Below are 144,179 nucleotides of genomic sequence, written 5' to 3' on the forward strand. Positions count from 1 at the left end.
ATTAGTTGGTTACTGCTGCTGTTTAAATAAACATATACTTCTGTTGTTTCAGGCACTGATGGTAAAGTCTCTTGCGTGGCTTCGTATTTTGTTTGCAATACCATATTCACTAGCATCATTGCGAAGGCTGGAAACATAAATGTAAGAAGATCAGTTACTCATTATTATCAGAATGATTGCTCCTTAATCTTTATGTTGTCATTTTATTATTCTACATGTTCTTTTCCAAAAAGGCACGTGAAACTTATTGCTCTGAAAAATGGTTCACAGGACTCAATTAAAGAGGCGGAAACTAATGTGTTTCTACAATTGCATGTTCTTAAACTTTTTTTTTTTTTTTTTTTTTGCCTGAAGCTCAGCCAGGAAATATTTATTGTTATTAGCAAATTTCATGAGCATTTGGTATCCCACTAATGATCTGAAGTTTGACAGAATTTTTCTAATATTATGAATGTGCAGTACTATGACATCAGAAAGAAGTGTGAGGGTAGCCTTTGCTACGACTTCTCAAACATGGAGAAATTCCTGAACCAGAAATCTGTTAGAGAGTCACTTGGAGTTGGGGACAGAAAATTTGTTTCATGCAGCACTACAGTGTATCTTGCCATGTTGGTCGACTGGATGAGGAACCTCGAAGTGGGCATCCCTACTCTTCTCGAGGACGGAATCCAATTGCTTGTGTATGCAGGAGAATATGATCTAATCTGCAACTGGCTTGGTAGGCCTCTAAGCTTTATCTGATACGACATGCCAAACCACTCGTTAAATATATTTTCTTTTAATTTGTGATGTGTAATTCTTACCCGTGCATATAAATTTGTATGCGATAGGTAACTCAAGATGGGTCCATGCCATGGAATGGTCTGGTCAGAAAGAGTTTGTGTCTTCTCCGGAAGTTCCTTTTGTTGTCGATGATTCAGAAGCAGGAGTTCTCAAGAACTATGGGCCTCTTAGTTTCCTTAAGGTCTCTTTCTCTCTCCTTTTCTCTTTACGTATCTGGATTTCTCTCTCACACATATCTGTATTCCATCCATCCATAGACAATGATTAATTACCGATCCCGATTGCTGAACTAGTTATATGGTATGCTATCTTGCAACAAACAGGTCCACGACGCCGGTCATATGGTTCCAATGGACCAACCCAAGGCTGCACTAGAGATGCTGAGGAGGTGGACTCAGGGATCACTTGCTGAATCCGCAAGGGAACCAGAAAAACTGGTTGCTCAGATGTGATTTTGCGCGGGAACATGAACGGAGTGAAGAGTATAGGATGGATTTCCAGTTTCTCAATACGCTTGTAAATATTTTGCCTAGGCTGGTGAAGCTAATAGTGTTTCTTGACAATGTGCTACGTTTGCTTACACTACTTTTAAGATGAATAAGAAAGACTGCTTGTGGATAAATATCTGTAGTTTTATATACAATTTATGCCTTGGTTCTGTCTGTAAATTTGGGTGGTTGAAGTAATATGATCCTCCAACAGCCAACACAGAGCATTCACCCTTGCATACGAGATGGAAGCAGAAGGATATTCCTCTATCAGTCTCCGGTTACGAGAATTTATTCTACACTCTGAGATTCGATCTTACAAGTTACAACCATTAGAATGTATTAACATACGATACACTTGCCGAATGCCTTGCTTTAGATTCCCGTATCTCTATATAGTCAGTCACCTGTAAGTGGCGGTTAGTTACTCTCCTATTGTTGTCGATCTTATGTGTCTTTTCGTGCAGATACAACAGTTTCTGAAACAGCTAGATGGAGAATTCCTCAAGATAATCATGTCATCGCTTACAAGAGTGGGATGAATGTTACGCAGGCATGTCTCCTGCAAAAAGCATGAATATGTGCAGTAAAGGAAACAGTATCAGTGAATTTCCATTTACTCCCCCGGCCGCTTTTTCTGTACATGAATATGTGCAGCTCAGATTGTCTGGTAGTACGGGACAACGTCCTTTTGCTGATATTATTACCTATATTCCATACGGGGTCATTCATAACAAACCTATACCTTTCCTATTTACTCAGACTATCCTTGCAGAACGGGACTCCTTGTGTATCGGTAGGTGATCCTTGACCGTTGATCGCTATTATACCTACATTTGAATTTGACCAACAGTTAAAAAGGCGATTGATCGCATAAACTTCGTTGCCAAGTTCAACTAAACATAGCAAAAATCCCAAAATATTTTCCTGATCTAAGAAAACTCTCGGACCGGGGAAATGTGGAAACACAACGGATGCTTGAAACTACGATCAGATGCTACAATGTGGAAATATTATGCCACCACCTCATCTGAAAATGAACATCAGGCATAATTGCATAGCTTAAGTATGTGTATCCAACAAGCAAAGATATTTGATCATGCTTTCCAATCAACACAAATCGAAACAAACTGCAACAAAATTTACTATCAAATCCCACATAATCTAAAACCCCAACTACATTTCTACTTTGTTGCTCAGCTAAACCAACATCCTATGTAGCACGGATATGGATACGGATACGAATACAATAATACGACTCAGCGATATGGTTATTTTTCAAATATTAAAATACGATACGGCATGGATACGTTAATTAAAAATATACATTGATGTATATTAATATATATATATTAATAATTGTATATAAATAAATATATACGGCATGGATGCTAAAAAATATGCATTATTTTCTAATATAAATATATATGGCCTTATTTTCTCATAAAACGGAAGCCTTGGTTTGAAAAGAAAATATCACGTGACTTCAAAAAAACCCTAAGTACCTAGCACAATAGAATCTGCCGCCGTCGCCTTCTTTCGAATTGTAGATCTTGCCGTTTCGACACTCTTCTACAGAGATCATTTCATCGTCGAGTTGCTTTTGTTGCATATTCAAAATGTCGGATTCGTGTATCGACGACGCATCTAGATGTACACTGGTCAACAAATACGTTCAAATACATATCCGGAGCGTATCAGCACGTATCGTATCCCATACCGTATCTGATACGAAATACGCTCTTAAGCTGGCGTGTCCGTGCTTCATAGCCAGCATCACATTAACTACTTTTCTCAGTCAAAAACAGCAAAAACCGAACAAATCATCGAAACATAAATCGAAAAACAAAAAGAACATTGAAATCCCCTAATTCCAAACAAAACCCACCTCCCAAAATCAACTAAAACCCTTCACCAAATCACTCAATCTTCATCATCATTCTCACTCTCATCACTAAAGTAACCAGCTTTCTTCACAACCTTCTTCCTCTTCTCCTGTGCCTCCGCCCCTAACCGCAACCTTAGATCAGCCCCATCATCCACCACCGACGCCCAATTATCATCCTCAAACCTCTCACCACCACTATCATACTCCTCCTCGTCCAAATGCGCCATCATTACCATTACCACTACCACCACCACCGCCACCTCTCCTTACTCGCTTCGGCAACGATCGCTCCCTGGGCCCCAACTGGTTCTTCGGGCACTCATATGACAAGTGCCCCTCTTCGCTGCACTCGTAGCACCGACTCTTGTCCTTGTACTCCCTTTTGGAGAGGATTTAGCCTCTTGGTGGACTACAAGTTGAAGAGTTCATAATGTTGGGAAAAAAACGGATCTGCCATTCCTACTGATCTGAGTAGGCTTATAATAGGGAATACTCTAACCCTGGGAACCAGGGCCCGGCCATCCTTCGTTTGCGGTCGACGTTTCGGCTTGTCCGTCGAAGCTGCTACCTATAGCACCGGCAACCGAACCATTCATTTACTGAGCTATTTTTAGAAATTGGAATAGTTTCTCGCTATATGAGCGTTGAATTTGGCTGCCCGACCGTTGTCAGCAGCGATAGAGGCGGAGAGCTTCCTCCTGTTAAGTATCTTCCCGTGCATCTCATCGGTGTGGGACACTAATTGGACGAAGGCGACGCCGCAACTTTGGCGGGTCTCGCGATTCTTGAGGACGGTGACTCGGGCGATCTTACCGAAGTGGGAGAAGTGGGTGTGGAGATCCGAATTGGTGAGGGAGTAGTCGAGGTTGGAGACATAGAGGGTCGATTTCGATGGCACTAAGGTTCCTGAGCCAGACGCACTTACTGTTTTTCGGATAGTGGGTTTTGGGGTTTGTGGGGGCAGAGGAGGCGTAACGATAGTAGAAGGTGTCATCTTCGTCTTCGTCGCTGTTCTTCTTCTTCTTCCTCTTTTCTGCCATTGTCGATGCCACTCTCGAAGCTCCCAACTTTCAGTCAGAGATGAGGACAGTGGGCCTCAATCAAAGGCGCATTCAAGAAACTTGCATCCACACCGCTACGGGGTGATTTTCTGAAGGACCTGATCAGATTTCACCTGGAAAATGAGAACCTCCTCAAAATGAATTTTAAATATTTTCAATTTTCTCCAATATCTTAACGCAACTATTTCACCAAACAATATTGCTTGGAACAAAGTCGAATAGTTAGAGATCATATATTACACTTTTTTTCTATTCTTCCTTGTTTCGTAACGAACAATATATCAAAAAGTCACACAATCTTCTTAGCCAAAAAAAAAAAAAAAAAAATCACATAATTGTTGCTTACCTTATATAGTTCGCATGTCTCAGTTCTCAGACTCATAATGTTATAGCGTACGTATTCTTCTTCTTCTTCTTTGGCATAAAATGCCAAAAGCACTTGCATTTATCAAATCAACACTTACATGAACAACAACATGCCAACAAAAATTGACTTGAAAAAAACCCCATTGTTATATGTTTTATTATGTTGCTGATGTGATGTGCTCAAAATAAATGGTTAGATTGGCCCAAGTGTTACGTGTTCATGCATAAATTGATAATGCTGGTGGCGGTGTCATCATCTTTGCTTGTATATACTAGATAAGCAAATAAATCAACAAAAACCCATAAAAGCATCTCACATATGTAATTATATGAATGCAAGACGACTCGACATCTTACTTGATAATATCATACTCGTGTCTATGACCTTGATGAACTTTTTAGGACACAAAAAATCACTATTTTTTCTTTATATACAACTCAGGCCAGGAAACACTAAAACACAACCCCTAAATCCAATTGAATCAGATGTAAAACAAATTCGAATGTAATTTTCTAAATTCAGATTAAAAAGAATCTATTTGTTTCTAAAGCCCAATTATATTAAATCACAAATTTGAAGCAGATTTTGACATGCAATAGGTCAATAAGGTAGGAATCGTTTCATACTAACCTTGATGACGGACGTCGGAGGAATCGTCCAATTACCGTTGAAAAGCTTGAAGAGGAATTTCAATTTGAAAGATTTGGAGCAAAGTGTCTGCTTGGTGAGGAGGAGTCGCACAAGATTTTCAATTGGAAAACAAGACGACGACCAAGCAGGGAGAAATCAGGAGGAAAGAGATGACTGCGGGGCATTTTTGTCTGTGTCAAAATGTAATAATGCAAACTTAGCAGGGGTAAAATAGGAAGCACACTGTGCTTATAAATAGTATTTTAGTGTGTTTTGGGTTTTAGTATAGATTAAACTAACAAAGATACCCCGCGCTCTGTTGCGGGTTTGAAACGTAACCACAATTTAACACACTTATCTCAAGTAATGAGACCAATTAATCTTTCCAACAATGATTCACAACTAAGATTGGTCCACAAATCAATAAAAAAAGAAAGACCCCGTGAAAATCTGAACACTATTGCGGATCCATAAATTTTACCTGGAGTGGGCAACGTGCAAAACTTGCCAACATATTTTGAACAACATACACCCTTAAAAATTAGAACATACCACTATACTTCATAATTAAACCAAATTTAAATCAATAACCTGCGCAACTTATTGTTGTCACTTTTTATAATCAATGTTTTCTATTTTGTTTCTTTCCTTTCCGTTGGTCGAATTCTTTGCAACCTCTTTCCCAAACACAAACGTTTCTCAAATCTTCTCAATTTCATAACCACACCCATCTCTAAATAATTCAAAAACCAATAAAGCAATTTAAAACACTCATCTCTAAACAATTCAGAAATCAATCAAAACAACTGAATCTACGTTGTAAAATAATTCTTTCAATTTGCATTCATATTCTAATGAACTTACATTAAGTCAGGCCCAAATATATCTGCAATAAATTGAAAATGGTCTAATTATATTAGAATCATGTTTGAAGTAGACCGACTCTTCCGTTGCCCAAATAACCACAATACCAACCAGAGCATACAAATTCAATAAGCCCAAAAGTTATAGAAATCCAACCCATTATAACTCCAATATAATACAGAATACCAATTTCAATAACCCCAACAGTTATTCAAATTCAATAACCCAGAATACTAAATTCAACTCGAATATAATCAATAACAGCCCCAGAAGTTTAAATTCCTTACTTACTATGCTTTGGTTCAATCGAGAAAAGGGTATTTGGACCGCAATGTAGAAATCAAGAAATCAACAGACGAAAAACGAAAATGGGTATTTTGTAAATAATTCTTTCAATCCTTGGGCATCTAGAAAAATCACTAGAAGATAAGAGTTTATTTGGTACTCTACTTAAATCTAACTTTTTAAACTCAAAAACAATTTTCAAGTTTTAGCCCTTAAAAAACTTGTTTGATAGAATTATTTTCAAAAACTAAATTCAAGACTAACTCAAAAATATAATTTATTCTCTAAAAACATAAAAAGTGAGTTTTTAGAGTTTTTTTTTTAACTGAAACTCACTTATTTCTTTTCTTTTCCTCCTCCCCTCTCACTCCAAATCTATCTCTCTCTTTTCTTTTTCTCTCCTTTTTTTTTTTACCTTTTTCGTCTCTCCTCCAATCTGCTCTTTTCATTCACTCGGTTCTTTCTCTCACTCATCTTCCTCTCTATCTCATACGATCCTCTCTCTTATTTCTCTTTCCTTCAATCATCTCTTACTTTCTTTCCTCCTCTCTCCTCTTTCTCTTTCTCCTGTGACCCCCTCTTTCTAGATTTTTTTGTCTAGTTTAAGTCGTAAGATTTAAAAAATTTAAATCGCAAACCAATCAAGTTTTTGAGTCTTTAAAAAATTGCTTTCAATACATGTTCTTAAGAAATGTTTTGAGAAATGATAAAAAATTTCAAATAGGATACCAAGTAGGCAGTCAATTTTGTAAAGTATGATAAATTGCTTACCTCCCGTAAAGACGCGCGGATGGAATGTTGATGCGTCGCGTTTCACGCGTGCACTGTGGAGCAAGTCGCCAGATTTGCATGAACTTGTTGCAGCGGTGGTATGGGACAACTGGTGGAGCAGCAAGGAAAAGGCGGAGGAGATTGGGATGAGTATTCGCATTCGGTCGAATTCCAGAAATCAGAAAAATGACAAGATTGGTTCATCGCACGTGGATGTCACGTGAGATTGCCAAATCCGGAAAAAAAAATAAAATAAAAAAGAAGAAAACATTGTCGTTTGGAACAGAGCGATATGGTGAGAGACGAAGCCTTCTTCTTCTTCCAACGAATTGAAAGCTCAGTCGCTGATTGTTGTCTCTGGACAAATATGCAGCTGAGAACAAAAGCTTCAGGTGATTCCTAATCACATTATTCTTTTGCAATAAGACACCGCCTGACCAGTTCTAGGGTTTCCTCTGAGCCCCCTTCTCTAAGGGTACCATTTTGTCCTTTTGCTTTTCTTATTTTTGTTGTTTTTCAGCTTATTTGATTGAATAAATCAGTGAAAAATCGAATTCTGAGAATTGGGTATTGGATATTTTGTTGTTTCCTGAGATGGGTATTGGTTGAAATTTGAAATCTTTAGTTGTTGGCTTTTGGATTACTGATTTCGTATTTCTGTATGCATTGTGATTTGGAAGACAATAGGCAACAATTTGATTCGTAATTTCGATAGAGGCTACCGGAAATATTGAATCTAATCTGTCAAGATTTGATGGACTTGTACTGTGATAAGAAAAATATGGAATTATTAATAACAATCTTAAATAGTCATTTTGTTTGGTTTTTCGCACTCGGGTGGAGTGTAGAATGAATATTTTGGAGTGCCAATCAGCTATAATACAGGCAGTTGAAATATAAGTTCTTATTATATTATGGTTGAGTTCATTCGACGTGCATAAACTGCATTGTGATTCTTAAGCCGAAATAGTATAGAGCCAATAAGTGTAGATTCCACTTATCCTTTTCAGTTGGTAATTTAGCTCTTGAGTGCCTTTCGCTGTTAAATTTCTATATCGACTAACGATGCATGAAGCTACAAAGTTAATCGACTGTATTGATAAGTCCTTGTTGTTTCTTTTTTCGCGTGTACCATTTAACTGTTCTGACTTTCCTCTCTTCCTTTTTGGCCAAAACAGTGATGAACTGCCTTTGGCTTTGAAAAGATGCATGAGTTCTCCATCGTGGATGGCTTAGTGGAGATAACTGAAGGCTTGGGAGAGATGATTAGATACGTGGCAAATGAACCATCAGTAGGGCTTTTTTATATTCACCAACACACACAAAATGCAGTGCCTAATCTCGTTAGTCTTAGAAGTAATGTTGTGGAAAAGTCTTGTGAAACAGCTTTGCACACTGAGGATTCAGAGGATTCCATAGCTATGGTGAGATCAATGAAAGAATGTGGATTCCCCATTGCCAAAGAGATGATTAGAGATATAAAGAAATCTCTAGTGCTTATGTCAACAAAGAAGCCGAAGAGAGGTGTAATCCATCAGCAAACACCAGGTTTTCAGATGGGAAGAACAAGCTCTTGGAAGCCAACAAGTTGGGTTCGTTCCCCAGGTGATGCCCAACAGGATACTGAAAGCAGTTATTTTTCTACCGTAATCAAATCTGCCAGACAAAAGGCGAGTAGTTTCAAGTGGCCGCAACTTGATCCTAAAGAATTAACACAGACCTCTAGTTCTAACCCATCACTATCAGTTGCTTCTGCAAGCACCAGTTTATCTGAGCCGGATGTAGAACTTGAGGAGTTGCCCTTGTCGAGTCATGTTGCTGACGAACAACAAGAACAAGCCGATGGTAGCTTGTCAAGTCCTCATTTATTATCAATGGCAGAAAACTACGATGAATTCAAGGCTGATAAAGAAAATAATCTACAAGAGTGGTTGGAAGGGGCCGGTAATCTAGATAATCGCAGAGGAGCAAGCGATGCAGAAAGATTTTAGCTTGTCAAAACTACGATACTGAAAGATCTTTAGCCTGTACATACCGTTGTGTCGCGTGTTATGCTCTGTGGATTGTAATGCATACACAATTATTTGAATATTCCAAGGTGATAACAAGGATTTATTCTCTGATTCTTATTGGTCCAAGAAAACTTATGGTATTTGATTATGGTGAGTGATTTGAGTTTCATGTGGATTGGCTACCATGAATCTTGAATTCCGTTGTGGCAGGAGTCGTCAATCCACTGTGACTTCGTCCATCTCGTATCGGAGGATTGCGGTTGTGCTTTTGAAGGGTGCACTAGTCGACTTCAATGTCCTCGTACTGACGGCATTGTTGTGCTTTTGAAGGATGCACTAGTCGAATTCAATGTAAAGCTAACTAGAAACAATAGTACTTTTGAGGATGGCTACGTGGTATAAGCCTTCTGCAAAATAGTTTTCGCTTCAAATGGATCAAAATGTGTGAGAGTTCTCTTATCGTTCTCTTTTCTTTATCAACAATTGTCGTCCATGAGATTTGTCATCGTTGAACAGCCAACGGTTATAAGAATTCCGGTCCTAAAGCTGTCAAGAACGCCACGTCCTAAAACTAAAGCATGTACAGAATTATCTGATTGCTATTACAAGCAAACAGTATTTACATGGCAAACACTGAGAAAATTCCAGGCAGCACTGTTTTGGGATCCAAATACTAATTAGTCATTCCATTGGTTTAGAGAAGGCTTTCTTGCGTTTTATCATATAAAATCTTGTCTAATTTGTAGGACACGGAAACTCATAATCGTGATCCGAAATCTGTTAATATTATTTCATAGTTCGGTAAAAAAAACCAACACTGTAAATCCGCAAAGATTGCTTCTTTCACACGTTAATTTAACAAGTTGTGGACATGGAAAGATCACAACTCAAGTCTCATTCCACCAGTCAACAATCACTGGTGTCGCGTCATAAAAGCCCCGACCATGGGCAGCACCCGATTCTGCTCCTCGCAATGAGCTTGACAAAAGTGCCATGGAAAGTGGGGGCATTATTCATGAGTTTCATCCCAAGTCCTAGGCCAAACATGTCGCTGCGATTGTTATCTCCATTTTATTCGGGCTTATTGGAAGATGGCACGGAGTTGCTCTTGCTTAATTCAATTGGATACCAAATCTCATTTACCTGAGTGGAGGAGAACAAGCACCACAAATTTCTTCTGCAATTAAGGATGGTGGCAGTGGTTATCCAGCAAAGAACATGCTGAGCAGAAAATGGATCTTGCAAGGCTGGTAGCAGAAACTTTAAGCCTTCATGGTGGCCACTTGTCAGAGACTCAAAAGTGAATAGGATCCTTCCCATATGTTGGGCAAAGCATGCACCAGAAAGGCCAACTCCCTTAGGCCGAAGGATATAGATCTCAACTCTCAAGGCAACAAAATGTAACAAGGCTCACCGAGTGGAACCACTTTTTCAAGTTAAAGAAAAGTTGACATCTCACCCCTCAACAAAAAAAGGTCATCTACTCATTCTTCAACATGTCGGAATGATTTTGCCCTAACAAAATACAGAAAATAATATCAGATGTTTATCGGCAAAATTTTATAACCATTTTGAAAACAAACGCAAAAGAAGAAAAGGAAAGATACAGCCATTACCACAGTTGGCCATATAAGACAATTCTGACCCACTAAATATTCATAGAGTAATAAGAATGTGTAAGGACCCCTTCAAGTTTACCTGGACCAAGTGCGTTAGAGGGAACTTGACTTGTGGTAGTTTCATTTGACAGTTTACCATTAACCCAAGTTGGAATTAGCACAAGGGGCTGACCCATTACCATTGCACATTATTTTGGAATAATCAGCAGCTATCTAACGGTTGATATTTAAAAACTTGAACCATCAATGATATTCGGAATAATGATTGGGAGTAGTCATGATTAGATATAGCAAAACTCCAGAACTGGGTTTAGTGATTGTCTGCCTATTTCCTAAACATTGAAAAATACCAAGAATGGAAAAACCATGAGTATGGAATTGGTATTTAAGTGTATTTGGAATGATATTCACAGCAAAATTATATATTCTATTTTGTAAATCATTATTTATCATGAAAGTTTATATTCCATAACTAACTGTTGGGTTAACTATCGAACTTGAAGAACTTTAAATATGTATGGGAACTATGACTTCTTAACATATCATATGACCAAATCCCTTAAACACAAAACCATGTTAGAACCATATGTATTTGTGTAATTTGTAGTCAAATATATGAGAAATGCCAAAAGGTAAAGCCACAAATCATATAACCAAAGTTAAAAGAATGAAAGGATTACCCTCGAGAATCTGAATAACCCGAGTCACAGCAATTGTAGGGGGCATGGTCTCAAACTTATGTGCAGCTTCACCTGCTACTAAAGCTATCAAAAGGGGACCGCCAGCAGCAGTTGCATAACTGTAAAACAAGAAGAACTCTCCTCGACGGCTTAGATCATCAAGATCTGTGCCCCAAAACACATGAAGAAAAAGCATTGCAACCTTATTCAATGGTCTGAACCTCACCCTCTTTATTCCATCAAGCTCTCTCTGAGGCAACTCTGGATTAAACTTGATGGACCCGTTTTTCAAAACCCCAAGCGGGCACCCTCAAAAACCTAGTTGCCAGCAATAACCTGCACTCCGTCACTACCATACCTAACGGTATTCACAATTCTCTCATATAAGATCGGCACATTCTCTGCCAAACCATGCACCAGCCTTCCATTACCTCAAGGCAAGAAGCAATGGTCTCCTCCCATGTCATATGGATCATCTTGGTCCCAAAATGCACGTGACAGTTTAGATATTAAATCTGCATTTGCATATTCCAAATTTGCAAGATGCCAATTAAACAAGTTCGCCTCCTCAGCATCTACTGCCTGCCAGAACGTTTCCAGTGCTGCACCAAGAGACACATCAACTGAAACACCCCTCATTAACTGCCTAAGGCTACTTGCCTTATCTAACAGATGGTTAAAAGCTGCTTCCACCTTCATATCCATATCAGGCTCTACAGGTTTCCCATCAAAACTATAAAGTGGGCACTTGTCTCTCACTTTATGAAGCACAAACTCAATTGGCATGCAACAATGCCGAGTGGGTTCCCTAATGTGCCAGTTAAAACACTTCCACCTAAATCTGCAGCTACGCTTAACCTAATTCCTCCCTCCATTTTCTTTGTATAACCCCGCCCACCTGCATGCTTCCGGCCTTTCAAAGCTGTCACCTTAAACCCAAAACGCATCATTTACCTGGCAGCAGCCAGACCAGCAAGCCAATCACAAATCACAATCACATGTGGTTTACTGGGCTCAGCCGGAATCTTCTCTTTAATAGCTGGAGCAATCCCAAAGTTAATATATCCATGTGAAACTAGATACTTATAAGTAGATTCCAAAAGGGAATGGCAATGCTTATGTATAGAATCAACAAACATCTCTTTTGTGACCCAATTCAACACATTTTCGTGCCATCTAGCAATTATATGGTTTCTAATGATAATGTAATTGACCTGCTCTATTCCCCTAATAACTTGAATTACCGAGAAATCGATTTCCTCTTCAGTGAGGGAATCGGCAGGAAAACCAGCCGAGAGGGCAATCAGCGCCTTCGGCTGTGGATTCCTTATTGTTCACAATAATCTCGTCGGAGATATAAGGCACAGTTCTTGCAGAAGAACTAGGGTTTCCTACATTGTGTCTAGTCGAATGAACTCAAATGGAACTAGAAGAAGAACCAAGACCATTACTATTATCGTTTAAAGCGTCATTCAGAATCGAAAGCAGCTGAAATGACGTCGCAACGCAATGAGGCCTGCCTCGTCTTCGTTTCTTTGGGAAAGAAAGAAAGAAGATGGGCGGAGCTAGGGTTTTCGACTGTGTTTGGAATCGGCCGTGCGTTTGAATTAGATTTAGGGATTGGACATTCTGGGGGCTCAAAAAGGGTGTAGGGGATCGGAGGAAAGGAAGAAAAATCATCGGGGAACTTGTTTGGCGGATCCATGGCAGTTCGTTCTAGATATGGTGGTGGTGGTGGGGGCGGTAAGTTAGAGGTGGTTAAGGAGAGAAGAGGGTTTGATAGTTTGGTTCCCGGGAAAAATTAGCACGGTAATTTACCATTAATGCAAGTCGCCTTTACCCGTAGAAAAGTTAGCAGCACCTGTTTGGTATCCTATTTGAAATTTTTTATCATTTCTCAAAATATTTCTTAAGAACATTTCTTGAAAACAATTTTTTTTAAGACTCAAAAACTTAATTGATTTGCGATTTAAAAATTTTAAATCTTACGACTTAAATTAGACAAAAATATCTAAAAAGAGGGGATCGCATGAGAGGGAGAAAGAGGAGAGAGGAGGAAAAAAAGTAAGAGATGATTGAATAAAGAGAAATAAGAGAGAGGATCGGACAAGATAGAGAGAAAGATGAGTGAGATAAAAAATCGAGATAATGAAGATAACGGATTGGAGGAGAGATGAAAAGGGTAAGAAAAAGAGGAGAGAGAAAGAAGAAAAGAGAGATAGATTTTGAGTGAGAGGGGAGGAGGGAGAGAAAAGAAATGAATGAGTTTAAGTTTAAAAACTCAAAAACTCACTTTTTATGTTTTTAGAGAATACAGTATATTTTTTAGTTAGTTTTAAGTTTAGTTTTTTAAAATAGTCCTACCAAACAAGTTTTTAGGGCCTAAAACTTGAAAATTGTTTTTTAGTCTAAAAAACTGAATTCAAGTAGAGTATCCAACAGACCTTTAGGGCCTGTTTGGTATCCTACTCAAAAACTTGAATTGTTCTTAAAACTAACTTCTAAGAACATTTCTTAGAAACAGTTTTTTTTAGGTTTCAAAAACGTGTTTGGCATTGAACTTAAAAACTATTTTTGAATCTAAAATTTTGAAAACTTGTTTGGTTTAACTCTTAAAAACAACATTTTTTTTTTCAATTATGTATTTGTTTTAAGATATACAAAACATATGAAATTAAACCTTAAACATACTATTTTGATATTCATGTGCTAATACAACACATATATGCTTGGTAATCAAATTAAACTTGAAGTCTTAAGACAATAAATATTACATTAAAACATTCTAGAAAACCAATAAACTTTGAGACTAATTGTTATTGACGTAATCAAGCCACATTGATCCGGCTATGTGGTCTCTAACATCATTCATAACATTGTCATCATTCAAATGCATGTTTTCCCCTTCTTGATTTGTCCCCAAGCTTTCTTCATCTACCACATCAACATCATTGTCTTCAAATTGTTGAAACAAAGTATCATTCCTTGATTGAATTCTAATGAAATTGTGCACGGCACAACATGCAATGGGAATGCGTCTTTGCTTCCTAATTGGATAATTTGGCATCAACTTTAGAATAGGAAAACGATTCTTAAGCACTCCAATGCATCGTTCAACAACATTACGTAGTGATGAGTGCCTAAAGTTGAACAATTCCATTGCTCCTCTTGGACGTTTACCTCTTCCTCTAAAATCACGCAAGTGATAACGCACTTTGCGATATGGTGCAAGAAACCCACTCATGTTGGCATAGCCGAAATCAACAACATAATATTTTCCTATTCCAAGAACAATGCATATAAGTATTTCACTTGAGCCAAATACAATAAGAAAAAAAAATACAAGTAATTTGATATGTTTCAATGACTTCATACCTTCTTTAGGCATTGGAAACCTATTCTCTTCTCTTGTTATTGCATCCATCAACACTTTCGAGTCATTAGCCGTTCCTTCCCATCCGGTGTAGACATATGTGAACATCATGTTAAATGAACATGCCAACATAATATTTTGTGTCACACTAACTTTTCTACCTCGGTATGAAATTTGTTTTGATGAAGGAGCCCATGCACTGATATGTGTTCCATCAATAGCGCCAATGCAATTCTACCATTTTATAATTCAAATAATAACATGTTAGTACACAAAATATGGTTTACTTCAACCTAAGTTGTTATTCTAGAGCTTTAAATATGTATCTTTCTGGGTTTTACAGGAAAATAATGATCATGATCTAACTAAATAATAAAACGTACTTTAAAAATATATTACCTGAAACCATGGGTTGTACTTCGGATTTCCCAAAATCTCAGAAGGTGTCGCATCCATATTTGGAGGTTGAATTATACGAGTACCAAGTCGACATATTGCTTTGAGAACTCTATTAAATTGTCTTGACACAGTCTCTTTTGAATGTTGAAAGGTTTCAGCAATTACCCTATTCTGGATTGTATGACTGATAGTAAATAAGAACATGCATACGGCCTCTTCCACACAAATTGATCTATCATCTTGTAGAAAGTTCAATTCCCTCAATGTCGAGCATAAATTTCTGAATGTGTTTTTATCCATCCTTACAATATCAAATAACCTCTGTGGATGTCCATTCAATAATTCTATCACATATTGGCGGCCTGAAAAATGTGAAGTCATGCATGGCTATTTATTTAAACGTGAGTAATGGTCATATAATCTTGTAACTAAAAGCAACTCTCCAAGTGAATCATCCAAATCAGATGATGAATCACTTTCTGAACTTGAACCAGCGTTGTCCACTTCATTTGAATCCATCCTATATAGACAAACCAATAATTATATTCTACAACTATCAAGTAATTAATAGCTAAACAAAGTGACAGGACAATACTATAAGATAATAACATAACATTAATCATATTACTAACACTAGTCATTTCCATACTCATTTAATTATAGTTCATCCTAAAGCAAAAGATCTCAATACCAAACACAAAAGCATATCCATAGTCATCTTGCTAACCTTTATAATTAATTCTAAGCAAATTTATCATATTACCAACACACTAACTAACAACCAACTCACAAACTAACTATTCATTTTAGACTATTGAGCCATAATTTTTTCCTCGACTCAGACATCTTCATAAATATCCTCCTCCAATCCGAGCTAGTGAACTTCTCCAAAGCTTTCAAATAAGCGGTATCATCAATATCTTCCATGCCCTCAAGTACTTCCATACAATCTTCAATGGTACTTAACTTTCTCAATGGGGAGGATACTTCCCTCTCTCTTTTACGCTTAACCTTTTCCAATGTAGCCTCAGTCTTGGCATTAAGTGACTTTGCCCAAGCTGCAATAGCTTCGTCCATTTTGGTTGACTTGGATGACTTTGACTTCGAGGAAAGATCACTTGGAGGAAAAAGAGCACGACGCTTGGTACTGGTTCCTTCATGTCCTTCACTAAATGCCCTTGAATCACTTCTGGTACTTTGTCTAATGTGTGCACCAGTGGTAAGAAACCCAGCTTCTAACTCTCTCTCAAAATCAGAATTTGGAGGAGAATTGGTGGATGCATACTGCATTTGACCAGTAGCAGTGGTATTATTGAAAATCTGTCCAAGCACCTCATAATGAGAACACCCTTTGCTACAGAAACGGCTAGCAAACTTGTTTTTCTGTAAAATTTTAATATAGGTTGACACACTTAGAAAATAATATTATATAATGCATATCTATAAAGAAAATACATTATGTAATATAATAAATACCTTAATATAAGCTGCCCAAACTTCATCCGATGCTTGAACAGTGTTTGCAACAGGGTCCCAACCCATCTTAGTATGATTAACAAGCTTGGCAAACTCACGGTGAATCTTCCGCAACCGATTATATTTTTGCTTCAATTTTTCACGAGTGTATCTCTTACCATATTTGTCAAACAACTTCATGTCAATCGCATCCCACTGATTCTTTTCTAAAGTGTTGGTTTGCAAGCCTTTTTTTGTCTCTTCATACAACATACTAATGAAGTAGTCTTCAATAGGTTTTGGCCAATTAGCTTTATCATCAAGGTCATTTTCAAAGTCCTTGTTTGACATCTCTCAAACACGTACTAGAACAATGTAAACGGAAACATCGAAATTAATACAAAGCTAAAAGCTACATTCACTTATGAATGTACAAAACACATATATACTCAGTTCTATGTAGTATGTACTATATACTCAGTTTTCACGAACTAGATGATAAATAAAAAGGCATTTTATGCATGCGAATATCAAACAAAATAAGAGTAGTGTGACCTAAGCGTAACTCATTTACCTCTTCCAAAGACACAGGCATGACAATACGACTTAATTCAAAGACCAAAATGAAAACGAGACTTCTCTTATTAAATCCAAACAAGAACCATCGCTAAAAAACACAACGTAATTCAAAGACCTAGTCTATCATTAAAGCATTCACAGAGAAAATATGAAAAATTCATTTTTGAACTCAAACATTTGACATTTTGGCTACTCCAAAGACCCATCCAATAAAACAAGTATATCACATAATATTACTTGCTACATACATGTAGCAAATGTCAGAAATCCATTCTATGAAACAAGCAACCATATGAATTTTGTAACCAACCACATATTTACCATGTCAGCATAAAAAAAGGATCTGAACCCATCAGCTAATTCGTGCCATCTATCGATTCAAGATAGCAAAAATCCAGCTTAAAAATATGATTTTAAGCTCTTAGCCATCTAATAAACAAACCCCACTTCCAAAAACTCCTCAAAAGTTGAGTTTGAATGGAAAAACGGATAGCAAATTATGGCCATCAGACTAACAAAGAATGGATTTTTTAATACACTTTTCATGTAAATTAAACACAACCAGATGGTGGTTCCTAATCATTTTCTGAAACTAACTAGGTAAAATGCGAGTGGTGAACAATCAAAGCATTAAAGCATGGTTTTTTTTTTTACTATATATATATATATATATATATCTATATATCAAAGAACAGAGAAGATGAGGAGGAGGACCTTGTTCGATGATCGGATTCTTGAGCTAATAAGGCTTGTCCAGAACGCTCTTCACCAAAAACGAAAACGACCGAGTCCGATTCGATGTCCTTGTGAACAAAAGCTAGTATTTGTTCTTCCTGGAATCGAAATCGATCAGTTTGAATTGTGATTTGCAATGCCACACTGTCTCTACTCCGCTGCTCGGAATATATATACAGTACATAAATGAATCACACCAATTAGATATATAAACTCAATTTCTCACAACCTAACACATAAAACACATAAATCCAACTTTCTGATCGTTTTCTCCATTCCGAGGAACCAAACAAAATAGTAAGAGAAAGACCCATTACCGTGATCGTTCCTGACAATGAAGAGAATGGCCCAGTCTCGTCCCCAATCAACCACTCAGAGATTCGAAGCTTAAAGCTATTCACCGGAACCTTCACCCTACTGGCCGGAATCTCTTGGTCTTTCGTGGTTGGTGAGGCGGAAGGCTTGTTCGTGGTCTGCACAATGCATGTCACTCAGACCTCCATTGCGATCTGAATCTGTGGAAAAAAAAAAAAAATACTAAAACCTGACTTTTGTTGTTTTCAAATTATAATGGGCTGTTCTTAAATTTTTTTTAGTCCAGTTTTGCAAAATGGGCTTACCAAATGGGGTTTTTTCCTTTAAAACTTAAAAATTGTTTTTGAGTTAAAAACTTTGGACTCAAATCCAATACCAAACAGGCCCTTAGCTTTTAGTTCGAACTCTGTTGTAGCTTGAAGACTAATCTAACATCTAATCTAATAAAATTTATCATTTAACAAAAAAAAAAAAATTTACTAATTTGTTTGGGAAATGTCCTTTTTAATAAAATTCTCAAGAATAAGCAATTATATTAGGGTAATTAATTATTTTAATAAAAAGTCTTAATCTCCCTCAAAAAAAGAGAAAAAAAAGTCTTAATCATGTGTCCTTTTCTCCACCACATCAAACCTTCCGTCGCCCTTCTCGTCCAATAGAAATGTTTTTGTTTATTGAGTGAAAGTACATTTACAAAAAAATTCATTTTCACCTTTAACACATAACGCCACTTAATGTTTCAATTTCACCCCTTTATTTAAATGAATAAATGAAACTAGGAGAGAGAGAGCACACATTTTATGTGTATGTGAATAATTTCTCTTAATAATTACATATTTTGTAATATTACATAATTACTATTTTGTCTTCCTTATATAAATATTGTGTATCAAAAGTGAGGGTAAAATTGGAAAAATATGATTGTCATTATCTAAAAAAACAGAGGGTAAAATAGGAAAGATAGGGATATGATTGTTATTTTGTCAAAACATACAAAATTACTATTTTGCCCTCCTTTTGTCAATAATGTGTATCAAAATTGAGGGTAAAATAGAAAAAAAAGTTGACAATAAGAGTTTTCTTAATAATAGCATAAATGAGATAAAGAGAGTAAGCGAGAACGTGAAGTGACGAGAAAGGGGAAAAAAGTTTATTTTACTTTATGTTTTTTTTAATATTAAAGATATATTATAATCATATGTGGAAAAGACTTAAAAAATAATAGTAAATTTTGATTTGCCTGAAATTATATTGTTGTTTATGTTTTTTATTTTTGTTTAGTTTTAATTAGAAGATTAGATTGATAATTTTATGAAGTTGGTTGACAATCAGAGTCTTATTGATACAGTTAATCTCGGTTTACTATCTTGAATTTTTTTTGGTTTTCAACATTTCATATATTAAGTTTTTTTTAATCCCAGTTTGGTATCTAAAGTCATAATTATGAGATACTTTCATACCTCTGTTAAGTTAAGGAACCAATGACCGTGCCACGTGAATATTAACAATTTAAAAATTAAATAAAATTAAATAAAAATCAAATCCCAATCATCTCTCCAAATCAGAGGAAAACATTTTCCCAAATCCCCAAAGTCGGAAAAAATATCCCTTCTAGATCCTCTTTGTAGGGATCTAGGAGATCAATCAATCATGTCCATTCATAGTAACATCGTGCAATCAGTTTTTGTTAGGTCTTAATATTTAATTTTAAATTTTAAATGATTTCTGACCGCACAATATACGATAAACGGACATAATTGATTGATATCCCGGATTCCCACAAAGAGAATATGGAGAGGATCTTTTTCCCCAAAGCCAACAACCCTAATTTTTGCCATGGACCCATATTGTTACATCCCACATCGCCTAAGGGAGTGGATCATGTAAGCCTTATATGTATATTCCCATCTCTACTTAGCACGAGGCCTTTTAGGAGCTCGCTTAACTTCGGAACATCTCACATCGCCCAGGAAAGTGGATCATGTAAGCCTTATATGTATATTCCTGTCTCTACCTAGCACGAGACCTTTTGGGAGTTCATTGGCTTCGGGTTTCGTCGGAACTTCGAAGTTAAGCGAGTTCGCTCAAGAGCAATCCTAGGATGGGTGACCCACTGAGAAGTTCTCGTGTGAGTTCCCAAAAACAAAACCATGAGGGCATGGTCGGGACCCAAAGCGGACAATATCATGTTATGGTGGAGTCGAGCCAAGGATGTGGTGGGGACTCGGGGCGGGATGTGACACATATTGACATGTGGTGCCAAATCATTATCTACTTAGGCGTCACGTCATTATTTAATAGCTGACTTAACCGCAACCTTAACGAAATTACGAAATTGTCCTGAAATTTTGACTTCAGGTACCATTCTGGGATAAAAAAACTTGATGTACCAAATGTTGAAAACCAACAAACTTGAGGGTAATAAACTGAGATTAACTCTTATTAATATGTAGTTTTGATTAATTGTTTCATGTTTAGATTATATTAAGAGATAATTGTAGTAATGATTATCAATTTTAACTTAATTGGAATAATAGTCATCAACTAAAAATACATGATCATTGGTTATTTAACTCATCAAAACTGATTAAATTGTAAAAATTTTATTAATTTTTGGCTAAATTACCTAAAATAAAATTGCTATTTCATTATTTTCTCCATAACCAAAATTTACCATTCATTCTAAGTACGATCCGACCCGTCAATATCCAAATATTCCATATTTACCTAACAAAATAATAATAATAAATAAGAAAGTCGGTTGAAAGCTGCAGGCGTGTCGTTCTTTCATACTTTTCTTCTTCAACCTCTTCGTCTCCGGCAAACCATCGATCCAGTTGGCCTCTGCGCACCACCGTCGCATTCCAATCCGCTGCCACGAGCTCCGACCTCCAATACGCCTCCGGCTCCGACGACCCGATCCATATCTAGCTCCAGACCCTACCCTACCCCAAATCCCAGCTCCAAAGCACTCTTCACTTCTCCACTAATCTCCCATTCAATTGACTTCCGTCCGAACACAGTTCTGCATCTACAGGACGACGCCGTTTTCCGTTCAAGATTCGATTACGAACATTGCCGCCTCAATAATAGGTGATCATTTGATTTTTTCAATGAATTTCACTGTTCATTTTTTCAATGATTATATAATTGAATCTGTTATTGGTTTGTTGGAAGCTTAGGTCTTCCTTTTGCCCGTAATTGCTTTGGCTTCGGTGTTCTTCGTACTGGATCTAGAGGTAATATTTGTTTCCAATCTTTACTTTCTGTTTGGTTGCTGAGAAAGTTGTGGGGAACATAAAAAATGAATGGAAAGTTTGAAGTGTTGCTGCTTATGTTGCGTTTTTAGTTTTTGGGTAGTTTAATATTCAACTCAAACATGCATAGTAGTTGTCTCGAGCTCAGTTGAAGATATTCCACTTCGACGTCTAGGAGATATTGCATATGGATTTTGGAACTGGAATTTTTATAATCCCATATTCGGTTGCTCGAATTTTGTCGAAAGATTAGGAAAGAAGTTAATTTGAATTGGAATTTACTTTATTGGTTGTTTAGTTGAAAAAGAAAAGCTAAATATTTTAGTTTAACAAAGTATTATTGAAGATGGCTTATATGAATTTCTCATTCCGTCCTTATTAATTGAAAAAAACCATCCCTTTATTTCCAGTTGGGGATAAGCTGGAATGAGTTGAGTTGTACAGCTCCGCCGAGGTAAAAGCTCACTATGGGACTTTTTGATGGATTGCCCGTGTCTCGAGACAAGGCAGTAAGTTCAAGTCACTTATCTTACTACACCTGTTAATAACTATATATTTGGTTGTTTGCAATGGATATGGAGCTCACATTCCATTTCTCTGGCAAGGGGGTTTGGCGGTGCAGGTGTCTATGGTAGGAATTGCAATTCGTAAAAGGGTTCTGCATAATATTAACTTTTGACTGTATAGAGTTGGTTCTATTTTCATTATTCTTGAAATGTCTTCAGAATTCACAAGACATGTTCTTTATTCGATTGTAAATAAAAGTTGCATGCTTTAGCTGCTAGAAACTTAGTGCTTTATTTTTTTGCTGTTGGTGCATATTTCTCATTTCAGAGTTCTGATGAATATATCTGATTTGACTTCAATAAGGAAAAGATTCTTGCTAAAAATTTGATTGACGAAAACGTGTTGTGTCATCAATTCATAGATGTTTACTGTTTGCTGTAGGCTTAAATTTATACCTGCCATAATGCTACTTGTCAATTACAAAATGGGGTTTACTATAATTTGCAAGTTTGACTTGATCCCAACACTACTTGTTTTCTGAGGATGCAGTTTATCTGGAAAACACCCTGTTTCACTTCATCTTATTTGTTTGCTTTTTTTTTGTTGTGACAAATTGGTCTTTTGTGTATGCTTCCTGCACACCCAGTTTCACCCCTTTGGCATGTCTTAAATAAAATTAGGTAATAAAAAAATGTCGTACACACTATAAAAGGTGAAAATCCTTAATTTTCTTCAGTAAAACTGGAAGGAACAGTTTATTAGTGATTCTAAATTGAAAAATAATCTGAGGAAAAAGTTTATGGATTCCACGTTGTAATAACTATACTTATTAGAAAAAGAGCTGTAGGTTTTTATATGTTCATGCCTGGCACTCTGGTCTGGTAGAATTTCGACTCCCTCTGGATTTTGCTCTTTAATGCATCTGGCAATAGACTGAGGGCCTGTTTGGAACTGCTTTTAAATTGATTGAAAGCGCTTTTAGAGAAAATGTTTTTGTGTTCCAAAAGCACTTAAAATGCTTCCTGCAAGAAGAAACAGTTATTTGATTCTTGGACATGAAGAAATAAAGTGCTTTTTTAGGATTCAATTGTCATTTTACCAAGGATTGGTTCCAAAATCATTTTCACCAAAAGTGCTTTCAGCCATTTTAAAAGCACTTCCAAACGAGCCCTAAACTTAGCAAATAGAGAATAACTAGAAACACACAAGTTTTATACTGGCTCAGTAGAACCTTTGCCTACATCCAGTTGTGATTTCTCTGGGTTGAGAAATCATGGCTTCTTTGAATTAATAATAGAGTAAACAGTGCTTTTGTAAACTATAGAACTAATCCCTCTCTTTCTCTTGGTTGTCTCTCTGTTCTCTCTTGTATTTATTGGGTGCGTCTGACCCACCTATTTACTTATTAAGTCTCCTAATCTATTTGGGAAAGCACACTTGCATTCCTATTCTGTTTCTGCTTTTAGAATTCCTAATCTAATTGTACAAGAAAACTTAATTCTTTCCTAATCATGGTAGGACAAGAATCTGTGCACCTTTAACTTTCCTAATACAATCCTAAACAAAATAGGACTCTTAACAAATGACGAACCAAATCCTAACACACTTCTGATAATGTTACAATATTGAACAATAACAATAAGCTTATGAGGTAAAAGTCTTTTACATACAGAGAATTCCCTGTAATATCTAGAAGCATGCACCAGCATATGAAAACAATAATTTAATACAGTGTTTAAACTTTAGCATGCATGCTTTGTTATGCATAGTGCTTCTTGATGTTACCTTCTCAATTTTTCTTCTGTCATCATGGTAATTTCAGTATCTGAGGGAAGAGATTGCAAAGATAGATGAGAGCTGGGCTGCTGCTCGTTTTGATTCATTACCTCATGTTGTTCGTATTTTGACGTCCAAAGATCGTGAAGGTGAAGTCCAGTTTCTGAAGGAGCAAAGTGATGTTGTTGAGGAGGTTGTGGATGAAGTTGTGCATAATTATCACAGTGGCTTCAATAAAGCAATTCAAAATTATTCTCAGGTCTTGTATATCTTTCTGGATAAGAATATTTAATCTATTTGTCCATTTTTTTCTTTAATCTTTTTCAATTTTATATATTTTTAGCATCCATGGTGATATAAGAAACTGAATCTTGTGGGTGCTCCAATAATTCATCTGTTTTCTGACCAAAAAAAAAAATATTTATCAAAATGTTTTGCTTTGAAAATGCTAGTGTTTTAATGGTTTTTTTGTTTCTGATTTTGGGGGAAGTGGACGGTTGTCAAAAACAAGAGTTGACTCTTGCATACTACTATCTCACTCTACTCAATTCTTTCCAGATCTTGCGGTTGTTCAGCGAATCTACTCAAAGTGTTGGGGTCCTGAAGGTTGATTTGGCTGAAGCAAAGAAGTGTCTCAGTGCCCGTAGTAAACAGCTGCATCAGTTATGGTACCGGTCAGTTACTTTGCGTCACATAATCTCCCTCTTAGATCAAATTGAGGGCATATCTAAGGTTCGTCTTATCTTTTTTTTTTTTTTTTTTTTTTTTGTTTTAATTTATTAATTTTTATATCTTTAGACAATACCAGGCTCAGGAGTATTGGGATTATTTCATTCAGGAGTATTGGGAGTATTTGAACTCTTGACCATGAAGTTAGCTTTTGGGAGGGTGTGTCAACTGCGTTCTGCTCAATCCATTGTACTTGAGTTGCAGTTGTATTAGTTTGCTCATTCATATTTAAATTGATGAGCATGCATATGTACATAAAGAAATTGATGAGCATGTGTTCACGTATATTTTTATTTGAATTTTGAAATAATTTATTTAAACCCTGACCTTTACAGCTCACGAGATAGCTGGGGGCCCGCACGGCGGGCTATTAGCTCAGTGGTAGAGAGCGCCCCTGATAACTGCATCGTTGTGCCTGGGTTGTGAGGGCTCTCAGATATCATGCAAACCCTATACTAATAGAATAGAACCTTACTCCATTTAATCTAATAAAAGTTAAATGTTTTTTAGTACACGCACACGCTCACAGCTTACAACTCATTACTTAGCAATGTAGCTTTAGATTTAACACATATGTTTTATGCTTTGATACATCTGTATTGTCTGGTATCCATACTTTTTCATTGAACTACGGGTGATAAAAATATTCCAACTGAATCAACTTCATGCCTAAATGTTTCATTTCATCTATTATCTGGTCAAAATGTGGCTCAGGTTCCAGCTCGGATAGAGAAGCTGATTGCTGAAAAGCAGTATTATGCTGCTGTTCAATTTCATGTTCAATCAATGTTGATGCTTGAAAGAGAGGGGCTTCAAACGGTAGGGTGTTTTATATTAAAAGAATAAAATATTATCTTCAAACAGTACATTTGTCAACTACTTTATTTGTTTTTAAATTGAAATTTGTACGTAAATGTTTTTCCTACTCTTTTATGGTGGCTTGGTTGAAGCTTTAGTTTTATCTAACTATACTAGATCCTAAAACAGTTTGTCCCATTTTATTCTCAAGTTTCATTATTGCCGGTTGGTTCAGTAATAATGGTGTCAACTTCAAGGTTCAATCTTTTTCTTCATCCAATATATCATAGCGTTTCACCATTTTTCTTTTTTATATTTTTAAATTGTTAGCTTCTCTGCACCACTTTAAATTGTTAGCGTTTCACCACTTTATAATTGATTGGCTCAGGTCGGTGCCCTTCAAGATGTTCGCTCTGAGTTGACAAAGTTGCGAGGAGTTCTGTTTTATAAAGTGCTAGAGGATTTACATGCTCATCTTTACAACAAGGGTGAATATAGGTATTTACTTGTGTTTTGACGTTTTTTTCCTTTTGGTACCTTCATATACTTAGCATCACTTTAAAAATAGGACCTTCTAGAGGAAAAAATGAAGAAAATTTTACTTTATTGCTTTCAGTTGATTTGCATACTTATGGGGTGGCTGGGATGTTCTGGGATTTAGGCATTAGAGGATTTGTTTTCCATCTACTGCTCTCTATTTCATGTTAGCTGCACACTTTTTTGTTCCTGCTGCTGTGACAAACTATAATTATATGAAATTGTGATGATTTTATAGAACTCTACTTCTCTGGGAGCACTCGTCTTCGTCTTTTGGGGAAATTGATGATTGATCAATTTCTAGCTTTGTATTTTTCTTTTTATCCTGTGCAATACTCTCAAAAGCTATTTCTCATATATATTGTCCTTGTGCTGATTCTTTCTGCAGCTCAGCTGCTTTAAGTTTGCAAGAAATGGATGATGAGGTACCAACCACCACAGCTACTGTATTTTCACTGAGTAATTCACAATCCCTGTCTCGAAGAACCAGGCTGTTAAAAGGTGACAATCAGTTCGGTAATCAAGGAGATGGATCGTATAGGACAGGTTCTGTTGATGGCAGGTAAGATTATTATCGCATTATTATTGCATGCTGGGTTTTTCCTTCAACCTGCATTATTATCGCATTATTTTCATTTGAAAATTATATCACTTGCAAGTTGTGGATTTTTTTGTTTATACTCTCTTCTAGAAACAAAGTAAGTTCACAATGCCTCAAATTCTTATTGGACATTTTATCTGCTGCTGCATTATTTTATGTGGTTAATTTCTTCAAGACCCTCCTGGAGGTTTGTATATTGGTTAGGATATAATAGTATCCATCTTCAAATAAGAGGAAGGTTCCCCGTGAGTTCAATATGTTGGAGAGAATATATTTTAGGCTTTTTAGCCAAAGTGGTCCCTAAGATTTGCATAACTCCTCACTTTGGTCCCTGAGATTTGAAATCAATAGAAGTGGTCCATGAGATTGTCCACCATCAATCATTTTGGTCCTTTGATGAAAAATTATGTTAAGCAAGGATCAAAATGATTTGACAAAATTTGAGGGTATTTTTGTCATTTTATCCTTATTTAAGTAAGGATCAAAATGATTTGACAAAATTATGTTAAGTAAGGATCAAAATGATTTGACCAAAATGATTGATAGTTGACAAGCTCAGGGACCAATTCTATCGATTTCAAATCTCAAGGACCAAAGTGAGAAGTTATGCAAATCTCATGGACCATTTTGGCTAAAAAGCCTATATTTTATTGGCTGTTGAGTACCCATTGAAAGTAGTCTTTGGAAAGAAGTTAAAAAATGTCACTAGTGTTTTTATAGTAATGTGTGGCTACTTGTGGATAGGCCTCCATGATTTTCTACATAGCCGTTTTGCAATATTCTTTTTACATCTTTTCGATTGAAGGTCATAATCTTGTATGGATGAATTACGTTTATAGTTGGAAGATTGAATTCTTAATATTATTATATTGTGGTTTTCCTTTGGTAATTCTACATCTAAATTCTGAATGTTTCAGTTCATCTTTTGATGGCGTTGATGAGGAGGGCACTTTGGAACTGCATGATGAAGCTACCTCAGATGGGCATACTTCAGTGAGGATCAATGGTGATGTCAAAATTGTTCCTCATGAGATGCCAACATGGCTTCAGTATTCCACTCCGGATGAATTTCTTGTATGACAACTGTGATTGTTCACATCTCATGTTGTCTTTTGAATGAATTTCTTTTGTGCTGAAAGTTCTGGGGTTTTTATTTGGATGTAGGAAGCAATAAAGAAAAGTGATGCTCCACTTCATATCAAATATTTGCAGACCATGGTTGAGTGCCTTTGCATGCTAAGAAAAGTTGCAGCTGCTGGTGCTATAATATGGTTTGTTATCTGGTTTTACTTTTACCTCTTTTGGTTGGTTGTCTGTTGTATTTCAAGAATACTTATCAACTTATTTGATATTTTGTTATTACCCATAACAGCCAAAGATTGCGACCTACAATTCATGAGATCATCACATCCAAGATTAAAGCTCATGCCGAGCTTCTTAATTCCTCAAGGTCTGGGATTGGGCAAGCTTCACGAACTGCTACAACTGGCCTACATTTTATGAAGGGACAGTTACAAAGTTATCAGTTGCCAAAACAGAAACGTCAGAATGGGATATCACTGTCTGGAACTCTATTGGCAGTAAGCCCTGTCTCACCTGTGATGGCTCCTGCAGGGAAAGCACAAGCCGCAGCAAAAGAACTTCTTGATTCAGTTTTGGATGCTGTTGTTCGGATATTTGGTGCAATATTTTTTCAGTTTTTAATGTGTTCTTTATTCTATTTTAGGTTTTTAGTAATGTGCATATACATATATGTATTTAACAATGAAACTAAAGTCTCCTAATATAATTCTTTAGAGAACCATGTTGTTGTTGGGGAGCTTTTGGAATCAAAGTCCTCTGTTGACACGAACACGCCAAAATCAATGCCAACAGATGTAAATCGGAATACTGATTTAGAAGCATCTCAAGTTACTGGAGGCTATAGCATTGGTTTTTCCTTGACAGTATTACAGGTAAGCTATCTGTTTCAAGTTTTTAATGGTTTAAAAATTCCACAAGGTGTATCCCTTATAGGAAATTCTGTGCAGTGACATGCATGGCAGTTCTAAAACTTTCTTTATTTTTCCCTTTTTCTTTTCATGTGTTAAAGAGTGAATGCCAACAACTTATTTGTGAGATTCTGCGGGCAACTCCTGAAGCCGCATCTGCTGATGCTGCTGTACAAACAGCTAGACTTGCAAACAAGGTCCCTTCCAAAGACAAGAGGCAAGGAAATTGGTTTCATATTCCATCTAACTATATATTGCTTGATAGTCTGGTGGTTTTCTAGTTAAAAAACTAATGAAAGCACCACCAGTGGGCAGTGGTTCAAAAATGCTTGAGATGTTTTCTCGACTACTTTAATCTGTGGGTGCTCTTCATTTTAAAGCCAATCCGTGGGTATGCAGAATGAAACACATGGTTAAATGAAACATTTGTGACTGGTTGGAAAATTTTAATCCACCATAAACGCCAAAGGTTCATATATCGTTGTATAGATATGATGTCACTTGTGACATTAGGTCCCTCTTCTTACTCTTTGGGATATATCTCCTTTTGCGAGGAGTTACTATGTACTTATGCCTTTTTTCATGATGATGGGTTACAGGGATGGTGCAGAAGAGGGTCTGACCTTTGCTTTTCGCTTCACAGATGCTACTATTTCTATGCCCAACCAAGGTATGCTTGATTATTCTCCTGCAGTATTTAATACCATCTAGAGTAATGATAAGTCGAATAACACCATGCAGTAATAATTAAATATACTGTGTCTATCCTGGTTAGAATGTCAGCCTTATCTGATGGATAGCGTCAAACTATGGCAGCCTTATTTAGTAAATGAGAATGTTATGATTATTGCAAGGGTTCATGGACCCTTTACTTCACCTTGTTGCTTGTACCTGTGTCAATAAGACATGACACTGTTAACTGGTAAGGGTATGTCAGTAGGAACTGCTGATGCATTGAAGACCTTTGGAGAAATACAAACCCTGATATACTTGGGTGTGGACCCTCAGCCCCTCACATGATTTTCATAATCAAGTTCATGTAGCTTTGATAGCTTTATAAATTCCTTTAGAAATGAGTTCTTTCTGTGTACTTAGTTGATGAGCTACTTGTTAGTTGTTATGCATATGAGAAGCATAAAATGCTGATGACAGAAGATTTTTACTTCTGAGGTTCTCATAGAGCCCCTTGTTTTTCATGATAGACATGATACATTTTGTTTGATATGTGTTACTTCAGAGGTACTGATATAGTCTTATTGAGCTTGTCTGATGTGTGTTCAAGGTTACTCAATAAATTAGTGCATTGAATTACTGGTTGTGTCATAAGACCTGTATGTCCAGGCCCCAATAGAATTATTTCTTTAATCATTTATTGTGTTTATGTTTCTCATATTTCTGGAGATTACCATGACCATGGACTACAAGGGAGGATTTTTCCAACTCTGAATTATTCTGATTTATCATTGTTGTGAATATCACGTTTAAGAATGGGAAAAACAAGACAAACTCAGGAAACCGAAAACAAATAATCAAAGATAAATTGCACCAAGAGTTTACGTGGTTCGGCTATTTGCCTACGTCCACAGGGCAGCAACAACAAACTTTCACTGTATCAATAATGAGTACAATGAATAATCTTGTCAAGCCTCTAGAAATAAAACTTGACGAAAAATCTGAAAGAACAAGAGCAAGAAATACACACTTCTCTCTTTTCTCTCCTCTCAGACGCACTTTGCCGTTACAATATTCTTTCACTCTAACTCCTTGAGTGGTATACAACTTATTGTTTTTTCCACATTCAAAACTAGTGCAATAGCCCCTTTATATAGACATAATAGAGGTTGTCTTCAATAAGTTATACTAATCCTTATTGGCATATGGTTATGAATCCTTCTCCAGTTGAGAAACCAACTCCATTTGGAGAAACCACTCCATTTGGGAAAACAATTTAATCCTCTTAAGACTATAATTCCTAATAGACTTAGGACAACTCAAATGGGCTGGGAAAATACAACATTCATCACCTCAAGAATTTCATAGAGAGACCTTAGATCACTATCACTTTTCTTGTATAATTGAAATGCTCCATTGTATGTAAGTTGTCGGTTTTTCAAAACCATTTCTTTATGGCGTTTGATGTCACAACCAATCTTCAAGTTGGAGTGTTTTGTTCTATCTACTGAATAAATTACATACTTCTTAAGGGTGCTTTTCTAGTTTAAAAACTTTCTCAATAGGCTGTTGCTTTCATAAGTTATATTTCTAAATTCTTCTAGATTCAAAGTTTCTTCAGCTTTCAACGTGTTGCATCTGGCATTCTATTAGTTAGTTACATGTTACGGTGGTCTGCATCTTCCATTCTCCAGGGGCTGATCTCATTCGTCAAGGCTGGAGTAGGAAAGGTCCAAACGTTTCACAAGAAGGTTATGGGTCTGCAGCTATCTTGCCTGAGCAAGGCATATATCTTGCAGCATCTGTATACCGGCCTGTTATTCAGGTTTTACGATTGTTCTTAATCATGTCTTTAAACATGAGCTTTATGATCTGTACACAGTGGTTCGTCTTTTGACCTTTTCTGACTTTATGTGCTCTTCAGTTTACAGATAAGGTTGCATCAATGCTTCCTAAAAAGTATTCCCAGTTAGGGTAAGCCTCACAATCATATTACTCTTTTCTTTGTAATTGTGCATATCACTTTATGTTTAACAGCAATGGGGCATGCTATTTGTTAGTTTCTTTCACTTTATTTCCATTTTGTTGCTTAATCAAATATTACTTGGCATGGGAAGGAAATATGCTGATAGAAGAAAATACTTTTGAACTTTAATCTGAACTTCTGATCCTATTTCTGTTATTAGTCTTGTTGATGAGTTATATAAATACTAGCCTCTTGCCACAAGCGTAGCCACATGCCTATGTGTGTGGCAATTGGCTCTTTTTTATTGTTTTACATTTATTTTTTAAATTTTATTGTTTTACATATTTTTTTTAATTTTAGTTATTTTAGATATTATTGTTTTTATTAATATATTTTGAAAAATAATGAACATAATCTGTCCAGTAACTGTCATGTATGCATTGCTCATCCGTCCACCAGAAGGGATCCAATTCAGTTGTGCCATTGCCAACTAAATATTGATAGCGTATAGTTCTGAATAGTCATTTGTATATATGTTGTCTCTATCAAAAAAAGGAAAAAATGTATCACTTTTTGCAGTCACCTTTCATATGTCCATATTGATGCATGAGTTTCGGTATTTTACTTTGGATAGGCAGAAGTATGAGAACCATCAAATATGGTCAAACACACGAGGGAATGGGTGGCGAAATCTTTTCCTGCTTAGTCACAATGATATGGACTTAGCTATTGTAGGGGCTACAAGGAGGAATATGGGTTTGAAGTTTCGAATGTCTCAGGCATAAGTTGTAGTCTCACTAACCCCACACATATAGGTTCAAATATAGTAATCCTTCAAAATTGGGACTCTTGCTGTTTGAAGTTGGTTATGCTTATGGTTAGTGAACTACTGGTCCTGTGATCTGTTTGCTTATTGATCCACAGATGAGTTCGGTTCATCTTCTTTGTTATCTTCATATTTTTTGTTATTGTTATCATGAATTTGGTTATTACATTTCCTCTTCTTTGTTTCCATTTACTTTTTTGGAAAAAATTGTAATATTAACTTCTGAATCTGCAGTAATGATGGATTGATGGTTTTTGTGGAGAACTTTGTGAAGGACCATTTTCTTCCCACGATGTTTGTGGACTACAGAAAAGGCGTACAGCAAGCTATATCAAGCAAGTTCTATAACTAATTATTCTACGGTGATCTTGTTTATTCTTTTTATTTTCTTGCATGGCATGAAACTACGTCAATTAAATGATTTCACTCATATGTGCCCTAAAACCTAATAAAATTTCCTTTTGAAAAAAATGTAGATATTTATATTTAATGATACTTAGGTGTAAGCTATATATCTTTAAGTAATCTTACCCAAGTAAGAGGTTGGAAGCTCGTGCACTTTGTATAATTACCGTTTGAATCCTGTAGACATGCAGATTATATTTTATATAGAGTTTCTATGGCATTGACTTTTCAGTACGAAATGACCATGAAAAGCGGAAGACTTTCATTTTCTCGGGAACTTTCAATGCAACCCTAACAAAATGGACGTTTAAAAATTAAAACATATTCATAGGTACATGCTTGCCTCGGACACCATTTCTGTAAACAATAAGGAATTCCACTATTACTGCCTCACTCATCTGGAGCATTGAACAAAAGTTTTCTCATACATAACAAAACAGTCACATCATTTGTACTAAAAAAATCTGATTTTGGGAAGCCTTTGAATTCTTATAGGTCCAGCTGCATTCCGGCCCAGAGCACATGCTGCTGCATCTTATACGCCTTCAATTGAGAAGGGTCGACCTGTCTTACAGGGACTGTTGGCAATAGATTTTTTAGCAAAAGAGGCAAGTTTGAACTTTTCCTTAAGAGAATTTCATTTATAGTATTGCAGTAGTGTCTCTCTGCTCCACTGCGGATGATTCTTTTTTTAACATTGTGCTCAAGTTATTTTAAATATATGGACAAATAATCTTGTTTGAAATTATTTACTCTAGGTGCTTGGTTGGGCACAAGCTATGCCTAAATTTGCCGTTGACCTTGTGAAGTATGTGCAAACTTTCCTTGAGCGAACCTATGAACGATGCCGGACGGCATACATGGAGGCAAGGATGTTTCCCTTCTCACTCTCCTATTACCTTAGCGCAGCAGTATTATTTGTAGATATGATATATTCTGAGTCTACTTGTTTTGCTTTATGTTAATGTTTTGAGTATTTATTTTTCTTCTGGATTTGGTTGTTTCAAGCTTCTATAGCAAAGTGTCTTCTCCTTTCCTTTCAGAAAGAGAAGTAGAGTTTAGCGGACAAGCACTATATTGACATTATTTTTACAATATGCAGTGGCCATAGAGTTATAGGATTGATGGCAACCATACATTAAAACATAGATTTAATTACTGCAATAGTTGCTATATTGTAAGACTTGAGATGCCAACTGTCAACAAATATAAATGTCAACAATGTGACAGTGATTTTCACATTTTTTTCATTTATAGGTTCTTGAATTCTAATCAGTACCCTGAAATGTAGGTGGCACGTGCCATGATAATTGATTTTATAGTTTAATCCAATGTTTGGTATTCTTCAGGCAGTTCTGGAGAAACAGAGCTATATGCTTATTGGAAGACATGATATTGAGCAGTTGATGCATCTTGATCCAGCAAGTACATGTTTACCAAATTCCTTTGGTCAGTCAAACTTCGAAACCCATGCTTCGGATTCTGAAAGTCTTGAGGTTGAATTACAATTAAGCGACTTATTATTGAATTTGCGGCCTATTAAGCAGGTATTTCAGTTGCCAGTCTGATGTTAAAAGTTTTTTCTACTTAAATGATAAAATTCTTATTGTTATCATTTATTGTTTCTATTTTATCAGTAAAATATTTTAGACTAACTTCTCTTCAGATCTTGTAGTAGTGAGGCCTTGCTGACGAAGTAATTGATTAATTCATTGAATTTTTAGATTATGGATGGTTTGACTTTCTTTTTCAACTCTGCCTCTCACAGGATAATCTAATTCGTGATGATAACAAACTAATATTGCTGGCTTCCCTTAGTGATTCATTGGAGTATGTTGCAGAGTCTATTGAAAGGCAAGTTCTCATCCGGTTGCAGTCTAGAATTTGTTTTGGATTTTCTTTTATTACATCAGTGGGGTATGTAAGTGATTACATAGTGGACAACAAGAAACTTGTTAATTTATTTAAAAAGCAGCAAGATCCTAATTTTAATCCCTATGCTTTCCTCCATATGGCAATGAGTTGTGTTATCCGAGACTAATGTGGCAACGAGTTCTCTTATGTAACAAGTTTTCATGAAAACAATCATGCATTTCGTGTGATGCTAATGAAACTGTTTGATGCTCCTTTCCTCGAAGAAAATGCAATGTGTGCCCACAAAATTATGTTGCTTTCATGGATGCAAAGATTCAGTTTCAGGAGTTTTTCTTTTCACTCCCTTGTGTGTGAAGTTTATTATTTATTTTCAGAAGTTTCTACAACCCCCTTATTTTTTCTGATCTTTGTTTTTAACTTGTACATGTCCAGTTTCAACCTTAAACATGGAATCTTTTTTATGCTTTTATTCAGTTTGACTTCCTACATTTGTTACACATTTATCCATGATAGATGAACGAGCACAACTTTTTTTCACTATATAGGCTTGGGCAGACAACCTTCAGATCTCCAAATCAAGTAGAAGAGAGTGGTAAGAACCATCATCAACGAACAACTAGTGATGCTTCTAGGGATCTGGCATCATTTGCAGATGAGTATAGAAAATTGGCGATTGACTGCCTCAAGGTTTTACGTGTTGAGATGCAATTGGAGACGATTTTCCATATGCAGGTATGTGATGTTTAGTTTGCAAATACTGTCTCACCTGAGAGTGATACCTGTTAGAATTGTCCTGTAATAAACATAGCATCGGCAGACTGAAAATTGTGGTTTAAACAGGAAATGACAAATAGGGAATACATGGAAGACCAAGATGCAGAAGAACCAGATGACTTCATTGTTTCACTTACTGCACAGGTCAGTATATTCATCTCCAGCGTAAGCAGATGGGAGACATTGGATAAATTATACTTTTTTTTCTCTTGATGTGGAGAGAGATACTAAACAAGAATTGTAATACACCACTTCTTTCTTAAAGGATATTTATTTTAATTAAAAAATATTAATTTTTTATGAATCAGTAAATTCTGAGTACCACATTCTCTTCTTACATAATATTTGGGTTTCTTTGCCCATAGATAACACGCAGGGATGAGGAAATGGCACCTTTCATTGCAGGAACGAAGCAAAGCTATATATTTGGTGGGATTTGTAGCATCGCTGCAAATGCATCCATCAAGGTTTGTACTTTTTATGAAGTCTCTGACTCTTATGTTAGATTGTTCATGTTATCCATCTACCAGCATTCCAGTTTGTAATTTCAGAAATTTGCATTCATATATGCATATATATTTATAGTCCCTTTTTCAGAATCTCATGCCAACGTCTGGTTCAAGTGATTCAGCTGTTAAATTGGTGCTTGTTAAGTCATCCCATCTAAAACATCATGAATACGTGCATTGGAAATGTAAAAAGGCTTCATTTTCTTAACAATTTTTGCTGTATTTTATTATCTTCTCTGAACTCCTTGATTCATCCACCATTGCAAGCATAAGGAATTGTGCCGAGAAAATATTCCATTGCCTTACAGTACCTTCTTTGCTTTTTGTTGCACCATCATTGAAATCAGGGCTCAGGAATTCATATATGTATTCACCATCACCCATTTTATCCATTTAGTGATTGAAATCCAAAGAACCGCATGAGAGAAGGCTTCTTTATAATGTGCATTTTATCTATTCTGTCGGACCAAAAATCTTTTCCATCTGTTCACTGCTAAATGCTGATGCGAGATAATGCAATCTTAACAGGCTTTGGCTGATATGAAATCAATCAATCTTTTCGGCGTTCAGCAGATATGTCGGAATACAATTGCGCTGGAACAGGTAAGTCATTTTCTAATCCATATCTGAATTGCTTAATTCATTTCTTAAATGCTATATCTATTTGATATATCTTACTCTGTGTTAAGCCCTTATTCGAACACTCCAAATATTACTGTGACAAGGCTTTCTGGTTCCGATCTTGAAGTTACAAACGTTACCGCATTTAATAATTATTGTTGGCACTGCAGGCCCTGGCCGCTATCCCATCAATTAACAGTGAAAGTGTACAACAACGACTAGATCATGTCCGAACTTACTATGAACTCCTAAACATGCCATTCGAGGCAAGTCATTGGTACTACATTTTTGTTTTGCTCTATATTTTGGTTTCCCCATGGTGATCAATATTTTTCACCTATTTGTTTGCAGGCCTTGCTAGCTTTCATCACAGAGCACGAGCACTTGTTTACGACTACAGAGTTAGTCGACAAATCTCTCTTACCTGTACATATCATGGTCGTAGTAACTTGTATAGCTGCTGGATAACACGTTACATTTCTCTTACAGGTATGCAAATCTTCTAAAGGTCCAGGTTCCAGGAAGGGAGATTCCTGCCGATGCTCTAGATCGTGCATCACAGATTTTATACCGTTAGCCTTTTTCAGATTTATTCTCTCTTTTCAAGATTAAAGAGTTCTGTGATGTGGAAAAGGTGGTAGCATCTACGTAGTGTTGGTCATTCTCAAAATGGCGGATGCAGCGAAAGCAGATACAAGAGCGAATTTTGTGGAAGTTGCCGGCCAACATGGCACACCATGTTATGTCAAATCTTTTTTCGCCGAACTGTATAATGACGACGAGGGTTCCATTTTTCGTATTGTTCTCATAATTTGTTCATGTGTAGTATCATTTTTTTTGTATTTTCGTTTGCAGTGTGTAACAACTTAATGCTTAGTGTTGGTTGGGAAGAAATGAAAGCCGATGTAAATTTTCGTGGTCGTTAATAATAGTAAGTCGTTTGTACTGATTCTCAAAAGCGTCCATTTATCCGAGGGCGAGGACGGGGCTACAGCTCTGCCCGTTTCATCGTCTAGTTTATTTCGGGTTATGTTCGGTGAATGATTTCAGTTGTTTCAACTCGGAGAATGATTTCGGGTTATGCTCTGGGAGGCTGTGACCCAAATTTGGTTTCGAGTCTGGGCAATTCCGCTTTCATTTACTAATTTTTGCCCAGAAACGACCGTTCTATGAAACAGAGTATCTCCAAGTATCAGTTTTAAGTTATTCTTTTTATACAAGCGATATTCAAGGAGGGTGAATTGAACACGAGACCTCAAATTCGGGTTTTTATATCTCGAGCATTGTCTCCGAGATGCTATTTGGCTAGCTAACAGTTGCCCCTTGTGATTTCTCGAAACATGCATATATTACGCAAAAGTAGGATACTTCATTCGCGATTCAGTTAATGAAAGTTACAACTCAAACAACAGAAGCTACAAAACAATGAGATTTTGTACATTTCACTGTTCACCATGCATCTGATTGTAAAATTTTGGATTCACTCTCAACGCCTTCTTCGCTAAGTTTCGGATATCGTCCCGACTAGATTCAGCCGATATTCGAATAATCTCTTGCAGCCCTCCACTGGATATGAAATCCCTTGCATTGTCCTCTGCACCAACAACAGATAAAATTACTGTCCAAGTCATCCTAAGCATCTAAGTTTCCACAAAATCTATGCATGACTAATGACTAAAGCATATCATAATACTCTCAAAAACTTGATTCGCTATTAGTTGTCCGATTAACGTGAAACATGTAAAATTCTCAGTCAAAAATGGCCAACCCAGACAGAGCTTACCGTTTTGCGCTAAATGGCAGAGAGCAAGCTCGATGTGGCGTTGGGTTGAAGTTGACATGGTGTTGGAGTTAATGATCAACCAGGTAAGGACGCCATCGTCCATCAAAAGTGAACGGCCTTTTCTATGTCCTGCAAATGTAGAGCTTAATATTGAATACAATGCAGCATGATACATGTACACAGCCACAAAAAGGACTGCTTCGACCAACCTTGAATAGTTCCGCGTGATTCACATTTTGCAAAGTTGGCCAGTCCTCTAGCAACCTGTGCAATGACTTCACTACTCCCCGACTTTGCCATTCCCAAGAGTGCCTTAATTCCTCCATCTTCCTTCAGCATTGTATGTATTCTTTCTGTAATTAACAAAAACTATGCATGATCTCTCATGCTAATAACCTTCAACAAGATGCGGCTCCATCCGTTTAGACGTAAAATATATTGGGATATGTTGACACGTTGAGTACACAATCTATGCAGCAAAGGAATGAACCTAAAACTCGAACAAAATAACTCTAAACTATCTAGTGCTTACCATTTCCACATAAATTAGCGAGTGCGCCAGCAACCATTCTAAGAGTTTGTGGATCATTTGTGTTGCTTGCTGTCTCTGCGAGTAGTTGAGCTCCACCTCTGCTCATAATTAGGCCTTGATTTACCTCTGAGAAGAGTTAAAAGAGAGACAAAAATCGAAAGAAGCAGGGATAAGTAAATAAAATTAAGAGAATGATCAAATATTCAACATGAAACTACCAAGTTCTTTCCCCACCCCCACCCTGATCCTTTTACTGCCTAGGGTCTTGCTTTCCCCAGAACTTGGGAGTCATTTTCACCGACTTACTAAAAGACCCTTAGACCCAAGATAACAGGAAATACATTAAGTTTTGTGGTTGTGAAAAATATATGTGGTTACATGTTCATAAATCAGCATCTTTGATGGTATGCGCTTAATAATCAGATTGGTTTGCATTTACCACAACCAACGTAGTCTAAACAAGGTTTTTAAAGCAAGGTCTATATGTGAAAAAGATGACCAACGGAAGGCAGTGAAGGATTGTATCCTTACTAACTAAAATGCACAGGAAAGATGAAAATGGAATCAGAATTACCATTCATTGCCAAATTGGCAATGGCCCCAGAAGCAACTCTAAGGATAGTTGTATTCTGCGAAGATCTCAACAGCGCAAGCAAAGCATCTAAACCACCTTCCTCAACAATCTTTGCCTGATTAGTATCTGAAATAAAAGAAAATCTTAATTGGTACAATTGCATACACAACTAAATCCTCATTCTAATTGTATACACAACATATGCCATAGAATATCACTTTATGTGAAAATCGAAGTGGCATACATCAGTTTTAAAATAAATTTTTTTTTTCAGTAGACTGATTTTCTGATGTCAATGTAATTACTAATATCACGTCCATCTTTAGCACAGTAGTAGTATCACCTCCTTGGAACGGGGATGAAAAGTATGCATTTATCCACTAATATAAATAGACAATACAGGAAAGTGCATACCTTCAGCTGCAAGGTTGGCAACCACCTTCACAGCATGGGTTTGAACATCTATATCTTCGGATGTCAGCAGTTGTAAGATCTTTTGAAGCCCAACTGAATTTAGGAAGTAAATTGTCAGCCGAGATATATCATTAAGTGGAATTAGAAAAGGGAAAGATAGATAGTTCTCAAAACTTTATGAGGCCTTAATATATAATAAATCTTGCCTTCTTCGCATATTTTTGCAATGGTGGCCCTCTGACCAGAAATTGAATCCCTTGATGGATTCGAATTGTGTAATCCCATTGGATTCCCAAACGCAGAAGACCCTTTATGTATATTTTCCTTCATATACGACTTCTTGTCCTGGAGAATTTTCCACTGTAAGACATTATATTTGTTGAACTGAAATTTTTTTAAATTCATAAGCAACTCACCTCAAACTCATCTTCTTTCTCCGGTGCAGCCTTCTTTAATTTGATTAGCTCATTCTCTACAGACTTCCTCTGCTTCTCTTCAATTAAAAGTCTTTGCTTCGCATCTTGAAGTTCTTCCTTGAGTCTTGCCTTAATAGTCCCAATGATATAAAATATCGCAAACTATTTAGTAAATCACACTTAACAGACTACTAAACTCATGGCAACTGTAGGAGCAATTGCATGACCACAACCGTAAATATATTAGTCTACATTTTGTGCGAATAGAATATTGAACCATACTTGTTGCATTTTATATGTCAACGTACCTTCTCTTCTGAGAGATCAGTATATTCTGATTTCAAGGACCAATATTTGTTTAGAGTTTGTTCATGTAGCTGATTCATTTCTTCTAACTGCACTCTAAGTTCATCAATCTCTTTCTTCCCCTGGATTTTAAAACAAAATAGAACTTACTGTATGAAAAATGTGTGCAAAGGAGCCTTGAATACGAACAATCGTTTCACCACATTTAGAGAATTATTAATTATCACAACAGGAGGAATAAAGGCAGATAGTAGCTGCATAGAAACTTTTCCCAGCTCAAAATGAAGTGATATATTACTACGAAGAACTTAGGGATCAATTTTTCTTTTTGCCTATATAAATGTTAAAAGAAAAAAATAGACAAAGAATATCACAGACACATGATAATAGAAGAACACTGGACTCTTCCACGCCCATGAAACATCACAATGAGCTCATTTAGTAAGTTTTAGGAATAAATTTAACCTGCATTGAGTTTTGACGGTTACGTCGTTTCTTCTCCACATCCAACTGCTCTTCTAGGTCTTCAAAACGGGCATGCTCATTTTCCAATTGGTCCATTAACTCAGCTATTTTTTTCTCATACATCTGAGTAGTGTCTGCAAGTGCTGATTGATATGCAGAATTTTTCGTCTGATGTTGCTACAAAAATGAAGAAAGATTACGGTTGGTACTCACGTTGCTATAACTTGTACTAAAATATTAGCTTCCATTATTTAGAACTGAAAAGAAAAGACTATAAATAAAAGGTTTAAGTTTAAAATTTTCAAATAAAGAGGTGGCCATGATTAGGAAGAAGAGATAATATTTAAATACAAAAAGCATGACAAGGGTATTACAGATAACTGTTAGAATTAAAGATGACAAAAGAAGGTCCTGTTTTAAATGCATAATGAGCTTACCTGAATAGCCTTTTGGCCGTCAGTCAGAAGCTTCATTGTTTCATCTAACTGTTTCTCTGTGCTTTCAGCACGAGCACGCTCATCATCTAGCTCCTTAATCAACTTTGCTATTTTCTCTTCATACATCTGAGTGGTATCAGCTAATATTTTCTGATACATGGAACCTTCAAGCTGGTGTTGCTACTAACAGGCAAAACAACACTGTAAATGCCATGCTCATAAAGGACAAAATATTTGATTATGAGAACAGTAATGTGTTTACATATGTTTGAGTGTGTGTGTGTGCACGCGTATATCTCCTGCCATATAACTGATTTACTAGCCTACATTTTGGTGTCCTGTTATTCTAAAATTCTAAGTCGATGCACAAGCCACAAGAATGGTGATACCAACATTAATAACCTGTATAGCCTCAGCCAGATTGACCAGGAACCAACTAGACGAATAGTCATTAAAATGAAACAAAATTGCAAGGCAATGGAGCTGTGGCAATACAGCCGTTACAGTATCAATGCTGGTGCGCTGGATCTCAAAAAAGGAAATACCTTGCCATGTTCTAAACTTGCTTCAAGTTTTGCAACTTTATCATGCATCAGGTTACTGTGTTCTTTCTCATGGTTCAGTTTATCTGAAAGATCTTTCAGATCCAAATCCAAACGAGCATTTTCCTTCTCCAGAAACTGCATGTAAAAAAGAAGTATTAGGTGAAGGGAATGACAGACCAACCCTCATAACAATAGGCAATACAAGAAGATGACTAGATGAAAATTCATCAAAATGAAATGAAAATAAAAAGGCAACATTCTTTCACCGAGTCTTCAAAAAAGAAGTACCTCTCTATGTTCTAAACTCGCTTCAAGCTGTGCAACCTTATCATGCATCAGATCACTTTGTTCTTTTTGACGGTTCAGCTCATCTAAAAGATCTTTCAGATCCAGCTCCGAACGAGCATTTTCTTTCTCCAATAACTGCATACATGCAGAAGATTAGAAGGAAAAAGCGTAGTATACCACTCATAAAAATAGGCTGTATGTGAGTTGAATACAACCCTCATAATATTATGATCAGCATTTCATCAACCAAATTACAAATGGCTTCTAGGCGAGACAACTACCTGAGACCTCGTGCTTAGATTGGTCTTGGCCTCAGCAAAAGAATCTTGACACTCTTTCAGCTGTCTTTCCAATTCCAATTTGTTACTGTCCAACAACTTTTGTTGCCTTTCAAATTGTGCAGTAAGATGGTCTACTTGATTCTCAAGCTTCCGACATAGACTCTCATAATCAAATTCTTCTTTAAGTTTTACCATGTTTACTATTCTCATTGCCTGCAAAATAAATAACAGGTGGTTTGTATGAAAGATTTTAAATTACCAATATCATAAATGAGAAATTAGGAAAAGAAATAGCTCACCCTTTGTCCAAACATTATTGTGCTAGTTGTCTCTGCATAGTGTCGTGCTGATGGCCCAATCGTTACTATCAGTGAGGTCCTCGCAGAGCCTGTTTCATAGAAATACATCGAATTTCCTTTTAGAAAAAGTAGGAAAAGAAATGCAGCAGAAATAAATGAAATCAGGTATTCATATGTATGCATTAGGCCTTTTCATATTTTTCATTCTTTACATACATAAGTGTATAAATAGGATAAAAAATATGAACAATATATCAAATTACTGTTGTCACACTCGACACAAAATGCATTCAAGATATAGAGCATTGGCTATGGCCCAAATACATAGCAAATAGCATTACAGATGTAGGAAGAGCAATCCAATAAAATCTGTGCAATATCAAGATACAGAGCAGAAAGTAAATATACTGGGACAACCTCCAAATGAATCACGAAGCAACCTTGTAAGCTTAGAATCTCTGATAGGGATATGTGGACTGTTTTCCGCCAATGCATTTATACATTTTCCAAGGGAAGTTAGTGAAAGATTTATAAATTTTGCCTCCTCAAGCAAGTGACCCTCACTGCCTGCGACATGAGAAAAGTAATGTCAGGAATAACAAGTGATGGAAACAAAAGATTAAGTACTACTTCAGGTGTACAGTATCATTGACAAACCAGATTTATCTATTCTTTCAGATCCTGCAAGATCGACAATCAGCAACTTGCTTTTTCGAACTATAGGTGCGCCATGCCTAACAGATAAATCAGCTATAGAGGCTTTTTCTTGAGAAGCGATCTCATCCGTACCATTTTCTTGCACAGATCTACGAACAAAAACCTATAAGCATAAAATATTCAGATCATCGTTATTCAAAGAACCAACATCTAAAATTTGGAAACAAACATGAATTGAAAAATCCAAAATCATACAACAGACCCACCATAAGAATCGCATGACTGCGTGAAGATTCTGTATTCAGCTTCGTGTTAGCTGCATGACGATTTGCCTCACCAATTTGTAGCAGTTGTAAAAAGTGATCAAGGTCTTTAATTCTTACTACCGAAGCACCAGGAAGTGACACCTCACCAGTCTTGGGGTCCTCGTGAATAGGAATATTAATCTTTTCTGGTGCAAGCAAATCTTGAATAGATTCCATGTACAACTGGAGCAAAAAAACATTAATTAATAGATGAGCAATCATCCAGCATGGTAGTAACTTGCCGCTCTACCTCAACAGATATGCGAACAGATGACAAGCAATCTTTAGAATTTGGTAACAATGTTAAATAAGAAAAGGTTTGACTGAAAACCACTATATTCCCTTTCCTTGTCATCCTTCTATTCCTCTAATAGAAAGAAGAACAGAGTTCTGAAAGAGAGGGTGGAAGTTCAGAACTTACGCTGGACATCTCCTAAACCCTTGTTCAAATTTTACGAAGCACATCTCCAGGTATTCCTAACGAACTCCAAAAGATTTTCATTCCTTAGCAGTGTAGCGTTCAAATCATGAAATGAAACGTTGCTATTAAGTTCCTACAGCGCAGTGAACAAAATCATGCCTACAATGGACTCTGTAGCAATTCACTTATATTTCACTCAGAACAGTGATACAGAACCCCGACCATGGTGGATCATGGAACGCTTGAACAAGAACTTCAAATCAAAACAACAATGAAACACAAACGCAGACACCCACCTGCAAGTAGGAAACTTCCACACTATCAGAAGAGGTAGACAGTATGTCCTCCAAGGCTCTAACCATAATGCCACGCTCAGACGCATCATCTCTACCCAGACTGCCAAGTGTGTAAGTTTTCCCAGTACCGGTTTGGCCATAGGCCATAACTGTCCCATTATATCCACTCAACACACTCTGCAAAAGGACATCAAACTCGACATTACACAATCAACCAATTCAAGAACCACAATTGCAATCAAAACCCACATTGAGCATCACGACGCCATCAAATGCAACCCGTCAATGCCAAAGAAATACCGATAAACAAACAAGATACCTCAACTACAGGTTTTGCCACCACTTGATAAACCCGATTTTGTGAGGCGGTTTCGGTAAAAACTTCATCAAATCTGTAAGACTCTGAACTCCAATTGTTCTTTCTCAACTTCAGCCGCTTCAGCTACATATCAGAGAAAATAAACGAGAATTATAATTTCATTATAATTAATTAATCAGGTTTAAGATTAATAAAAAAAGCTTGGAAATTTCAACTGTAAAATCACACCTCAGGCTGCAGCTCAACACTGTCTGCGAAATCAGAATCCGAAATGCGATCCTCCAGATTTCTCGGTCTAAGCCTGACAGCGACCCTCACTCTTCCGGCCTCTGTTGTAAATTAATCCCAAAAAATAAAAATTAAAAACTTGAAGTTTGATTTGAAATTAAAAAAAAATGAATTCTTTGAAGTTAAATTTCCAAAATTTAAAGTTAAATGTGGGAGAGAGAGACCTTGTTGATATTCGGGGTTAGAGTGAGGAGTTCTCGAATTGGGAGTGACGGAGCGCCGTGAACTGGAAGAAGAGGGCCGCGAGCGGTGGCTGTTGGCTTGCGAGGACGTCGTTTGTCTAGTGGAGTGAGTAGGAGGGACTTGTGCCGACGACGTTGTTTGCCTCTCAGACCTTCCACTAGTACTGCCACTGCCATTAGTATGCCCTGCTGCCGCAGATGCCGTCGACGACGACGAAGATCGTACGGAAGAGGAAGAAGAAGAAGAAGAAGAAGCAGCGGCCATTGATTTTGGAATTGTCAGAGGAAACTGAGAGAATGGCAGAGGGAGATTCTGTAGCTTTATTGTTGTGAGGAGAGAGAGAGAGAGAGAGAGAGAGAGAGAGAGAGGCCGGCACGATGGTGGGAAGAGAAAGAAGGAATAATAAATGAGAGAGCGATTTGCAAACTGGTTCCCGCGTTGTGGGTTACGTTTGAGCAGACAAGAGTCGGCCGTTTTTTTTTTTTCCTCTCTTTAATTATTTTTTTTTTATTTATTCGTTCCATTATTATTATTTTTTAATTATTATTATTATCAATTTAGTATTTTGTTTCTTCCATATTGTGTAATGTGGGGAAAAAAATATGCTTAATAATCTCTCGTGGTTACGTTTTTCATCAAAGTTGAAATCAAGATTTCTATCTATTCTTAATCATGTTCAAGAATAAAACCGTCTTTTAAAAGCATTGAAGTTTGTTTGACTCTTAAATCATACTTGAAACAACTCATTTTGTCTTTCAAGGCAATTTTCTGCACTTCCTTTGATGTTGCGACCAGCAAAGTAAGCTTAAAACGTATTTTATTTCATTTTCACATGAATTGTAATGAATCTCCAATTCACCCAACTTATAATTTATACTACCAATCACTTTGATGCATTCCAACCAATCCGTACGTAACCTAAAGTGTTTGACATCGATTAAAAAGAAACATAACCTTATGGCTAAATGTTAAGAGTTATCCACTACATGAGATTTTTTTATATTTCAAACTTTTTAAGTTAAATTTCTAATTAAAAGCACTAAAATTAAAATTTTAACGGTTAGAAAATTTAAAATGTTTTTTATATGTAGAATCCTTTATATAAATGCGAATGTAGATTCTCCTATTTGTGAATTTCAGACACACTTTTTCACCCATCAATTCAGATTTTCTATATTGTGAATTATTACCGGAGGCAGATTGTCTACTGTTTGAATGTCCTTCTTATCCTTTCTTATTTTATACGATCACAAAAGAACACAATCTGCCTCTATTATTACAGCCTTTTATAACTTGTGAATTAGGCTTGTCAATGTTGTCAGTGTATGAATTATCAAAAAGTATATGTTGTCATGTCATCACAAGAAAATATATGTGGTCCCAGGAAAGTTGTACAGTGCTGGAAACTGTTTGAAGCTCGACCAATCCCATCGTTGACCACATGAGCAAAATCTTTTTATGAACGCACAATTACTAGTGCTTACTTTAGAAAAAGTTACTTTTTTTAATTACATTTTGACGCCACTTAGTATTATAGTTTAATAATATTTTTCTTCATTTGTAAGTGAAATACCTCTTGACCATCATGTATTGGTCGTGGTGCATAATGGCTTTAAATAGAGCCTCATAGGACTTGAAACTTCTCTGTACAGCCAATTCCTTCATATTATCAAACAACTTAATAAAATCTTTAATAATGACAGCCTTACTGTAGCACTCCTTAACGACATTGTTTTATGTTTTTTTATCCCAGGACGAAAACGACTTTTAAAAATAAAACGCAAAAGAAGTAGCAAAGCGTAAAACACAGAAGCAACGAAGTAGCATAGCAAACTTCTGCAGCAGTTCAAAGGACCAGAGGGGCGAAATCCTCACTCTCAATGACGATTCCCAAAGACCAAAGGGTGCGGCCGCCCTTCCTTGTCCCCATGTAGCTTCGCCCATGATTACAGGAAAATTAATCTTACACTAACATTATAGTTGAGTACTATTCATCTTTACAAGTCCGTAAAGTAGAGATCTCAAATTTCATTCTCATGAACGCGGGCCCTAATAACGAATATATACAAACCATTGTCTCGTTGAGCCCAAACATCCCAAATACCCTTATAGCAAACCACAAAAATTAAAAAATAAAGATGAACTCTGGTCAATGTTCGTATACAACCTTGAGACTCCTTGAATTTTCTAATATGTTTCAATGTAGTCTATACACGGGAGTATATTAGAATTTTTCGGGACTAAAAGTCGGAGAAGATAACTTACAAGCAAAAATGTGTGTTTTATTATATTAAATTATAGGAGAACATAAGGAAGCAACGTCCTTCTCGTTCATAAGCAAACGAGTAGTACGATTGTCTGGTCGGTGAATCTATGTCTGGCTATGTAGGCCCTCTCATATCCACAACACCCCTTTTCGGAGGCAATTGCCCAAAAAACAAAAGAAACCCCACTTAACAAAGTTACATGTGGTGTTTTCGACATTTGCAATAAGAAAACACAATCATGTGGTGGTGATTCTTCATTTCTTGCTTAAATAAACATTTTTTTTTTAATTTTATTCTTTGGGTTTGTTTGATTTATTCAATCTAAAGTGTGCGTGAGTGCTGAAGGCTAAATGAGGGATACTAGAGAATTTTAACGAAAAGCTCCCGGCACTGTTCATTTTAACAAAAAACCATATTTTTACTCTAAAAAGTCAATCCTGGTATCATTCACTTACAACATCTTTTTGTTATTTTCGTTAAAAATCAAAGTTTTCAAGCTATTTTCATTAGTTTTCCTATATTAAAATCACTAGATTAACAAAAGCGTGATAGAAAAAACAAAGAAGTGAAAAGTAATTGTTATACAAGTTTCTTTTTTTTTTTTGATAGAAGGGGGACAACATGTGACAAACCACGGTTATCCAACTCTTTCGGGCCCGGTGGAGGCTAGTTGAGAATTTTGCACTCTGACCCACGACCAAACAGATTCACTACTTACAAAGTATCAAACTCAGAACCTCTCGTTATCGAGTTTTTGTTACGTTAATGTAGAAAGTACATACTTGTTTTTAACCATTAAATGTGGCAAACGCCATTTTATCTAAAATTCGTTAATCATGTTCTTTAATCATTCTTAAAAAAAAAAAAAAAAAAAAAAAAAAAAAAAAAAAAAAAAAAAAAAAAAAAAAGCCCTTTCGTTTTTATTCATTCTGTTTTAGTGGGTCAAATCAAACTTGGATCAGAAAATATAGTACTATAGTTTCTGTCTGTAATATTCTGAGATTTTGGCAAATGCGACAATGGCCGTGCCGTCCCGACATGTCGCCCTCCCTCCCTTAATATTTAAGTCAAGAAGTTATAGCTGACCACTTCAAGTCTTCAATCCAACGCAAACCAATAGATACATGTAATAATTACTTAATACAAGAAAATGCATGCTGGATCCCAAATCTTATCCTCATGGAACAAATTTTGTTATGGTTGCGGGATGCGAGCTGCCAGTCGACTGGCTGTACAGCATCAATCGGCCTGCTACTCAAATCACGAAATATGTCATAAGAATTATCCCGCGTTAGTGAAAGGTCCTCCATTATTTTTACATTTATGTCGGAATCATTTGAATCAATAGGGAATGTAGTGCTCGTTAGACATTACGAGGTAGTGATTAGTTCGACGCACGTAATCCTGATTAGAACATGATTAAAGGATTAATAACACTCATCTCCCAGATGGCAGATGACAAGAGTAAATTGGAGTTATATTTTAAGTGAAATGAGTTGGATATGTGAGAGTGAGGAGATGAAGTGTTGGCAGGTTGGCTAATTTGTTTGGATGTGTTGTTTTGGCCGGCAAATGTACCACTCATCCAACCTGGAAATGTTTGAATATTTCTTGCAAATTAGAAATGGCCAAAACAGCACCAGCTTCCCCAAGACCAAATCAATGCTTGCACCTTGGTCATTAAGAATACGGGAAACAAAACAACCATAGGATCTTAATAAGACCCGGTTTTGGTTTAGAGGTTTTCGTTAATCGCGTGCGACATCTGAATTACGCTATGCCGCACAGAAATTGTTACACTTGAGCTCGACCGGCATTAACCATGGCTTGTATAGTTGTATACTTGTATTCCATCATCAGCCGAGGCATTCCCAACTAGAACATCCAAATACTGCCTGAAAAAATGGGGTAGGGGATGCAATTCAGCAGCTCGACTTGGCAAGATGTTGGTGGAGTTTTTAACAGCACTTTGATGACTGTATTAGCTTATGGTAAAACCGAGGGAATGCTAATGCCAGAAGTCACAGCAACCTTCCTAACTTTTCCAACCCAAGGCGCCAAGATCGCCTTGTTTTAAGTCCATGTGCTTTCCAAGCCTGAAAATAAGGAAACGATTAGCAAGGAGATCCAACGGATTAGCCTGCTAACTAGGTACATAATGACGGACGGACATAATATCTTAAGTTAAGATAGACCAACCAAAATAACATAATTCCAACACATAATTTTGACGTGGATAATTTCACGCAAGTGCTCATTTCAGTCAACCGGTGAACATAAAGAACTTGAGTAAAAGTTTGATCCGAGGGTAGAAAATCAAAAGAATGTGTTTGTATGTAAGAAAAAGAGAGAAGAGAGAGCATTCGTAAAGTGATAGCAGGGTGATCTGAAGGGCAATTACCCAAGATCTGATGGAAGTCTGAAGCCACCTATACGTACACGCTTTAGTGAATGTATCTGGAACAAGAGACATAAGTAGCCAGCATAAGCAGAACAGAAATTTCAACAAAGAACAATGCAAATGTGAACTGGTATTGAATTAAAGATTTAAGCCCATTTTTCCAGTAAATTAAAAATTTCCAGAATCTGGACAGAGACTGAAAGGTCAATAGGCCACCATATGTTGAGTTTTTATCATGAATGATGCCCACATTGGGGATGCGGAAAACACTCCCGTCAATAAACAAATCTAACCTCAAGTCCAGCATTTTTAACAAGTTCTCGTACTTCATGGTTCCTCCCTTCATGAACCTGCACAAATACAGATCAACAAAATGAAATTTGTGTGACCATTTTTGTACGCTTGTCATTTCATGCTTCAGCTAGCCAGAACTTTACTGTTATTCAGTTTAATGCTCTGTGAAGCTCCTAACTCAGAAGGCTATGCGGATGCCCTAAATCATGATAAAAGAGAGAAGGACATGAACAAAGAATCAGTACCACAATACGCAAACGGGGTCTTGGCATATCTGGTTGTTGTGGCAGTAATTCCACAGAATCTGGGGTGCAATGGACGCCGTCGATGCTTGTTCCCTCACTGATGGCTAACAGGTGCCGCTTACTAACTACACCTTCTATTGCTGCAATGTATCTGCAATTACAGTGTAAAAGTTGCAGGTTAATAGATATATGAATTAAAAGAAAAGATTTCACACAAATTTTCATTCCATATGATCTTTCTTTATTGAAAGTTAAACATGATAGTCCTCAAATAGTAAAAGAGAACAGAAAATATGGACATTCTTACTCCTTTGACAAGTTCGAAGACGGATGTGATATCTTCTGAGCAAAATCTCCTGAAAACATAGCATTGGATATGATGTCAAATGAATCGGTTCTAAATAGGTCTTTATGCAGATACTCTGCATATATGGTTTGAGAATATACCATCATTGGTCACAATGATCAACCCAGTTGTGGCAACATCAAGACGGCCAACAGTAAATAGTCGTGGTCTGGGTACTCCTGAGTTTCTCTTATCCTGAAAATGCAAACAAGTCCATTACTTGACGAATTGAATGCATGAATATGCTACCAGTATATACTATTAAATGCTAATAATTATCCTGAATCCGTGGTTGCCCATATAAAAGTGCAATATGCATGAGGTTGTAAGCCTTAGCATACCCAAGTCTTCAAATAATCTTCGAATAGACCCAACACAGATTTATTCTCCCCAGATGCGCAAATGTACCTATCATCGTATAAATGCATTAAACCCCAAAATCGAAACTTTGCAATAAACCACAACAACAGAAGAAAAAAAATAAGAGATGCAAGAAGCCAGTAGCGGTGGCATTACCCTTTTGGCTTGTTAAGGGCAAGATAAACCTTTGGAGGCAGTCTCTTCGGAATCCGATTTCCGTTGACATATATAATATCCCTTCCAGGATCAACTTTAGTCTACACAAACAAAAAGAACACTGATTTTACACCAAAGTATAATCATGCTGCTAAAAGAAAAACCAAATACAACCCAACACATGAAATCGGGGAGCTATCAAATGACGAAAATATATACAGAAAATGAAACATACTTGAGGAGTATTGCATACAGAACCATTCACAGTGACCTTCCCATCAAAGATAAGCTGCTCACTGCTCCTCCTCGATGCCACTAATTCCCAAAAATGAATAGTAAATTAGAAAAACACTAAACTGGAGAAACGAAAGTATCGTCTATCCACTTGTCATGCTCTAATTAATTCTTAGTTATGAAAGCCTTTCGCCCTTATAAAGCAGGTGTTTTTTTTTTCTAAAGTATTGAGCTTGAAGTGTTTTTCTTTTAATGATACCTAGGCACAGAAAATCCCATTAACACTGAAAATAAATGAAATTGCGGAAATGGGTTCGGTTCCAATTTGAATTTCAACAATGCCATTCTTCTTATCCATTTCAGAGACGAGGGATTCCATACAGTTACCTCCGGCGGCAGCGAGAACCTTGCTGAGCCGCTGCTCGGCGTCTCTGAAATTCTCGTTGTAGAACCTCCGGGCGGCTTTCGAGTACTTGGGCTCGGCCGTGGGCACACGCTTCTCGGCGCCCTCCTTCTTCTTCTTGGCACTCTTACTCTTGGTCTCGATGGCCTGGAGGAAACGCGCTGGAGGGTGCGACTGGAGCTTGAGGTTGCCATCCTCGCCGCGGACGATCCAGGGGATGATGAGCTGCCCGGCGAGGGCATCCGGGTCGAGCTCGGCGGAGTCGGGTTTGGGCTTGGGCTTCGCTGGCGCGAATGTGATGTTGAACTCCTGAGAAGAGGAGGAAGTGGCGAGGGAGCAGGTGAGGCGGGGGAGTGTGCGGATGGGGATGAGAGAGAGGGAGGGTTTGGAAAGGAGGGAGGAGGAGAGAGAAGCTAGCGCTGCTGCTACTCCTGCCACCGACGCCATTTTTGGTTGCCGGGTTTTTTTGGTTGAGGATTTTTGCGCAGTGGATATATTTTTTGTTTTTTATTTATTTTTGAAACGAATTATAATTGGGCTATCTTTGGTCAAATTATTGGGCTCAGTCCAAAAATAAAAGAAGAAAACTAATCGGGTGGGCTCGACCCAAGCACAAGAGAGAGATTTTTATTTTTTTTATTCTAGTATTTAGAATTGTTATAAATAGAAAAGTTAGAGAAATAACCTTTACAAGGGACAGGAGAAAAGCGGGTGCTAGATATCATACTGTTTGATTTTGTAACTATAACACAAAAATTGCAGGAAAAAGAGGAAGGGAAGGATACTGATATTATTGTTGTTTACTTCGTTTCTTTGTTGTGTCTTGTAATCACACACGGAGTGCTCTTTATATAGAGCCACATCCGTAACAAACCAAAAAAGTGAAATAATTGCTCATTTTGAAAACTTTACATAATAACAATCACATTACTGTTGCCTTTTTGAAATCTTCACATAATAACAAACTACTTTGGCATTTTTTGAAATCTTCACATAATAACAAATACACTACTGTGAGCATTCATTCTCATAATTTTATAACACTCTCCCTTGGATGCCCATATATCAACATTAGTTGCCGCGTTAAAACCTTCCTCAGAAAAACCCAGTGGGAAAAAATCGTAGCAAAGGAAAAAGAGTACAACTTTGCTTGAATTGTTGATATAGCGTTAAGTATGCTTATGTTGCCTCATTAAAACCTTGCTAGGAAAAACCCAATAGGAAAAATCCTAGTCGAAGGAAAAATAGTAGAACATGCATGTATCATGGATGCTCCCCCTAATATGTATCTCTCATTGATTCCATATTCTTCAAATTTAACTAAGTTGTAAGTTGACGTAAACCTATACCATGCACTAGCTTCTGAAATGTGCACTTTGGTAGAGATTTGGTGAATAGGTCTGCCAAATTTTCATTGGAATGGATTTATCTAACTTCAATAACTTTAGCCTTTTGAAGCTCATGTGCATTGAAAAACTTTGGAGATATGTGTTTAGTCTTATTGCTCTTAATGAATCCTTCCTTCATTTATGCAACATAGGCTACATTATCTTCATAAATCACAGTTGGAGCGTCTGTCCTTGAAGGTAGACCACATGAATTCCAGATATGATGGATCATTAATCTTAACCAAGAACATTCACGACTTGCTTCATGTAAAACAAGTATTTCTGAGTGATTGGAAGATGTAGCAACTATTGTTTGCTTTGTTGAGCGTCATGAGATTGTTGTATCTCTATTAGTGAACACATTCGAGTTTGTGAGCTGGTTTTACGCAGATCAGAGAGAAAACCAACATCTGCATATCCAACAAGGATCTGGTCATTTGTGGATTTCATTGAGTGGAAAATACCCATGTCTATTGTCCCATGAAGGTATCGTAAAACATCTTTGACTCCCTTCTAGTGACGAATTGTTGGAGCAGAGTTATACCTTGCTAACAAGTTGACTGAAAAACTATATCTGGTCTAGTACATTGTGCTAAATACAATAAAGCATCTATTGCACTCAGATATGGTACTGTTGAACCAATGATCATTTCATCATCTTCTTTTGGACGATATAGATCTTTCTTAATGTCCAAAGAATGAACAACCATTGGCATGGTGAGTGGATAAACCTTGTTCATGGCAAATCGATTCAAGATTTTTTCAATGTAAGTTGATTGATGGACCAAAATTCCATTAGCACAATGTTTGATCTGCAGACTGAGACAATATTTTGTTTTTCCAATGTCTTTCATTTCAAATTTGCTTTTCAGATATTCAGCAGTTTTATTGAGCTCTTCAAGGGTTCCAACTAAGTTCATATCATCGACATATATTGCCACTATAACAAATCCAGAATTTGATTTCTTAATGAACACATAAGGGCAGATGACATTGTTAGTGTATCCTTTTTTGATCAAATACTCACTGAGACGATTATACCACATTCGTCCAGATTGTTTCAGCCTATATAATGATCACCTTAATTTGATAGAGAGCATACCTTATGATTTGTTAGTCATTTCAGGCAACTTAAGTTCTTTTGGGACTTTCATATATAAGTCAGTATCTAATTCTCCATATAGATACACGATGATGACATCCATAAGTTGCATGTGTAGTTTTTCTGAAACCACCAAACTTATTAAGAAACGGAATGTAATTGCGTCCATTACAGGAGAGTATGTCTCCCCATAATCATTTCCAAGTCTTTTTGAAAAACCTTGTGCAACAAGTCGTGCTTTATATCTTCAATCTCATTTTTCTCATTTCGCTTTTTTATGAATACCCATTTGCAACCTATGAGATTTACACCAGGCAGGGTTTGGACTACATGTCCAAAAACACTTCGCATTTATAAGGAATTTAATTCTGCTTGGATTGCATCTTTCCACTTAGGCCAATCTTGTCTCTGTGACATCCCACATCGCCAGGGGAGTGATTCTTATATGTATATTCTCATCCCTATCTAGCACGAGGCCTTTTGGGAGCTAACTGGCTTCGGGTTCCGTAGGAACTCCGAAGTTAAGCGAGAAGGGGGCTTGAGCAATCCCATGATAGGTGACCCACTGGGAAGTTGCTCGTGAGTTCCCAAAAACAAAACCGTGAGGGCGTGGTTGGGGCCCAAAGCGGACAATATCGTGCTATGGTGGTGGAGCGGGCCCGGGAAGTGATCCGCCCCGGGCTGAGATGTGACAATTTGGTATCAGAGCCAATCCCTGGCCGGAAATGTGCCGACTATGACATCGGGCCCCTAAGGGGAGTGGATTGTGACATCCCACATCGCCCAGGGGAGTGATCCTTATATGTATATTCTCATCCCTACTTAGCACGAGGCATTTTGGGAGCTCACTGACTTCGGGTTTCTTAGGAACTCCGAAGTTAAGCGAGAAGGGGGCTTGAGCAATCCCATGATGGGTGACCCACTGGGAAGTTACTCGTGAGTTCCCAAAAACAAAACCTTGAGGGCGTGATCGAGGCCCAAAGCAGACAATATCGTGCTATGGTGGTGGAGCGGGCCCGGGAAGTGATCCGCCCCGGGCCGGGATGTGACAATCTCTGTTTGCATTCATCGACATAGTGGGGCTCAATATCATCGTTTAATATGATTTCAGTGGCTACTGCAAATACGAACATGTCGTCGATGATAATTTCATTTCAATCCCATAATTCATTAGTACATGCATAAATTATGGAGATTTCTTTGCTTTCATGTACTTCTGTCTCTTCAAGGACATGTGTCTCATCAAGAATTTTTTTTTTTTCAGAATCATGAATTGTGGATCTGTCATTCATTTTCTTTTCATGAATGATTTCATTTATATTCAGTTGTGCCCTCATCTTCTCTTTTGAAGGGCTGAATCTTTTGAACCTGGGGGTCTACCATGCTTCAGGCTTGCATCAGATGAATTATTCGCTGCCATTTTATTGTGTCCCACATGGACATTAATTCTTGTAGGCGTATTTGTAGCTGGTATATGTGATTTTGTCACTTCATAGCATTATTAAATGCATCTGGCATTTGATTAGCAATACTTTGAAGATGAATGATCATTTTCACTTCATTTGCACATTGAGTGCTTTGTGGGTCAAAATGAGATAAGGTGGGTACAACCCATGTTAGCTTTTGCCATTCTTCTGGAACGATTTTTTCTTCCATTAACGACGGGAAGATTGTCTCATCAAAGTGACAATTCGCAAAACGAGCTGTAAACATATCACTTGTCAAGGGTTCTAAATATCTAATGATAGATGGTGAATCAAAACCCACATAAATTCTCAGTCTGCGCTGAGGCCCCATTTTAGTGCGTTCTGGCGGTACAATATACACATAAACAGCACAATCAAAAATTCGGAAATGTGAAATGTTTGGTTGATGCCCAAACATGAGTTGTACTGGGGAGTATTAGTGGTTGACTATAGGTCTCAATGGAGCCAATGATGCGGCATGTAAGATGGTATGTCCCCATGCAGAAACTGGCAATTTTGTTTTTATGAGTATAGTATGGGCTATTAATTGAAGCTGCTTGATAAATATTTCTACTAAATCATTTTGAGTATGGACATGAGGAACAATGTGTTCAACATCAATGCCTAGTGTCATGCAGTAATCATCAAAGGTTTGAGAGGTAAATTCATCAGTGTTATCAAGTCGGATTTACTTAATAGGGTAATTTGTGAACTGTGCTCGCAAAGTCTCGTAGAAGCAACATTTCGATTAGACAATAGGCAAACATGTGACCATCTAGTAGATGCATCAACTAAAACAATAAAATATCAAAATGGTCCACAAGGTGGTTGAATAAGCCTACAAATATCCCCTTGAATTCTTTGAAAAAATGATGGGGATTCAGCATCAATCTTTAGTTGTGATGATCTAATTATCAACTTCCCTTGATAACAAGCCTTGCAAGGGTTATCATTTAATATAGCAACATGTCTGCTCAATAATAGATGTCCATTAGAGTTGGTAATGATTTTACGCATCATGGTAGATCCTGGATGATCCAAACGATCATGCCAAAATATGTAAATTTTTGGATCAATGAACTTCTGATTCATGACAATATGTGCTTCATTTGTCTTTATGTATGTATAGTACAATCCACTTGATAAACCATGCAACTTCTCCAATGTACGCTTCTGGGTATCATTAGAGGTAATGCATATATATTCCACATTTTTTGCACTTTTTGTTTCAATGTGGTATCCATTTAAGCGTATGTCTTTAAAACTTAACAAATTTCGGGTAGATCGAGTAGCGTACAACGCATTTTGTATGGGCAATATTGTTCCATTTGGTAACATGATCTGGGCATTTCCTGAACCTTTAATTATATCTGATTGGCCTGATATTGTTGTTACCTTTATTTTTGTATGCATCAAGCTTGAGAAATATTTTCGATCTCAAAGTATTGTATGTCTGGTTGCGCTGTCTACAAAACAAATATCTCCGCCATTGCTCTTGTTTTGAGAATAACCATAGTTTTTATCCATGCTCTCTGAGTAAGGGAATTATAGTTAAAAACAATTTATTCATAATGAAATGCCATTTTTATTGAATTGAAATGTGAGCTTTAAACTACAAATTCAGATAATAAGAGTACATCAAACAAAAATGATTCAATTGGACCGATACACTTTATTCTCTATTTCCACAATGAAATCTGAGACATCCAAGAATGTTGTGTTCAATTGCCCTGATAAATCGAACAATGAATTATGGGTATCCATTGGTTTAACCTGGTTGTGAAACTGGACACCATAATTCTTGCCTTTCTCATTCCACCGGCCTCGCCTGTGCCCACGTCCTTGTTTGTAATTATTACCATGAGAGGATGTGGTATTCACTTCAAGGGAAATATCATTCACTTCTGGGAATAGCGTTGATCCAGTAGGTCGGGACTGATGATTTTTCATGAAGAGCTCATTGTTTTGTTCAGCCACAAGGAGCATCGACATCAGCTTGTTATACTCAGGTGATGGTCTCCCCATAAAGCTTCATCTAGGAGCTAATTCTGAACACTGCAGAGTTGTACTCAACAACCGTCTTGAAATCATGGATCCATAGGTGTGTCCATTCATAACAAGCCCTTGGAAGAATCACTGTTTTCTGGTTTTTGTATCTATTTTTCAATGCCTTCCATAGGGTTAATGGATCTTCAACCGTTAGGTACTCACTCTTCAGTCATTCATCAAGGTGGCGACGGATAAAGATCATGGCCTTTGCTCGATCTTGAGAGGATGTATTGTTTTCCTCATTGATGGTTTCTTCAAGATTCTCTGTCTCCAGATGGATCTTGGTATCCACTACCCAGGTAAGGTAGTTCTTCCCAGTAATATCTAGTGCAACAAAATCAAGTTTTGCCAAGTTCGTCATTTTCTTTTTTGAAAGAAAAATGAGATGTGTAAGAACTTGTAATAATATATATTCTGGAGGAATGTAGTGTTAGAACTTCTAGTTCTTACAAATTTTTCATTTTAATATTCATGCTAAAATGATAAGCACTCGAAACTTCAGGCTCGAGATTTACATGATTAATGATGAGGGCGATTGTAACACACCACTCTCATTGAAACAATATAGCATAGGGTGGACGATTATACCGTACCACTCAAGCAGTAGGAAAATTTAAATATGCAGAGTAGGGTGGGCGATTATACCGCACCACCCAAAATTGCAGTAAAATTAAATTTGCAGTTCAAGATGGGCGATTGTACTGCACCATCTTTGATCACAGTAAAATTAACATAAATCAACACTTGGTTAGTAGTCAAGAGTTACACCAAACAAGAATAAAAAAATATAAGTAATTGTTATATTGAGAATTAGGAGCAAGCACGGTGCTAGCAGATCTTGGCGAGGGTACACCAAGCAGGTGAGGCAGAGGAGGAAGAACAATAAAATCCTTGGAGGAAGCATTTTTCGGCTAAGGAACTGGTTAAGGTTAGAGAGTCATGCTGATAATGTGTTATAAATAGAAAAAGTTAAAGAGATAATCTTTACTAGTGACAAGAGGGAAGCGGGTGCTATATATCACATTGTTTAGTTTCGTAACTATAACACAAAGATTGCAGGAAAAAGAGGAAGGGAGGGATGTTGATATTATTGCTTTTTACTTCTTTTCTTTGTTGTGTCTTGTAATCATACACAGAGTGCTTTTTATATAGAGCCACATCCGTGACAAACCAAAAAAGTGAAGTGATTGCACTTTTTGAAAACTTTATATAATAACAATCACACTACTATGACCTTTTTGAAATCTTCACATAATAACAAACTACTGTGGCCTTTTTGAAATCTTCACATAAGAACAAATACACTACTGTGAGCATTTTTGAAACTGATTTGATAGTAAGCACTTTTACTTATAAGATTTCTTATTGAAATATGTTGTTCTTTTGTAACCAAAAAGTATGTTGAAATGTTAATTACAATTTCAAGTCCTTAATGAAATAGAAGTGCTTTTTGAAAAAGCATCTAAGAGCTACTCCAAGAAACGCTTTTTCATGCGATATCAAATGCGTTTCAAGTCGCATAAAGGTTTGAAAGCCTTCAGAAGCAGATTGACTACGCATTTAGAGATAGTTTGGAACATATGTTGAAAGGGTATGTGTTTTTCTATTTTCGTTTTTGTTCCTAATCTTCACATCTGGATTTTAGATGAACTATTTTTATAATCCATTGTATTGATCCTATGATGTTTATTTCACATTTCAGTAGTTCAACCCATCCAAAAAAATTGTTGGCCTATGAATGTGGTTTCGATCCTTTCGGTGATGCAGTAGTCATTTCGATTTACGATTTTATCTTGTTTCACTTTTATTTATTATCCTTGATCCATAAGTACCCTTTTCCTTTTCTTGGGCAGTATCTCTCAACAAGATTGATCTGTTTGGATCTTGGTCCATGATGGCCATTTTATTGATTTTGACAATCCGATCTCTCTATGAATGAAAAAAAGGAAGTAGATTGTCTGTCCTCCGGTTTAGATGTCTTTTTCATCTTCTCCTATTTTGTATGGTCACGGTTAAACCATGTTAACATTTTATATTGATTTTTTTTATAGGGATAATAAGACAAAAAGAAATAAGAATATAAAATGTTGATGTGGTTTAACCGTGACCACATAAATAGAAGGAGATGGGAAGGGCACTCAAACAGGAGAGCAGAAAATCTACTGGTTAACTGGTTAAGTGAAGCCAAAACGAGAGGGTTTCTAAAAGGCTCCAATCCAGTGAAAAGCCGCTTAAGCTAAAAGCACTAGTTTTTTGCCAGCCAGTCAACAACCAGTACATAAGATAACCCCGAAACGGGAGAAAACCCCCCTTTCTACCTTTCTTTCTCGACTGCTGTTAAATAAATCTTTATTTGAGTTCCCAATGACTGGTGAAACTCTCCCCGAATGAATCATATCGCTAGAAGAGAAACCGTGAACTAGAATAGAAGAGCTTGCCACACCAATGAGTAAATACATTGTAGTAGCCTCTTCAGAACTATCATCAACGATACTTATTTCGGTAGAGGCAAAATAGAGAAGTTGTTCAAAAATCACAAGTATCGAGTGTTAAATTTGTTTCACCAACTTTTGGACCCAGCAAATCAACAGTAACCCGTGACTCAGGTAAATTGATATGCATCGATGAAGTGTGGTTTTACACAGACACTACTCGTGAACAAGGAAAAGAAAAAGTTGGAGGGTTAGTCATCTTCAAAGTTCAAAATTCAAAATGTCTATGATATTAGAAGAGGTTTCAGATTCCCGACACTCACCATTTTCACCTCCGCCCAAGCCTTCAGCAACCCATCCGAGGCCGGTAATTCAAGTGAGGTCAGAAATGGTGGGTGTCGGGGGCGAGGAAATATCAACCGTAAATAGAAAATAGCGTCTTTGAAATTAGAGAAGCATTTGGCACTTCTTTCTTCAAGAGAGGGTTTTACAAGGCGAATATGAAAGAAACGCTGTATGTAACTTATGAGGCAAGATACAAGCAAAACTGCAATGACAGATAATTAATTTATTGTAATGTAATTTCTTTTTCTAACATTACAATTTTAATTTTGGAAACCCGAAAATACAGCGATCAGAATCAACTGAAAAAATTTACGAGCAACACTGCACAGAGCGTGCTGAGAATCTCGTGACAGATTATTGTGACAGATGACTAACAGAAATCCCAAAAGGGAAACAGTTAATTTTCATTGATGTGTAAGTATACCCTTATGCTGTGTGTGGCAGGCATACTCCTTCGCACCAGAATTAAGGCCGGAAAACTTGCCGCCATTCAATATACTAGTGAAAATTGAATGCATAAACCTACAGCGGAGACAAGCACCTGATCATAATTCTTTATACTTCGGACTGATTTGATAAAGTAATTTGTCGATCAGGAATATAGAAAGATTAATCGACAAACAAAACACAAACGTACTTACTAAACGTGTTTCCCATCATGGAACTGAGCATTTTTTGAAGATTTGAAAGTTTCCAAAAATTCCTTGGCTTTCTCTAACTCGTACTTCTGCCTAGAATTGTCCCACTTGTGTTCAGTTGCTAAAATTTCAATCACACGTGGCAATGCCTTGCTTGCCGCATCAGTGTCAAGGAAAGCAAGCCGAGATCTCCTAGCAATGAAATCAATGGCAGATTCACAGTACTCATTTCGAGCACAGTAGGCAACCTCAGCCTCTAGAAAGGGGTATCCATGGGCAAGCCTCTTCCCCAGATTTTCGTTCTAAAATTTGAAAATATGAAGTTATAAGTGAGTATCGTTATTTAAGGACACCAGAAGCATATTGTTATTTACGAGAAATCCATATATTATAACAGATTACAAGTAATACAGTAACTTTTGGAGCAAGAAAAACCAACCTGAGCAATGGCAGCAACTTGTTCAGCAAAAGTACCATATGCATGGGACAGATGCTTTGCTGCAGCAGTGTCCATCACTGCAGGAACAACTTTACCATGGCTGTTCTTCATGCGCACATATTGTTGAGCTATAACTGTAAAAGATGCAGGGTCCCATCCGTCTCCACCGACAATATGCAGCTTGGACGTCAAACATCCATTTTCTGGGGTCAGATTTCCAGACTTTATTGCTGCATTAACCGCATCTTCTGCCATGCTGAAAATTTTCTAGTCAGCAAAATATAAGTTGCCTAGTTTCAAATGGAAAACCTCTTAACTATAAACTAAATCATCTCAGCTCAACCAAATAAACCTTACCCACGGTAAGTAGTCCACTTGCCGCCCGTGATTGTTACCAAACCAGGATAATCTTCACATACAACATGATCTCTGGAGATGCTCTCAGTGCTTTTCGCAGATGGATCCGTTGCCAATGGCCGAATACCACTCCACGCGGAGAGAACGTCCGTGCGGCGTACCTATATTTTCCCAGCAATGCTTTAGTCCCAACAAGACAACTAAATAGAAAAAGAAAGAAGAAGACACCTAGATTGAGTTACAGCATTAAATGTCTTCCACTACTTTCTGCATTTGGACATCATTTATCAACCCGACTTAAAAATTCAACTAGTCAGAGAAATCCTAAAGGAGAAAGTGTTAAACTGAGGGAAATAATAGACAATCAACTGACCAAGCTGCTCATGTTGATAATTAATATCCAAATACAGATCATAAGATCACACTGAATCTACACGCAAAATTCTAGCTGACTAAATAGAAAGGAAGTAATCATTGAAAGAACATATTTTTAATTTTATAACTGCTAATGTCTATTTGACGTGTGATAAACATGGTGTTGGGTCATAAACTTGGATTAGCAATGCAGGAAAAGATGCCCCACAGGCACAGAGAATCACAGACCTTGACATTAAGGTAATCACAAATGGCATCCAGTATGAACTGAATCTCATCCTCATGTGGTTCAGGAAGAAGAGTAATAGAAGTGTTGGAATCTGTGGTGCCAGCAATTGTTCGTCCCAACCATGGAAGCATGAAAACAACACGTCCATCCTTAGTTTTAGGAACAATCAAACCCATACCCTCCGGAGAGTAATAGTCAGGAAGTACGATATGTACACCGCTGCTTGGGCATATCATTGGTTTTGCATCTTGATCTGCCATCTTCCTTAAAGAGTCACAAAATGGACCGGCAGCATTCACGACGACTTTTGCATATGTATCAAACTCTTTCCCTGGTAACTTAAGAAATTCAGTAAGAATCACAACGTTCAAAAAGGAAATTACTAAATCATCATTTTCACATTACATTAGTATATAAACCAGTTGTGGAAGTGTGCGCTCATTCTACCTGATAAGTTGTCTCGGATTCTTGCACCAATTGTCCGATTGCTAGCCTCATCCTTCAACAAAGCAACCACTTCTGCATGGTTAAGCACTGCTGCACCAGCTACGGCAGCAGTGCACGCCAATCCAACATTAAGACGTGCGTCATTCATCTGCCCATCATAATACACCACAGTGCCCTTCAAGCTTTTATTGTTACCCTTCCTGGCAAGGGTGGGGAACAACTCAACGGATTCTTGTGCCGAATAATATCTGGACACATGTAAGAGTCGTAGTCCTGCCACCAAATCGTACATTTTCAAGCCCATCCAGTAGTACACTACCTCAAACCAGTCAAAACACGGTGTCATGCATGGCAAAGCATGACAGAGGTGTGGTGCATTCTCAATAACCTGTTTACGCTCCTCAAGCGCATGGAATACCAACTTCAGCTGTCCATAGTCAAGATTAAACACGGCTTTCTCCAAGTACCGAACACCTAACATAATAAATTTTACACAAGCCGCCGGGATGGTATTAAAACTTAATGGGAAACTAAAATATTAAAAAAATAAAAGATAATGATTACTAACTCCAAACGAAAAAATTCGAACATCATATTGTGTTATACTTACAGTCCAGTATTTGAAAATTATCATAGCAACATGAACCGGCCAAATCATAGATTCAAAATTGAAAGATAACAACGAAATTTCGGATTATTCCGTCTCGATTTACTATTAAGATCAATATAGACAAAGTTAAAAAGTTGACGAAATTACAACGGCTCTGTAAATTAATCCACTCCTGTAGCTCAATTTCTCTTCAAGCACACAAATGCATTGACAGGAGGCCAAAACGACAAACAAAACAAAACGTCAACAGCAACATTAAGAACCGGAAATGACAAATTGAGAGGACAGGGAAATCCATGTAATGCAATTATGCAACACAATATATACAGAGAAGTATGAATTCTATATATATATATATATATATATATATATATACGGATACGGATACGTGTAGGATTGTACATACGCAGTACGCCTACCTCCATGAATTAGCTTGGTGGACCGCGACGACGTTCCAGAAGAGAAGTCCTCGCGCTCGACGAGGCCGACGCGGAGGCCTCTGGTGACGGCGTCAAGAGCGACGCCACTTCCGGTAGCGCCACCGCCGATGACGAGAATGTCGAGCGGGTTGGAAGCGCTCGCGCTAATCAGAGCGGCCTCCTGAGCCGCTCTAGACGGAACCACAGCGTTCGGGTCGCTGATCCTCTGGCGAACGGCGCCGAGGGAGGAGGGTCCATTGCCACGGTCGCTGGCGGAGAAGGAAGGCTGGAGGAGAAAGGCGCCGCTTGCCGCGGTGGCGACGCAGGCGGCAGCTCCGAGCCGACGCAGGCGCATGGCGGTGGCCATAAATTGAGAGAGAGAGAGAGAGTGGCGGGAGCGTGGGGTCGTAGAAAAAAGTTCTTTGCCTTGGGAATCGGTCGCGGGGATTGAGATGCAGTGAGATGCGATAGTGTCCTATGTGTTGGTTGGGGAAAAGGATCCTCACGGATTCTTTTTATGAGATCTAGAGATCTTGTAATCCTGATCGTTCATCATACATCGTGTAATCAGTTTTCGTTAAATATTATTTATATTTAATTTTAAATTTTAAAATAATTTTTGACCGTACTATGCACGATGAACTATCATGATTACGTGATCTCTAAGATCTCCAAAAATAGAATTCGACAAATATCCTTTTCCGTTGGTTGAAACTTGATAGAGTGACATTTTCCTTCCTTTGTCATTTTTCTTATTTTTCCTTTTTTTTAATAACAGCACGCCGCTTTGTAATGTAATTTTTAGGACTTTATCAACTCTCTTTTTCCTCAACTTGAAAAATGGTAATTCTCGCTTTACTATTTCAATCATTGTGAAATTCTAACTTTCATACATTAAGGTTTTTTTTATCCTATTTTTATATCTAAAGCTTAAATTTTGTAACACTTTTATAGTTCTATTATTCTTTCTGTCAAGAGCACAATTAACTAATGACACGGCATACGGCTGAATGATGAACACCGTGGATAGCACATGGACAATGACTGGACCTCGTATGACATTTTTTAGCAAAAAATTTGAAAACTTTAGAAAACAAGGGCCTTTTTGATATCTTATTCAAATGATTTCATCATTTATCAAAACATTTATTAAGGACTTATCTTGAAAACAATTTTCTTTAAGACTCAAAAACTTATTTGGTATTAAATTTAAAATTTTTAAATCTTAAAATTTAAACTGGATAAAAGAGATCCAAAGAGAAGGAGTTGCAGAAGAGGGAGAAAGATGAGAGAGGAGAGAAAAAAAGAAAGAGAGAATTAGAGGAGAAAGAAGAGAGGATTAAAGGAGATAGAGAGAAGGAGGAGGAGAGAGAAAGAAGGAAGACGAGAGAATAAAGAGAGCCGATTGGAGAAGAGAAAGAAAAGGAGAAAGAAGGAAAAAAAAAAGGAGAAAGGAGGAAAGAAAGAAGAGAGATACATTCGAAGTGAGAGGGGAAGAGAGACAAAAGAAGGGAGTGGGCTAAGTTCTCTAAAACCTCACTTTTGATGTTTTTAGATGATAGGTCATTTTTTAAATTAGTTTTCAGAGAGCAGAGTGGCTACTTTTGAGTTTCCAAGGTAAAGTGGGATCGAAATCAAGTAAAATGACGGCTTTTGAGCTTTAGGAACAAAGTGAGATTGACATCAAATTCCATATAATGTAGCTGAAAATAAGTCTATTTTTTATTTATAGTTGCATGAGCCTAATTTTCAAGCAGAGTAAGCTCATCAAATGTACCGAAGCAATCTCAGTCCGACCCAAGGCCCAGAATAACGAGTCCAGGCCCATTATAAAGTTGCTTCAAGTAAGTTTCATCGTCTTCATCCCCGAGCAGACGAGCCGGTTCTGCAACTGCAAAAAAAAAAAAATAAATAAATAAAGACAGAGAGACGTTTGGACTGCCATGGCTCAGATTCCCAACTTAGACAATGCTCCGATCAATCTCACATCCCTCAGGTACCAACTGATTACATTTAATCTCCAATTAATTTTGTATTTTCTTCATATATATATATATATGTATATATGTATATATGATTATATTATATAATTCTTGTGTGGATATTATGGTATAACAGGGAACAGTCTCAGAGGGAGCTCGTAAACATCCTCAAGAATGTGAGCTCCAATTCCTTATTTCAATTTATTTTCCGTTGAAATTTAAATTAAAAATGTCTTGAATTTTGATTTGTTTGATTGTTCTGGAATTTGTAGATTCGAGGAAAGAAGTGTTTGGTCATTCATCAGAAGCTCAGCGGCTCTCTCTCGTCGATCATCCAGACTTCGATCCTCAAAGTAATTCTATCACATTATTTCCATAGAAATTCATGTTTTTCTGCTGAATTTTGTTTGTGATGTGATTTTTATGCTTGTTAAGCTAGAATTTAATGGGAAACTCGCATTCGAAATTTGATTTTCGATTCTTAATTTTTGGCAAAGCAGTTGTTACATTCAACTGAAATGAGTTGATTATAATGCAGGAAGCTTTTCAGGTGGAATTTAGATTGTACTTCTTGTTGTTTTACTGGTGCATGCAAACATGCAAACAGGAACATGGAATTGAGTTGCGGCATCTTTCAGCTGATCCCATTCAAACCGAGTGTTCCAAGCTTGTTTACCTTGTCCGTTCAGAGCTTACGTTGATGACATTAATTAGTTTGCATATTCATAATGATACGTCAAAAGGACTGCAGAGAGAATACTATGTTTATTTTGTCCCTCGCCGTGCAGTTGGGTGTGAGAAGGTGAGCGTGCCTTGGCTATTATGATTACTTTGTATAAGTGATGGTTTTCAATGGATGCATTGCCGGTACATTTGAAAATTGAATGATGATAAATTCCATTTTGGTTTTTCAGATCCTTGAAGAGGAAAAGGTCCATCACTTGTTGACTATAGGAGAGTATCCGTTATACATTGTTCCTTTGGACGAGGATGTTTTGTCATTTGAACTTGATCTTTCTTGCAAGGCACTGGAGAAATTTCTCATTTTATATTTTTTGGATTTATTTTAATTATTTTTTAACATCAGATGTTTAAACTTATTCTGCACTATTTGATCTATGTCTATTAACTTTCTTTTCTCTCTGCATGGTAGGAATGCCTAGTTGATGGTGATACGAGCTCTCTTTGGCATATTGCAAACGCGATTCACAAGCTTGAGGTTGTAGAAAATATGTGCACATTTTTGTTCAGTTTACTTTAGGTTTAGCTTTCTCCTTTTAATGGTATTTATGTGATTTATTTGATCATGCAAGAATGAATATATATGTATATATAAATACACACACACACACACATACACGCACTTGTATAGCATTGGAGCAAAAGAATATTATGATTGTAGTGAGAAATTGTGCTTCTAGTTACTCTAGTTAATGTTCTTTCCCTGGGTGAAAATTGTTCCTTATTTATTGTTTTGTTTTGAAGTTTTCTTTTGGGGTGATACCAAATGTGAGGGCTAAAGGCAAAGGATCAGTGCGTGTGGCTGACATTCTAAACCGTATGCAAGCTGAGGAACCGGTTAACTCACCTGATGCAATTTATGCATGACTTTAAGCTCCTTCTCTTATGAATTAATTTAAAAAATATATATAAACTGCATATTAAAATGAACACTTAGTAACCTTCCACTAATATCTTGCTTGTAACATCAGATGGTTGTGCCTGAGATAAATTCTCTCATCCTTTTAGATAGGGAGGTATACTCTCTCTCACTCTCATTCTCTAAAAGTTATTAGTTTGCCACACAACATGGCGTATTCTGGCCATTTCTTGTGGTACAAATTTGTTTGCAAGACATGCAGTAAATAACTTGAAATTCATTTAGTATGCCATTTTGTTAAGTTTACTTAAAGTTTTTATTTGGGAAAGGAATAAAAAATTGCATGGTAAAGTTATGAACCCTTCTTTATAATCATGGCATATACCATTCCTTATTCAGAAAGTTACAAACTCACATCCAGCTACTGCATATGTTGCTACAACTGTACCGTCAATTGTGGTTTTTGCTTACATTGATTATTCCTTGGATGTAGGTGGACTTGGTAACTCCCATGTGTTCTCAATTAACATATGAAGGGCTTCTTGATGAGGTAAGTCATTGTAAAAACTGGCGGAAGTATGTATTCAGTAGAAAATCAATCACATGGCATGATTATGATAAAAGCTGCATGGGTATGAGAGGTAACTAGGTATAGAAAGCGTATGTTAAAATTTTGAGTTGCTCGTGAGGTTTTTTTCATCTGGACTGTAGCATTCTGATTCGATTGGCATCCTAAGAAAGTATGCAAGTTTTGCCAGTAACTTTCTCATTTGTTTTTCATTAAATCAGTATATTATATCTACTCTGATTAATTATTTGCCTAATACCTAGATTTGTAAGTCAACTGAACCTAAGTCTTTTTTTGTATTAAACCTAAAACTTTAATGAGAAACCTTAAATTAAGGAGAATTCTTGTTTGTTTGTAATTTGAATTAGTTGCAAGCTATCCCTAATCATTTCAGTGCAGTTTCTGCATATCAACAATGGTGCTGTCGAGCTAGATGCATCTTTCATGGGGGCGGCCCAACAAGAGGGAAAGAAGATGACAGTTCCACTTAATTCAAGGTGTTTTCATTGTTTCCTTGAAAGATTTGCTAATTCAAGGGCGTCATGTCACACATATACTCATTTTAAGTCTTTTGGCACATCCATTACACTCGTTGCTCTCAAATGCCTATACCATCTTCGTCTTTTCTTTCTGTAATTGTTTTTCTTTACTCATTTTTCTTCCTATGTGCTTCCTTGGTCCTCTGTGTTTACACTTATTACTGTGTATCGTAATAATTACAGTGACAAGCTGTTTAAAGAGTTACGGGATCTCAACTTTGAAGTTGTTGGCCAGGTTGATCTATATTCACCACTTTAGACTGTTATGTTTTCTTTTCCTGAAGCTATTTCTTCTAAGTTCTTATGAAAATGAAAAATCCTTCCTAGCAGTTCCATTTCTCATTGCTACCTGCAGTATGATTGCAGATTCTACGTCAAAAAGCACAATCAATGAAGCAGGACTACACCGATGTGACTAGCAATGTAAGTGAATGTTATAAGAGCTGAATACTTGCCCTTCTGCAATCATGAGGTGATTTCGACTCAATTTTCTATTCATGAACCTGATGGTATTACCAGAATTATTTTTTTCTAATGAAGTGATAAATAATTTTGCATATAGAACCAGACAGTTTCTGAATTGAAGGACTTTGTAAAAAAACTGAACCCGTTGCCAGAAATGGCTGTAAGTAATTCTTTAAATCATTATAGGAATCCATACAGGGAGTTTTATATTCTGATTTGCTACAATTATTGCTGTAGAGGCACATAAATCTTGCTCAGCATCTGTCAACGTTTACGTCAAAGGCATCATTTCTCGGACAACTTGACATGGAACACACAATTATTGAGGGTCAAAGTTATGACATGTAAGCTGAATTTAGGCTGCTGCTGTTGAGAACTTACATGTTTAGGGGTTTTAAGCTTTCATTTTCTTTAGCCATGTAATTAAGACTGAAAGAGTTTGTGAATGCAGATGCTTTGAGCATATTGAAGAAATGATCCATAAGCAGGAGCCTCTTGTGAACGTCCTACGTGTTCTCATATTGTTTTCTATTACAAATTCTGGGTTACCCAAAAAGCATTTCCACTATTTAAGGCAAGTGCTCTTCACTCATCACACAATACGTTTCAATTTAATCCTTTTGGTTTTATATCTTATATTAAATGGTTTTTGTATTCTTGGTTTAGGAGAGAACTACTCCATAGTTATGGATTCGAGCACATGGTTACACTGAATAATGTAGAGAAAGCTGGATTGCTTAAAAAACAGGTTCATTTTTATTTTACCTTGCAAAATCATCCACTGGTTTCCTTGGATAATTTAGTAACTGGTGAATGGACTTGTTTGCACAAAAGAATAAATGTGGATTCATTGTACACGTCTGAACCTTGCAGGAGACGAAAAGCAACTGGCTGACAGTTAAACGTGCCCTGCAACTTGTAGTTGAGGACACTGACACTGCAAAGTATTTTAATTTTCTTTTTGGCAGTGTTCCCTTTTCATTGGTACTAACTTGGGAGGCAATTTTCTTATATCACAGTCCCAATGATATTTCTTATGTGTTTTCTGGATACGCACCTCTTAGCATTCGCCTCATCCAGCATGCTGTTCGATCTGGATGGTGAGCCTAATTCCTTCACTAAATTTTTTGTAGCATGTTCGTTTTCTTTCCATTTTTGTTTGTCTGTTTCTCATCTTCTTTCAGTAGATCCCATCAATTCTTCTTCACCACGAGTATATATTCTGCAAGTCATTTGCCCTTTGTTATACTCAAGCTCTTCGAAAACCACAGGAAATGATAAAGATGTACAATCTATCGTTTAAGTTTTCTAATAAGGGCCCATACAATTTAGAATAGTTTAAGACTGAGGCAAGTTCAATTTTGCTGGAGACAAATTCCAGGTAGGCACTGAAGCCGGAAATGTACTCATGCAAAGTGGACAGCTGGGTCCCTAAATTTATCATGTTAAATGTCTATATTTAATTAAATCAACGTTGGAAGTTTCTTATCTGTAGCCATGGTATAATATTCTGGGAAGTTGGTATTACAAGATGGTTTCTTGGTCTTGCCTCTTCTACATGATTTACCGGTTTCTTGGTCTTGCCTCTTCTACATGATTTACCGTCGTCCCACCAGAAATTCATTACACCAGTCTTTTACTAGATACAGGTTGGTTTTGTTCATGTTATATCGGTATCTGGGTCTCTTAGTTGAAATTTCTTTATTTTTGTAGAGCTCTTACCTCTTACTGAAACTTTGAAGTTCGGCAGTCAAGGATCAGAACTTCTATTTCAAATAAGGCTTGCACATAAAAAAAAGACTTTCATAGGACTCAAATTAAAGTCTTGTGGCTTTTTATGATTAATTTAAGGCTCATTATTCTTTTCCCCTTTTCCTCTTCGTATTGCTTTGGTTTTGGCGGAATTTTCATTGTTGTAAATTTTCATGATCTCGATATTTGTTTAATTTGCTCTAAAACATGCAACTTTTTTACTTTCAGGCGTCCTATAATCTATTGAAGAGATTCTGAGGCTTTTACCTGGACCACATTCAGAAATAAAGAGAGTTAGTACATTTCTTGAGTTATTTGTTCTTATTTTATCTTTGTGTGTGTATGTTGGATTACATGTTAAGCTGACTTTTTCCGTTGTAACAATTTTGCAGGGCAGATTCTCAGGCAGCCATCGTTAGACACTTTGCAGGGGCATTCGGCCAATGTAGACAAGTATGTCCCAACTGTTCCTATTTTATAAGATTCTGCTCTCAGTACCATCTTGATTTGTTGTTTGCTAATGCTGCATGTATACTTCATTGTAACATTTCTTAATATATCCCAGGGTGTCTGATGGAAGGCGTTCTCTAGTACTTGTTGTCTTCGTTGGAGGTGCAACGTTTGCGGAGATCTCTGCTCTTCGATTTCTCAGTGCTCAGGTATGTTGATTGTTTTGCACATATGAAATCTACGACATTTCTTTAGGTTATGCGATTTGGTAGGTGGATGGGTTGGATCACATTTGTACAACTGTTTTTGTTCACGTGTCGGGGTTGATTGTCCCAAATTTTCTCTCCTTTTCTCTCATCTGTTGCCTGCTTGATGTCCTAATTCCTGAATCTATGGTAATTTGGATCTTGTAGGAAGGGATGGCATATGATTTGATAATTGGGACCACGAAAATCGCCACCGGCCGTAGCTTGATTGAAACATTTGTGGGAAGTTAGATTGACGTGTAAAATTTTGTAGATCAAATAAAATTTTGTAAATTTTTATTGAAAGACCCGCTCTGCGATTCCTCTTAGGGCTCATTTGTGCTTTTAAAATGGCTGAAAGCGTTTTTAGAGAAAATGTTTTTAGGTTCCCAAAGCACTTTAAGTGTTTTTTTCAGGATTTACTTGCATTTTTACTAAGAATTGGTTCCAAAATTTTTTTCACCAAAAGCGCTTTCAATTATTTTAAAAGTACATCCAAACGAGCTCTTGATCAACGGGAAGTGATTCGAACTTACTTAAAACTTTTTCCGACAGCATGGGAAGATAGATTCTGTGAGGCGAAGAGCTATTCCTGTTACTAATAAAATGTATTTATATTCTCAACTTGTGTTCTTCCTGCTGTTTCTCTAATACATTTAACTATTCACTCAAAGAAAGATAATGGATTTCTGTTTAAATAATAGATGAATAATGTTTGAGAAGCATGAAACATGCAAGTTTACAAGCCTACCGTTTTTGACCTGAAAAAAGAGCATATATAAAATAAAGCAAGAGAGACTGTGTCGCATCCGAATTTTTTATCCAAACGTTGCGAGTGCATAAAACGGGGAATTCTAGAGGTTAAAATGAAACCGCGAAAATCGCTATCTGAAACAGAATACCCGGTCTACTGTATTTGGAAAAGCCGGCCATATTGAATGGTAGAAAAATCAAGAATTTTCCCGCCTTCTTGTTTATTAATTAAATTTTATGGTAACTCTCCAATAATAAACAACTTTGAACGCTTGATATGTTGATATTGGATATTCAGTACTTAAAATGTTTACAAAATTTTCGATATTTTCGTCTAAATATTCAAAAATCAAAAACCTATATAAAGAAGGGGTTGAAATGCAAATTTCATCATATATCGATGAAATATAGAAAAATCAATATCAATGATATTTATTCATTCACTATAGAAATTTTGCTAGAATTCATTGCATACTTCTAACTTTTGAATTATTTTTGAGAAATTTTTCTCTAATTTCAACTAAATCTGAATGAGTTGATATACCTACTCCATTGCAAATTTCCACAACTTTTGGCAACTGATATCGATACATGCATCGATATATCCATAAATTTACATATTGATATTTCAAACATTGCGTATATTACAGTAGAACTACACTTTCTTCATCCTACTAGCATTGTTGGGGAATAAAATCATCGTCGACGCGTTGAAGCAGCTCTAAAACACTTACAGCTTTTCTCTTGGCCCTCTCAGTGCCATTTTCCGACAATTCCTTCATTGCCTCTTCCGCACCGAGTTCCCTTGCTAGTTTCAACTGCTGCAAATCACCTGTGCATAACGACCATAACACAGCAGCAGCATTCTCCCGGTTGCGTGGGAAACCTGTTCTTATAAATTCCACTAAAACTGGGATTGGCTCAGCTTGAGCAATTGCTGCCTTCCCTTCTTGGTGGCTAGCCAGAATGGCCAGGATCGCTAGCGCTTCATCCACCATCCCGCTTCCCGCATCCTCGAGCAATCTCATCAGTGGGGCCACAATACCTGCCCTTACAGCCCTGGCCTTGTTTCCCTGATAGATTGAAAGATTAAAAATAGCGGTAGCTGCATCCTTTTTCCCTCTCGGTGTCCCCTCGCACAGCAATTTTATAAGGGCTGGGATAGCTCCAGCAGCTCCAATTGCCACCTTGTTTTCATCTACAACAGACAAACTGAAAAGGGTTGCAGCTGCATTTTCTCTAGCCTCCATGCTGCCATTTTTCAAAACATCTACTATATCGGGTATAGCTCCAGCATTTACAATCCCTCCCTTGTTGCTCTCATTTATCGAGAGGTTGAGAAGTGCTGTAACGGCATGCTCTTGGGTCCGAGAATCAGCAGACGACAAGAGCTCAACAAGGAGAGGAATGGCTCCTGCCTCAGCAATACACACTCTATTATCTCCATTCCTCTTTGCCAGCAAGCGGAGTTCACCAGCGGCTGCTCTTTGTTCTTCCGAGTTCCCCTTTGCTAGTTTTTCTAACAAGGAAGCAATAGAAGCACGATCACAGTCTGAAATACTGCTTCCTGCTTTTCTGTTTTTACCATTCCCTTGCTTTTTGGGTAGCTCAACACCATTGCTTTCACACCACAAAGCAATTAGACTCTTCAAAACATAGTTTGGTGTTATGGCTGTGTGCAACAATGTCTGCTGTGTTTTGGGACAAGTTTTGTGTCCTGCATTCAACCACTTCTGAATACATGATCTTTCGTATGTCTGCGAAAATAGGTGAAATCATTAACCACGAGAACAATAGAGGAACTGAGTAACTGACAAAGCGGTACATTGTTAAAGACGTTCAAGGACGTACCTGTCCAGTAGAGACAATCACAGGATCCTTCATCAATTCTAGTGATATTGGACACCGGAAATCATCTGGGATGACAGGAGATCTGTGCTTGACCGTGCTCTTGTCATGTTCTGAGTTGTCAACTTCTGGGTTTTCCATAAGCACTAGGTCCTTTAGCTTCTTAAGCAGAGATTGCATCTTTTCAAAGTGGTCCCCTAGATCTCCGTCACTTGCGATAACCCATTCATGGAAAGCAAGTGACTCTTTCTTTAAATCATTGATGGTTCTGAGGTAAAGCTTCTCTGAAAGTCTTTTTATTACTGCAGGGTCAAGATCTGTGTCTCTTACTGCTACAGCTAAATCCATCTCTAGTTGTGAGTCAAGGCAGTCCTTTTTTTCTTTCGCTCTTTTGAATTGAGCATGCACTAGTTCAATCTGAAAGAAATTACACGGGATACTTCTTGTTAAATACTTTGAAAGTGAAAAAATCCATAATTTGACACTATTTTATGCGTTTTATAATTTGTTGCTCGCAAAGAGAACGAGCTTTCTCTCTCATTGTTGCATAGTTGCAGCATTAAAAAAAGCGCAAAGAGAGAAAAGACAAACTATGGGTCATTTTCTGCTCAAACTCTTCTTCAAATGCAAATGTGGAATGCGGGTTGTAAATGTACCTGTTCGCAAACTTCCTCTGACATGTCAAATTTCTCGTAAGGAATTTTACTCAATGCTGCTTCAATTTTTACCGTCATTTGGTGAAACTTATCAATGATCTCGTCCCTCTGCAAAGCCTGTTACATAAGAAAACACTGTCTACCTTTAAAACCCTGACTAGCAATTAGCATACATCTTGGTACATAAAACATTTATTGATGTTCATATTCTGTTGCTTCCCAGTGTGCATGTAAAGTACATGCTCATATCTAGTGCTACTACACCAGAGTTCAAGTGTGCATGTAAAGGACATCTACCTGTCTTGGAGGATGTCAATCTCACTTTCTATATGTTAAATAATAATCGGAAGAAATGAAAGCACGAACTGACGGTGAAAACGTAAACACTAGTACTACACTCGATCATTATATTCAGTTCAAATTCAGGATATCACAGTAGAATGCGAGAAGATGCAACCTATTGTTCCAAAACCTCCTTCGTATGAAAGCACTACATTCTAAGAAGTCGAGTTACTCAGTCCTTACAAAATATTAAAAAAAAAAAAAAAAAAAAAGAAAAAAAAAAAAAGAGGTATCACTGCAACTTAATTAAGCTGGCAATAAACTATTAAAACTGTTAAATAACAATAATGCAGCGTTAACTTGTACATTGCATAGATGAGAAATTTTCTAAGTCAACAAACATGGAGGTCAAAATAACACGCAGAGGTCCTTAATTGGCTATTTAATTAAAATAGTCTCTGAGATTGGCAACTCCTCATTTTGGTCCCTGACAATGAAAATCGATAAAAATGGTCCCTAAGTTTGTCCACCGTAAATCATTTTGGTGCTTCCGTGAAAAATGTGTCAATATCCTTGGTTTCTTGGTGTATTTTACATGATTGAGTAGAGTTGTCTACTTATTAGATCAGCTACACAGCATAACTAAGTAGGGCTAATTCCTGTTTGTTGCTAATTAAGGGGGTGTAGTCAAACAAAGATTTTAAAGGATTTTAAAAGTGATAGATTTGATAGGATTTAAGAGGATTAAGGACTCTTACAAAATTCATATGGATTTTTAAAGAATTTGAATGGATTGTGGTGCATTGTGGTGGAAGGATTTGAAATCCTAGGGTGTGAGGTTGGATTCTTTTTAGTTTTGGTTATATATACTTTTGGCTCTCAAATCCCACAAAATCCACAACTTATTGAAATCCTCCAAAATCTTAATTTTTTTAATACACTTGGATTTGGATGGATTTTAAAATCGTTTAAAATCTTTTAATTGACTACACCTAGATTTTAAAGGATTTTTAAATCCTTTAATTGACTACACCTAGATTTGAATGGATTTCAAAATCCTTTAAATCTTTTAATTGACTACGCTATGATTTTAAAGTCTTTTAAAATCCTCTCGGATCCTAGTTTGACTACATCCCCTAAGGAACAAAACATTTTCATTGCAGTATTATGCTCCTTCCATCAGAAAACAAAAAGGACAGAACCTGAGCAATATATATTCGATCGACAATTTTCCGAATCCTTTTCGAACTAAAACCACATTCGCAACTACCATGTTTTCCTTAACTTACTCTCTACCTTGGCTAAGAATTGTGTTTCCTGCAAACTGGGAATTTCAAAATACCTTAGAATTCCTAGCTACATCAAATGCTACAAAACCCAAAACTTTAATTTTTTCTCTCCACTTTCCTTCGTTTTCTCAGCAACCAAACAGAAAACAGAAAATTGAAAAACACAAACAAAACAAAGCAAGTACCTGATAAAGCTTGCTCCCTTGGTTGACCGACTTGATGAGCTGCTTTGCCGAATTCAAAGCCTCCCCCAGCGACTCCAGAGCTACAACTTCTTCTTCTCCCAGCTGTTTATAGCCATCCCTCAATTCCTCGAACAGAGGACTCAAAAGCTTGACTCTCCGCACGAAGTTGCCGTACATCTTCCTGAACGCGTTTCGGCACTCGGGCAACTCGGAAATCGCCTTCACCGACTCGGTGAGTTGACTCACTACTGACCTGCTCGTATCTTCTCCCGCTGGACCCATGTGGGGTTGAGAGCTGAATTGTACTGGGAGGAGCTGGAGCTGGAGGTTTTAGGGGAGATGAAGAAGGCCCAGATGAGCAAACTGAAGGATTGGGATTGGGATTGGGATTGGGATGTTGGTGTCAAGAAAGAAAGGGGCAAAATTGGAATGTAAAAGTAAACGCGATGGATGGTGCTGGTGCTCGAAGAAGAAGGTGGTTGTTGTGGATATATATGGTAACGCCAAAGGTCGGAGTTTGGTCTATTTTTCAACTCTTGTGAACCACGAATTAAATATTAATAAAAGTTATTATGTTTAACTTATTATGTGGCTTAATTTAAATATCTCATTTTTTATTGTAAATAATATCGTTATACTAAAATAATTTCTCAATCGTGCATAGCTTGGTATGTGCTCGTTTTCTAATAACTCAGAGTCTAAATTTATGAATAGTTCCTTTTGTAGTTTGAGTCTTCTAAATCTCTTTCTTATGGAGAGTAATTTACGTTAATATCGACTTGTCAAAAAATAAAAAAGGTGTTCATCGACTATAAGATATACGCAAATATTTTACTATTCGATAACAACTAAAAGTTATCATATTTGTGTGCCTTAAAAGTTGAGACATTCTTCCACTAGGTAGAAATCTTGCTTAAAGAACAACTAATGTGATTGAACTACGGAGTCATGGTAAGTTAGGAAGTCATTGCTTAATCCTTGTACGGGGTTAAGTGTTACGGTCAGATGACATCACTTATGACCAAATTTTTGTTGCCTTGCGACGGAACTGCCCTTTACATTGCGTTGCAAAAGAACTAATCAAAGCAGATGCATTTAAGTAAAATAAATGTTTGTGACGATAAATTGATAACGAAAATAATGAAACTTCTTTACGTTGACTTAAGAATTGTAAGGTTATGTTTGGACGAGAAACTTTCAAATTCTAAAGTATTTAAATAAAATGAAGAAGAAATAAATTGTATAAAGTTAGGGAAAATGAATTTAAAAAATACATCACATGAACGGTACAAAAGTATATAAGAGGCATGTAAATTACTTCTTTCAAGTCGTCATTTTGCAAAAGTCCCTTTGCATGACTTTGTAATACGTGTGTGGTTCATTTCAGATCTCTCTTATCTGATTTTTTGTAATTCATTTCTTCGTTGCAACACCTTAATCTTTGAAATTTGAAAATTTCTCACTTGCCCATTTTCCAGTATGTCAAAGTAGGATTGAAATTTGATCTGGTCATATATTAATATTTTGTTTTTCTTTTTGTCAGCCCGCCGACTTGTAAATATGAATTTAATAAATTGCATCCATCAAAAAGGGGTATTTTTGACCTTTAACAAGTAACTTGGCCAAGTCCTCCCTATTGTGCTAGTTTTCATTCCCGCCCGTAAATTAGCCAGACAGTTAGCTAGCTGTGCTCCGCTTCAACTTAAGCCAAAATCTCGTCTCTTTTTTCTTCATTTAGAGAAAATTTTTATTGTGCCAGAAATATTACTTTATATATTAAGTGTTATAATATAAATGGCTAAAATTTTTAATTAAGTATCCAACTACTTGTATTATAAAGTTTGATATATCAGACCATGTTTTCGATACACTAAAAAATCTCTCCTCTGTATGGATCTAAATTTTACCATGCTCTTCCAATCTTGCACTAATGTTTATTTTATGGCTTAAACAATGTGAGTTATTGATGGAAATTGAAGGTGACATTAATCCATCATGAGTTGTTTGATAGAGAGAGAGAAATTGAATGAATGTGATTTTTTATCAGCTTTAATAAGCAACTAATCTTGAATGTTTTGTATGTTATTATGATCCCTTTGGGGGGATATTATCTTAATTTCGTAGTCTAATCAAAATAAGTGACTAAGTCGACATTAGAGGTTGACATGCGATAAGGTTTACGAGTTATGAAGGGTGGAGTTTGTGGGTTTCAAATTTTCAATAGCTTCAAACGCCTTATGAGTTTGGTAACACTAAAAGTTGAATTGATGTCATTTGTAAAATAAAATTGTAACTTGTGGAATCTTTCTTCAATGATATTTGTACGTAGTTTGTAGAAAATGAATGGTTGAGACTGATAATAAAAGATTTAATATTGGTGGAAATTAAATCTAACATCTAAAACACCAACATTGAGTGCTGAGTAGCTTTGAAGTTGCACCCCAATATTTGAACATATTGTATACTGTTTTTTTAATATTTTTTAGTGGTATTCTCCTTCACTTGTAAATGAGAGGTCTTAGGTTCGATTCTTACCAAAGGAAAATTCGAATCACATTATTGCTAACTCATTATGAGGCTAAGCCCACCTCCCCCTCTTAGTGTAGATAATATCGTTTGTTCAAAAAAAAAAAAAAACATATTATATACTTTTACTCATGAAGGAAAAGAAGAATAAAAAAAAAAAAAATTAAAAAAGGGGACCAGCTGATGGTTTCACCACGACAGACCTCCCTTTCGGGAGCTGGAAGACTCATAAAGACATTTAAGCCTTCCTGGCCACCATCTTGCGATTTACGAGCACCAATAATCGAACTCTAAGATGTGTCGTGTGAAATACAGGTCTGAAATTCATTATAAACCATTCAGCCACCCGTGGTGGTTGAAAACAAGGGAAAATGATTATCTCCGAATCCTCTTTGTGGGATTTGGGATTAATCAATCATAGTCGCTCATCGTATATCGTATGGTTAGAAATCATTTAAAATTGAATATAAATAGTACCAAACAAAAACTGACCGTACGATATACGATGAACGAACATGATTACAAGATTTTCTGAATCCCCACAAAAAAAATCCGACGATGATCCTTTTCCGAAAACAAGAGTCTCCTGGCTATTACTTTTTATTTTGATTAGCCAATTTTTGACACGAGCCAAATAACAACCGGCTAGCTAAGCTTAGCCAGCAATGAAGAAGCCACCAGGTCAGTCAACTACGCGTTCCAAAGAACAGGTTCCAGCCGGCGCCTAATAACGAAGCGCAATGTGTCGCGATCATGCCGACGTGGAATGGACACACCAATCCGCGGCCTGAATATTTAGTAAGGTAGGGACCCACGACCCTCGTTTTCTATTTTTCTATTGGGCAGATGAAGAATGTCAATCACTGGATATCGGCAGGTCCCTGTCATGCTTCCGATTCGATCTGGACCGTACACGCTCTTTTTTTTTCAGGTTGAAAGGAATAATTAAACCAAATAATTGTACATCCAACTTTAATTAATTACTCTATTGAAATTAGCCTAAACTAACTTTTGACTTGTAAAATAATTAATCATCACCGAGAGATCAAACTTTAGTCCGGACATCTTATAAAATTGGAACGATAAGTAAATTTATATTCATATCATGTTTAACATAAAAGTTAATTTTTAGTTACGTTGAAAATCCCAAATTGGAGATTTGACAAAACAAATTATAATTTAAGTAGAAATGGTTTCATCTTCTAATTACACTGATGCCTTTTATAATAAAATCTCACACTTGTTGAGATACATGTAATTAAGTTGGGAACAATATAAATGTTGAATCATTCAACCTATCTATTTGAAACTTAAACAAGTTATTGTGCCATGCTTGTGCCATTAGCACGAGAGATCACAATTTTTCTTCTCCTGCTATTGGGCCTCATAATGAAAACTAATGCACGTTGTTTGTATTAGAATAGGTCGTGTTCCCCTAAGGTCATAAGAGACCTGATAGCACAACGATTTTGATCACTAGATAAGATTTGATGTTATCCTTATCTCACAGTAATTGAAATCTGATCGTTAATTCTTCAAGATAATTAATTTTCAAATCTATGAGATAACTCTAATTGAATTTCGTTCTTCCTCAATACAAAAGCCGGGCCATAGAAGTGCTTGAGGTTAACTTGAAGAATTTAACTTTGATGACATGTGTTTGAGTTTAAGAAATTAACTTGTATTTCGAACGGTCAGTTAGTACTATAGTCTAGTGGTATTTCTTTTCACTTGTACCTAAGAGGTCTTAGGTTCGATTCTAGCGTAAAGTCGAATTTGAATCACATTATTGCGTATATATTTTAAGGCTTTTTCGTCAAAATAGTTATTGAGATTAGCATAATTCTTTATTTTGGTCTTTGATAATGAAAATCGATGTAGTGGTCTCTGAGTTTGGTCACTCTAAATCATTTTGATATTTCCTCGAAAATGCCATATCTTAATGCTTGACGGGAAACAACTCGCAGATCTCCTCAACTGTCTTCACCTTAATCAAATCTGCAACCTTTTGAAACATAAGATCCTGCAATTCCTTCACGCATAGAAAGTTTGCGGTGCATAACAGATTAATGACAACGTTGGCTTGGACACTTCCTCAACAAATTCAGCCTCCCAATCTTTGATTAGTTGTTGTGTGCTTGTTGTGCTTTTAGTAACACCATGATAAGAAGCATTATGCTTAATCTTCCACCACTCTTATCATCATGACTAGGGTTTTGGAATTGACCTCTGGCAATGGTATCACATGGTTGACACCGATGACGTCGACTAGGGATTTTATTGGTTCCGACAGCGCTACCACATATAGCTTCTTCTACTTCGAGTATTTCGTTATTCGAGCTCCTCAATTTCACAACCCTACTCTTTGACACCGACATCATGGCGTTTGGCCATTGAAGTACAGCATTAGAGAAGAGAACTATTGTGTTACGAAATGATTATCGAGCATACTCTAATCTTGTGTTTTGGTTATTTAAAGAAATAAGTAAATAGAAGGCAATTGAGGGATGATTGATAACCCTAACCTAATACTATATAGTATTAGCATAAGTTCTGTGCAAACAAACCGAAGTGGTCGAAACCATGCAACTAGGGCTTCAAACTTTCAACTAAAACCTAACAGATAGGAAACCCTAGCTAGCCTAGGGTTTTTGGGTGGATACTGGATAGCAATTAGCATTGCGGAAAAGGGTGCGGCAGCCGCAATCTGGCAGTACGCTTTCCTAATTTAATGGTATTTCCCACACGCATTGGGTCTAGGTCTAGGAGGTTGTATCCTAATTTGAGTTGGATTAGAATCTTGGAATGCAGGGTGTACACTTATATACTAAAAACGGGGATGAAAAATTCAAGAAGCAGCATCCGGAATTCTCTGGCACAAGTACAAACATTCTCTTGTCCAAATTATTACTTATATGATAATTTCTAGCTAGCTTAGCATATCTTTGTATACTTATAATTTCTTGAATATAAAATCTGCTTTGTTATCAATTAGGGTTGTAGTCCTTCTGACTGTCATATGTTGATGATGAGGACCCAGAAGAGAATGAAGCACAGCTCCTGCAACAATATGAACAACGACACAGAGTTGATGGACCTACCCATTGAAATCCTTATCAACATCCTTTTGAGACTGCCCGTAAATTCGCTTCGTAGCATCCAGAGTGTATCTAAGGCCTTCTTAGACATGGTTGACGACCTCTCTTTTGTTACACTGCACACGCATCGTTTACTTAGTAGTAGTAGTGATTGTACCAGTAATGTTCCTCGTCAAGTACCTCGACTTATGCTTCTCATCGAATCCTCGAAGGGTAAAGGAAATATTACGCACCCATTAATATACCATGGCGACAACACCACCTTGAGAAAGATCAAACATGGAAATATTTTCGGGGTTTGGTCCAGGCTTCCATATATCTTGTCTTTTGCTTTTTGCAACTTGTTTTTATTTCGAGGGAAGATCAGTTCCAAAGCATACCTACCTTTCCTATTGGATCCTCTTAAGGGGGAAGTTCTAATGCTCCCTGCAGCCAATAATACAGGTCTCAGCTGCCAATGTGATTCGTACGGCATGGGATTTGACAGCTTAACGAACAACTTCAAGGTTGTTCGTATTTCCCAACATACCAATGAGAAACCTGCGTGGAACAAAATGGTGAAAATGGTATCGGTGGCCGAAGTTCTTGTTCTTGGCACAAGCTCATGGCGAGAGATATACTCAGTTCTTCCTCCTTGCCTCCGGTTCTCCAACGAAATAGCATCTGCATATGGAGACACGCATTGGTTGGTTCTTCGTCCAAATGAGTATTCAACTGTCCAAGCAGAAAGCAATCTACCAAGTATACTTTCTTTCGACTTCAAGAAAGAGGAGTTTTATTGGACTCCTCACCCCACCTTAGAAAAAAAGTCGGGTACCTCCCTCGCTCTTTTTCACTTGCTTAACTTGAGAGGATCATTAGCCCTAGTGGATGGTTCGTCAGATATTCATATGGAGATATGGGAATTGAAAAACTATGACAAGAAAGAGTGGGTGCTGAGCTACAAAATAGATATGAAACATCCTTTTCGGAACCTTCATGTGTCGGCATGTGGTGAATGGGAGCATGGTATATTTTTCCAGGATACTTGCTATGATCACACCAATAGAAGTATATTCTTCTTGGATCTGACATGTATTTCCATGAATCTTGCAAAACTGGAAGGTAGTAAGTATTATAAGAGGATCTTTACTTGTACCGAGAGCTTGATGTCTCTCAGGAATTATGGAGATTTGGTTGAAGCAAAACAAGCTACTGAAATCTCCCCGTCTATTGAGACCGGGCTAAAGTTGGAAAAGCAAGCGGGAAAGATTTTCCACTAGTCGCAACTCGCAAGAGGAGCCAATACACGTCTGATCGGCGATGATTGGTACGGAATGGGATTTGACAGCATAACCAACACCTACAAGATTGTTCGTGTTTCTCGACATGAAACGGATGACCAAGATCCACAACACCCGTGGCACAAGAAATTGGAGTTCGTGGCTGAAGTTCTTGTACTGGGAACAAGCTTATGGCTGGAGATAAACTCGGTTCCTCCTGCGATTTATGCTACAACCACCCCAAAACCTGCGTTATTGTATTACATGATCTAAAATGAGTTTCGGAACTCGTAGGAGGTGCGATATTCAGTTGTACCGAGAGCTTGAGTACTCTTAAAGCTTACTGAAATCCTCATGTCTCAAGAGAATCTGACTAATGTTGCAGAAGCAGGAGGGGGAAGAGTTGGTTTTACTTTAGATCAAGGTCGCACAACACAAGGCTTTAGTGTTCCCTTAGTAGCAAGCAAGAGGTGGGGTACAGTCCATGTCGCCCTGACTAAATGTAACTTATTTTTTCCATAACAATATTACTCCATCGTACCGACATGATGTTTGTTAAAATCAATTTTTATGTAAAATCACACGATGTTCCATTCGAATATATATCAAACAAATAAATTCATGTCAAAAATTTATCATTCATCTTCGTTGTTTTTGCTTTGGAAGATCAAGAAAACCAAATTGATGAAAAATGTCTAAAAGATTATTAACACTTTGATCAGCTATGTGGGTTCCCAGGCACATACAGATGATTAGTGCGTGCAAAGTACGATCATGCAGTTCTAACTGAAACTATCGGATGAAACCCACAGCCCAGCAAAATGCAAAAGCTACAAGCTATTTCACAATATACACAAATTGGGAAATTACAGAAAGGAAAGTAGGTCTCCATAGCATGAATAAGTTCTTTATTTAATCAGCTTTCACGGATTCTGCTGCGTTGTTGAAGGGGCTGGACGGGGTAGTCGCTTGGCAATTTCCTGCCAAAAGAAGACAACGTGTCAGCATTCCTAGTAATTGATGAGCTTCGGATTTAAGGGTTTATAATTTAATTTAAACTTCTGGGTTATAAGGTAGGAACCTGAAGTTTGTACGGAGTCTACTGTAAATAACAATTCAATGGCTAATACAGAAATATCCTATGACGGAAACATAAACGTTACTAGGGTTACCTCAAACAGCTGATTAATATTATCTGCTGTCTTTGCGGATGTCTCGATAAAGAACATTCCATTCTTTTCTGCATATTCAATGCCATCCTTTACAAACAAAACAGATGTTTATTTAGTCATGCGAATGTCTATTTTGCAAATACATGGAAAGAAGATGCACTAGATTGAGTGGTAATGAACTCACCTGAACAGGAACTTCACGTTTCTCATGAAGATCAGCTTTGTTACCGACCAAGGCCAAGACAATATCAGGGCTCCCATGTTTCTGCAGCTCCTGTACAGAGCTAATATTTATCAGTTGTTGGAAAACGCAAATTCGCACCAACAAAAACCAGTTATAGAAAACTTGAAATAATTTAAGTGTAGTTTAAGCAAAATGGATTTTTGGTGAAGTCCATGTAGCAAGGCAAATTACCAAGGCAAAGTTGCACATTCGATAAGAGCTTAAGCTCCATAACGCAGATTGATAGGCAAACATCCAATTATTAGCTCCTAGTTCAATACAGTTAGCTGCTCTTCCTCCTTAGTATTAAAACTATAATGCGTGGAGTAGTTATAACACATTAAGTGGATCTTTTGAGCATCGACAACAATCTGGCTTAGAGGTTCTTAGTCAGCCAACTGGAACCTCACTGTCCCACATGTTCAAGTCTTTGCGAGATAAATAAAGAAACTAACCATTACTTTTACCTGTCATTAAGAACTTACAAAACATAACACTCTAAATTTTGACTTTCGGTTTAAAAACCTGTCTTTATAATTACAAATTTATCACGAAATAGAGATTTTGATGGTAGACTATATGACGCTTTACCGATGAGGTAAAAAAATCTGTTATTGAAGCCATTTTGTAACCTCATAGTTTATTAAACAGTTTTTTTACCTTTGTCAAACCTGTTGCTTGCTAAACGTGGATGCAAGAGTAAAGGATGATTTCCATTGAACAAAAAGAAATGATTTACACCTAAATAAAGAAACAACAAAAATATCACAATTGATGCTTGTGTGCCTTCGTAAAAGATACCTTAACCCAATATTGCGCTTTGTTGAAAGAATCTGGACTTGTTATATCATATACAATAACTGCAACTGCAGCACCCCGATAATAAAGTGGGGCCAATGCAGCATACCTGAATAGGAGTTTATAAACAATCAATATAATTCTGCAAAAGGAGTACACTGCGGGAGAAAGTATCCAGGAAGGAGTACAGGAGAGGGCAAAGAAGGATGCCTTGGAAACAAGAACATAGGATCAAATTTCACCATAAACCAGTAAACTAGTGTTATATCTAAAACGATTGGCAAAATACCTCTCTTGGCCTGCAGTGTCCCATATTTCAAATTTAACTGTTGTAGAATCTTGTAAAGCTATCGTCTGTGACAAGAATGAAGCTCCAACAGTCACCTGGAAATATTAAAAAACCAGAAAATTTGAGTAAATGATCATCATATTAGCTTCCATGTACCTCAACGGAGAGGCTAGATATTGAAACCCAAAAACAGGGTACATAGACCATAAGATTTCTCGAAAGTAAAACGTCGTCAGATCTACTTGTGATTAAGATTTAACATATAGCAGTAACATGTTCCTTACCTTGGATGTGGGGTCAAACTGACCACGAACAAAACGGAGAACAATACAGCTTTTACCAACACCAGAATCACCCAACAAAACTAGCTGAAGAGTGACAAGAATGAAAGGTTAGTTGCATTCAGTCATATGCTTTATATAAACCATGATGGACATTATTGCTTTTATCAATTTCATATAAAGAGTCCTCTGTTCCTTAAAATTTTAAACAAACTAAGTAGAATCCTCTTAAACTTCAATACCGAATGCATCTTACTACTGATTTTTTATTTTTTTTATTTTTTTATTTTTATTTTTTTTAACGGCAACATTTGCTTAACCGAACTCCGTAATAAATTCTACGTCTGCCAATATGCTCGAGCTCCACCTACTACCAGTTTGCAGGCATAAATAACTGATTGTCAAGAAACTAGTGTTATCATAAATCCAAAAATTCTGGACCCTTTTTTTAATGTACGCTGTTGGGACGCATTCCCTAATGTATCAGATTCACGTAGAAAACTGTTAAGCGTATCGAAACACACTAGTTATATATGTTAAGTTAAAGTTAGCATTTTCCACACCCACACTAACCTTCAAATGAGCAGAAGTTGGTAATGACTCCAGTATCAAGCACTGTTAGCAACATATAAGTGACAGTAACATCATTAATAGCATAAGTTTAGCCTAAAAAGTACCTTCACACGTAGATTTTTGGCATCAGAAGCTCCACCGTTCTCGGAATTTGGCCCGGCCAACCGCCCTGAACTCCTATCTGCAAGCAACCAATCCCCATTCAATCAAATTAAAAAAACACAAGAAAAAGGAACAAAATTATCAAAAGGGTAATCACAATCGAAGCAATTAGCGAAACCCAAATCCTAATTAAGCAAACAAATAACCCTTCTATCACTCTCTCTCTCTGTGTCAATTCAATCTCGTTGAGCTTAGAAATCAAGGAAATAGACCAAATAAAGAGGACCCGATGGAAATTTCAATGTGATCGAATCGAAACAGTAAAACCTAGAAATAAAATCCCTAAAACGATCCAAATTTAGATGCGAATTTACCGGGAAGGGAGGCGGAGCAACCCATTGTGAGCCTCTGATGTTCTTATTGAATATGCAACTGTAAATAATCGGTGCCCACGTGCAGGTAGGTGTGAAGTGGATGTGGGTCTAGGGTTTATGTGGAGGAGAGGAGAAGCGAGGGAACAGGGAAGGTGAATGAAATTGCAGAGATGGTTATGGGTTATTGGAGGTATAAGTTTAGGTCGTTAATGGCTGGTACAAACTAACTTTGTAATGAAGAAGAGCACACTTAATTTTTAACGTATAGTCTACTACAAGCCTACGAACTGTTTTTGTATATTTAGAATCAGAATAATTATTGACACTCAAAAATTTTTATTTTACATTTTAAACTTTCTGTAATTAGAAAAAAAATATACAATGAGAAGTGTATGATGAAATTTTTGAAGTGTTAATAATAGTTGGATTTAAAAATTTGAAATATACAATAAAATTAAGCCAATTTATGTTTTGCCTTTTCTTTTAAGAAACATGAAGATTATATATTATCTAGCAAATAAATTTAGGGGCATATGCATGCCCTTGATCAATTATTTAGTCTTTCTCGTTTACTAAAATGTGGGAAGGAAAATTATTTCACTTTTAATTTTCTGCGTTTGAAATATAGAGAATCAGAAAATGTGAGTTTCTCTAAAAATTTCTTAATCAAATATCTGAATATCAAGAATTTGATCAACTAGTCACATCAAACTAGGAGGACCAATTTGTTCCAAAAAAAAAAAAAAAAAAAAAAAACTAGGGGGACTAATAATTTTATTCCCTTATCATATTTATAAGTTTTGCCAACTTTTTTAGGGGATGTTTGATAACCATTTCATTGAAATTTGTTTGGTAACTACTTTTAGTTTTCAATTTCTAAAAAAAAAAAAAAAAAAAAATCTAAAATTTCATTTTTCAATTAAAAAAAACTAAAACTAATTGAAATTTAAAAACAGAAAAGAAAATAATTATCAAATAATCCCTTAATTTATCATTTCTGTTAAATAAACATGCCTTAAATTTTAATAATCACTTCACATTTCCTTTCATCATACTTTTTCTTTGGTGGGCTTTTTTTTTTTCTTTTTATTTGGGTCAAGACTTGTTGGCATTGTTGACTTTTATTTAAATACATTTTTTAAAAGAAAACTATTTTTGTATAGGGCAAGAGGGGATGAGCACAAAGAAAACTACTAATGGACTTCAAAATTCTAAAATACTAACTTAATCACTTGGAGGTTTGTTTATGAAGACTCAGATCTACACTAATGAGCCAAAAAAATCAGCACCATAATTCAAATCCTTGTAAGCATGTTGAACATTGCTTTCCTCGAATCTTTCCTACAAAACTTGCAGAAGAACAGACATATGATAATCACTCTACAACAATAGTATCATATATTTGGGCATTACTCTAAACTTTGGGCCTGGTGTTCCTCGGCTCATACTAGTTAATAATATCAAGAACTTTGAGCCAAGTTTATGTTGCTTGTTCAATTCAAATTCATACATTGGCCCAAATCACTAAAGCATCCAAATTTCAGTTCACACAATGCTTTAGAATTTGGGGAGTGCTAGCAACTTTCTCGCTTACTTTTTTTATTACAACCTTCTCACTTCTACACATGCTACGTGTATTCCACTAACACACAAAATTAACTTTAATTACTTTTTGGATGACTAACTAAAATTTTAATTATACTAACAAAGAAATAAAGTGAGTAATGCTAGGTAAAACCAACTTTTGAGGCCAAATTTGCAAACCATGTGATGCGCCACTAATAGGAAATATGCAGGTTAATCAACAGTTAAAGTAATAATCCAATCATTAACAACCAAGTCATATGGTTTACAAAATTTGATCTAAATAGTTAGTAACATTACCTAAATAAAATGAGTAATGTAGGTAGACCAACTTTTTAGACCAATACACCTTCAAAACATGAGACTAAAGACCTTTCTTGAGGCGCTTTAAGAAAAGTTGGTTTACAAAATTTTGTCTAAATAGTTAGTCTCTCTAACATTACCCAAATAAAATTAGAGGGATTTTAACATATATAAATAATTTTTTTTAGTGCTAATGAAGTACACGTGACATAAAGAGATGTGAGAAGGTTGAAATGAGAATGTAAGTAAGAAGATTGCTAACATTTCTATTAAGAATTTAAGTGTTCTTATTTCCTGGCAGCCAAATCTCATCCAAAACTTTCCCAAATACAAAATACAACTTCTTGCATTATTTGAAAAGATGGGTACAAGTGAATTTTATTGATAAAAAATAAAGAAGTTATACTTTGTCAAGGAGGAACATAAACATTACCCCTCGTAAACTTTCCCCTTTAAATATTTACTTTATTCCCCCCCCCCTAAAAAATAGTCCAAATTTTTCATGGTTGGCATCGGTTGTACCTGATCGATATCCAAGTGCTAGCCAGCTAGCTAGCTATAGACCATAGTCTAGGGTGGAAGGTAGCATATGGAGAATGCAAAGGAATGAAGGATATATCCCATCGGTATGTGAGGTTGGAAATAAGCAAGTATAGACATTCTTGGGTGATATTTGGAAGTCCTGATGAGTAGACTAAGCAACTTTTTAGGGGACAATCCCACCTGAAGTCAAATAATTGGAGTCCTTTCTAAAGCAACATCATTGATTGTTCAGCTGTTAAAAGACATTTTGCTTACAGTCTCCCCTTCCTAGTTTAACACTCCAATCTTTAAACTGTAGTAGTTGGTGCTACCCAACAATTCCTATTCAATAATATTGGAGTACTAGAGCATTTCTAAATCTAAGCTAAGTATATATATATTTTCATATTTCTTTCATTTTTTAAATTAATATTTAGTTTTCAGTTTTTGAAAATAAAAAGCGAATTAGAAAGAGACACTGTAACGGAACTACACAAACTACACGCGAAGGGATAGACCAGCTCAACCTCGCCCCTATAGAGACCAAACCTCTAGTTTAATAATCCGCTCCAAGTCTCTAGCCCAAACGCCTTTACTATCTTAGTTCTGTATCAAGACCCTAATCATATAATTACGAAGCGGATTTTCTTGATTTAAGATCATCAACAAAGGCTATTCTTTTGGATATATTTTTTATTATCGTTCTCCCTCTTTGTATACAACTATTTTGAAACTCCATCTAAACAGATTTTTGAACATGTCACTTACTCTATGAGGGAATATAGCTGTATTATCCATCTAATTTGGCTTTTGAATGTGATGACTTTTCGTGAGACCTCTCAACTGCTAATTGGATTCGACATGTTACCAGTTTTTATAACCACACAGATGCTAACAAGATAACACCCCACCACAAACGTACAAACACATACACATGCTTTCAAGCTCTCATTTTGCCTAACTCAGTTGGGAGATTGTATATGGACATTTTGTCAGCCATTTCACGTTATGGTCTTACAGACCATGCATGCATGGTAGGATGCTCGTCTCGTTTTAGTAGAATTATCAGAGAGACGGGCCATACGGTCCACTTCCAACAACATCGATATTATCTCTAACTTGGTAATTATCACCTACAAAAGGCCTCCGTGTTAATTAGTTAGGGGGAGTTAGGATACTTAAACTATTACTTATCTTTTAGTATGGACGATGTGGGATTCAACACGCCCCCTCACATGGGACCCAATTAGTGGGTCACACGTGGGAGATCCACACATCGGCAACCACGTGGAGCTAAGGGGACTCACCCTACACACAAGGCCAAGGGATCCACCATCATCGTGTGGGGCCAAGGGGGCCCACCCATCACGTGGCTGTATAATACGGGCCCGTTCCCTGGCTTTGATACCATGTAGAATTATCAGAGAGACGGGTCATACAACCCACTTCCAACAATACCGATATTGTCCCTAACTTGGTAATTACTATCTGCACAATCCCTCAGGTGTGAGGTTTTATCATAAAATGCCTCGATGTTAGTTAGAATGGAGTTAGAATATTTAAATTATTACTTATCTTTTAGTATGTATGATGTGGGATTCAACAGTCTTGTCATCTAAAGCATTATCTCTATTCATTTCTCATGTGTTTTATTTATCTAAGTGTTATTCACATTTTATGATAACTCTTTCTAGTCTAAAAGAAATCCGAATTGATGCGAATACCTAAATAGCGAATTTGTACGTAGGACCACTTACAAAATTATTAGCCAAAATATATGTACTTTTGTTTTTGTCAACGTAGAATGGGAGATACGAACTTAAAACTTATGGTACATCTGAAAAGAGAACTATCATTGAACTAAAAACTAGCTGGTTCCGAAGAACAATTGGCTACGTGAGATATACACAAACAAGCACTAGTTCTGCGGAGTTTTAATGGAGGAGATATAAATAGAACAACAATAAGGCCTGCATATCTAAGGTGACGAGAATATTAGGTGAAATAAAAATAACTGACTACTGTTGGCACATGTAATTTAGTTTTTGAAATAAAAGATGTAACGAGCCATTGGAGTTTTATGTGTGGCATTGCTGATTAGACTAACCCACTTTAAGGGGAACAACTTCATTGAAGACTGAAAGCAAATGGGTCCTTTCCTTCTGATGATACCACCGTTTTTGTTACGCACAAAACATTCATGTTTCTTAGTCCTTGATAGATAACAAAGGGTAGCCTCCACCGAACCCTGAATAAGAGGTGGATCCATTCATGGGCCCGATTGCTTCCAGAACCGTTTGGAAGTTTGAAGAAGCGTTTGTGAGGATCTTCGAGGGCCATCCAACAATTTAGACAGGTGGTAGAAGAGAGAAGATTATCATGGCTGTGTAGATGTTGTGCAATAGAAACTTTGAATCAAGAAAAAAGATCTACTATTAGATAGAGGAACGCATAAAAGACTATCATAGCTCTGCTGTTCTTTGACCTTAGTTCCAATGAAGAAGGACTTTCTCTCTCCTTTTCCCACTTGACCAACTCCCAATTATTCTTTTTCTTTTTTTAATTAGTGTCTAGTCAGGTTGTACTACCTAGTATTTTAATTAATAAAAGAATAATGTATTATTCAACTGTTTGACATTAAATGATGACGTGACATAGATTGGACTTACATTTGAAGCACACATTCATTGCACCAATTAACCCCTTTGGTCATGAAAGTGTTAGTGTTGGTTTAAATGTGGGTAGTATATGTTACGTCATCACTTAATAGATTTAACTAGAGAGTAAAATCAATGAAAGAATTAATTTGGTACAATCCAAAAATCACGTAGTATAATATACGAAATTTAAAACTTCATGACTCATCGTGCAAATGACTCTAAACCTTGCGGTACAAAATGCAATTGACGCATACCAATTTGCATTATTGTTGCCAACCTAATTTCAAAGTTTTCTGTTGCATGGGTTTAACGTATAAATTCACCGACGTAAGGTGCAAAAGCTGGAGTAGTTGCCACAGACTCGCATGCAATAACAAGTCTGGCAATGCTGCATGTGTATGTTGCCCATTTCACACCATTCCCAATTGGGATGAATAACCATAATTGGTTCCACTGACTGATCCCTGCCACAGATGCGACACTCTGCCTCCATCAGACGCTTAATTTCACGGACTAGAATTTTTTCTCCTCCTTTTTTCTTCCTTTTCCTTCTTTTTTTTCTCACATTTTTTATTTTGTCTTTCTCTTTCTATATAAAATTAATCTAATATGTTGACGTGGTTTAACCGTGACCGTTCAAATAGGAGAGGAGGGAAGGGGAGGAAAAAAAAGAAAAGAGAGAATTCTACTCCTAATTTCACTCTGCAAAAAATATGATGTGACAGAGATTTTACCAAGGGTTTCACTTTTGAAAGAGTCTCCTTAGAATATCTCCAAAGGAGATGCCAAAATCCTAGGTGGAATGCTACCGTGCATATTTAACATCAAAAGTCTTTTTAATCGGAAAAGGATTCTCGCCGGATCATTTTTCTAGGGATCCTGTCATCGTGACTGTTCATTGTACATCGTGAGGTTAGTTTTCGTTAGGTACTATTTATATTTAATTTTAAATTTTAAATTTTGAAATGATTTCTGACCGCACATTGTACGATGAACGGTCACGACCATGGGATCCCTACCGGATCCTTTTCCTTTTCAACCGAAGTGTTATTTGCTAACTGGATTTGAAGGTTTTGTGATTTGAAATCAAATTTGACATCAATATAAAATTTATTTATAATTCATTTTAATGGTGGATCCCCTATTCTACTAACATTTAACCAATACAAATTTTGTTTCAACATTTTTTTAATAATTACAACAATTTAAAGCTTTATTTAAATAAGAAAATAACATTTGACAATCCGGTTTGAGAAGTACATAATTTGACCTAAGACTTCATATTATCACATCAGCTATCAATTGTAAATTGACTCTTATAATTTGACATTTTCATTAGAGATGGTCTTAGCTTCTCTCTTTTAATTTTAATCTCGTAATTAAGGAATGTTCTATAGAAAATGAAGGTAGGGTGAAAATTGTAAGGCACAAAGCCAGACCTTTGGGAGTGAAAACATGAATCAGGATCCTCTTCGGATGCTCTTTGTGAGGATCTTGGGGATTCTCAAATCGTATCCGTTCATCGTACATCGTGCGGTCAGAAATCATTTTAAATATTTTTATTTAAAATTAAATATGAATAGTATTTGAATTTTAAATATTTTTATTTAAAATTAAATATAAATAATATCTAACAAAAACTGATCTTACGATGCACAATGAACGAATACGATTTGAGGATCCCAGGATCCTTGCAAATAGGATCCGAAGAGAATCCTCGGTGCGAAAACATTTTCTTGTTTGAAAAAGTGAAAAGGGCCGCACGAGGGGAAGGGGGATTTTGTCCTGCTGTCTTGGAAAATCATCATTACTAATCACCGTAGCCAAGCGTGCGACAAATACGAACACTAATCCCTATATTTTAAGTAAAAATGATTCATTTTACCATATTTGGTGGAGGATTAGGCGGCCTAATTAAATCCCTTATTTATTTTCCTTGTTCTCTTCCCCGGTTTTATTGCGCCATCTCAGAGCATTTTCAAATGAGTTAGCAAAAATTTTTAAGTGTCATTTGCTAACTTATTTGATACATTTATGTTATTAAAAATTTGTCACTCAAACACACTCTTCAAATTTTATTTTTTATTTAATAATATTAATATTTTAACTTTAGTTTATCTTATGGAGTCCAAATTTTATTTTCAAACTCTTTGTTAAACAATGTTTTTGAATCAAATATATTGCGAGACTCAATTTGTTAACTTGAAGAAGTAGCAACTGACTTCATAAATATACAAGTATAAGGTCAGTTGCTAATTCTTTAATTTGTTAATTGAGTTGCTACCTCTATTGACAAAGCCTTGTTTTCTGGGCAAAAAGACAAGGGTTGCCTTATTGACTTCCCACGTGTTGAATACAATCCACATAAAAAAACTATTATCAAATGACTTGTATATTATATGAAATGACTATTTAGGTCGTATAAAAGTTAAAAAAAAAAACATAATTGAATACATCCCCAAATTAGTAATGTCATATTTTTTGTGTAAATATTAATATAATTGAAAGGTTTTTTTTTTTTTTTTTTATCGAAAAGAAATGAGTGGTAAAATAAATTAAAACTATTGTCAAATTTAGACCATATTCTATGACTAACAAGGGAGAGTAGTAAAAGGTATGAAACGAAAGTGAATTATTTCAAGAGTAATGCCATACTTACCATATATTTATACTACTATTTGTACAATTTTCTATTAAAAGTAGGACCTATTAACAAATATAGATCTCATCTCTATTAAAGAGATGATATAAATGATATTATGAATATGTAGTAACAGTAGTACTTTTGTTATTCCAATTATTCCAATTCTTGGATGAAGAATTGGAATAACAAATTAGATATCAAATTAGGTTGCTCATTGTGTGGCTTAACCGAACTCTCCCTCCCCTTAGTGTAGAATATATCATTGTACTAAAAAAAATAAATGAATAAATAAAATTCTTGGATGAAGAAAATAAATGTGGATCTCATTTTAAAAATAATAATACAATACCCTCAAATTAGAACTGAGATCAATTAGGGAGAATAGTTGATTGACCCCTAATTCACTAATCATTCCTGCCTCATAGATTAGCCAAGTTGGCCATTTATTATGAGGTTGGGTTCTTTCTCATTTCTTTACCTCCGGATAATATCTGTGATGCTTTACTTGAAGATTGTAATGTTTCAATAAAATATCTACCAATCCGCCAAAAAAAAACCTAGGGAGGCTGATTTGATTCTCTTTACTTCCTTTATTCTTGAGTTTCATAACAGGAAATTTTATTTGAACTCGCATAATTTCTCTCTACACTTAACTTAAACTATAAATGAAAATTGTCCTTTTTACCCTATCACATAATTACCACCAAGTACAAGATGAAATTAAATATTCAAATCCTACCATACAAAATCACCATTTTTACAAAAACACTATCAATACTAACATTAAACATAGACAAAAACGCTGGAAAAGACCTCCAAATGGTGATTCAGAAAGGGTCTAAACTACTGAGCAAGTTGAAAGCTGAGCTGATCGATTTCACGAGCCATGCTGATTTGATGTCCCAACTAGGCCACTACATAATATACCGGGAGATCAAAGGAGAAGTTGAAGAGAGAGTTGTTAGTGAATGTTGTAGTGAAATGAATGCATTATTTTTGGATCATGGCCATGTGGTCTCGAGGAGAAGCAATTTGATCGGGACTCTTGAGTTTCAAATTGTGGAGAAGGGAACTTTCAAGAAAATTTTGGAACATTTCATGAGACATGGATTTGCAATGAGTCAATTTAAGACCCCTAGGTGCACTACCAACAAGGAGCTCTTTCTCAATTTATGCACCATTAAAAGGGTTTACAGCACTGCTTATGCTAAATAGCACGTAATTGTATTTGGCAGAAATGCATGTGGCGAGTCACTTTAGATCGATGTTAAAGTCTGGAATGTCATAATTGTAATATTAGGGTTCTTGTGGACATGTTGTATAGACAGATACACCTTCAATTGAAAAATTAAATCGATCGGTTCTTCAAATTATTAAAGTTCAGTAAGCCAATAACATATAGAACATTTTCTGATGTACCCAAATTCAAGCTAGTTAGCTATGAGGGAATTTGTTTTTCTGTAAGATTTAATTCAATTTGAGATTTTATTTTATAAATGGGTGTAAAGTAACTTCATTTGGAATTGGTTTTGGGATGGTAGTTTAGGTAATAAATTAAGGTTTAAAGAGATATTAATTCTTTAATTAAAAGTAATAATATATATGTTGAAAATAAATTGAGTGTAGAAAGAGGCTACATGATTTCAAATAAAATTTTCCCTTCATAATTTCTTATATTTTCGATTCATGAAAAGTAAATATGTTATTTGTTGGTACAATGGTGCTGATAATCATCTTCCACACATAAAAGATGTCAAATCTTAGGGACCAAATCTATACTTTTAATCTTTTTAGATAGAGAACCACTAAAGCTAAGATTAGGCCCAGATAAATATCTTATTAGAGTTTTAAACTTTGTGGTCTAGTTGCTTTTTTAGTTGGGGAATAATCTCTAGCCTCTAGGTGATAATTACGTCTCCTTCAAAGAGAAGAGGCAAGTCTTCTCCAGTTTCCCTGCATATATATATGGAGACCGTTAGAGAGAAATTCTAGTCAACTCGACCGCCTCTTCTCTTATGAAGTAATCATCAAATATGGCAGCTTAACATTTTAGGAAAATCCTGGGTCATGGCCCTCACCATTAAAGTTATCTAACAGAAGCATGAAATAAGAAGAAAATCCCTGTGATCTAGAGCACAAGAGAATCCAATATCATCCTCAAAATAGAGGACTAGTTCCTTACAGACCAATGATCACTAAAACAACCTAATTGAAGTTGTTTATCAAATCTAGAGAGAGAGAGAAAGAGGAAACCAATACATAAGAGATGGAGTGAACCAAGAATTTCAGCAATTAAGCAAAATTGTAGCATATGAAAATTGTCTAATATTTTTGTTCAAACATATCTTCTCGTTATGTATGTGCTAATAAGTACGCTCTCATAAAAAAAAAATAACAATATAGTAATTATGGATCACCACGCTCATGCCAGCATAGGAGCATTGTGACACATCGCCTGAGGATATAGAACCTTGCCCTCTGCTCCTTCACCAGCATACTGCATCTCCGCCCAAATGATCGACACGCCTCTCGCACATGCCTACAACAGAAGTTGTTTCTGCTGCTGCTGCTGCCTTGCCCTTGCTTCATACTTCTTCTTCTTGAATTACTGTCTACTTAGATACTCTTACATGTGTTGATCGAGAGAGAGAGAGGACTCTTTGTTTAGTATAGGTGAAGACTGAAGAGTGAGTGGCTTAAGGACCTTTTTATAAGTTTGATTTGGGCAAGCCAGCCCTTACTGAAAAGACAAGTTTGTCCATGCTAAGTTCATCAGAATTCGGGAATTTTGATAATTCCAAGAAGGGTTTTGGGGGTCATTTGTGAGATACCCTACGCTGTCATCCACTTGCACACGGGTACTCCCATTTTTAAATTTTGGAAAATTATTATATTTGTTAAGTACAGTACTATTATCTTGGTTGTTATGCATTTTCAAGGACGGGTATTCTTTCCGGATTTTTTTTGTGGAGATCCGGATGATCAATTAATTGAAATTGTTTATTGTACATCATGTAATTAATTTTTGTTAGGTACTGTTTATATTTAATTTTAAATAAAAATTTTAAAATGATTTCTAACCATATGATGTACGATAAACGAACATAATTGATTGATTATTTGGATCCTCACAAATAGAATCCGGATGGTATCCTATTCCCATTTTCAAGTCTATAAGATAGGAGGTGGAGAATAAGGAGGTTGTCATATGGAATTATTACTGAATATTATTTAATTTTTAGTTTTAATCTCAAATTTTAATCACAATTCACAATTCACAAGTCGACAATTATAGAAAAACTAATGAAAAAGAGCTTGAAAACTTTGAGTTTTAACGATAAGAATAAAATAAAGGGTAAAGTGAGTAGTACCAGGATTGACTTTTTAGTGTAAAAATATGGTTTTTCGTTAAAGTGAACAGTATTATAAACTTTTCGTTAAAGTTCCCTTAATTGATTTTAGTGCGATAATTCAGTGTATGAAAGTACTTATTTCAAGTTAAAAGTTATACTCACACTCACACTTAGAGTCAATTTTTGAATTAAAAAGTGAGAGAGGATCCTCGTCGGATCCTTTTTGTGAGAATCTCAGGAATCCTCAAATCACATCCGTTCGTCGTGCATCATGTAGTCAGTTTTTGTCATGTATTGTTTATATTCAATTTTAAATAAAAACATTTATAATAATTTCTAATTATACGATATACGATAAACGGATGTGATTTGAAGATTTTCGAAAACCTCACAAAAAGAATCCGGTGAGGATCCTCACTCTTAAAAAGTAACCTAATTCTTGCATAGTTGCATGAATTCATTTGCATGCTCACATGTTGTTAAACTAGTTTGACCAACTGCCTGTGTCTTTAAATCCGCTGTGCTCAACTTTTCTTTGCCAACCCTGTGTTAAGCCCAAATTTTTACACTTGTCACTTCTTTAACTCTATTTACCACGAATTATGTAGCTGGACAATAAATTGATAATATTGTATCAAATTTTTAATTTAATTTCATCGTTTACAGTTGCTCAACCAGAAAATGTTTATGACTCCATCCATGTTTCACAATGAATAGAATCCGAATGTGAAAATAAATGTCGGTTTTTTTTTTTCTTTTCAAACACACGAAATTATCATTATAAAAGGGGGGTTTTGGGGGTGGGGGGGGGGGGGGAGGAGAATGAGTTAGGTCTCACAATAGGTTAGCAATAATGTGGTATTTTCTTTTAGCGAGAATCGAACCTAAACCTCTCACTTATAAGTAAAGAAGAAAATCACTAGACCGTATTATTTTGTGGCTTTTAAATAAATCAAAATATTTGCGTGTCAAATGTTATTAAATTGATAATGCTTTTGATGAGGACTGATTTCCTTTTCACCACCATTCACGTCTTGTTTCCATAGTTAATAAAATACGGAACATGTATAGTACATACAAAATACGTATGTATATATTTAGCAATTTTGCTAAACTGATACTTTGAAAAATTTGGCCATTATTTAAAATTTTGATATTTATTTTTTCAATAATATGTATAGAATACGGGATTTTTTTTTCTGTATTAGTGATAAATATGTCTAAATAACATGCATTAAATGTGAAAAGTACCTAAGTACATGTATAATTCGTGAATCATACGTTAGAGTTAAAAAAGAGGTACAATTTAACGAATCATTAACACGTGTATGAAAAACAAAAATATTTTTAAAAAATACATGGCACGTTAATGATACGTGTATTATATATAAGTTTACCAACTATGCCTGTTGTTTCAATAAAAATTTTGTGATCATGAGCATGATTAAGGTTTGTTATTTTATTTTTTTATTTTTTTTAATTCCAAATAAAAAGAAGTTTTGTTAATTTTATTATTTTAAGATTGATTCATTTGGACGCGTGACAAGATTTGGTTGGTGGTAAAGACAAAGTTCTTCCTGATCAACCGTGAGAACCCAAACATGTTTCTTATTAAAAGTTTCAAGACTGCAATCGATATGATAGTTTATGACGATAATATAATAATTGATAGTGTAATGTTAGAGGCACCGAATTTTTAAATTAAATTTGTAAGCCAAATGATGTGGTGGTTAATAATTAGATTATTACTTAAGTGTTAATTAACGTGTTCATTTTCTATTGATTACACATCATTATTTAGTTTGTAAATTTGATTTAAAATTTTGATCTCGCTAGTATTATCCTAATTGATATGAATGCAGAAAAATATTCTCTTCTAGACTTCTTCGTTTCTGAATTACATCCCTTTCTGTTAACAATATTAGAATTTCCACTAACCAATATGTAATTTGAACTCGGACCTTCACTAGTTTATTTTTTATTTTTTACTATAATCTCTTTTTATCTGTTTTATATAAAACCATGCATCGTGTTAATTGTTGGTCTAAATGATTTTCTCAGTATCAAAAAGCGTTCAGAGTTCAATTTTCCCACTTCCAATAAAAAGTATGGCATGATCAACATTTTTGCCACTTCTGGTATTATTGATTTAGAAAAATGATGGTTGAAATCACCGGCCAATACATCGTAATTAAAAAGCAATCACTATAATATTACACAGAAGTGGCAGATTTTAGGTCAGGGCGATGAATATCGTCAATATTGTGTGTCAACGATGAGTTAAAATTTTGTCTTGGAGATCAGATGCTTTGCTTTAGGTTGGAACCTTCAAACCCAAATATTCCTCATTACATCATCATCATCCATATAATCAAATATAATTGGATTACAATGTTCAACAACAATACTAATAAACATAATGAAGTGTATATATTTCATCAAATTTAAAAGATTTTTTTACGTAAACAGAATACAAGTTGATACATCACATATTATAATGAAATGATAAAATATATTTTTCAATGTTCCTCCACTTGTATATTATAACCTAAGTACGTAAAAATATTCCCAATAATTGTAACGGAAAGACTGAATGAGTAGTCAAGGAGCTCGATTATAGGAGTAATTAAACCGAAAGTACTAGGGTATGCATGTGAGGATGCTTCCCCATACGTGAAGCAAGTCGATCACATGCATGGAAAGACATGCCATTCCCATTCGTATCTAATCTGTAACAATTTTTTTTCTTGAAGTACAAAAAGAAACCATATATATATATATATTGAAATTTCTTTCCCCTTTTCATCTTCATATTTAAAGCTTCCAAACCATATTAACTGTAGGTCATACCAAGAAAGCTTGACAAAATTATGTTCTTATCTGTTTGAGGGGTGAATATTATGTGATAAAGCTTTGTGAGAATCTTAATTAACAACTTGATGGTACTAACTTGATTAACTACAAAAACGAATACTGAAATTAAAATGGTACTAACTTTATTAACTACATGTAGAGGTTAGCACAAAAACTATGTCTTTCGAAAAGTATTTCCGTCTCACTCTTGTACTTGTGGTTCTACAACATCTGCTCGACCAGGATACAACTACCTAATTCTATAACCTGCATTGGATTATAGAATTCTAGTGAATTGCTTTGTGTGTTTACTCTCTGGAAAGTTTGTACGAAAGAGAAGGAGGAAGAAAAGATGATCTCACTTGGAAACTGTGATTGCAAATATATAGGTTGTTTCACACCATTTCAAATACATGTTCAGCGTATTTGAAAGTACACAAGTCTTTCTAAGAGCTGTGTCTTTTAATCAAAACGTTTTTAATTAATAAATTAATTAAAAACTTAATTTGAAATTAAAATTAATGAATCTAATTAATTTTAACTTCCAAGGCCCTTGTCTTGATATAATTATACAAGCCTAATTTGCACAACCATAAGGCCCAAACCCCTTGTCTTGATTAATTAATATTAATTAATCCACATAACCATAAGGTCCAAGCCCATTGTCTTGATTAATATTAATTAATCCGCCTTCAATCCATTTCCAAATGGCCAAGTTCTAATCGTTAGAACAAAGGACTAGATCTATATAAATGGCAATGGGAACTAAAGGTTCCCGATGTGGGACACCAAAAGTCTCAAAACTCTTACAACTTTCCCTCCCCAAACTGAGAGACTTAGAACATAAATGCCCTGGAAATTACAGGGAAAGTAACTATACCTACCCCTCCATTATCATCATGGCATTGCAATATCTAGCTAGGTCATTCCTCTGCGAGAAAATCCCAGCTCAATCTTCACAACTACTAAAACACTAAAGACTAGGGTACAAATACCAACCACGAATCCAGTGCGTCAAGCTTTAGCCGATCAACAATGGCCCTGGGATGAATGAAATACATAGAAGACATATTCGAAAAAGTACAACAACAAGAAGACATTAAAGTCATAAATATAGAGTCATTAAAAAAAAAAAAAGACATTAGAGTCATAAATATAATTAATCAAATTAATATAAAATAGAGATGAACTGATCCGTATATACGGAGAAAAGGTTGGCAATGTAGAACTAGTCAAGCCTATTATTAAATGTGAGATACTCCTACTCATAATCATAATCATATATTTTATGTCCTACCATAATAAGTTTTACCAAATAAAGACTACGTAATTGGTTAATTATAGTTAAGACTCTATTATTCTAGCCATATTAGAACTACAAAATCACTTGAATATCAAGTCACTTAAATAATAAGTTACTCGAAAATCAAATAATTGATTGACAAGTCATCGATACTCACAATTATGTTTACAATGCAATCCACCAAGACCAAGTGATTGGGTTAGATTATTGGTGGGGTTGGACGTTGGAAAGGGAGAAATATTTATAATTCATCATTTCACAAAATCCAATCAAGTTAGCTCATTCATTTGTGTATGGTAATCTACAAAACCCTGATCTAATTGAACAAGGAAATTAATCACAGAAGAGTATGGTTATGCTTTAAGTCGTAGGGGGTATGAAAATCTACAAAAACCTAAACCTAATTGCACAATTTGGCTTTTTTTTTTTTTAAATTTCTTTTTGTCCCGTTTTATTTTTTATTTTTTTTGAACAAGAAACGATAGTAGAATTTCATTACCGAATCACAATTACAAAGAGTCCAGAACAATTACAAGAGTTGCTACCTGGGTATAATCTCCAGTGATCAAATAAATTGATCTGGAGGTAATTTGCACAAACTAGAGTTAATAATAACCCACAAATTGGCAACCACAACCGTACACGCACTAGCACAAGCACTAACGTACAAATCTGCCACAAAGATGGCAGACAAAACAGATCTATACCACAGCCCATGTAATGTCACCGCTAAAACAAGCAAGAGCACATCAAAACCATCACTTGGCGAAGCGAGGCCACAATGAAAAACCAAGTCTGACAATTGGGGTCACATCAAACCACCGCTCACAAACTGGCCACATCATTCTCAAGGCGAGACATTACCTGCTAGAAGCGGTACAAACAAACCTACACTCAAACTATTCAAATCTGAGAAAACGAAATTCTACGGTAGGCTTCATTCCAACCATTGACCCATCACCACCTGCAACTAGTGCGGTCCGCTGCAACCCGTGAGCCAAGGCCTCCAGAGGAAGGCGGAGCTGCCACTAAATAGTCGAGAAGAGCCACACAAAACCTGGAAAAGCAAGCCATAGGGGGATCCGACTCACCAACAACCAAAAACACCAACCCAAACCTGCATATCTAGCCCCAAAACAGGGGAGAAGCCCTATACGGGAATAAATCTCGAGATAGGGGTCAGAGGCCTGCATCAGAGCCGGAAAAGTTGGTGGGAAAAAAAGGTGTTGGGCATCACCAAGGACCAGTCGGGATAAATTTAATTTTCTACATGAGATAAATTTGTACAAGATGTTGTACCACATCATCATGTTGACATGGTACGACTACTGAGGATGCCATGTAATATTGTAAATGCAATAACGCTAGAAATTTCATTTTTTTTAACATGATTTTTGTGAAGAATTGTCCATGTCGGAAGTTTATCAAACCTTGCATGGAGTTATAAAGTGTTGGGCTCCTCTCCATATTATCAATTAATTTTATAGTGAAACTTCAACTTCCTTCACTTTTCTCACTTAAAATATTGACACATTGTGATATCTTGCTAAGATGATGTGGTACGTATATACTATTTAAATGAGGGGAAGTTTTTCTACGTACGAATAAGTTGAATTGGAAAATATCTAGTACAATAGGCAAACCCCCATCATAGACGTGTGCATACATTTTAAATAAAGAACAGATCATACTGATCGATAGATTAGCATTGTGGTAATTAAATAAAACTTTACAAGAAGCCATATATATATATATATGAAAGAACATTTTTGTCATTACCATATGTAATTATATATCTATGTATACGTAGATAATTGAAATTTACATCTCCATTATCATCTTTAACAACAAAGCTTTCCAAACATATATATCACACAAAGGCACAGGGCTCTCTTTTTTATCATGGCCTATTCTTGCCCTTGCTTGAAGAACACAGCTCCGACCCAAAAGTGTGATCATTCACGTAGTGGCTAGGGGCAGACGAGCGACGAACACCTTTAGGCAGACAACTCTCCACAATGTGGCTTCCCAACCCATTTGGAGCATCATGGCCCTTAATATCATAAGGTACTTTAGGAGGCACGTAACTTGAAGGGTTCGAAGGGATTGAATCCAATGGCCTTATGGCAGCCACAACTCTCCCTTCAACGCTCCTTTGGATTATTGTAGGAGGAGGAGCCAAGAGAATCAAGAAAAGATAGAGCATGACCATTAGCTGGAAACTAGTACTCTTGAAGGGCATTGTGATTAAAATCCAGATAAATTTATTGTGGACAAGAAGATGGTGAAAATTAACGAGCAGGGAGGAGGTCTTAAATAGGGTCATGAGGACCGTTGGATATAAGCTTAGATCGATGTGTGACCAACTCATGGCTAGCTAGCAAAAGCACTTGCTATGCACTTTTTTGACAATTCAGATAGGGAAGCCCGTGTCCTCAATTACTATTTTTTTGAGCTTCTTCTTGTCAAAGTCTAGTTCTTTGACTTTTCTTATACGAGTTCCGTTCTCACAGGTTTCATGTTCTGATTCTGTACCGTTTGATCTTAATTTAACAACAGAGGATAAACTACAATAGCGATAAATAAATGACCCCTATCACTGAATTAAGATTAAACAATAGGTGACCGCAACTTTCTTGAACAAACTGTAATTACATCAATGATCATCTAGAGATCTTGATGACTTTTCCTTCTATATCATCATGAAAATATGATATATATTTTAACTGTGATATAGTCACACTGCAACCGTGAGATTTCGTAAGAATCATACAATGTGGGGTTAAAGGTTTTTTTTATATAACATGCTTGATCGACACAAACGCCACAATGACCGTGACATCGTCGGAGATTCTATAAGTTCTTACTAAATTGATATCAACGATGCCCCAGTCAAACCTATCAGTCCATCACCTTCAAAAAAAGGGTAACACATGGGAGCATCTTATTGGTCCATATGGCAATAGTAGCTTACCTGTTTGCCGACTGTACTTGTTTATCCTTCCAACATCATCTTGTTACAACTGGCCAAGTTAATCTTCTAACACGTCTTATTAACCAACTTTCAATCTGCAAATGCTTTTGGCATTGTCCAAAATCTCAACAACCCCTTGGAAATCTGTAGCTGAAGATATTACAAATTAATGAAGCAACAAGTGTCCTGCTTTATTGTTCCTTGCTTCTTGGTTTAAATCTGGTTGGTAGCATTAGCCTGTGGGAGCAAAACACTCACCGATGTATTTCTATCTTTGTTTTAACTTTTGAAGGACATACAACTGACAGCCATGGTTCTTCAGGGGCACCAACCGTTACTTGACATATTTATTTGAACACGCTTATACTTGATGAATAATACTTGCATCCTTATATCGGGTATTGAAGAAGATGAGGTTCCACTATAAAATTAATTGGTAATACAGAGAGTAGTCAAACCTCTTATAAGCCTACGTAAGGTTCATCCTCTCATAAATTTGGGATTCATTCTCAACATGCCCCCTCATGTGTGATGAATTTTTTAAGCCTAATACGTGGGCAAGATAACAAGTTGACATGGAGCGCGTGTGGCCATTTGGCTTCACACATAGGACAACATGCTCTGATACCATGAGAAAGTTGAGGTTCCACCATAAAACCAATTGGCAATATGGAGAGTAGACCAACCTCTTATAAGCCCATGCAAGTGTAAAGCAACAAATTATGTTTCAACAATGTAGAACATCAATGGAGGTTTTAAAGACAGAGAGAAGATTAGTGAGAGAAAGGAATGAATTCTTGTATATTTCATAGTGGTAATACAATCTATACAAGCTGTTATATATTCTTCTAACTAACAAAGCTTATACACTAAGTCAACAATCTCAACAACATTAACTACCTTATAACAACCATACTAATCTATTGACACATGGCACCATATCTAACCATTTATCTTATACTATTATCATCCTCCCTCAAGCTCAGGAGAAGGACCACGAAGCCTGAGATTGCAGCAATGAGTGTGAAATAATGGTGCAGACAGCCTGTTAGACAAAATATCTGCAAATTGTTCATTCGAAGACACAAACTACATTTGGATCAGTTGTTTGGCAACCATTTCTCGCACAAAATGCACGTCAATCTCTATGTGCTTTATTCTTTGATGCATCACTAGATTGCAAGTGAGTGCAATAGCTGATAAGTAGTCACGAAGCATTGTAGATGGAGTTTGGATTGAATTTTTCTAAAAAACAAGCCTTCAATCTCAGGAGCTGTTGAAGCAATTGCTCGATACTTAGCTTTAGTAGATGAACGAGATACTGTGTTTTGTTTCTTAGAGGACCAAGATATTGAATTATACCCTAAGAAAACAACCAATCCAGTTGTGGATCTTCTGTCATTTGGATCTCTAGCCCAGTCAGCATCATTGAATGTATTTAACTCCAGTCCTCCTTTGACATACTGAATATCATAACTTTGTGGGAACTGTTATTAGCACTCCATAAATCTTATTCTATAAGTGTATTTTTCTTTCTAATTATAGAAAGTTTGGAGTGAAAAATGAGATATTTGGAGTGCCAATAACAATTCCCTAACTCTGTGTACCTTTGAGATATCTAAGTGTCATTTTCACAGCTAAATAATGTGGCTCTGTTGGACACTGCATGAATTGATAGACCTGGTGCACAGAGAATGCAATGTCTGGTATTGTAAAGGTGAGATATTGCAAAGCTCCCACTATGCTTCTGTACAACTCAGGGTTGTCAAAATGTACTCAATCATCTTTAAGAAGCCTGTTATAAGGCAAGCACGGTGTAACACAGAGTTTAGACTGATGCATTTCTGTTTTTGTTAACAAGTCATTGACTTATTTACTCTGAAAGAGAAACAATCCTTATGCATTTTGTGTAATTTGAATTCCAAGAAAATAGTGTAGAGTTCCCAAGTCTTTGATATCAAACTCTTTTGTCAATGCAAAAATGATCTCACTTATGGCATTAATTGCATTACCTGTGATGATAATATCGTTAACGTAAAGCAAGATACCTCAAAACCAGCATGTTTCACAAACAAGGATGTGTTTGCATAAGTGGATTGAAAACCTAAGGAAGGCAAGATACTGGTAAATCTCTCATTCCATGCCTTGGGGCCTGTTTTAAACCATATAAGGACTTGTGAAGTTTACATATTGAAGTAGAGTGTAGTGAATCCACAAAACTAGGAAGTTGTGCCATATAAACCTTTTCTTGTAAAATTCGATGCAGAAATGCATTTTTTACATCTAGCTGCCTTAGAGACCAACCAAAATGTGCAGCTAATGCAAGAACAAGATTTATTATAGTACGCTTAACCACAGGGCTAAATGTTTCACCATAGTCTATATCTGCCTCTTGATTGAATGCTTTTGCCACAAGTCCAGCCTTGTACCTTAAAATGGTTCCATCTGCATGTCTTTTGATCTTAAAGACCCACTTGCAGCCCGCAAGGTTCCTGTTTGATGGTAGAGTGACTAAAGATCAAGTGTTCTGAGAGTGTAATGCTTGTATTTCCTTTTCCATAGCTTTAAACCACACTGGGGACTTAAGAGTAGACTTATATGAAATTGGTTAAATCTGAGATAAGTCAACTTCTACATTATCATATGACATGGCTAGAAATGCTGACATGGCTAGAAATGCTTTCTTCTTTGTAATCCCACTTTTTGATCGCATAGGATGCAAATTCAATGGAGGTATAGGAAGCAGAACTTGCAAGCTTTTTGGTTGAAATTTAGGAGCCATATGGATTGTAGAGGAGAGAAACTGAGGTGACGTGCCAGTAATGGGTTGACTTAAAACTTCATATGTTGTGGCATCACTTGAAGGTGTTTGAGATAAGTCATTGGCATTAGCATGCCTAGGATTAGGTAAAGGTAGGTTTGGTGATGCTGTAACAACGGTATTTTCACTTGTGACAACCACTGGTTGTAAAGATGTAAAGATGTTCTAGAAAAGGAAGTGGTTGAAATTGCAGATGGTTTTTGTGAGAGAAAAAGATATGGAAAGTCACACTCATCAAATATTACATGTCTAAAAATATAAACCCTCTTTGAACTAACTTCACAGAATATGTATTCCTTATATTTAGATGCATATCCCAGAAAAATGCACTTTGTAGTTTTTGGTTGCAACATTGTACTATTGTAAGGTTTCAATAATAGAAAACATGCATAACCAAATATCCTGAGATGTTGAATTTCTGGAATAGATTGAAATAAAGTCTTAAATGGTGATTGACTGTTTAAGGTTGGAGATGGCATCCTATTGATAAGTCATATTGTAGTTTGACATGCAAAAGACTAAAAGATAGCAGGTAAAGATGCAGTTTATGGCAGTGTGAATGAGGTTTCAACAATGTGTCTATGTTTTCTTTTTGCTAACCCATTTTGCTCTGAGGTATGAAGACATGATATTTGATGAGTGATTCATTTGTCTAACAAGAAGGATTGAAAGGTTTTACTTGTATATTCACCCCCATCACTTTGTAAAGTTTTAATTGAAACTGCAAAGTGATTAAAGATAAACTGATATAATCCAATGAACACTGAACACACTTCACTTTTATCATGCAAGGGGAATAGCCAATAGTATCTAGGGCATTCATCAATAAATGTCACATAGTATCTATATCTATCAATGGAATTACAAGAAGTAGGGCCCCATACATCACTATGAACAACTTCAAATGGAATCACAAACTTAGACACATATGTAGGAAAAGGTAATTTGTTAAAATTTTCTTGTAAACATGAATGAAAAAGTGAAGGTGATACATAAGAAGGTACTGAAATGTGAGACTTTCTAAGTATATTTGAGAAAATGGAATTAAAGGGGTGACTTAGCCTGCTATGCCAGAAATTGGAATTGACTTGTTGTCCAAGAAATGCAGCTTTGAATGCTTGATTATGAACTGTAGCAGTTCTTGAAATAGGAATTGGATATAACCCATTACTGCATTGCCCTTTATACAGAATCCTTCCTCTGTTTTTGCCCTGAATCCAGAAATTAAAAGCATATAAGATTAGCCTGCAATTATCATCCAAGCATATCCTATGTACATAATGTAAATTCTAAGTGATTTTTGGCGCATATAAGACTGAACTAAGTTTCAAGGGTTGTATATGTGTATGAATGATAGAAGAGCCAATATGTGATATTGGTAAACCTGCACCATTAGTAGTTTAAATTGTCTCTGTGAAAGGGAATAAAGTAGCCTATGATAGATTCTGCAAATCAGTAGTTAAATGAATTGTTGCTTCTGAATCTATGAACCAAATTTGCTGAGAGGGAGCATTTGAATTTGAAGTAGGTTGTGAGGAAACCACATGCATTGTAGTCATCTGAGGAGCATTTCCAAACATATTTGCATTTCTGAAGTAACTAAATTGAGCAATATGATTCTTCTTACCACATATTTGACACCCTTCAATCACTACATTATCAGTATTTTTGAATCTGCATGTATCAGCAAGATGTCCAAATTTGCCACAGATTTTGCAAGCTGAATTTGTTGGAGATGCACTAAGAATACCAGGATCATAAGTATTATAGTTGTTTCTTGAATTTCCATATTGAAAATTAGAGTTTTAGTTGAATTTACCCTTGCCCTTGTAGTAGTTCTTGAAATAAGTAGCCTGATTTGCCCCACCAAAAAACCCTTGAGTTTGATTACCTGAGTATCCTTGACTTGAATTGCCAGAAAACCCTTGGTTTTAATTGCCTAAATACCTTTGACTTGAATTGCCAGAAAACCATTGATTTTGATTGCTTGAATACTCTTGTGATGAAAAAAATTGAGTTCTTGGAACTTGACTCAGTGTTCTTGGCAACCATTGCAGAGAGAAATGGAGCGATAACAATGTTTTTAACCATTGCTTCTTCAGCAAACAAATGGGATCTTAAGTCTTTGATGAAGATGTCACTTTCTCTGCCTCTAATGATTGATCTCATAGTATTGTACTCCACTAGTAAGCCATTAAGTGTTAAGATAACAATATCATCATTTTCGAAATGCACTCCTGTAACTGTCAAATAATCTCAAGCCTCTTTGATTCACTGCAAATACTGATATATCGAATTAGTGCCCTTCTTGATATTTTGTAGCCTAGATTTCATTTGGAATATAGTTGCTCAAGTTACAATGAAGAATTGTTCTTTCAGACGAACCCATAAATTTTGAGCACTTGTGCTTCCAATGGCATATGATACAACTAATGGAGAAAGCGTAGTAGTACTGAGTTGCATCAAGGCCCGATCATGCATTTTCCAAATCTTGAATGCATTAGTTTCAGTTCTTGATGAGGAGTCACCATAATTGACTTCAGATTCCCCTGAACTAGAAGAAGTAAATCTTTCAGGACGTGGATTAGAACCATCCAAGAACCCATGATTCAATGGCCTTCGAGTAATAGCTGCATCTGAAAATTCCATGTAAGGTAATTGGAATCATCGAGCTTAACTATAACAAATGTAGGAATGGTAGAGATAAGAGATGTGATAGGTGATTGCAAGATTTGTAGTTGATTAGTAGTCACCATCATAACCTTTCTTTGAAGAACTGTGAATGAGAGGTAAGATCAAACACCTGGAGTGAGCGATAAAGAAGAAGAAAACTCAGAAACTTTTAGAGCTCCAAGATCTAGTAGTTGTGAAAGAGAAGATCTTGAGCGGCGGAAGCTAAGAAATCCAAGATCGAATCAACCTTCAAGCAAGAATTGCTTGACAGGCGAATGATACCATGTAAAGCAACATATTATGTTTTAGCAATGTCGAACAACAATGGAGTTTTTAGAGAGAGGGAAAATGGAATGATTTCTTGTATACTTCATAGTGGTAATACAATCTTTACGAATGGTTAAATATTCTTCTAACTAACAAATCTTACACAGTAAGTCACAACAATCTCAACAACCTTAACTGCCTTATAACAACCATACTAATCTATTTACACATGGCACCATATCTACCCATTCATTTTATACTATTATCAACAAGGTCCCTCCTCTTATCAACGTGAGATTCATTTTCAACATGTACAATATCTACTCCTCGAGAACAATGTATTTTTATCATATAAATTTTATAATTGAAATCACTTAATTTCGTAGCCACTCTATAAAAAATGATCTCCATAAAATATTCAAATAGAAAATCGTTTAGTCATCCAAATATATAGATATTATTCATGCTTAATTGATTAATCTATTCAGCATATTATCTCTCAATTTTCTCAAATTTTCTCATGGCATTGTGTACATTTTTTAGAACTACATTCTACAAACAGTATGGTTATAGATTTAATATTATAACTGAATCATTCAGTTTAGTATTGGATTCTTGATAAACCATTCTATCCATAAAACTGGTAATTGCCACCTTCACTAAATTTTGAACTTTTATTTATACAGAATGGGAACTCAAAACTTTGAAAATCTTCCAAGACTATGGCTAGTTCAAATTTTGATAGTAGTATATATGCAAAAGGCAGGACATGCAGTCTGGGCCCTGACAACTTCCATAGTTGATAGATTGCAGGTCCTTTCCCAACCCATAAGAGATTAAAGATATAAGAGACCAAGGTCTAAAAGATTATTGGGCCAACTTTGTTGAAGGAACTAATTAGATATGGCATTAAAATTTTAATTTGGGGACCAGACACAGGTTGAAGTATAATTGATGTTAGTGTCTTTAGTGATGAATTGTGAAAGGGAACTGGTATTAGCACTATAAAAATCTTATTTTACACTCTTCACAAGCGTATTTTTCTTTCTAATTATAGAAACATTGAAGTACCAAATGAGAGTTTTGGAGTGCTAATAACAATTCCCTTGTGAAAAATGTAAATTGAAAATTATGGTGGAAAAGAGGGGTGTGTGTTCAATATATTGAAAAATTTAAAAAGTTTACAATGAGAGCTCATAATAATATTAATGACTTAAGGGAAGGTCATTGTTACCCTTTTTTATCTGGGTGATGATTTTGTAGCGCAATTATCTTTGCGCCTAATAATGGGAGATTATATTCACACACTCCAAATTATTTCTTCCACATCTTTTTAATTTTTGAATATTTTTCTATCAAGTGTTAGTGGTGTGTAGAAAATATTAAAAATGTGTGAGAGAAGTAATTTAGGGTGTGTGAATATAATCTCTCTAATTTATTTTGATAGTGTAATAAGACATTTACAAAGTAAATATTAATGTTGTCAAAGTAATATACAACAATGTTATTCTGTGTTATTAACTATAACCTATTATGTAACATTAGAGTGCAAACTTGTTATTAACTATAACCTACTATTATTATGTAACATTAGAGTGCAAACTTTGATGATTATAGTGTAACATTAATTTTATTGTAATTCAGACGTTGAATGTATGTGAATGTCATGTTGTAGCACAAAAACACAATTGAACGTGAAGGTAAAGAATTCAAAAGTAAGTAACAACCTTGTTCAACAAGAAAAAAGATAACGATTATGAGTAATTTAATGACATCCACTAATATTTACTAAAACAAAGGGTACCAAATACCAATTCCCTTTTTTTAATGGTACGATTTAAAGAATTAAAAAAACGGATGATAACATTATTCAACGCACCTGCACTTGATTTCAATTTTCACGGCCGCATCGCAATAAAATTAAATCAAGGATGATATGATTAGTCATTTAATTAGTACTAGTCAATAAAATTAAATCAAAGATGAAATGTCTTAAACTTGATATTGTGAATGACGAGTTCGACACCATTATAACAACTATCTCATTGTGTAATTTAACCCAATACCCCTGCTCTTAGTATAAATACATTTTTTTCTATTAAAAACAATGGTATATATTATTATATCCAGATATAAACATTGGGGTCTTAGCACAAAAACCAAGCATGTTCAGGCGCCAAAAATGAAACGAGAATGTTATGAAATTGGCACTGGTTGGGCACTACTAGTACCAGTACTGCATAAACTAATTGAGCAGGTACACATCTCTTACATGAGCAAAATAAAATAGTAAACCTGGTACATGTTTTTTCTTCCTCGTTCACGGCATGTGTATTAAATTTGACCGATTTGTATTGATTAGACTACGGCCTGGTTTGGTACTGAGGTGATTCTGAAAAAAGCTGGTATAAAAAAAAGCTAGCAGTTGTTTTTGTGTTTGGTAAACATTCAGCTTCAGCTTTTTTTCACAGTTTTGGGTGAAAAAAAAGCCAAAAACAAGAAGCTGCAAAACCCAGCTTTGAAAAATCGGCTTTTTTTTCACATCTATTTTACATAAAAGTTTACCAAACACTATAATACTGTTTTTTTTTTTTTTTTTTTCAAAAGCACTTTTACAAAAAAGTTTACTAAACACTCTGTTGCTTTATTTCACAGCCGCTTATTCTCACAGCACAACAGAACCAGCTTTTTTTTCAAAACACAACAATATCAAACCAGCCATACCCTTAAGAGACAAAAGCTGCTCTTAACTTCTCAATAAACCATCTAATTCGGGCTCGTCCTGGAAAGAGACTTCTGCGCTGGGGTGGTTTATTCATGTTAGATGGGGCTCATGGAAAAGCTAACATGCTTTTTTATCTTTGTCGAAAGGAATAGCTAACATGCTTACTCGATATGATTTATTTGTAACTGAAGAGTTTGCCAACGTATTTATTCCGGTTCTAATAAAAATGTAGATCTAATTATGCTGATTAGAGCCGGACGTGCAAATTTCTCTTAGTGCTTGGTGTACTTATAGAAAATAAAAATAAATATTATTTTGATTTTGTGTTCTCTCCGTTTAGTAACATATGAATATTGGATTCATTTCACTTTTTAATTTTCCTTTGTCCTTACTAGCACATATGAAATTGAAAAAGTGTAAGTTTTTCTTTGAAATTTGTAATCAAATACTAAAAAAAATAAGGAATTTAGATCAACTGAAAGGAATTAGTTAATCTGATTTTCTTTTGTTACTAGGTTTTTTTCATAAATGGTCACTAAGATTGATTAAACTCATCATTTTAGTTCCACACTTTCAAAATCAATCAATATCGTCTCTAACATTCATTATTGCACATCAATTTGGTTATTCCATTTAGATTCCGTCACTACTATCCTGTTAGTTTCTATGTGGGAGCCATAAATCTAATAAAATGGTCACACGTGGATTACATAAAATAAGGATTTTTATCACAAATGGTCCCTGACATTGATCCAACTCTCATTTTGGTCATTGAGTTTCAAAAATCGATAAATTTGGTCCCTGACTTTCACTACCACACATCAATTTAGTCATTTCGTTAAAATTGCATCAATATTTTTTGTCAATGTGTTGATGTGGTCCCACTAATCCAATTAAATGGTGCCACATAGATTAACTATAAGAAATTATTTGTTTAAGAGTGAACCAACCGGTGAGTATTCCGCACTGGCATCTCTCCAAATTTGATAGGATTATAACCAACTAGAGAGAATGAGGAGTGAGTTCAAGGAGGCCAAGTGCTTTAGTAGTGTCATGGTGTCTTCCTTTTCTTTTTGAGCATACTCAGATGAAGACGATGACGTCTTATTTTTTTTCTTTTTGTTTTCATTTTTAGTTTCTTATTTTATTTTTAATTTTAAATCTTAAAAATAATAGTTTCTTATAGTTAATCCACGTGGCGCCATATGATTGGATTAGTGGGACCATATTAGCACACTAACAAAAAATATTAACAAAACTTAACGAAAGGACCAAATTAATGTGCCGTAGTGAAAGTTAGAGACCAAATTTATTGATTTTTGAAACTCAGGGACCAAAATGAGAGGTTGGATCAATGTCAGTGACTATTTGCAATAAAAACCCTTATTGTGTGTGATCCACATATCAATATTTTATTGGATTTATGGGTCCCACATACAAACTAACAAAATAATTAACGGAATCTAAATGGAATGACCAAATTGTCGTGCGATAGTGAATGTTAAGAACGGCATTCCAAAATGATGAGTTTCATCTTACTTTCATATTTTCTTGATTCTTCGTTCCCATCCTTCTTCAGTTTCTATTAAATAAGTATATGCTTAATGCATTGCATCTATTCATTTAAACCTCTCGATCTGTGTTTACATATTTTTAATTAATTTATCATAGAATTTGTTGCAAAACCTTGTCCAAACATGACCATTACTTCATTTGTTTTGATTTCCAGCCCGATGTGAATACTGATTATTTAATGACTCCAATCTGTTAGTTTAGTTGTCCCAAGAAAATAAACAATTGAAAGCATAGGTCTTCGAAAAAAAACAAAAGATGGGTCAAATGGAATAAGAAATCTATCTTTTGTTTTTGTATGAACACTGGATCTACGTTGTATACTTTCCCAGTCAATTCTTGAAGAACCGAAACAAGATAGCTTACATTTTCTGAGATCAAATCTTCTGCGTTTATTTTTTGTGTGGTTTCTCTGTAGTCTTTATTATTAATTGATACATATTAAGTTTATAACAACATAATTAAAGATGATTAAATTTATAAACCTGTGTCAATAAGCTACAAAAGAATCATACAAAAAAATAAGTACAGAAAATTTAATCTCACATTTTTTACCATGTTAGTGATTGTTGATACTGTTTGCTTAGATTATTGTCTTTTGTGGTACTATCAATAGACTATTTATTGTTTTTCCTTATTTCTTTTTACATGTATTTACTGTCAATTGCATTAACAAAATTATCAATAACTGCATAATATTAACAGCTATTGAGATTCAGAGTATTAAGTGATTAACTTGTTAAAGTAATTACATTAACACACAAATTACAAGTTTTGTGAGGCCTTCTTGTTTCCAAGTTTCACTGTTGCGCTACCTATGTTAGAATCCAGCAAGGCATTCACATGCATGTGATGCTTAATATGCTTCTTAGAACTAATCAAATGTAATCTGAAAAAGGATTCATATGATTAAAAAATGAAAACCCGCTAGCTAGCCCGTTGTTTTGAGCAAAACCACACAATTGTAAGGAATATACCAACTCCAACAAAGACGGGATTATGATATTAAATATTCAAATAAATTAAACTACTTAAACTTGCAAAAAGTACTTAACTCTAGTGATTACTTCAAGATAAGCAAAGCAATAATCAAATGTGCTGAGATTAATTAAAAATGCATGTCCCAATGGACTGTTCTTCAAAACCCTATTAATCAAAAACCGTATTAAGATCATTTGATAAAATAACGAATCAACAGTAATGTGTCAGCTGATTCCCACTAATAAAGGTTTGATAATTATGAGAATAAATCATAACCATCCACATGCACCATGTGTGTTGATGATTGATTGGATCACCAATAGATTAAGTTGTCGGTCTATATGGCAATAATGTTAAACGGAAGTTATACAAATGCGCTTTTATTTTAATTAACACTCCACGATCACGATCGTGCAAATAAATCATAATAATCATGTGAACTGTACACATTGATGATTGAATTAGTCGTTACTAGATTTTGCGGACTTGTTATAATGCGGAGGAAAATAAGTTTGACACGTAGTGCATATATCCACTAGGTATCATACACAATCATCAGAGTAATATATCTGCATAGAAGGGCAGGGAAACTGATTATTATCTAGCAAAGATAGTTGAAATAATTAAGCTCCGAGCCTTTAGCCAAAAGAGAAAGCATCTAACAGCCGTCGAAGATAGTTGAAATTTGAAAGTGTAGATAGGGGACTTCATTCATCATGGTGGGCAAGGCTTGACGTCAAGATTTAAAATGGTACTAGGTTGTTTGCCACGAGTGGGGCATGTCGTATCTCCCTCATAATTATATTTTAATAATTATAAAAACGGTGCGGCAGTTTGTTGGCCATCTGAGGGGGTTTGATTATTGCCACTTGAACCGTTAATGTTTATAAATAAATTAAAAATAAAATTAGATTGTCAGTGGACTGTGGCCCACCAAATTAGCTCCACATTTGGCATTTTGTAAGTTTACATAAGAGAGAAATTACACAATATAATTACATACTACCCATTAAATACCTAACTAAGGCTATGTGTGTTTTCATGCCTTAAGTGATTATGGTCGAGTTATTAATAAACTAATCTACAAAATGTAAGATACGAGGAATTACAAATGTCCTCGGAATGACCATTATAAAGCATGTGAGAGAGATACAAATTCCTGCTTAGAAGTGGCATTTGCAAATCCTTTCTACATTTGTAATGATCAAGCAGTGCATTTCTTCATCCATTTCATCAACTTTTTGTGATCTATTCCTTACAAACTTGGTCTTAGTCCCTTGAAACTTGGCAATTCCTCACGCCAATATGGCCTAAAGAAGAATCAGGTGTCTCCCGTAACACTGTTTAATAAGTCCGAGGAAAAAAGCATGTCTTCGGGAGGGATGGCAATAGGTTGATCAATGAGAGGTGAAAAATAAAGGTTTTAGCGTGGACTTAGAATTCTCACATGGCATGTGTTTTAAAGAACAGAAGAGTAATAGTAGGTATAAATTCAACTGCTTTGCACATAAGATCAACACTAACAATAACCCTAAAAGATTGGTCTAGGGGAAAGCGAGCAAAGGTTGCTCTGCTTTGGTATACTGTTTGATCTGCAGCTAAAATTACGATGTTGCCTCATATGGTACCCGAACCGTCACTACACATTAAACACTTTGCGCGATGAGGGAGTATTTGTCCCGCAAAGCATTTCCAGATTGCACAAAACCTATGGCGACGCATAAATCTCCACGCAGAATTTGTCGCGCAAAGGTCGTGAAGAAAGACCTTGTGCGACGAAGAGTGCAGGTTTGTTGCACAACAAAACGATTGCACGATGCTTTACTGCTCGTTGCAAGAAAGGTCTACGAACAAAGGTTTTTGTCACACGATATAAGAGGGTACAAATGTGCTTTGTGACGAGAAGTTTTTGGGGACGTCTATGGTTTGTCTCGAAAATGTTTGTGCGACGAAACATGTAAGATGCACGTGGTTTTGCACGACGACATATCTTCATTGCGCAAGTGTAATTTTTAATAATAAAAAAAGAATTTAATAAATAGAATGTTATTAAAAAATATATTTCACACAATTGAAAAAAAAAAAAAAAGAAAAAAAAAAAAAAAGACCAATTTAGTTATAATATAAATAAAAATGTACGTACAAATAGAAGGTTTAAAAAGAAAGCGGGGGAAAAAAAAACTAGGAAAAAAAATGAGGCATAATCTATGGGCAAGTCGTTCGAAGGTGCTTGGTAATCTTGTTGCTGGAAGGGGGTTGGGTTGGGGACAGGGTTGGAGGTCGACAAGTCTGATTGCTGTGTATGCTCGGGGTGGAGAGGCTCTGACGGCGGTGGTGCAGAAAAATTGAGGAAATGGATCCTAAAGGAACTGAGGGCCTGTACAATCAATGACATATGAGTCTTATACGATCTGAGCTCACTCAGACCAGCGACTTCCTGGGTCAAAGCCGTAACCACGCCCTTCAACTGTGATGATGAAGAGGTTCCACTCTCCTGCCGCCTGGCATTTCCCATCCCCCGACAATATGTCCCTGGCCCCTGATCGAAAGTCTGGTCCAATGTCTCTGTAAGGATGTGAAACCCCACATCCTCCAGGGGATCCACAAACTCGATCGGCGTGTTTGGGGGAAGCTGGAAAACGGACTCCTGAAGAGCCGACTGACCTTCTCCATCATAGTCGCCTGTGAAATAAAACATGGAATATTAATAGCAAACAATTTGAAATAATTAGTATAAATCTTTAATGCATAAGAAATTAATTACATGAAGGGACTCGGTCAACTCATCTTCGGACCAAACATAAACATCAGCAAAGATGTTGATCTCAGGGAATTTTGAACCCCTTTGAAATAGAAAAAGATAAGGAAAATGTTAGTACGGAAACAAAATATAAAAATAAAAATTATTAGAGACATTTTAAAATTGGAAATGAAAGCTTTAATGTATACCTTCCGCTGCGCCTCCATCCTATATGAGAAAAGCCTCGAACCCGAATGGTGGAGAAGAGTCTTCTTCTCCCGATTGATCTTGTTTGTCTTCGCCTTCTTCTGTTATACACAAAATAAATGTATTAGTTGTAATATTTAAAGAAAAAAAAAAGTAATACACATTCGTAAAAATTAAAAAAAGTAAAATGAAAGAAGTCCTATTTAAAAACTCACCACACAGCCCGACTCCTGAAAATGACTGCAAAGCCAAACCCAACTATTTTCTTGGTCCTCAAACTCCTTCGGGTAACCCTCCTCGAGAGTGACCTGCGAATCATCAAACATCTTGAAATACTGGTGCAGGTCATTCTTCCACTGCTTGTAATGTTCGAAGAAGAGCCGATTGAGGTACGCCAACATGTCCTCGTTGATGTTATCAAAATCGTAGTTTGTCTGCAATGTAACAAATATTACGAAAGTATTAGTAATAACAGACATTAATAAATATAAATATATATAAATTTACATGAAAAGCATTAAAAATGCGATGATACTTACCGACAAATGATTGTGCACCGTGTTCTTCACCTCCTCCGGCATCGCCTTCTAAGACTTCCACCGCATAGGGCAAAAGGTTCGCATGACGTGCCCAATGTCGTGGACCAATGCACTATGTTGCTCTGCCGTTGGTGCTGCCCGATGTCGCTCATCGTATCCGATTGTGATGCGATCGTTGGTCACCCGGGTAACCTTTGCCGTCTTCAATTGCTGACAAGGTCCCCTGGTGTTTTTCTTGGCTGCAAAGAAATGAAAAATTAACATTATCCCAAAACTAATAACAAATCCTACCAAAATTTCGACAAAACCTCCCTATAATTAAAACATTTCCCAAAACCCTGAAAATAACATAAACAATATATGTATCCAACACAATGATCACAATTGTTTAATAATGGGTTCGGAACGATGACAACAATAAATAATATATATAATAACATTTTAATCCTTAAGTGACGTAACTTAACAAATTGAATCTAAAATAACAAAACTAAGTTAACATGGGAATGAGGGAGTAAATTAGGATTGTATACTTGGCTGTGGACCCGAGACATCAGTTGTGGATCCCGATGGCGACATCTGCTCCGAAGTGCAGGGGCGCCAGTGAACATGTCGGGTGCTAACAGGTAGCACCACCAAAGAAGTCGAAGATGCCGGTGCTTGTGGGACTGAAGGGCTAACTGGGTCAATCAGATTCACCGGTTTATGGTCCATCTCTGTAGTGGCGGCAGTAGTAGGTGTAGTCGTCATCGCCTTCCGGCTTCTAGTGAGTTGTGACATCTACAAAATTGGAAATAAATTTGTTAGATTACAAAGATAAAAATTATTGTACACATGCATAATAATTTCTACTTAAATTTAAAACGAATAAACCATTACAACCCTAAATCTAACTCATTGTCCTAATTCTAAACCCTAATTTAAAAACCCTAATTCTAACCCCTAGTTCAAAATCAACTAACCCCTAACTTAAGAACCCTAAATCGTTAGTTATTAATAGCATCATCATCATGTATTCTTTTTTCATACATTTCCATGGCGGCAACTTATATGGAAATACAAAAATCGGCCAATTATTGTGGTGTTGGTTTAAAACCCCGAACGGATTGAATCTGTCAGTGGCAAGTACCAATCTAACATTTCGAGGATTAGCAGCAAAATCAGGGAACGTTTGATCAAACTTTTTCCATGCCTCTCCATTTGCAGGATGCCTTAGGACATTGTCATCTACCCAATTTTCCTTATGTCATCTCATGTTGGTGGTAGTATGCGTTGACATATACAACCGCTGCAACCTAGGCTTCAAAGGCAAATAACGCATGACTTTTTATGGGATCTTCGTCGATATATTCTGAGATGTCATTTGAACCTCGACTTATTTCATACAGGGCATTTATCCAATGCTTTATTCTCCTTAAACAACAGTACACAATTGTTTTTGCAAGTGTGAATTTTTTCATAACCCAATCCCAGACCATTCAACACATTTTTAGCGTTTCTATGGTCTTTTAGCAAACAATTGTCCTTTGATAGCATTCTCTTGAAAACCCCTAAAAAGTAATCAAAACACTGGTTCGACATACGATACTTTATTTTCCCGTGCATTAGTTCCACAATAGCTGTGAGAACCGAAAATCCCTCACACCTTGGGCATAACTCTTGGTTGACATTTTTTTGATAGTTTTTTCATATTGTTTGAATTCTTCACTATCCATTGGTGTAGGCATGTCATCTTCCACTTCCTAATTGGTATTTGTCGACGTAAATGCAAAAATGTCATTTAAGATTTCCATGACTTGTTCATTAGGATCCATATTGGGTTCAACATTGCCCATTCTTGTCACGTTTGAAGACGAAACATTGTCTAATTGTTCCCTGTGATGGTTCCAAATATTATAGGTCTCTGCCATTCCATTCCTTACTAAATGAAATCGAATATTTTCAATAGTTTCCCTTATCATGTTGTTACATCTCCTACAAGGACACCAGATTCTAGTTGCACCCGGGTTGTGTGTACGTGCAAAGTCAATAAATCCTCGATTCCATTCAAGTATTCGTTGGCGCATCTGTTCGGGTTCTGCATCCACGTTTTGTCCATCATTCCTACAACCACAATAACATTACAATAATCACAACAACTTCAACATGGTGTTGTCACCTTATGCCTCTGGTAAGGGCTCTATCCCATTCGGGAATGCAAAATTATGAACGTAATTTACGGCCACTTCAGATTAGATTTTGACGTGGAGAAATTTCGACAGCATGTTTGTATAGTTCTTCAGGTGCACGACGTAGATATGAAATACCTATGTACCACCCAAAGATCATACAGAGATGACATCGAAATCCCCACAACCGAAACCTAATCCTTTAACCGTAAACTACGCGTCATAACTTTGCACTCCCAAACTGTCCAAATAATGGGATAATTCAAGAATCAATTGGACCGCAGTCATGCTTTCGCATTCATGCGCTACATCCAACTAATCCTCAAACGGGAATCTAAGTTTTACTAAAAAAACCAAATATGCACGACGAACACCATATTCATTGCGCAAGTTGCATTATTTTTTCTTATTTTTTCCATTTTCTTTCTAACTAATTTAAATTTTTTTTATCCAATTAAAATTATCAAACCAAATTACATATTACCAAAATACTTATTAGAACTAATTTATTAACAAAAATATATATTATAACTAATGTAAACTTTAAGCCATCCATGTAACATAAATTTTAAAAATATAGTCCAACATAACGTTCAAATAAATCTTATTTCATAAACAAAAAAGAAAAAAAAATGAAATTATGTTCACTCTTTCTCTGGGTCATCAGCAGGGGCATCAGCAGCAGCAGCAACCCGCTGTACATCGAACTTCCACTGCCGGAACTGCATCTTGAAAAGGTCGTCCACATACTTTTGTTGCTTCTCATCGGTTTCATCAACAACCTAAACAACCTATAATGGGAATAAAATTAAATTAGTTATTGCGAAAATATTATTTTTAAACAAAAGCAATTACACATTTTGTAATAAAACTTACCGATAACTCCTGCATCATGGAGTTCTTCAAGTCCACAAGCACCATTTTTCAAGACTTAAACTTAGTAGAACACTGCTTCCGCACCAATCCCCTATATCGAACCTAAGTTCGGCGGACGCTTCAGCCGAACTTTTGTCATCAAACGAGGGCAAACGCTTGCGTCGGTACCTCTCTATTGTCAACACAGCTTTCCTCATTTTTTTTTCTTACCAAAAAAATTTAAAATGTAATAGCCTATTAAAACAACAATTTCAACCATATCAAATGTAAAACAATTAATTCAACAATTTTTTTTACCTTTCCCTTCACGAGAGCCTTCTCCTTCCCAACTTTTCATTGAATCTGAAACTGAATCGGCCGTTGTTTGAAACAAAACCTTTGCAAAATAGGGTTCTGAAACAATGTTTATATAAAACCCGACACACTTTGAGCAACGAATCCTTGGTCGCACAAAGTTTGTTATAAATGCGCACTATAAATGGGAGTGTTTAATGAGCGGCCGACCCTTTTCAGCAACACTTTACACGACGAATATGTAGAAAAACTCGTCGCACAAACTTTTGGAGCCAAATTTTATTTACCCGCCTTTTCTTGCGTGATGAACAATAGTAGTCGTCGCGTGAAGTCCTCTTGTGAGACGAAATTGTTTGTCGCGCATAGTTTTTTATTTTTTATTTTATTTTTTTGAATTCTACCGATGTTTGCACAACCTAAGTGTGTTTCCGTCGCACAAATTACACTAGTACGTATAGAATAGAGGGTTTAGCATACTATCAATGTGTGGTTAGAAACATCTTATATTCAATATATATATATATATATATATATATATATATATATATATATATATTAATCAACCCTAGCAATAGGAAATAAATTCGAAACAAACTTAAGTCCACACGGACAAGGAAATAATTTTTCTGTTTCTTCTTTCCTAAATCAAGAAGGACAAAGAATAAGAAATACGATAAATTTCTCGATCTTATAGTTCTTTCTTCTTTCCAATGTCACAACACTTTTTCACAAACTCTTGATATAAACCACATCATGTTTGCCGACAATAAAAGAACGAACGCTAATTTTCAAATCAAGTAGTTTTTATCAATTGCTTCCAATAATAAAAAATCTATTTTCATGTCTGGAGTGTATGTCCAGAGACTAATAATACATTATGAAAATTTGAAATTGCATGATTACAATTATGAGGGCATTTTTTTTGTTTTATTCAAGAGATGTTTTACTAAATACATCTAAAATATGAAAAATCGGACTTAAGTAGGTCAACTTGGTTATGTCCATGTTCGCAAAACGAAGGCTTATTGTAATTAGTATTTATGGTTTGTGAACAAGAGAAATGCTAAAGGACTCTTTCAAAGTAGAACTTTCTCATTAACTCTCAATCATATTATATTTTTAATGTAATATTTTATAATTTTGACATAAGAATTGACATTAAGCATGAAGTATGAACAAATAGGACTTTTAGTAACAAGTTCATGATGATATATAATAGATTTATTAAGAGTGAGTACGAGGTGATGATTTCGACAAAAAAAATAATATGATTAATTAAGTGAAAATCGCTGATAAACAATGTTGATGATGACAGACATCGGTGGTGGTGACGGCATAGATAAGGATAGATGATCAGGAATCATGATTTTAATGGGTGGATTATATCTATTTCCCAAATGTCAATCTTATCATTATCTTATATTTAAGTCATATCTAATACAAAACTTTTACACAATAGAATCTCTCTACAGTCGTAATCCTGAGACAAAATTAGTTTTATAACTACAGGAGATTATTACATAATAGAAGTGTAGTTAGAGAAGACAATATCTTCTGACTATTGTTATTCCAAATGAAAGTTGTGTGCATACAAAGTGATAAACTTTGTAGGCCCATGTAGGCCTACCATCGATATCACTGATATTTGTTTCTATTTAACCATTTATCGTTAGGTTTGAGGTTTCATCGTAAAAAGCTTCGGTGATATTAGAAGTGAGAACTCTCATATATTAGTTATATATTATTTAATCTTATGGCCTATGTGAGATCCTATTCTCTAGCATGTCCCCTCACGAGTGGCCCCACATAGCCACAAGGGAAACTAATTTGCACTTCGAGAACTAGTCAAGTTACTATACCGGAGCTAACACAACCGGTTATCATTCAGGGACTAGAACCTACACAACTTTTCGAGAGCCCAGTCATTCAATAGCCTTAAACTGGAGTTAGTGCAACTTTTCGAAATCTCAACTCAAGGAGAAAAATTTGAGCTCTATAAATCGGGCCCAAAACATGCCGAAAGAATAGCCTACTTTGATATCAAGATAAATATAGAATTTTATTTGTTGTGTATTCTTCTCTTAATCGGAGGCAATATATATGTACAAGGCTACACATAACTTGTATTACAACAAACAATTAAGGAACCCTAATTAATACTAAAAACATTCGGTAGGTGTGGGCTCTGATACCATGTTAAACTTTGTAGGCCCATGCAGGTCCACCACCAACATCGCCGATATTGTTTTCACTTAACCACCTATTGCTAGGTGTGAGGTTTTATCATTAAGGGTCTCGGTGATATATTAATTATATATTATTTTGTTATATGACCCATGTAGGATCCTATTCTCCAACACAAGGAACCACATTAGTAGTAGAGCATGTCAATTTTAAAATATAACATTAGAAAAAGAGACACATATCTAATCTCTAAAAGTTATTGCATGTATATAACAATAAATCATCGTTTCATATAACTTTAAAGAAATATTTTATTTTCATTTGAATATTCTATTTGTAAATTACATATTTTTGGACTTATTGACATAATATATGTGGAGGCAAGTTTCTTAAAACAAAACCTAGAAAAATATATTACAACATTAAGTTTATTTTTATATATAACTTGTCCAAGTTTGGACCGGAATGTTTTTTCACTTCATGGAAATTATCCTTTATACAGTATTATTACAAATAGTTTCTACTACACCTGTAATTTTGGATTTTTGGATTCAAATGCAAAGCGTACAAGAGAATTGCTTAGCATTTCTCTGACCATAAAGCTTAGTGTGGCTGCTTGGTAAAGCCTACTCTGAATTGCTGGAGACATTAGATTATGAAGATATTTTCAGCTGGTATTCACTTGAGGAATAAAGCACATGACAGGACGAGGTTCGGGTCAACACTTCAACCATGCAAAATGAAATAACAAGGGAAAGAGGATCTTAATGCATTCAAATGTCACTACTTGTTCAAATGATGTGCTGCCCTTAATTTAGTGAGAAAAGTAAAAACTAATTTGAAGGGAATAACTAATTAAAAGAAGCCATCTTTATCTTAGTTGGTAGAGTGCGTGGCCTTTAATTAATCACGTGATTCTGGGTTCACATGTGGTGGATTGTCCTAGTGATTATGATATTTCTAGTCAACATACTAAGTTCAAACTCTCCGTTCCTCTTAATATAAATTAAAATAGCAATACGCTTGAATTTAAAAAAATGCGAGACGTGTAAAAAATCCAGTGAAATCAGAAACAATTTTAATAACCATGCACCTTGAAAATGAAACTATCAATTGCTTTATTTATTTTCTTATGATCTGAAATTTAGAGAAAAGTTTCGAATACCCCACAGTAATTATAGAATTAAAACTTTTAGTCCTTGATTTGAGTAGTGAAATCAACTGCATGATTATGATTAGGCTTATTATATTAACACTCCCACAAATTATTGAATAAACCTCACATACTTAATACACCTCACATTTGCTTTTTCAATTAAAAATTATCTTAATACACCCCACATTCTCAATATACACCTTATATTTTGTACATACACCCCCGCATTTCTCAAATCTTATAACACTCATTTTTAATTTTTTAGGGACTGAATCTAACCATTTGAACGTTTAGTTTGCCGAATGATTTCAAAATGATGATTTGCTAGGTAGGGTAACATTAGCAATGGCTTCATTGTTAGGTTTAACTTCGTGGTACACAATTTTTGTTTTGACTTTCACGAACTTCATTTCTGTAGTGTGGAGCACTTGGAAAACATTGGTATCCATTACTTCCAAACACTTAGAAATTGGAGAAAAAATTTCTTGGACAGACAAGGGTAAGGAGATTTCATATAAACTTCATTGTGATCCCTAAAAGATGAATATGAATAGATGTTTAAATAACGCAACAAACTCAAGATTAAGTAATTATCAATGTCATCGAAATCACTAAAACAAAGAAAAATATGAAGTCTTACCTCATGTGAAGCTTTCGAAACATCGATTTCGTGTTACATTCGTCAAAAACAATTTTTTTCAATCAACATGTTTGTATTTTCATTGGTTAGGGTTTTATTCAACAATGGAGGGTTTTTTTTGGGTGGGAGGGGGGGGGTTGGGGTTTGATAGTTGAGAAGATAAATAATATGCTAAAAGTGATTTGGGATGTATTTAAAATTTTTTATTTTTTTTAAAAGCCTAATAAGGTCAAAATTGTCATTGCATAGTGGGGTAAATAAGTCATTTAATATTAAATTTTAATGTAGGGTACTTTCAACATTTTGTGGGGTGCTAATATAAAAAAATGTCCATGCACAATCTCTGAAAATGGTAACTGTCCTTCTATAGCTTTGATAACTCAAGTGTCACTATAAAAATAAAAAAACCACCATTTCCAGATGTAAGGATTTCGTCCATCGAAATAATGTTTCGTCATCAAAGGTTTTGGCCGACAGAATTACGTTGAGCAAAATTTGTTAACTACATTGCAATATTTGGGAATTGAAGAGAAAATCAAGAAGAAATGATGAACAGATGGATGAACACAAAGATCTTAGAGAGAGACAGAGAGAGAAATAGGATTTGTATTAACTGACTAAATGAAGATTACACATACTATTTTTATAAGAGAAATCCTAACTACTTTAACCAAATGCTAACGACCTTACTAAATGTATTACACTTGTACCCTTAATACTGCCCCTCAATCTCAATTGGGGAAACCCAGTTTGAGATTGGAAGAACATCTACAATCACTGAACACGATGTTGAACCATCTGCAATCTTCCAATCCCACAGCAAAATCTCATGAGCAACTCTGTTGACACAACAAATTCTTTATCAGAAACCTTGGTCCCGCCAACTAGAGTCACTTCCAAACATGTGACTACACGGCCTTAGGCAATATTAACAATCAGCTGCAAACACTTGTTCCATGGCGTAGCAATTGCATGAGAAGCTTTTGACTTCACATTGCTTTTGCCTCCAACATGTCCACCATTGTTTGGCATCTCTTTAATGTTGACTCCAACTTCTCCAGCATTGATTGGCATTGTAAACACGAAAAGTTCCTGAAAACAAGAGACAAGAATAACGTGTACAAAATATATTTTTTGTGTTAATGATTTTGGGGTTACAATCTCTTTGTAATTTGATCCTCTGATTCTATCTTCGTAGGGTGTAAGTTTGTGGATGAGCTGTCGATCCAAAGGGCCGTTGGGGCTTGATCTAAGGATGAACGAATGATGAACACTTTCTTCAAGGGCCGTCGGGGCTTGATCTTGAATAATGGTTGTGTGGATTTCTTCAAGGGCTTTTGGGCTTGATCTTGAATGAACGGATGATGAACGATGAACACTTTCTTTAAGGGCCGTCGGGGCTTGATCTTGAATAATGGTGGAAGTTCTTCGAGGGCCGTTGGGGCTTGATCTTGAATGAACGGATGATGAACGATGAACACTTTCTTCAAGGGGGCCGTCGGGGCTTGATCTTGGGTCGGTGGAAGTTCTTCAAGGGCCGTTGGGGCTTGACCTTTGAAGGAGGATTTGATGAAGAACGAAGAGTGTTTTCTTGATCCTTCGGGATTTGCTTGAGAGCTTTAGAGTTTCGAGGCTTCAAGGTTTTGGTGTGATGTAAATTCCTTTCTTTCTTTCTTTCTTCCTTTCTTTCTTTTTCCTTTCTCCAAAATGAATGCCTTGGCTTCCTATTTATAGAATTCCAAAACTTGATTTTTGGATTTAAATAATCAGATGAAATAAATCATTTCTGCCAGGTAATGACACGTGTCCTATTTGATGACTTTTCCAATTTATTTCAATTTTTCGTTGAGTCACACGCTACATGTAAAATTTATGTGACACGTAAGCGTTGAAATTTTAATTATTGGTTAACATTCATTTCACCGAAATTTCGATGTCTACAGGCATCACTAAACTGCGCAATTTCATATTAGTTCTTTCCAAAGATTTTCAGCCCCACAAACTGATGTCTACACCTCTGTAGCTACTGCAAACCAAATAGAAGTTTGCACCTTTTGCAGATACAATCTTTCCATCCAAAAATTCAATATTCATCTACCTCTCTCAGGAGCTTCAATCGAAGAACAGCCTCTTATAAAATTGTAACACACCCTTAAGCCGGTTATAACAATTTCTTGCGAGATTACTCTTCATGAGATTTACCGTCAACAACTTCATTTAACATTGGCTTTGGCATTTAAAAAACAGAAAAATAACAAACTATAGTGTGGCATCACCTTAACTATAGTACCATGAGATCGCCCTTTATGGATTTTACCAAAAACAACTACCACTACTACAATATAGGCTATCACCGGCGGACCAAAAACCGACAAGAAACCCCGATTTCTGTCGGAAATTTGGCAAAAATCCGACATAAAACACTGCAATGTCGGATTGGAATAGCGACGCCATTGCTACCGTCACTAAAGGGCTTCAGCGTCGCTTTGTTCGCTTAATCCGCCACTACGCAGCGTCGGTTTAAAGCGACGCTGATGTTAACGTCGGTTTAAAGCGACGCTAGTCAACAATTAACTAAATAAAATATGCAAACTAGTGACGGTTTAAAGCGACGTTAGAGAACAATTAAATAAATAAAATATGCAAACTAGTGACGATTTAAAGCGACACCACCTTTGATAATAATAATTTAAAAAAAAGTCGAAATCTGTTTCTGTATTCGTTCTCAAATAATTATAACTCAAAAAAATTATATAATCGAAATAATAAATTTCAATTTTAGGCCAAAACAAACAATAATAAAAATAATTCAAAAGAAAAATAGTGCCATAATATACAAATGTTTTACATCTAACATTCCATATACTTTACAAAAATTCATCCTCCATGCTTTCCTGTGCTTGCCTTTGTCGAAGACCACATATTTTGTAGCTCCATAGTGCCATATATAATACTAGCAACTCCATGCTGCCATGCTTGCCATCAGATCAGTGCTCCAATACTTTACTACTTCAACATTAAGGCTCTAATCTCTATAGATTTAACTCAGGTTTTATACCTTTAAAAAATTATGGATCTGCGATTTCCAGTGTCCTTGCTCTTCAGATCCAACATGCATAAATACAAAAAAAACAATTAAAAACCAAGAAACAAAAATAAATTTTCAATTTAAGCATAAAACTATTTAGAATACAAAATAGAAACTAAAATTAATAATCATAATAATTTAAAAATGAACCACCTTCAAGCTCTTCCTCCTCGAATTGGAGTTCTTCAGAATGTTGATCTTCAAACTGGTGATCCAAAGCAAACGGGGAAGGAGTTGAGGAAAAAATGAAAAGGAGGAAGAAGGGGACGCACAGATGAAATGGGGAAGGAGAAGAAGAAAGTCTGAAATTGGGGGAGAAATGAAAGCACGGTTGAAATGGGAAAGAGAGGGGTTTAAATATGGGTACTTAGTTTGCGTCCGTTAAAACCGACGCAAACGTCTGACACTTTTTTTGAAATTCACATAGCGTCGCTTTAATGAAACTCGCGTCGCTTTAATGAATCTAGCGTCGCTTTAAACCGACACAAACTTCTGACACTTTTTGAAATTCACATAGCGTCGCTTTAATGAAACTTGCGTCGCTTTAATGAAACTAGCGTCGCTTTTAACCGACGCCAACTTCTGACACACTTTTTGAAATTCACATAGCGTCGCTTTAATGACACTAGCGTCGGTTAAAACCGACACTAAGTCTCTCCATCCATTCAAACAAGCGGGAAATTTCCCGCCTAATATTTCAAATACTATAATTTTATATATATTTATTTTATAAACCTAAAAAATACTATAATAATTATATATATTAATGTAACAATTTTATACCCCTAAAAACTATAATAATTATATATATATATATTAAATTAAATTTTAAAAATTGGTGACCGTTGGATCAGTTTCAATATACATACCATTCAATTTCTTTAAGTGTTATACATACAAAATAAATAAATTTAAATCTACTTAATAAATATATATATATACACACACCATTGAACTTGATGGGATACAAATTCTATGGAACTTTTCGATGGTTATAAAACGAAAAACTAATTTAAATGAATATGTCGCTTAAAAGCGACACTGGGTTTCAAAATATTTAAAAAAACTAATTTAAAGCGACATTGGATTTCAAAATATTTAAAAAAATAATTTAGTGTCGGTTATAAGCGACACTCATATAAGGGTAGGTTTTTGGGTGTGCAAAGCACCATTTTTGCACAAGTCAAACCACCTGGTTTTTATTTCTAAAAAAGAAAACATATATTCCGTATAATACCTCCTGGTCCCAAAATAAGATCTCTTCAATTAATTGGAAGGATACTTCTGAGAATTTGTATTACACAAGAGCAAAAAAATAATAAAAGTTGAGGGCCATATTTGTGCGCTATACAGCACACACACTCCACACTCTGTCCATCAATTGATAGTGAAATTAGTTTGACGGTTGAGATCGTTGAAATTAGTTTCGGAGAATTCATATCCTATCAAAACAATAGATTGACTAACACTTAGAGTTTATTTATACTTTCATTAAGTATAACATAAGATTTTGTGGTATCCACTTGTGTAAATATTTTAATTTGAAGATCGAATTCATTCATTCTATTCATAAAGGGTCAATGAGTGTAACTGTAACAAATCATCAAAATTGGAGTTAAAATAACCGTTAAATCGTGATTTTTCGTTTATAACCGTCGAAAAGTTTTGTCCCGTTACTTGATCTCTGAATGTTTGTTTTTTGTGATTTTTTGCTGATGTGATCTCGAAGCATATGCAAACAAGTTTGACGGTTGGGATCGTTGAAATTAGTTTCGGAGAATTCGTATCCCATCAAAACAATAGATTGACTAACACTTAGAGTTTATTTATACTTTCATTAAGTATAACATAAGATTTTGTGGTATCCACTTGTGTAAATATTTTAAATTGAAGATCGAATTCATTCATTCTATTCATATAGGGTCAAGGAATGTAGCTGTAAAAAATCATCAAAATCGGAGTTAAAATAACCGTTAAATCGTGATTTTTCGTTTATAACCGTCGAAAAGCTTTGTCTCGTTACTTGATCTCTGAATGTTTGTTTTTTGTGATTTTTTGCTGATGTGATCTTGAAGCATATGCAAACAAGTTTGACGGTTGGGATCGTTGAAATTAGTTTCGGAGAATTCGTATCCCATCAAAACAATAGATTGACTAATACTTAGAGTTTATTTATACTTTCATTAAGTATAACATAAGATTTTGTGGTATCTACTTGTGTAAATATTTTAATTTGAAGATCGAATTCATTCATTGTATTCATATAGGGTCAAGGAGTGTAGCTGTAAAAAATCATCAAAATCGGAGTTAAAATAACCGTTAAATCGTGATTTTTCGTTTATAACCGTCGAAAAGCTTTGTCCCGTTACTTGATCTCTGAATGTTTGTTTTTTGTGATTTTTTGCTGACGTGATCTCGAAGCATATGCAAACAAGTTTGACGGTTGGGATCGTTGAAATTAGTTTCGGAGAATTCGTATCCCATCAAAACAATAGATTGACTAACACTTAGAGTTTATTTATACTTTCATTAAGTATAACATAAGATTTTGTGGTATCCACTTGTGTAAATATTTTAAATTGAAGATCGAATTCATTCATTCTATTCATATAGGGTCAAGGAATGTAGCTGTAAAAAATCATCAAAATCGGAGTTAAAATAACCGTTAAATCGTGATTTTTCGTTTATAACCGTCGAAAAGCTTTGTCCCGTTACTTGATCTCTGAATGTTTGTTTTTTGTGATTTTTTGCTGATGTGATCTCGAAGCATATGCAAACAAGTTTAACGGTTGGGATCGTTGAAATTAGTTTCGGAGAATTTGTATCCCATCAAAACAATAGATTGACTAACACTTAGAGTTTATTTATACTTTCATTAAGTATAACATAAGATTTTGTGGTATCCACTTGTGTAAATATTTTAATTTGAAGATCGAATCCATTCATTGTATTCATATAGGGTCAGGAGTGTAGCTGTAAAAAATCATCAAAATCGGAGTTAAAATAACCGTTAAATCGTGATTTTTCGTTTATAACTGTCGAAATTAGTTTCATAGAATTCGTATCCAATCAAGTTCAATGGTGTGTGTGTATATATATATATTAAGTAGATTTAAATTTATTTATTTTGTATGTATAACACTTAAGAAATTGAATCGTATGTATATTTAAGCCAATCCAATGATCACCAATTTTTTAAAATTTAATTTAATATATATATATATATATAATTATTATAGTTTTTAGGGATATAAAATTTAATTTAATATATATATATAATTTAATATATATATATATACACACTTTATGTCGCTTAAAAGCGACACTAGTATTTAAAAATTATTAAAATAATGTTTACGTCGGTTTAAAAGCGACACTAGTATTTAAAAATGATTAAAATATATGTTTACGTCGGTTTAAAAGCGACATAAACATTTAATAACGCTTATAAGCGACAGTAAATCCGACGTCATGTTCAGTTAGTGTCGCAACTGCCTGATCCGCTACTATATTAGATTAAAGCGACACCACCCTCCGACACTATAGCCCCCTTTTGTAGTAGTGTACTCTTAACAATGACATCGGCCTTTACCATTTCAACAACAAAAAATCAACATCTATGTAGGATTACCCTTCGTGGGATTTACCGTTAACAACTTCTTCTACTGTTTGTGGGATTTACCTAATCACATCATGAAATTACCCTTCGTGGGATTTACTGTTTACAACTTCTTCAAACTTCATCGTATAACCGAACTTACTGTAGATTCATGCTAACAATTAAGTTGGTTAGTCTCGACATTATAGGGAGTAATAAGGAAAATACTGCACCACTCCTCAGTTAGCTCCTAAACAATCTTCTTAGACATTACACTTCTCAATTTTGGCACAAACCATAATCTGAACAACCGCAAAATTGTACATGCCAGAATGCAAGAATTCACACCCATTTTCCCAAATATATCAGGAGTTCCAGAAAGATCAAACCCAATAACCTTGCAGAATATCAGTGAAGCAGAGAAAGAACTGGACACCACCATACAAATTGCACAATCCAGCAATGACCAATATTCTTGAATCCAAATATCCCAAATATCACAAACATTGAAATTCAGAAGATGTGGCTGAAAAACTTAACCTTCACATGAAAATTCTGAGCTGGGCATTTCGTCAAACACTTGGGCTGCACATAGGTCTAAATGTTCTTCCATACCAGAGAACAGAGCACAGATCAAAATCGCAGAAAATAGAATTCAGAAAGTTACTCTGAAAACACCACCAAGATGAATGAAGAAGCAGAAAATCAATAGTGCAAAGAAAGCAAACTATGTTCTCAGTCACATTTTATCTTCAAGCACCATGAGAGAGAGAGAGAGAGAGAGAGAGAGAGCTTTCTGCTCAAACCAAAACTCTGAAATCTGAATCGTTTCTTCCCTAAGAAAGCTTCATCTCTAATCTTGGGCACTGTTTCTTGAGCTCCTTCAACAATTATTTTTTTCTTGAATGTGGTGGAAAGATTCACACTTTCTCGAAAATTGGATTCCGTCTCAGTTTTGGGATCTGGGTTCGTTTGTGTTTCTGGTTAAGATGATGGAGCATGTGTGCAAGCTCTGCAAAAAGAGCTTTGGAAGCGACATTTAGTTTCGTTCAGGCATTTTCACAAACACCTCGATGGCAGCAGAGGACGACGCGGTCACAATCTACAACTGTAGAGCAATCACTGATGCCAAAAAACAGGCGGAACCCATATTCAATGAAGGTCGGTCTTGCCAAGATGCTCCACGAATTCAGAGGGGTTTGAGATCCTGCGAGTTAGCAGCAGAAAATCATAATGAAAGTTTTTTGATCTGCCTCCTCTTCGTCGCATCGAATGGGTACCCAGAACAATCAATCCAACAATCATAACATTTACGATCCCAACAATCACATAAAAATCAACCTAAAACAATCGCGGAAGCACCGAAAATCTAATGGAAATTGGGAAAGAAACTAAGCTAGAAACATATGAAAAATAATGGGAAATGGAACTATCATAATCAATGGCGTGAGCCTGGTGGCTCTGATACCATGTTAACTACATTGCAATATTTGGGAATTGAAGAGAAAATCAAGAAGAAATGATGAACAGAAGGATGAACACAGAGATCTTAGAGAGAGAGAGAGAGAGAGAGAGAGAGAGAGAAATAGGATTTGTATTAATTGACTAAATGAAGATTACACACACTGTTTTTATAAGAGAAATCTTAACTACTTTAACCAAATACTAACAACCTTACTAATTGTGTTACACTTGTACCCTTAATAAAATTAATTGAGCAAAGGTTGTAGCTAAAACTTTTGACCGACGAATTGTAGAACTCTGTTGGGCAAATACTGTTTTTTGGGTGTCTCAGAAGTTCAAAATTAACTCTTACAAAGAAAACGTTTTTTAATATTCTGTTGCTGCTGCAAACCAATTAGAAGGGAAATCCCCAGAACACGTCTTATATTTTTGGAGGTGGGTTTTCAACAAATCTATGCTCATTAAGATTCGTGTGTACCCAACCAATTGAGTGAGTTGATAGTTGTTGCATATAAAGCTAGATTGGGATTCCACTACATTAGGATGGTGGGTTCCAAAATTTTAAGAGTATGAAAATCACTATCCATTCTTTGTCTTCTAGGTCCATAAAACGAAAAAGCTAACCCCTTCTCCCAAACGATTTCCAGCTTAATCTGCTCTGAGGCCAGTTGTCTTAATAGAAATATTCTCCTTAGTTTGGTGAGATTCAATCTAACTTTGTAAACTCTCTTAAGAAAAGGAGTGATTTTGGATTGTTTGAAAAAATGAGTCCAAAGAATAATTGAGTAAAAGAAGAATGCATATGCTACAAGCCCTCTGCTTTACTCATCCAAGAAGACTGTCACACGACTCACACATCGTTCACAAAACTTTATGGGTTTCAATTTTCTCGGATTATGCATCATACAACAATAGAGGGCTAATTATAATTTACAACTTTCAGGTTTGATGTGGTTTTCAAAAAATGATATGGGTTTCAATTTTCTCAGATTGTACTTTGAGGGTTTAAAACTTAATCAATTTATACATTGTCCTTTTAAATGTCTAATTTTTTGAAATAATAACCACACGTTTTTTTTTTTTTCTCTTCCAACACACCTTTGTTTATTTTGTCCGTTAAATATTATTCAATCCGATGACTAATAATAAACAGAGGTACGGGAGGAGCTAAAAAAATGTGCAAAAATTGACATTTTTTGTTTGTTTATAATTTATAGTTGAAATGAAGGGAGCAAGAAATTATGACTGTATTTTTCTCTGTCTGCAATATATAGTTGACATTGATCCAACGTGATATATTGGACTTAATTAGGAATTGACAAAACCTCAAAATTCAAAGTTTTCTTCTTCTAAATAAACGATATTATCTACAACCATCTCCCACCCATAGGTCGAGCCAGACGACCACATGGGGACCGAAGACTCGGGGGCACCAAAATTATCTTGTTGGTCAGTACATATGAGGTTATGTTTTTGCACGCATATTCATTTTATTTTAATACAACGAAAGTTCAAATCTCCCAAGCAACAAATTAGGGCCCATTTTTCTTTTTGCTGGGAGGCCTTTTTCGCTTTTTACAATGTTGTATGTTTAAAACTTTAAATATATTGTCTGGAACAAAAAATAGTAGCTTTCTTTATATATGATTTTCACAACTTCATGGTCTTAGAACAATATATATGTAGTATGTGTCCATTGTGATCCTTAAAAATTATTACTGTAATTTGGTATTCATTCATTGTTTATATACAAAAACAAAATAACTCAAAACATTTTTCTAATGGGACCGATATTGCTAATTGGTAAAATGTTAGTAAAATAGAAATAAAAAACACCCAACAACTATACGTTTAATTCAAAAATACTTATGTGAAGTTATACTAGGACATCATTTTTAATATCGTTCAGGGCCTCAAAATCTCATGAACGACCTTGCCACCAATCACCACCAATGCTTGTTCGTGTTATTGTCCAATTTTTTTTGAACCTTTTACAGTAGGACTCCAGAAAGTTCGAGTTACAAATCTGCCACTAGGAGAAATTGAAGGAGTTGAGACAAGTAGCGTGAATTTTTTGGAGAAGATAAATCTGCTCTTGAACGGGTTGTCTTTCTTTGGATTTCGTCATGGTGAAGATTGTTGGTGTATTAATTTGAATTCGAATTCTATGATTGATTGAATAAAGGTTCAAATCTTCAACCAATAATACTCCAGATACAGTTTGAGACTCATGAACATTTACCTACTTAAAATTCTGAATATATGTCATGATCTCGAGTACTCAGATTTATTACGTGGGAACCCGGATTCTTTTCATCTAATCCTCATGACCCACAACTCTGGATCTTCAAAATTTGATCTAACGATTAAAATTATTATGACTTTAATGGAGCTCTTCATTTGTAATTATTGGATAAAATTTTAAGGGTCCAAATTTGTGGGTCATGAGGTTTAGGTGGAAGGGATCCGGAGAAAACCTCTTTCCTATTACGTGGTGTATCACAACCGTAGGTACACAAGTTCCATGCATCTAGCAGTCACGGAAGTATTCCCCCAACGAAGTCGTGTATATATAAGCACCTCAAACAACAAACCCTTCCTCACCTACTCCTCTCTCTCTCTCTCTGACTCTGTCTTCTCTAAGTCTTTCTTTCGACTTTAGGCTTACAAAGAATAGATCTTAACCATTACTACACCCTTCTTCTTCTTCTTCTTCTTCTTCTATAGTTTGATTGTTTAATTCTTCCAACTTAGCTTGGCTTTCCTTGCTTGCTGCTGCTGCTGTTGTTCTTCATTCTTCTTCTTAATGATTCACATCTAATCTCATCCACCGGATTTCCAAATAACTCAGTGTATTCTGACCCACAAGTCCTTTACACCCATGGAATCTATGAATTACACAAGGAAAAGTAGTTGGCTCCGTGTTGTTACTTTGTGCTAATTCCTTTTTTTGTTTTTCATGAAATAATTTTAAAAAATTCAATTTTTTTAAGAAATTGTTTTTTAATTTCTCAGTCGTTGAGAACCGTATATTCTATTAGGGTTCCCCCAAGGCCTCAGGTCATTGGATCCACTTACTACATCAGCCAATGCTTGTGGCTGACATACACAATACACCAATTGTTCTTTTTTCTTTTTTCCTTATATTTTCTTCATATATTTTTCTTCTTTTTTTTTCATTATTATTTCTTCCTATATATTATCTTTCTTCCTTCATGATCGTCCAAGTTCAATCCGTAACTTGAGAGATAAATTGATGATCCAGTCATTGTTTGCGGGTGCAGCATCATCAAGATTCACAAGTGAGTAGTGTGACATGATTTAATCGATTTAGTCATGTCGATTGAACTCGCGGAGTTGAGAATCTTGATGATGCTGCATCAGCAATAGATGGCTATACTCCCGCAGAGCTGCAAAATGATCAAATTTTCAGCATCCAAAACCAGCAAGGTAATAAACTCTTTCCAATCATCAGCCCTTAATATTCCATCCATATCGTTGCTTACTAAACATATAACCGCAGAGCTGCAAAAGGATCAAATTTTCAGCATCCAAAACCAACAAGGTAATAAACGCTTTCTAATCATCAGCCATTAATACTCCATATCGTTGTTTATTAAACATATATAACTTGGTGGTTAATTTTTCTTGATCATGCTCTAACGTGTACCATCAGTAAAGTTTAAAATGTATATACTTTCCTTCATGTTCCCATTATATATAGGGTTTTTGAATGTGTAGATCTAGTGGGTAGCTGAAGTTACTTTAGGGTTTTGTTGGCCATGGAAAGACGAATTTCTGGGTGATTCTGCTTTTGGAATTTAGTCATATATTTGGAAATTTTTTGGATCTAAAAATTTGGGAGTTCCTGTAATAAAACATTCAATTGAATAAAAATATATAGGTGGTGGCCGTCATGTGGTTCGGTAATTCAGGTTACTCTTCAGTATGACATATCTCTATTCCCAATTGAAAACTTGATATCACCTGTGAGGGCTCTGATTCAATCGTGAGTTCTCTTTCTCCCAAAGAATACAACCATCCTGTCATCATAGTAATCCCAAAAAATTTCTTGTAAATCATCCTGAGAAAATTCTGAGCTAAAGCATTTAGTATTGCGCCAGAAGTACTAAATATCCAAATAGTTTAAAAGAAAAAAAGTAAAGACAAAGGACAGGTGTTGCCTCATCTTTCCAACATAGAGGAATATGTGTGTGTGTGTGTGTGTGCGTGCGTGTGTGTGTGTATTCTTTGCAGTAACATGGTGGATTTTCGGATTCATAAATATGTGCTAATACCTGAAGAGATGAGCTTCTAGGCCTAGTTCACAATTAGTTATCACCTTCGAGACTTATACATGCCACCAACAAATAACCTATTTGTATGTGAGTTATCAATTCTTCAATCACTTTTTTTTATTTACGTCACTTCTTTCTACATCACTTGCTATAAGGTACTTATGTAGTGGAAAATCTCAACATGTACATGTCTAACTGATACCATATAATTAAGCAGCTAGCTATAGCTACAATTCATATTCTTTAATGCCTCATTCCTTCGCATCTTAGAGCTGGTCGATAGTACTCGAAATACCATGCATGCACATATACAGCCAGGCTATGCGTGACAGAATCCCCGACATGCAAAACAAGATAAGCGTAGAGGCGTAGAGGCTGGAACTTTTCTTTGATAGAAAACCTGTGCTGGAACTCAGAACTTAGAAGAGCAAAAGATAATTATGCTTCTGTGTGTGTGTGTGTGTATCTGTTTCTTGTTTTCCCATAGACAATTGTATGTCACAAAACTACACACACACACACGTATAGTACGTATTCAAAGAAGCATCTTCATGGAGGAATGAAAATTGATGATGTTTTAGAATTAATTATAATTACTATTGGATTGAATATTGTCCAGTATTAAGTAATGTAATAATTGGAAGATGATTTGGCTTCAACGACGGAAGAATGGCATAGTTTGTAATTTCAGATTTGTACTTTGTAATTTTACTAACACTGGCCAACTGCCCTTAATTTTTGGAGAGCATTTTTGTTAAGTATGACACTTAAGCAACCCATGGCTAATGTTGATTAGAAGACAGGCGCACATACATGAAAAAGAAAAGAAAAGCATGTATAAACATTTGGAGCCATTGGATTGTCAAATACCATTGTTTTAATTTATTTATAATCTTAAGAATCTAATGATTCGTGTGGTCTATAGGAATTATAATGGATAAATCATTATTTCAAGGTATGTTGAATGAAAAAATGAAAATATTGTGTTCAATTTGAAGGTCGAAGATGGATAACTTATAAAGAAATAAGAAGTCCATTGTCTAATCTAGTATTCGCCTCGACATGAAAAATCTAGCTATCTCCTCTACCATCAATATACCTTGAATTTAAGACCTCATTTGATACGTATGGCTGGATTAGAATGAAGGACTCTTAAATGTCAAGGTATATTGAAGGCAGAAATGATGGTTTTTCATTTAGAGAGGATTAGAAGAGTGGACTGCCTGGGGCGGTGCCACTAGCTGGTCCTCTTTTTAAGAAAAAAATAAAATTAGGAAGAGGATTAGTCTAGTCCATCTTCCATCCAATCTAGGTGTTTATTATTTTATAATTTTTCTCTTAACATATCTTTAATTTAGCTGTTTATCATTCTAATTCAATCATGTATAACAAATAAGTCTTAAAAGATTATCCATTATTACAATCCAATCATGAAAGACAAAACGAAGACCTTAGGGTATGCTTGCATTTTTTTTTAAGCTTATAAGAGAACTTCTCATATAAAGAAATGTTACGAACATTAGACCCAAGTCTATCCAAGCATGGCCAAAGTAGTTACTATAGAATTGAACCGGTGAATTTAGCATGTACACTTGTGAAGTAGAAGAATCTTAAGCCATGTCATGTGGGACATTGATGACAAGAGCTGTTATGTCAAGTGAAAAGAAGGGAGATGAATCGTTCATACATTTGAAGGTCCACAAGTTTGTAGAGTGACTGAAAAAGAGAGAAGAAAAAACAACAGTAATGAGCTAAGGCCATAGGAGATCATCAACCCAACTGAAAACTGCTTTTACGCATATACAAATAATGCATGTAAGAATATAACGTCTCTAGTTTCTTGATTGATAACTATTCTTCAAACATATATGTGGCGTGAACCTTTTTCTACAAGCATCTCACACATTTTATGTTTTTATTTGAGTTTTATCAATCATTTTCCTGTCAATCCAGCTACACAGTCTGATGATTTAATATAAGTTCGGGATATTAAAATTTCAGATAAGTTAGTACGTATATAAGCTATATAGATATTTTTTTGGGTAAATTACTTCAACTAAGGATCGAATCACAATCTCATACTTCATGCTTTAAACATTGTAATGTCATACCTCAACTTATGAATCTGTTACAATGTCAGACCTTCGTTAACTCTTCCATCAATTTGACTGTTAAATGATGACGTGGCAAGAGCAAGGCCCACTCATTTGCCAATTGGAATAAAAAATCAATTAATTATTGATAAATTATTAACTGTTTTGTTAAACAATTAAAATTAATTTAAAAAAAAAAAATCTTTGTTTAAAAGTTTGTATTTGGGGTTGATCTTGATTTTGATGAAATAACCAAAAATTAAAGTTTTCAATTGTTGGCAGAGGGTCATGTTCTTAAAGTATCTCTAAAAAAACATGTCAAAATATATACATCAGCTATAGCAGTAAAAATAGACCATGCTAATATTCTCCAACCAAAGTGTCAAATCTTATATTGCGATTACATGTATTGGCAGCAAAAAAGATTGCTGTCAAATTTGACAGCAGCGGATCCGAATTCGATTTTTTTTGTTTTTTAATCTAAACCCGATGGCGCGCCGAGGCTTTGAATTGTCGTCGATCTCCTAGTTGGGAACGACGATTCCGGTGGAGACGAAACTGACGTGCTTGGTGACGTCGTCATTCCTGCGTTTTTTGGAGCCGTCGTTGTCATCGTCATCGTCGGAATCGCCAGTAAACTCAGTCCATGACTCGGCCGAACCTGGTGGAAGAGCTGTCGTGAATTTCAAGGAGTCATTGACAATATGAATGGGGATAAAGGTTTCGGCGGCACACCAACGAGGCTGGAGAGGGTTGAGGCGACAAATTATGTTTGGGGGAGGTGAGGATGGAGATTTGGAGCGGCAGAGGAGCTTTTTTCTTGAAATTGGGGATTAGGGTTCTTGAGAGGGTGGTGGTGTTTTTGTCTGGGGCGAAGTTCAAGGCTTAATTTTTTTTTAATTTAAATTTTTTTGGATTTTAATTTTTATAATTTTTTTTAAAATAATAAAGCCAGCGTGGAGTTTTAGTTGGGCAAAGAGTGAGTCTCATGTCTAGTATTTAACAGAAAAATACATTGAGCTATGAAATTGTAACAAATTCGTAAGTGGATGTATGATATTGTAATGTTTAAAAGATGAGGTATGAGTTGTTAGAAGACAATACTAAAATGTTATTTACCCCTTTTTTTTTAATAGTTCCATCATTTTTTTCCTTCTCCTTTGATAAATCAACAAGTTAAAAATCACTAAATAATATGTTAAATTATCTGACAAGAAACACATTTATGTGCATAATTCCATGCGTAATTGCAAGTATATATATTGTAAAAGTTTGTAATGGAAAATTGCTCACCTTTGTGCACCTGCAACTCATCGAGTGAGAAATATTATTCACGATTCTTAGCTCCAAATTGAATTCAATTGCGCTCATTTTACCAAAAGTACATTTAATAATAAAATGTTCTGCCTGAAAAGCAGGATTAATTTGTTCATGCCATTATTTTTATAACAACAATCAATAGTAGAAAAAATAGCTTGTGCAACGAGATTTTAGGTGACAAAAACCTAAGTGGCACTTGCATGACGGAAACACATATTGGTTGTGCAAAAATGGTAGAACTACCAAAAAAAAAAAAAAAATCTTTATGTGACGATTACATGTATTCGTCGCACAAGAAAAAGCGGAAAAAAAAATTTTGGCGCCAAATGTTGCGTGACAAATATTTCCACATATTCGTCGTGCAAAGTTTCACTGAAAACTGTAAGTTGCCCATTAAACGCTCTTATTTAGTGTGCATTTAAAACACACTTTGGGCAACCAAGGGTTCGTCGCGCAAAGTGTTACGGGTTTTATGTAAACACAATTTCAGAACCCTAATTTTCAAAGGTTTTGTTTCAAAGGCGATGGCTGATTCGGTTCCTAATTCAACAAAAAGTTGCGAGGGTGAAGGCCCACCTGAAAGGAAAGGTAAGAAAGAAATTTATTGTTGAATTAGTTGTCTTATATTTGATATGGTTGAAATTATTTTTTTAATAGTCTATTACTTTTAAAATTTTGTGGTAGAAAAAAAAAATGAGGAAAGCTGTGTTGTGAATAGAGACGTACCGGCATAAGCGATTGCCTTCCATTGAAGATAAAAGTAGGGCTGATGCGTATGCTGAACTTAAGTTTGATATTAGGGGATTGGTTCAGAACCAATGTTCTACCGATTTTAAGTCTTGGGAAACGGTGCCTGAGGAGTTGAAGAAGTGCATGGTGCGGGAGTTATCGGTAAGTTTGTATTAAAGAATGTGTAATTGTTTTTGTTAAAAAGTAATATTTGTATGATTATTAATTTATTTTTATTGGCATTACATGTTGTTTATTGGGAGGTTGATGAAACCGATG

At 35.8% G+C, this 144,179-nt stretch overlaps 11 protein-coding genes, 1 long non-coding RNA gene and 2 pseudogenes across 13 annotated transcripts in view; 5 read left to right on the forward strand and 9 right to left on the reverse strand.

Moving 5' to 3' along the window:
* The window catches only part of LOC137733833 (serine carboxypeptidase-like), a 3,894-nt gene extending 2,487 nt beyond the window's left edge, over positions 1-1,407 (forward strand). Inside the window, exons 6-9 of the mRNA XM_068473026.1 lie at positions 53-141; positions 460-718; positions 831-964; positions 1,107-1,407. Of these exons, the coding sequence (XP_068329127.1) occupies positions 53-141; positions 460-718; positions 831-964; positions 1,107-1,235 (611 nt within the window). The 3' untranslated portion in view covers positions 1,236-1,407. The remainder of the gene's footprint in view (positions 1-52; positions 142-459; positions 719-830; positions 965-1,106) is intronic.
* Positions 1,408-2,940: 1,533 nt separating this feature from the next.
* Positions 2,941-4,314, reverse strand: LOC137733834 (U11/U12 small nuclear ribonucleoprotein 31 kDa protein-like; annotated as a pseudogene).
* Positions 4,315-7,151: 2,837 nt separating this feature from the next.
* Positions 7,152-9,260, forward strand: LOC137735713 (uncharacterized). Its single transcript, XR_011068678.1, has 2 exons — positions 7,152-7,612; positions 8,316-9,260. It is a non-coding gene; the product is annotated as an uncharacterized lncRNA (long non-coding RNA).
* Positions 9,261-11,413: 2,153 nt separating this feature from the next.
* LOC137734388 (protein FLOWERING LOCUS D-like) lies at positions 11,414-13,153 on the reverse strand (annotated as a pseudogene).
* A 1,104-nt stretch (positions 13,154-14,257) lies between these two features.
* On the reverse strand, positions 14,258-14,932 carry LOC137734389 (uncharacterized). The gene is made up of 3 exons (XM_068473665.1): positions 14,824-14,932; positions 14,629-14,727; positions 14,258-14,403 (listed from the first exon to the last, which is right to left on the reverse strand). Exons 1-3 carry the CDS (start codon positions 14,930-14,932, stop codon positions 14,258-14,260), a joined length of 354 nt encoding a protein of 117 aa, XP_068329766.1.
* A 1,089-nt stretch (positions 14,933-16,021) lies between these two features.
* LOC137734390 (L10-interacting MYB domain-containing protein-like) lies at positions 16,022-17,026 on the reverse strand. The gene is made up of 2 exons (XM_068473666.1): positions 16,697-17,026; positions 16,022-16,603 (listed from the first exon to the last, which is right to left on the reverse strand). The coding sequence occupies exons 1-2, from the start codon at positions 17,024-17,026 to the stop codon at positions 16,022-16,024; spliced, it is 912 nt and encodes a 303-aa protein (XP_068329767.1).
* A 4,051-nt stretch (positions 17,027-21,077) lies between these two features.
* Positions 21,078-37,097, forward strand: LOC137735562 (exocyst complex component SEC8-like). Its single transcript, XM_068474986.1, has 28 exons — positions 21,078-21,397; positions 21,487-21,543; positions 21,972-22,070; positions 23,891-24,103; positions 24,403-24,576; positions 25,288-25,392; positions 25,760-25,869; positions 26,297-26,470; positions 27,427-27,583; positions 27,674-27,780; positions 27,882-28,189; positions 28,307-28,464; positions 28,602-28,717; positions 29,100-29,170; positions 30,867-30,997; positions 31,097-31,146; positions 32,199-32,299; positions 32,865-32,977; positions 33,128-33,235; positions 33,719-33,916; positions 34,138-34,223; positions 34,790-34,976; positions 35,085-35,162; positions 35,384-35,485; positions 36,056-36,130; positions 36,319-36,414; positions 36,500-36,549; positions 36,638-37,097. The coding sequence occupies exons 3-28, from the start codon at positions 22,029-22,031 to the stop codon at positions 36,723-36,725; spliced, it is 3,198 nt and encodes a 1,065-aa protein (XP_068331087.1). The 5' UTR covers positions 21,078-21,397; positions 21,487-21,543; positions 21,972-22,028; the 3' UTR covers positions 36,726-37,097.
* Positions 37,098-37,459: 362 nt separating this feature from the next.
* Positions 37,460-45,331, reverse strand: LOC137735561 (kinesin-like protein KIN-UC). Its single transcript, XM_068474985.1, has 22 exons — positions 44,939-45,331; positions 44,715-44,815; positions 44,487-44,609; positions 44,168-44,344; positions 43,412-43,633; positions 43,146-43,308; positions 42,906-43,055; positions 42,489-42,577; positions 42,190-42,402; positions 41,909-42,043; positions 41,621-41,755; positions 41,076-41,255; positions 40,639-40,815; positions 40,176-40,295; positions 39,868-39,996; positions 39,658-39,796; positions 39,452-39,544; positions 39,038-39,163; positions 38,464-38,589; positions 38,141-38,284; positions 37,932-38,060; positions 37,460-37,742 (listed from the first exon to the last, which is right to left on the reverse strand). Exons 1-22 carry the CDS (start codon positions 45,219-45,221, stop codon positions 37,591-37,593), a joined length of 3,306 nt encoding a protein of 1,101 aa, XP_068331086.1. The 5' UTR covers positions 45,222-45,331; the 3' UTR covers positions 37,460-37,590.
* A 3,543-nt stretch (positions 45,332-48,874) lies between these two features.
* On the reverse strand, positions 48,875-52,139 carry LOC137734822 (putative ribosomal large subunit pseudouridine synthase SVR1, chloroplastic). Its single transcript, XM_068474114.1, has 10 exons — positions 51,648-52,139; positions 51,262-51,341; positions 51,027-51,127; positions 50,852-50,918; positions 50,612-50,705; positions 50,472-50,520; positions 50,165-50,315; positions 49,919-49,975; positions 49,626-49,681; positions 48,875-49,320 (listed from the first exon to the last, which is right to left on the reverse strand). The coding sequence occupies exons 1-10, from the start codon at positions 52,108-52,110 to the stop codon at positions 49,260-49,262; spliced, it is 1,179 nt and encodes a 392-aa protein (XP_068330215.1). The 5' UTR covers positions 52,111-52,139; the 3' UTR covers positions 48,875-49,259.
* Positions 52,140-60,640: 8,501 nt separating this feature from the next.
* LOC137735132 (glycerol-3-phosphate dehydrogenase SDP6, mitochondrial-like) lies at positions 60,641-64,397 on the reverse strand. Of its 2 annotated transcripts, none has more exons than XM_068474513.1 (7): positions 63,960-64,397; positions 62,931-63,404; positions 62,483-62,814; positions 61,880-62,040; positions 61,523-61,778; positions 61,087-61,385; positions 60,641-60,967 (listed from the first exon to the last, which is right to left on the reverse strand). In XM_068474513.1, coding segments are annotated over exons 1-7 (1,890 nt in total). In that variant the 5' UTR covers positions 64,327-64,397; the 3' UTR covers positions 60,641-60,966. The 2 variants fall into 2 exon arrangements, with proteins under 2 accessions (XP_068330614.1, XP_068330615.1); XM_068474514.1 differs by having other exon boundaries at positions 61,083-61,385.
* A 1,467-nt stretch (positions 64,398-65,864) lies between these two features.
* On the forward strand, positions 65,865-72,177 carry LOC137735496 (vacuolar protein-sorting-associated protein 33 homolog). The gene is given in 23 exon segments (XM_068474928.1): positions 65,865-65,955; positions 66,078-66,117; positions 66,214-66,294; positions 66,549-66,743; positions 66,856-66,966; positions 67,095-67,160; positions 67,427-67,534; positions 67,654-67,698; positions 68,035-68,091; positions 68,509-68,606; positions 68,832-68,883; positions 69,015-69,071; positions 69,211-69,273; positions 69,351-69,457; positions 69,565-69,687; positions 69,780-69,861; positions 69,987-70,057; positions 70,133-70,213; positions 71,094-71,100; positions 71,102-71,175; positions 71,271-71,318; positions 71,431-71,524; positions 71,729-72,177. Coding segments are annotated over 23 exon segments (1,797 nt in total). The 5' UTR covers positions 65,865-65,902; the 3' UTR covers positions 71,813-72,177.
* Positions 72,178-72,716: 539 nt separating this feature from the next.
* LOC137735497 (U-box domain-containing protein 14-like) lies at positions 72,717-77,006 on the reverse strand. Its single transcript, XM_068474929.1, has 4 exons — positions 76,574-77,006; positions 74,818-74,934; positions 74,165-74,578; positions 72,717-74,070 (listed from the first exon to the last, which is right to left on the reverse strand). The coding sequence occupies exons 1-4, from the start codon at positions 76,853-76,855 to the stop codon at positions 72,988-72,990; spliced, it is 1,896 nt and encodes a 631-aa protein (XP_068331030.1). The 5' UTR covers positions 76,856-77,006; the 3' UTR covers positions 72,717-72,987.
* A 5,139-nt stretch (positions 77,007-82,145) lies between these two features.
* Positions 82,146-83,459, forward strand: LOC137734391 (F-box/kelch-repeat protein At3g06240-like). Its single transcript, XM_068473667.1, has one exon. It carries the CDS (start codon positions 82,146-82,148, stop codon positions 83,457-83,459), a length of 1,314 nt encoding a protein of 437 aa, XP_068329768.1.
* Positions 83,460-84,140: 681 nt separating this feature from the next.
* Positions 84,141-87,517, reverse strand: LOC137735499 (ras-related protein RABF1). Its single transcript, XM_068474930.1, has 8 exons — positions 87,272-87,517; positions 86,900-86,976; positions 86,226-86,309; positions 85,942-86,036; positions 85,656-85,761; positions 84,816-84,905; positions 84,632-84,718; positions 84,141-84,439 (listed from the first exon to the last, which is right to left on the reverse strand). The coding sequence occupies exons 1-8, from the start codon at positions 87,294-87,296 to the stop codon at positions 84,383-84,385; spliced, it is 621 nt and encodes a 206-aa protein (XP_068331031.1). The 5' UTR covers positions 87,297-87,517; the 3' UTR covers positions 84,141-84,382.
* Between the last annotated feature and the right edge of the window lie 56,662 nt (positions 87,518-144,179).

This window comes from Pyrus communis, chromosome 5, assembly GCF_963583255.1.
Source record: "Pyrus communis chromosome 5, drPyrComm1.1, whole genome shotgun sequence".
NCBI classification, from domain to species: Eukaryota; Viridiplantae; Streptophyta; class Magnoliopsida; order Rosales; family Rosaceae; genus Pyrus; species Pyrus communis.

Coding starts and splice junctions, on each gene's coding strand:
- LOC137734389 (XM_068473665.1), bottom strand. CDS start 14,932: ATGATGTTCACATATGTCTACACCGGATGGGAAGGAACGGCTAATGAC. Junction 14,728..14,823: donor GTTTCCAATGCCTAAAGAAG/GTATGAAGTCAT, acceptor TTCTTGGAATAG/GAAAATATTATGTTGTTGAT. Junction 14,404..14,628: donor GCGTGATTTTAGAGGAAGAG/GTAAACGTCCAA, acceptor AACAATTTGAAG/ACAATGATGTTGATGTGGTA.
- LOC137734390 (XM_068473666.1), bottom strand. CDS start 17,026: ATGTCAAACAAGGACTTTGAAAATGACCTTGATGATAAAGCTAATTGG. Junction 16,604..16,696: donor TTTGGGCAGCTTATATTAAG/GTATTTATTATA, acceptor AAAATTTTACAG/AAAAACAAGTTTGCTAGCCG.
- LOC137735562 (XM_068474986.1), top strand. CDS start 22,029: ATGGGACTTTTTGATGGATTGCCCGTGTCTCGAGACAAGGCA. Junction 27,781..27,881: donor GCTGCTGGTGCTATAATATG/GTTTGTTATCTG, acceptor TACCCATAACAG/CCAAAGATTGCGACCTACAA. Junction 36,550..36,637: donor CACTTGTTTACGACTACAGA/GTTAGTCGACAA, acceptor TTTCTCTTACAG/GTATGCAAATCTTCTAAAGG.
- LOC137735561 (XM_068474985.1), bottom strand. CDS start 45,221: ATGGCCGCTGCTTCTTCTTCTTCTTCTTCTTCCTCTTCCGTACGATCT. Junction 41,256..41,620: donor CAAGTTTAGAACATGGCAAG/GTATTTCCTTTT, acceptor GCCTGTTAGTAG/CAACACCAGCTTGAAGGTTC. Junction 39,997..40,175: donor CTGATCTCTCAGAAGAGAAG/GTACGTTGACAT, acceptor GGGACTATTAAG/GCAAGACTCAAGGAAGAACT.
- LOC137734822 (XM_068474114.1), bottom strand. CDS start 52,110: ATGGCGTCGGTGGCAGGAGTAGCAGCAGCGCTAGCTTCTCTCTCCTCC. Junction 50,316..50,471: donor TCTTCGAACTTGTCAAAGGA/GTAAGAATGTCC, acceptor CTGTAATTGCAG/ATACATTGCAGCAATAGAAG. Junction 49,976..50,164: donor GACCCCGTTTGCGTATTGTG/GTACTGATTCTT, acceptor GTATTTGTGCAG/GTTCATGAAGGGAGGAACCA.
- LOC137735132 (XM_068474513.1), bottom strand. CDS start 64,326: ATGGCCACCGCCATGCGCCTGCGTCGGCTCGGAGCTGCCGCCTGCGTC. Junction 62,041..62,482: donor GTGATTACCTTAATGTCAAG/GTCTGTGATTCT, acceptor GGGAAAATATAG/GTACGCCGCACGGACGTTCT. Junction 61,386..61,522: donor AAGTTGCTGCCATTGCTCAG/GTTGGTTTTTCT, acceptor TTCAAATTTTAG/AACGAAAATCTGGGGAAGAG.
- LOC137735497 (XM_068474929.1), bottom strand. CDS start 76,855: ATGGGTCCAGCGGGAGAAGATACGAGCAGGTCAGTAGTGAGTCAACTC. Junction 74,579..74,817: donor CAGAGGAAGTTTGCGAACAG/GTACATTTACAA, acceptor AATTTCTTTCAG/ATTGAACTAGTGCATGCTCA. Junction 74,071..74,164: donor TGATTGTCTCTACTGGACAG/GTACGTCCTTGA, acceptor CTATTTTCGCAG/ACATACGAAAGATCATGTAT.
- LOC137734391 (XM_068473667.1), top strand. CDS start 82,146: ATGAAGCACAGCTCCTGCAACAATATGAACAACGACACAGAGTTGATG.
- LOC137735499 (XM_068474930.1), bottom strand. CDS start 87,296: ATGGGTTGCTCCGCCTCCCTTCCCG. Junction 86,977..87,271: donor TTGCTCCGCCTCCCTTCCCG/GTAAATTCGCAT, acceptor GGTTGCTTGCAG/ATAGGAGTTCAGGGCGGTTG. Junction 84,906..85,655: donor AAGCGCAATATTGGGTTAAG/GTATCTTTTACG, acceptor AGCTCTGTACAG/GAGCTGCAGAAACATGGGAG.